We start from the raw sequence: 116,453 nt of genomic DNA, 5'->3' as shown, positions 1-116,453 counted from the left end.
TTGGGGAACAGTGTGTACTTCCAGGACTTTTTTTTCCAAGTCAAGTTGTTGTCCTTTCAATCTTAGTTGTGGAGGGTGCCGTTCAGCTTCAAGTTGTTGACCTTTCAGTCTTAGTTTGTGGAGGGTGCAGCTCAGCTCCAGGTCCAGTTGCCATTGCTAGTTGCAGGGGGCGTAGCCCACCATCCCTTGCGGGAGTCGAACCAGCAACCTTGTGGTTGACAGCCCACTGGCCCATGTGGGAATCAAACTGGCAGCCTTCGGAGTTAGGAGCATGGAGCTCCAACCGCCTGAGCCACAGGGCCGGCCCTGAATTTCCTTCTTTTTAAAGGCTAAATAATATTCCATTGTATACATATACCAATTTTCTGTATGTATCCATCTGACAATGGACATACCTTGGCTATTGTGAATAGTGCTGCAATAAACTCAGAGGTGCCAATATCTCTTCAAGGTCCTGATTTCAATTTCTCTTAGATAAGTAACTGGAAGTGGGATTGCTGGATCATATTGTAGTCCTATTTTTAATTTTTTAAGGAACCCCTGTATTGTTTTCCATAGTGGTGACACCATTTTGCATTCCCACCAACAGTGTTTAAGGGTTCCAATTTCTCCACATCCTCACCAACACTTGTCTTTTGATAATAGCCATCTTGACAGATGTGAAGTGGTATTTCATTGTGGTTTTGATTTGTATTTCCCTGATGATTAGTGATGTTGAATTTTTTCAAAAATTTTTATTGGGGAATATTGGGGAACAGTGTGTCTTTCCAGGACCCATCACCGCCAAATCAAGTCGCCATTTTCAATCTAGTTGTGGATGGCGCAGCTCATTGGCCCATGTTGGAATTGAACCGGCGACCTGGGTGTTATGAGCACTGTGCTCTAACCAACAGAGCCAACCAGTGCCCCCTGAATATTTTTTTATATACCTGTTGGCCATTTGTATGTCTTCTTTGGAGACGTCTATTCAAGTCCTTGACTAATTTTTTAATTGTGTTAATAGTTATTTTTGTTTGTTTGTTTTTTTGCTATTGCAGACTTTAAGAATTATTAACATTTCCTTTTACACACGAGCCTTTACAGCCCCCTCCCTTTTAAAAAGTCAGTCACATCTTACTGATTCTTCCTTCAAAAACATTTCTCGCCCCCATCCTTTCTATTTCATATCCAGTGCCACTTTGCTAATTCAGGCTTCCATTATCTCACTCTTGGATCATCAATAACCTGTTCATTGGTCTCCCTGATTCTAGTTTCTTTTATCTTCAATTCATCCTACAGAACTGGTCAGGATGATTTCCCTAAAACATCAGTGTTTGTTCCTTCATTGTCTACCAACTGTCCCCAAACTGGACAACCTCCCAGAGCTGGTGTCCAAAGCTTTCTATGCATTGGCCCCACCCTGTCTAACCAATTTTATCTCACCTGATCTCAAATGGGAATCCCCCCACCCCTGCAACAAGGTGGGGGTGTATTTCATCCAGAGTAAGTTGCAGTTTCCCAGAGAGACAGTTATAAATAAAAGAGAGGGAAAGCACACTCAGAGTGCCAAACAACTGATTGGCATGTACATGCTTGGAAGAGTTTTTTGGAAGCTAAGGTAAGTGGTCAGCCTTGCTCTATTACTGTCATACTTATAGGTGTCTGCCTCTCTCCTTTTTACTTCTCACTTTTCATTGGTAAAAATTTCAGTGGTAGAAAAAAAAAAATTCAAACCCATAGAAAAGTTAAAAGAGTACAGTGCATACCAGTATGTCCTTCAGCTGGATTTCCAATTACTAACATTTTGCGATGTCAGCTTTGTGTGTGTGTGTGTGTGTGTGTGTGTGTGTGTGTGTGAACCATTTGAGAGTAAGTAGCACACACTTCATCCCTAAATTCTTCAGTACACAGCTCCTAATAATGAAATTCTCCTACAAAACCAAAATACCATTATCACACCTAAGAAAATTAACTTTAGCTCAATAATATCTTAAACAGTTTACATTTACATTTATCTACAGCCCTCAAAATATTCTTTTCTCACATCCCCATCCAGAATACAAAGCTCATGCATTGCGTTTGGTTGTTTTATTTCTTGTCTTTTTAAATCTAGAAGTATGCTGTGTCCAATACAGGAGCCAGCAGCCATGTGTGGTTACTTTAATTAATTAAAGTTGAATACATTTAAAAAAAATAGTTCATCAGTCACACTGGCCATATTTCAAGGGCTCAATTGCCACATGTGGATAGTGGCTACTATATTGGACAGCTCAGACATAGCTATTGCCATCACCACAGACAGTTCTATTGGATAGCATCAGTCTATAATAAACCCTTGCCTTTTTTTTTCTCTTTTCATAACACTGACTTTCTTTTTAAAGAGTCCAGGCTATTGTCTTGAAGAAAGTCCCACATTCTGGATTATCTGATTCTCAAAATTAGATTCTGGAAAAAATGTTTTTGGGAAGAGCCCTACGTAGGGGATGTGGTGTACATCTTACTCCATTACTAATTTCAGGTGGCTGTTGTGATGCCTACAGTATGAATTCAATAAATATTTATTAAAGGAGTGACTCAGCATCAATAATCTTCTAAGGACTTCAAAGCTTGACTTCAAATAGAAGAGAGAGAGTTCGTATCATCTCCAGAGCCTCCACCACTGTGCTGGGAGCAGAGTGGATAAATGCTTTGTAATGTGAAATGGAGACTGAAGTGACATAGCAAGTGGCCTGGCAGCATGGAGGACAGGATGGACCCAGAGAAGGGTGAAGCCATGGGGGGCTACAGCTCTCTCTCAGCCCTAAGCTCCAGGCTCATTTAAATAATATCAACTTTTTGGTGATTGCTTTGGGCACAGGAAGCAGCTTGGTGAAATGCCTGTGACCCAGCTAAGCATTCAGCCAGAAGGCTCAGCAACAAGGTGCCCTAGGAAACCCTCTAGAGAGAAGGAGGCTGGCAGGCTCATAGAGCAACTCCCCATCACTCCTCTGTGGGCTCGTACCCAGGAATCAGTGTTGGCTCCGAGTCTGGGGATATCTAGGGAAAACATCAAACTCTAGTTTCTACTGCTTTTGTTGCCACATTTGCCTCCCTCCATGGTTACAGTCCTTTCCACCCTAAATAAGGACCAGGAAAAGAAGATAGGAAGAGGGCGTAAGCTGGAGAGGAAATTTTGGTTTAAAGAACTGAGCGTGGCTTAAAGAACAGGCCTGGTAGCTAGGTGGTTGGAGCTCCGTGCTCCTAATGCAGAAGGCTGCGGGTTCGATTCCATGGGCCAGTGGGCTCTCAACCACAAGGTTGCCGGCCGGTTCGACTCCCGTAAGGGATGGTGGGCTGCGCCCCCTGCAACTAACAACGGCAACTGGACCTGGAGTTGAACTGCACCCTCCACAACTACGATTGAAAGGACAACACTTTGACTTGGAAAAAGTCCTGGAAGCACACACTGTTCCCCAATAAAATCTTAAAAAAAAACAACAACTGAGCATGTTCTTCGATCTTAGTTGTAGTGGGCGCAGCCCACCATCCCTTGTGGGACTCGAGGAGTTGAACCGGCAACCTTGTAGTTGAGAGCCCACTGGCCCATGTGGGAATCGAACTGGCAGCCTTCGGAGTTAGGAGCATGGAGCTCCAACCACCTGAGCCACCGGGCTGGTCCCCTCTTTCTAGTTTTTAAAAAAATTAAAAAAAAAATTTCCAAGCCAGACATTTTCTTGGGAGCCATATTAAAAGATCTTATATTTAGTTACTATAATAAAATACACTATAGTGCAGTAAACAGCACTATACTGTGCTTTATTCACTTTCTAAATTTCAGCTGAAGGAGACGGCAAACTTGAGGAGCCTGTTAGTTGGCTGACCTCAGGGTTGGTGGTGTTGCCTGTAGTTATGTTGCAAAAGGATCATCAGAGATGGGCTGGCGCCTGGGAGCCATGTTTGAGTGTCCACTGGAAGATGCTGTGTCCTTCAGTAGACAGTTATTTTGCGCTAATGGAAGATGTCTCATGAGCAAAACTGAGATAACAGGCGCCATATTTGTGACAATTTCAGGGATGTTTTTGCGTTCTCTATACACCGGAGCACCTTGGCCCGCTGTTTCATCTGGCTCCAGGCATAATGTGAACGCACTGGGCTGAGAGAAATCTGCGTATGAATATATGACCTTGAGCAAGATATTTAATCCCTCTGAGCCTCAGGTTCCCCTCATAAAATGGAGATATTTACTTTGCAGTTATTAGATATTAAAGTTATAAATAAGACTATTATTTAAAAGTACACTGTACAGTATAATATACTGTATATTAAAACATACAAATAATCAACGTGTAATTATCTTCTTTCCATAACCCTTAATAACCTTAATATATTGCTGCTTTGAAGAGTTAGTACTAGAGCCCAAGTTTGTTATAAAATGCTTATTTCCAAATGTTCTCACCAAAAAAAAAAAAAAAAAGGTAAATACATGAAGTGATGGATGTGTTCATGTTAATTAACTCAATGGGGGGAATCCTTTCACAATGTGTACATATATTATGTAACAAATCATCACCTTATAGTATCTTACAATTTTGTCAGTTATACCTCAATAAAGCTGGGGGAAAAAAGGCTGATTACTGAGATGGCTAATGCCCAGTGTTCAGCACATACTACATAATACTGTCATGCATCCTGTGGGGGACACGTCCTACTTTGCAGTGGTTCCCAGCATGGGCTTTGGAGTCAGACAGATCTGGGTGGGGTTGCATGTTGTCACTCTCTGCCCTCAAACTCGTCATATGGAACCACTTGTAGTTCCCAAAAGCACCGGGCTCGCTTCCCTGCTTAGCCTGTTCCCCCTGCAGGACGGCTCTTTCTCCTCCCACTTTCTGCTAACTCCTGTTCTTCCAGGCTTCCTCCAAGACTTCCCTGACCCTCAAAACCCACAGCCACCCTGACGTACTCCTACGGTCAGTGTGCTGACATTGCCTTCTCCCCCCTCGCTTTAATATTGGCTAGTATTTTTGGGTTTAGCGCGTGCTAGGCACAGTGCTTAGTGCTGTATGTACATGATCTCACTAAAACCTCCTAACAATCCTAGGAAATAGGTTTCAACACAGACGAGGAAAATGAAGCTCCGAGAGGGTAAATAACTTGCCCGAAGCCGCACAAACACAAGCAGAAGAGCTGGGATGTGAACCCAGGCCTGTGTGATGCCAAACCATTTACACTCCATTGTAAATTTCTAAGGGTTTACAGGGTGAGCACAGTGAAGGCATGCAGTAAGTACTCAACAAATAACAGCGATTGTTTTGACCCAACCAGACTGTCCGCCTCTGCCGGGAAGGAACCCCTGGCACAATACCCCAACCAAGCCTGTCAGTGAGTGACGAGCAAGGACACTGTGCTGGCTTCTGGAAGATTTACCACAGCACCACTGATTGTTCCTCAAAAAATGACTGATGTGTGTTTTCTATCACACATCTCTGTATCTGAGATGTTTCATTTCTTGTCATACTTTGGCCCCTTTCCACGTCTGAGTAAGGATGGGGTGGAACTAGAGAGGGGCCCAAAAGCAGCTGAAGCTGCTTTTTTAATGAGACACAGGAACCACCACCTAAATAAACGTCCTTTTTATTTTACCAAATATAATTTATCAGTTATGTTGACATTTGTCAATTCAGTTATAGTAACTATAAATAATTCTCTTAAGACACAGTTTTGTAACTTTTTAAGGATACAAGAGTAAACCAATGTCGCTCCTTGCAGCCAGGCCAAAAGTACATGCAGTTTGTGCAATCAGGGGAAAAGAATCTTCCATGAAAGTCAACTTCATCTTCTTCCCGTCTCGCCCCACAGTCCTCCCTCTGCTTACACACTCAGGGCTGAGGGCACGCCTACCTTCCTGCTTTTTCGGCAAAGGAGGATGCTCCAGAGTCTCCCAGGGCAGCCTGGTCAAACTCCAGAGATTAGGAAGGGGTGAGTGACTGGACAGGGGTAACTGGAGATCACAGGGCACGGCCTCCAGGGCAGAGGAGTTGGTTTTAGTGCCTGTACAAGAAGAGTGTGTGCAAATATGTTTGGAGATGGAGGAAAAGATGAAAGAAAGCCTGAGGGGGGAGCAGAAACAAGCCCAGGCTGGTGTTAATAAACTCTGTTGGACACAACTCCAACTAGATAAACTTCTACAATTCCTTTCAATTCTAAGGTTCTAGACTCCAGAAGGTGGTCTGGGTGGAAATGGAGGGAGAGAAGAGAGTTTGGAGGTTTGGGGCAAGTTCTTGGGACGAGGCATGGTGTTGTCAGAGACAAGATAATTCCCTGGCCTTCCCTAGAGGTGTGCCCTTTAGGTGACAGAGGGGAGGGTTTCTGGGGAGTCTGTGGATAGAGGCTAGGAAAACTTGCATTCAAATGCCCGTATTTGTACATGTGTGAGTGTGGACAGATCTGTTTGGAATAACATGTGGGTAAGATACAGAGACTCCAGTGTTCTCTCGATCTTGCGCTAGGCAGAGAAAACCAGAGGCAGCTGGTTGATGTCCAGTCTACTAGTTCTGAATCCTCCTTTGGGTGGCTGGTGAGGAGGTGGAGGGTTGGGAAGGTGAGGAAGGGTCACTTAGGGAAATGAATACTGGTTGCGCCATGGGGCTGGGGGCTCTAGCTGTGGTTGGCATTATACAGAGGTGGGGTCTAGGAGGGAGATCCAGAGGCAAAAGTTGGCCTGGTGATATAAATGCAAATACTTACAGCGAGGAGACTCTCTGCCAGATTGAAAGGAGCATATAGCCTTTATCTGGGGAACGAGATGAGGTTAGAGCTGTGTTTCCCTTACTACTGGCTAGCCTGGCACAGTACGTAACACACAGTAGGCACTCAATAAATATTGCTCAGTGAATGCTTCAGACCATGCCTGCAGAAACGCTCCCCTTGGGGAGGCTGTGTATTTGTTAAGTGAATGAATGATGAATGTAGGCAGAAGCCAACAGAAAGGACAACTGGCCTCCATGGCATGACAGAGTGATTTTAGGAAGGGACAGTCTAAGGTGACCACGTGATTGTGTCCTCAGGAGAAACAGCAGTAGTGAAAACCCCCTGGTTGTCCTCAACCTCCCAACCACTGTCCACATACCCATTCCCGTTCCTAATCTCGGACCCCGACCTGGCAAGCTCTGGGGAAGGTGGTGCTTAGAGACAATTGGAGATGCAGGTTGAACAGAGATAAAGAATAGGTCCTCTGGGCCCAGGGAAGATGTAGATCTTGGTAAACCTATGGGTGGATGTGGGTCAGCAAGGAAAACAGGCCACTGCTCATTTCTTCCCGACTGTGACAATCAGTTTGAAAACAGATCAATGGGAGGGGTGGGTGGTGCTTACCGGGCAATCGGGTAAGGGGCACGTGCACAATTCAAATAGTCAGTCCACTCTACTGTTTTTGAGAGCAGAAGGGCCTAGGTCCAGAGGGCAGAAAACAGGGCTAGGATTATATGGGGCCAAGAGCAGCTGTCTCCTGCCTAGTGCTTTGAGGTTGGTCCATTTCTAGAAAAAGTGTGTGTGTGTATGTGTGTGTGTGTGTGTGTGTGAGAGAGAGAGAGAGAGAGAGAGAGAGAGAGAGAGAGAGAGAGAGAGAGAGAGAGAGAGAGAGAGAGAGAGAGAGAGAGAGAGAGAGAGAGAGAGAGAGAGAGAGAGAGAGAGAGAGAGGATTTATCCCTGCTCAACCAAAAAGAAAAAAAGAAAATAAAAACACCAGAGCCCACTCACAAAGGGTTTCTCATTAGGGCCAAGACTAAGTTGGCTAAAGATGTCCCCAGATCCCAGATGGAAACTCCTGCCCCAATCCACCTCACCTGGAGGCACCCACCATGAAATTGCACTTGGTGATTGTCTCAAAAATCTACTTGTACTGCTTGTCTCAGTCAGTCCATCTATTCTGCCTGAATTCTTGCTATACAAACTTGGCTCAACGTATAAAAATTCCCATTGAAAATAATGAGAATTCGGTATCAAAGTGAAGTTCTAGAAAGATGTGGGAGTGTGGAATGGATTGGGGGAAGAGGAACAAAAGAAAAACTTTGAAGAGAAAGTGCAGAGGGGTGGGGAGAAGATTGAGTGACCAGGCTAGTCCCCGACATCCGTGTCTCGGTCCCCAATGAGCCAGAGGACATGGAAGCTGAGTGCTAGGAGCCCAGTGCCAAGCAGGTCCCCCAGCGCTGTCAAGTACGGGATGGAGAAGTTGTCAGGGTCCAGGCCCCGGCCCCACATCCAGTGCACCATCCAGTCTGCGATGTACAGGAGAATCAGCACCTGGACAGACAGAAGGGCTCGGTCAGTAGCCATCCCTCTCTCCAGGGGGAGCCAGAGGCCACAAGATCCAACTCATTCATTGCATCACAAGGCTTGGCCGGGACAGCTCATCTTTCCACATGGTGACCTCTCTGTGTTCCTCCACCCCATAATTACCACCTAGAGCAGAGGACAGGCAGAATGTGAGCCCTTTGGAAAGGAAGATGCTGTACTTCCCGGTCACACACATCGTTACACTCTGCTCCCGACTTACTAAATGAGGGGCTTCCTAACCGAACTCCTACATGTTGTAGGAATTCAGCCCTCTTGCCTCTAATTCTAGGTCACCCTATCCTCAGGTCACTCCAATTCCTGCCATGTTTGGCTTCTCCAGGAGCCTGGCAGGGGGCTGAGGTTGGAGTTGGCTTTGCAGAGAGATTTCTCTTCGGAGCAGAGTGGAATAAGGACAGTGTTTCAGGCTGCTGCCGGCAGTTGTCTGAGTAACAGCCGATTATCCCAAGCTGCCTTCCTCCTGACCCTTTCCATTCTGCTGCTGTGGGCTCAAAGAACGCAAGTGTGTTTTCATGTTAGTCCTAGCACAATACAATTACCAACAAGTCTGCTAAATAGAAAGCACACAGTGCACAGCCATTTAAAAGACATTGTGGATTATCTGCTGCTTTATCTGTGCCCTTGTTTCCTTCCATTACCACAGACAATTAAGAATGATCCAGGTTAGAAGCTTGATAGTGGGTCCAGGACCAGTAGCATCAACAGCAGCTGAGAGCTTGTTAGAAATGCAGAGTCTCAGGCCCTACCCTGGCTCTCCTAAATCAGAATCTGCATTTTAACAAAATTAAGGTGCACTTCTAAAATGGAAACGCACTTGACCTAGATACTGTGGGGGCATGGGCAGGCCTGCATCTTCTATACGCTGTGCACCACCCGATATTTGGTCTCCTTAAGTGACTGCATTTGTGTGAGAATGAAATGGTTTCTGACCGTAAAGCTCCAACACAGTCATTTGGGAGGTTTCACTCTTGACTGTACTTTGCAAAATACTGTGGTATGTAAATTCTGCCCTATGGGACTCAGATGCAGGAACCAGGTGCTCTTGGGGGATCCAGAAGCCAGGACTTACACCTATTTTTAGGCAAACTTGGTTGTGCTTCTGTCTTCTCTCCAAGGAGCCAGAGATTCTAGTTCTAGCACCATTCACATTCCCCCATGCCCTCCACACAGCTGCCTTGTAGTCCCGTGGCCTTGGCCTTGGCCCTGACCCTGGGTGAGGGCCAGCCCCTCCTTCCCCATAACTTCACACCCTTTCTAGCATCTTTAGAAGAGTCTCAAATAAAGAGTGTGGCTAGCAGGGCTTCAGGCCATGTACCATGAAGGGAATAACAGCAGCTGTTCCCACATTCCAGCCTCCTGGGCAGGCCCTGGGATACATGGCTGAGAGGAGGGAGCAAAGGATCAGAAAGAACCTTTACAGGGGATAAGTGCCAAGCTCTGGCCCTCCACAGGCCTAGAGAAGGGAGCAGAAGTGAGAGTGCCCTCAGCGTGTTTGTCACGGGTAATGGAGCCAAGGCTTCTCTTTCCCACAGTAGGCCAAGGGCTAATCTCCAGCCACAGACCCTCCCCTTTCCAGCAAGCGCACTTAACCCCCACTTGCAAGGGAATGTGGTGACCTGGGTAACTGCTGCGGGAAACAGCACATGGTTGATTCTCAGCCTGGCCTTTGCCAAGATGTCCCAACACATAACCTTTCTCAAGGTAGGCGTGAGGGGATGGAGAGATAAGTGATTACCAGTAAGGTCTGGTTAAATAAAATCAGGGTACATCTCTGCAATAGCATAGAACGCAGCCATCAAAAAATCAGGGTGCCTTTCTCTTTACATATTAATGTGCAATGCTCTCCGAGACAAATTACTCTGTGAAATAAACAGGGCATGGACAGTGTACACAGTATGTTACCTGTGTGTAAAGAAAGGAGGAAAATAAGAAAAATATATGTTTGCTTGTATGAATATAAAATAGCTTGGAGGATATAGAAGAAATAGATAATACCAACGGCCTATGAGGAAGACAAATGGATGGCTGGAGAGAGCAGAAAAGAAGACTTTTCACTGAAGTTTCACTATGAACCTTTTAAATTTTTGAGCTACGTGAATGTTCAAAAACCAAATCTATAGAAATTAAAAATGTACTAATAAGGGTGAGCGTGGCTACAAAGGGGTAGCAACGAGGGAGCCTTGTGGTGATGGAACAGTTACATGTCTTGACTATGGTGAATCTACACGTGATAAAACTGCACAAAATTACACACACACACACACACACACACACACACACACACGAGTGCATTTAAAACGGATGCAATCTGAATGAGTTCCATGGATTGATTGCATCAGTGCTGATTTCTTGGTTTTGACATTGTACCATAGCTATGCAAGCGATTACCACGGGCGGGGGGAAACTGGGTTGACAGCACATGGGATCTCTCTGTACATTTTTTGGGGCAACTTCCTGTAAATATATAATTATTTCAAAATAAAAAGTTGAAAAACTGTAATTAATACAAGGGAGAGTGTCATAGGATCACAGAATGGCAAGGCTGGACACCATCCTTCAGATTACCTACTTTAGTGGTGTAGACACTTTCCAAGCTGTGGAGCCCTTTTCATATGAAATCTCCTGAGACAGCCCAGCATGCAAAACAGAGCCAAGTAGAGTTCTATGGCCAAAGCCCACCTGCTCAGCACCCTATAACCACCTGCTGAAAACCACCACCTGCTTTCAATTTACAAATGAATCACTGGGCTCAGAGATAACACTACGAGGCCAAAGTCACACAGTATGTTAGTGATTGTGCTGGAACTACAGCCTGTTCTCCTGAGCACCTGTGCAGTCCCAGAGACAGACGTGGAGAGTGCCTGAGGGGCCCAGCCTGGGCCTCCCCTCCCATCCCTGCAGGACAGCCCTGCCCCCGTCCCCCACCCGTGTCCCTGCCTGTGCGTACCTGGAGCAGTGCAGCTGTCATGTAGAAGACAATGAAGATGAGTGTGAGTGTGGTGTGCCCGCCCTGCATACAGCTGATGGTGTAGAGGAACACTAGGTGTCCTGGAACCACGAGGAGGAAGAGGACCCGGGCTGAGCGAGAATTCACATCTGGGACCAGGGAAGAGATGGCGTGAGGGGGAGGAGAGGAGGAAACGTGGCCCCAGAGACCTTTCAAAGTCAGGAGGCTCCATGCTACCCTCCAGGGCAGCCCACAGCTGACTGCCTCTCCCTCTTCTCCGTGGTCCCTAGCCCCCAGGGGCTCTACCATCCACAACAGCTGGTGCAACCCAGCAGAGGAGAATCTGTGTATCTGGGCCCAGCTGTTTTTTAAGCAAAGTTCACTGATGGCCCCCTCCCTCCAAGGCTGGAAGGGACCTAGGAGGCTGGGATTCTGCCATTACCAGGACTGAAGAAGGTGGTACAAGGACTAGGGCAGCGGCGCGGGGCTTGCTCAGAGTTCTCCCCTGGCATTCCATTCATGTGGAGGAAGGTGGAGATGCGGCTGGCCTGCACTGCCACCAGATTGCCCCCAACACCTGCAGAGACACACAAGACCTTAGACATGGGGGGACGGATGAGTGGGGAGGGCATGAGACATCCACCAGTTCCCAGGAGAAGAGTGAGACATTAAGAAGAAAGACAAAAACACCCCCCCCCCCCCCCCAGTCTAGCGAGGGGAGTCTTCCAGGCTCCTCCCATCCTCCCCGCTAAGGAGATGTGGCAGTCCCATGCCTCTGGCGTGGCTCAGAGTGCAGGAAGGGACACAGGCAGCTCTGCGTCCCTGGAGCCTGATTCTCCACCACTGCAGGGTATGCACTTGCTGTTGCACACAGTGGAGAGGACGAGGCCATGCCTTGCCGCAGGCCCTCTCCAAAGGTCTGAGCAGACCCAGGCGCCCAACGCTCATGCACTGGGGCCAGGAATCAATGTCAAGTGTCAGGTTTGAGCCCTGCACTCTGGTGTCTGCGTCCTCACCCAGGAACTATGCTTGTTACTGTTGCCGTCCCACCCCAACCTATTCCCTGCTCTCCTCAGTCTTGCTCTGAGCCCTGCAAGCCTGACTTCTACGGACTGTCGCCCAACCCCCTGTGCTGGCTGCTTCTTACTAGGTTTGTTCAACAGGAGGCACCAGAAGGCAATCAGCGAGGGTGAGAGGTCGGGTACTTCCTTCCAGCTCCCTCTCTGCGTTATGGCAGTAGCTTACCCCAGAGAGGTAGAGGAGGGTTCTCTCTGCACTCCCCTAACACTATGTCCCCCCCTTGACACTTGAGGACTAGGCTTCCTATCTCTGGGTGCCTCAACATCTCTCGTTGGTCCTTCTGTCCTGCTCCCACCTCTGGGAGCAGCCCCTTCATTAGTCTTGAACTAACTGAGCTAGATTCTCTTGCCTGCTGTAACCCTGACTGATACACAGCTCCCCAAATCCTCTTTTCCTGCCCTCTCCTTTCCCCCTGGCAGCTGAGGGCAAGACCTCACCATTAATCACAGGTGTGAAGACAGCCATCCCTGCAAAGTTGGGGTCTGAGACAGTCTTGTCCAAGATGAGGCCTCCCACACTATGCAAACACAAAGACAAAACAGCACAGAGATCACTGAAGGGTCTGTGCCAGTACCTGGGATGAGAGGCACAGGCCTGTCTGGCCCTGGGGAGGACGGGAAGCAAGGTGGCTCCCAGGAGTCCCTCACATTCTACTCTTCACCACCATTTGCGAGAACCAGCTGCTGCTCATAACATTCAAACTGGCACAGCGCCCCGCCCACCTCACCCCCATCAAGCTGCTGGTGCGGGGTCAGGCAGCCACCTCCGGTACCCACCTCCCAAGTTGGATACAGGAGTTGCCCACAGGGCAACCTGTGGTTTTGCCTGCTCAGTATTTATTTATCCTTCTGGTAACAGTGCTGAGCTCTTCCTCAGGGAACCAATCACCTTTCTCAAACTCAGTCACTGTGGTTCATGTGACATTGCTCCAACGATGGGTAGGCCCCAGACCCATCCGAACAAGACCATTATATCCCCAAGGCCACAGTGATTGGCTCAGGGATAATCATGTGACTGAAGGAGAGCCAATAAAATTCTATAATGGGACTTTGTGAAATTGCTGAGAAAGAATCTCTCTCTTCCCAGTGGAATTCGTAAGAATAAGAAAAGTATAAACCTGGAACCGCAGGCCAGTACAGGGAAAAGCAGAACTGAGAGATGGAGAATAGTGGGGTCCTGATGATATCATTTCTACTCCTGAATCCAGCTGCCCTTTTAGTTCCCTAAGCATTCTGCTTTTCAATGAAACCCATTTCAGATTATTTCTGTCACTTGCAACAGGACATGTGACTGACACACTATTGAAGGCATTTCTAGGGTCTGCGCCCTGCTCCGTCTCTCCAGGGCTTAAAAGGCAGTCTGTGGCAGGGTGGAGGAGGGTGGGGTGTGTACCCAGGGCCTAAGCCTACCTGCTGATGGCCATGGCAATGATGACAGGCTCCCAGCCCGAGTACAACACCTCCCTTGTGGCTGGGCTCCGTCGAGCCAGCACCACCCAGACAGGCAGCAGGGCGACGAAGAAGACACACACCAGTGGGTAGATGTACTGCCAGTCATCTGAGAGCAGAGAGATCAGAGGAAGGTGAGTACGTGGCTCCCTGCTGCAAGCCTCCCCCTGCTCAGCCTGTAAACATCCCAGTGGATCAAAAGCAATGCCGCAATCAATGCCTGGAAATATATTACCTCATCTGATCCTCACTGTAAGCCCAGGAGGTAGGCGGGGCCAGTCTTTTCCATTTTGTAGACGAGGAAACCCAGGTTGAAAGCTCCCCTGGCTTTTTGGACTCATTTGTAGCAGAGACCAGGTTCTAGGGTTCTTGCTTTGATTCTAAGAAATCACTATTTCCCCTCCACCTCTTCATTTTGCAAACAGATTCTAGCCTTTAGTTTCTTTCCTTTACCCCTCCCACCCTACCCCTCCAAGGGAAGCAAGAATCCACAGGACCCAGCAGGAATATATTTCCCAGATACTTTCTTCCCTTCCCCTGCTGCCTGCATGAATTTGAGATAAGCAATTAGCCTCGTCTCTCTAAGGTGAGGAGTTATTACAACTTTATTCCAACAAATAAAGAACACAGAAGAAATGCTCACACATTTGCAAACCCACTACCATCTCTCCCCATCCCACCTAGGAGTCCACCCGGGTCACAACCTCGGTGGCTTCAACCTCACCCAGCTCCAGGTAGAGTCCCCAGCTGATGCCTGAGAGCAGTGCCAAGGTGATGAGGTCGCCCAGGCTGGCAGCAATGGGAGTGGCCACATTGTCTGGGTTGATTCCAATCTTGCGAGAGCCAATGATGACCCCAATCATAATCATACCTGGGGAGAAAGAGGAGAGGCCAGGCAGGGTAAGAAGAGACAAAGGCGTAGCAACAAAAGAGACTGAAGTGCCAGGTCCAGTTGACTCCTCTGGGGCAGCCCTCCCTACTCCCTGCCCGTCGCTTCTCTTCCTTACCCAGTACTAGGGAGGCAATGAAGGCTGTGGCCACGCTGCTGGCACAGAGCAGGAAGGCATGTGGGATACTGAAGTGCCCGTCAGGGATCCAGCCAAAGATGACAGCGGCGATGGATGCCAGGAAGCCCACCACTGTGGCCTGCACCTGAGGAGGGAAGTGGTAATTCGGAGAGCCCCGGGATCAGAGAGCTTCTTAGCTGAGGCCACTGAGCACTTGGCCAGACCTCTTCCTGGCCTCCGGCAGCCCCAGGAGGCAGGCTGAGCAGCACTGTCCACTCCTCCCAAGCAGGAATGATGTCTTTATTTATTTAGTTTCTCACCAGACACTAGCACTGGGCAGTGCACGCTGCAGGAGCCCAGGACATGTTACTGGCTGAATGTGTGTCTCTAGGGGTTGGGGTGAAGTTCAACAGTGCCTGAGACTTCAGTCTAGAGACAAGGCCTGGACCTCAAGGGGGAAGACTCCAGTGCGGAACCTGTGCAGCCTCACTGAGACGTGGGACAACGGTGGTCAAGGACGCTTCAGCACTCCTAATCTGATCTGTGGGGACACGAGCCCGCCACAGCACTGGGAGCCGAGAACTGACATTGAGATACTGGGGTCCTCCCCATCCTGGCTGTTTTCCTGGGAAACCTGGGGGAAGCCAGCTCAGCAGGATGCCGGAGCTTCACTCAGGAGCCAGCTGGGGCTGACCTAAGCCTTTCAGATTCCTGACCAAGGAGGATGCTCAACCCAACCTCTCTGGTCCCTGATCTCTCACCTGGATGAGGGCCATGTTCCCCGTGATCATCCGCCAGAGCTCAGTGGGTGTGTCCATGTGCCCGATGTTGGCCTGGGAGAGGGAGGACGGGCGCTGGAGCTCCAGGCTGGAAAAGGCCTGCAGCTCCATGCATTAGAACCCTGCCTTGATCAGGAGGCAGTACATGTGGCCTGAGACACTGGGACCAGGGCATGACCCCCATGGAAACTGAAGAAGGATGGGGGGGCTAGAATGAGAGGGAGGAGCTAAAGAGCCTTGCGCTCCTGCAGCTGGGTGGGGGCAGGAAGGGGACTCCCGAGGAAGCCTCTTCTCTCCTCCTCTCAGAACAGCCGCTGAGCAGAGGCAGATTCCATCCTCTGCCCTGCTCACCAGGGCAGCCCATTCCCGCACGGGCTAGAACGACCCGATGGATCCCTGGCTCTGAAGCCAGCTTGCTGTCCTAGAGAAGGAAAGGTCAGCTGCTAGTGTAAGATTGAGGCTGCAAGAGTGTTTAGGAAGGAGAGAGGTGGCACAGGAGGTGGCCAGGACTGGAGCAAGTTGGGGCAGGCTAGGCTGGCTGCCGCTTAACTTTGATGCCTTCTCCAGACTTGTGGGCGTGGAGGGATATCCGTGCCACCTGGCTCTCCTGGCCGCCTCAGTTTTATGGCCTCCTGCCCCCTGTCCCATGGCCCTGTGTCTGGTTCAGCCTCTGAACCATCATGGCTGATCTAAGGGGTTGTGGGAGGTGGGAGTGATGAGCACCCCTCCCTGTCTATTCATTTAAAGAAGAGCCATGGGAGAAAGGGAATGGGATGGGAGGGGGGGCTGGGAAGGCCTGGCTCTGCTCCGGCCCAGCTGCAGAGTAGGGCTGGAGATCAGACGAGGCCCCCATCTGTGCAGGTGGAAGGACCAGCGTGATGCTTGCCTGTCAAAGCTGCACAAACAGTCACGAGGCGGGTTGCGAAGCAGGAGGTGGGGCAAGAGTCCAGGGACGGCTGGGACATCCAGAAACTGAGCCTGGGAACCACTCAGGGCAGGGAGCCCCTGCCAGGAGTAGGACACCCGGACTGGATCTCCTTATACCTTCCCACCCCAGCCCCACACTCCAGGCCTGGGCAGTTGAGAAAGGCAGTAGTGATCTCCCAGCCTGACTCTGTGCTGCCTGGATTCCTCTGTGCGCCCCACTCCGCCCAGCCAGGATACTCACTGCGGTGGAGAGCCTGGAAGCCAGGGTCATTTCCAGGTTCCCCTTAAGCCCCAGCAGTGCAGGCACCAGGATGAAGACCTCCGTCACCTTCTGGAAGACGTCCCAGTGCTACAAGGTGAAAACAGAACCCAGGAATTTCAGTGTCCCAAGGGGATGGTTTCAAAGTCAAACAGATAGTCTGGGATCGGGGGCTTGAGGAGGAAACAGAATCAGCAGGAGTGACCACATCAGCCACCTTTCCTCCAAGAACCTTGGAATCAAACCAAGCCCATGGTGCTCCAAACAACACTGCCCCCCTTCCTGCCACTCAGAACAGGAGAGACCTAGAGGGTCTCTTCCAGTCAGGAGACCCTAGCCTGGCTCTACTTCCTCTGCCTGCTTTTTGCCAGGGCAAGGAGCATAGTGAGGACCCACACACAGCTGAATCACCCCCAGGTGGCTTACACCCCAAAACTCCTTTGAGATCCCCCATCAAGTTGTAATCTCCAACCCCTTTGCCTTTAGTCCATTTTCTCTGTGGCCTCAGCCTTGGGAGGTGTTGTCTCAGCTGTTGAGAGCTGGGCTCCACGGGGCTGAGGAGATTAGAGTTTGTTTGGTTTCTATCTCTAAGGGCTTTGGGCCTCAGCCATAGCAATTTTCCTTCTGAACAGGCTGTGAATTAAGACTGGGGCCCCCAAACCTCGGAAAGCTGGTCTGCAAGAGGCTTTCTATCCCTCCTTTGCACTCTCTTGCCCAAAACACCTGCCCCCACCTCTCAGCTAGGAGAGGCAAGTATAGCCCCGCAGGAAGAGCGCTGGGCTGGGAGCCAGGAGACACGGGTTCTAGCCCTGAGAATGTCAGGCCTGGCTCTCCTACCAGTTCCCTCAGTGAACAGCTCGTAAGTAGGCTAAGTGCTCTCTGTGCATTTCCCATGTCATCCTATCAACAACCCAGTGGGGGAAGGGCTATTTTTATCCCCATTTTGTAAATGAGGAAACTGAGGTTCAGAGAGTACTACATTCATTAGTGCTGAGAGGGAAAAATGTAGGAGCCAGGATGGGCTATTTAAAAGCTACTTTAGTTACAATTGAAACTGAAGATTTGCAAGAAAGGCTGGGATTGAATCTCCCTCACTGGTGGCGATGTGGGTTCCTATATTTGTTCCTTTATTTGTTTTAAGAATGGAAAGCCTTCAGGTTTGGAGAGGGAGGAGGGGGCAGGTGGCCAGGCTGAAGTACACAGGCTGATTAGGGTATCACAAAGGGCTGTGATGTACTAGGCCGCTGGACTGAGAGCCTGAGGTCTCCACAAGAGACCACAGGGAAGGGCCTCATGCTGTCTCCCCAACATCCTCCCCACATAGACGGGGGAGGGGGGCCCTATTCACGTTACAAGGGCCTCAAGATCCTGACTGTAAAACGTACGATTCAGGGGCCAGATCAGATGGTCTCTTGAGGCAATCCCAGCACTGACACTCTATAGTTAAGGATGAGCAAGGCTGCAAATGGAACCTACAGTGAGGTATCCCTCACATCCATTAGCATGGCTACTATGAGAAAAACCCAGAAAATAACAAGTGTTGGCAAGGAGGTGGAGAAACTGGAACCCTCATGCAGTTGGTGGGAATGTAAAATGGTGCACTCACTATGGAAAACAGTATGTCGGTTCCTCAAAAAATTTAAAATAGAATCTATCATATGATCCAGCAATCTCACTTTTAGGTATGTATCCCAAAAATTGGAAGTAGGATCTCAAAGAGATATTTGTATGCCACGTTCACAGCAGCAGTAGTCACAATAGGCAAGAGGTGGAAGCAACCCAAGTGCTCACTGATGGATGAATAGAGAAGCAAAACGTGCTTATACATACAATGGAATATTCTTCAGCCTTAAAAAGGAAGGATATAATGTCACGTGCTACAACATGGATGAACCTTAAGCACATTACACTAAGCGAAATAAACCTGTCACAAAAAGACAAGTACTGTGTGATTCCACGTATATGAGGTATGTGACGTAGTCCAACTCTTAGCGATGGGAAGTAGAATGGCTGTGCCAGGGCTGGGGTTGGGGAGAAAAGGGGCTTAGTGCTCACCAAGGACGGAGTTTCAGCTTTGCAAGGTGAACATGCTGTGGAGATGGATGGTGACGGCGGCAGAACAACAATGTGCATGTACTTAACATTACTGAAGCACATGTTCAAAAATGGTTAAATGACAAAATTCACATTATGTGCTTTTAACCACAATTTTAAAAAAAAGATGAGCAAGGATGTTAGAGGTGGCTGGGGCCAGGGCTAGAGGCCAGGGGAGGCTGCACCTTGTGGGGGTCCCAGAAGACAAGGAGCTCTCTTTTCTCGTCAGAGTTCCTTCTGTGTGTATGTTTGGGGTGGGACCCTGGGCAAGGGCGCATCTCATCAGGGCTTGGCGTATACCCTCACGTGGGCTCTTGGCCTGGCCCCTCACAGGTGAAGGGCCTAGGACTGTTTAGGGAAGCCCCACTCTTAAGACTAAGGATGGAAAAGAAGCCGCCTGTCCTGCCCCCTTGTCTCCTAACAACAGTTGCTGAGCTTTCAGGCACCATAGGAAGAGCCAGCCCCTTCCAAATAGAAGGATGCGACTCTCTCCTCACCCCCAGGGCCCCCGGAGAGAAGGCAGCCCCAGTGAGCCTCAGCTGCCCTGGAGGGACTCGGGGACTATTACTCTTGGATGCTGGTGTACATGGCTGAGGGTCCAGCTCCCTGCAGGCCCAGCCTTGCTCTGCTTTGCCTCCTCCTTCCTCACCTACAGTGGATAAGCTGCTCCAGAAGGAAGAACTCTCCTCTGCTCCCCTCCCTTCAGGGGGGTGGCTGACTGTGGGCTTTCAAAGCTCCTCTCTGAGCACAGCTTCCTGTCTCCTCCCCACCGCTAACCATCTGCCCCTCCCAGCTTCCCAGTGCCAGCTCTGTGAAAAGCTTAGTTTTTCAGGTAGGCGAATATAGTGTGTATGTACTGGCGGAGTGAAAGAGCCCAGAAAGAATTATTCCAAGTGTGTACCAGTAATAGTTTCTGAACTGCTTCTAAGGAATATTGTTTGTCTTTATGATTGTTTAAGAAAAAAAATGTGTGAAGCTCAGCTAAACCTCTCTGGCTGCCACTATAGCAATCCCTAAGTCCCTCCCCTTTTAACTACACAAGGACCTAGAAGGTGTGGGTTTTAGTAGCGCTAACATGAGAGTCACACAGGCAAGAAGAACAAACAGCCACAATAACAGCCCTTATGCAAGTCTTCCCAGCCCACACAGAACACAGCCTGAATCCAGCCCAGCGAAGCTCTGAGTTGGCACTTGGGTCAGAGCAGCCAAGTCCTACACACATACTTTCTTCACCCACAAACCCTCTCAAAGATGCAGCTCAGGTGGGGGAAGCCTCTGACCCGCGTGCACATCCAGGGCTCTGGGAAGAGATGCTGGCAATGTGGAAGCAGCCTAGAAACACGGTGGCCCTGAGGTCAGGAGTGAGTAGTATATGACGGGCAGACAGTGTGTCCTTCCTCGTTGGGCCTAATTCAGGCCCATCCTGTTCATCCTGGCTGGGAGTGCCTGCCCCTGAAGTAAAACCCGTCAGCCAAGCTGTCAGCCAAATCTTCACCCACGCCTTCCTACTCTGCTGGGGATAGAACAAGGCCGTTCCAGGAAGCACAGCCCCACTTGGCGGGGGCAGGGCATCTACACATTTCATTGCTTCTCAGAAATGCAGCTCCTCTTCCTGCTCTTTCTCTGTCATTGGCAGGGGTAAGGGTTCATTGGTCCCTGCTATTCTGGGGGTGAGGGATGAGACTGCCCACCCCACACTCAGAAATGACCCTGATTCAGAGCAATCACCCTAAGTGTCCCACTTCAGTGCCCTGCCAGTACCTCCTCCCTGTCCTGCCATCCCTCACCTCCTCCAGCTTCGTACACTGACCCCAGCCTGCTTGGAATGTTCTGTGCTGAGCCTTCTTCCCCTCCAGGAGGGTAGCAATAGGGAAGAAAGTCAAAGCTGGGAAGTTAGAGTCAAGACATTTAAGAAGACTGAAATCTCCAGCGATGAGCTCTAATCATAGGCTGTGGGAGAACCTGGGAAGTGGGGCTGCAGTGGACCTTTCAGGTCAGATTAGAGTAAGCCCAGCCTTCAGCTGTCTAAGCCCTGCCCCAAACCCACAGGTATCATCTGGGTGTCCAAGGAGAAGGGCCCCAGGGCAATGCCAGAATATAGAGAGCTGTACAAAGTGTGAGAAAGGGCTGGTCAAGTGAGACAGACCCTAACTGTCCTGCCCAGGAACGTCCGCAGCCACAGGAACAGGCCAGACAGGAGAGAATGCCTCTTTCCTAATCCACTTTTGCCCAAGCCCATGCTTGCCATCCATTTTCATTTTTGTATCTGCTCCTGTATACAAAACAGGTACAGAAGCCAGAGGAGGAGGTGCTTGGGGGAGAGAGGTCTACTTTCCTTGGGATCCTTAGCAAGTGAGCAGTGAGGTCCAGTAAAATAAGGACTTAGGAGTCCCACCTCTCTTAACACAGCTGGGAATTCCGATGAAGGTCGGCACACTACCTCCTGCCACCCCGATTCCTCAAAAGGCTGACAGTAAAAGGGAGTGAGACAGCCTGCAGCAGCCAGGACCAATGAGGGGGTGGGACATAAGGCATCTGCAGCATCGAGGCTCCCAAGTCCCAACCCCCTTCAGTACCGACTCAGGGCTCAATCCTGCTCTCCCTCCCCAATGTTGCGGTAACTTTCAGCCAGTGGGGAAACTGGAGCAGATTGCAGCCCATTTATCCTTTTCCTACTTTTGGTCAGTACCCCAGCCCCTTATCTCACTGTAGAGCTGGCTGTACACAGCGAGTGGGGAGGAAAGCAGGTAAGAGGAGACAGAAATGGGGCTTCCAGGAAGAGACAGTCTTCTGCAGTAGTGGGGAAAGATGGGGGGTCTCGGGCCAAGGAAACACCTGCACCAACATGGACCTCTGCTCAATTGCTCTGAGACACTGGGGATATTCTACAGCCACCTCTTCCAGATGGCCCCAGGCTCTTAGGTACTCCCAGACTGCCCAGTGAAGGCCAACTTAGCTTGTGGAGGGGGAATGCACGTGTGAATCCTTAGAAATCATCTGCTTTTCCTGAATCTGAGATTGTCAGCAGCCCCTTTCCCTCCCCTGGATGTGGATTAAGAAATCTCCCTGTGGTCCCATGTCCTGGTCTTTCTGCATCCACTCCCTCCCATGATATGACTGCAGCCATCTGCAGGGCCTGCTCCAGCCCAGCCATGGCAAGGAGGTGTGGGGGGCAGGGAACAAGGACAACCCAGCCATTGTCATCCATACCAACTGGACCTAGCTTTGTGGCGACCTTAAGTGCCACACCAAGGGCAAATACTGGCCCTCTGTTGGCATGTTGGGCAGGATCCAAAGATTCCGCACCTAGATCTCTTAATGTCTCAAGCTTGTGGGGTGCGGTGGGGGCTGGGCAAGACGTCAGAAGCCTTTTCCAGCTTTAAAATTCTGAGTGTGTGGGATGGGGGTGGGGGAGCTCTAAGAATTTTGTCCTTGCTCACTTTAGAATATAACTCCAATTGTTCCAGATTTCAGTCTACCCTGTTCTTCTGGGGAATTGAAGAGAACAGACCTAGAGTCTTTAACTAACTGGCAGACCACGGCCATAGTGAAGGCCATAGAGGTCAGAGGCACAGGCTCTGAATCAGATGACCGGGGACAAGCTACTTAATCGCTCTAGGCCATAGGTTCCCTGTCCACAAAATGGAGATGACTATGGTTCCTACAGAGGCGCCCAGCATATGCTCCCCATAACTATATTATCCAGAAAATAAAACAACTCTCTCCCAGTTCACCACCAGACCCTGGTTCTATACCCCTTGTAGGCACCAAACCAGAACTCAAAACCTCTAAGAGTCAAGGCCATGGGAAAGGGATGGAAGAGGTGGAGAAACTGCTGTCTGAGTCTCATTTCTTCCCCTCCCATTACCCCTACTCGCTGCCCTAGAAGGGGCAGCCATGGGGGAGAGGAGGAACCCAAGGCCGGCATTCCCAGCTCCAGGCTGGCTTCCTCACCTGCATGAGAAACACTCTTCAAGGTCCCAGGTTAGGGGTGAGAGGAGGCAGTACAAGGCACTTTGGTGTGACACAAGCAACATCCTCATCGGCAACCGAAGGTGCAGGGTTCTCCTGAAGGGCTCAAGTCAAAGGAACCCCCCAGAACCCACCACCCTCAGTTGCCTAGGACTGAGCATGGTGACACCTGCCAGGAGGACTCTGCATCACTGCACGCATTGTTTAGAGCAGGGCTGTCCAAACTTTTCTCAACGGTTTTCACCAAGGGCCATATGCGGTAAAACACACAAACAGCCGGGCCACTCACTTGAGGTGAAGTACGTATTGCCTCACCTGAGTTATTTAAGTAAACTAAATATATTTTTGGAATTTGCTGCGGGCCAATAAATGGATTGTGGGCCGCAGTTGGCCCGCGGGCCGCAGTTTGGACACCCCTGGTTTATAGGGTTGGCTTGGCACAGAGGAAGAGATGCTGAGCTCCAAAAGCCCTGTGAGATTTCATGGTCAGGGACACACGGGGGGCTCCGAAAGGGCAAAGGCCAGATCCCGGGCCTCTGTATTTCTCCAAGTACCAAGGATAGAGCCCAGCACTCAGCAGGAATTTGATACTTGCTAATGTATCTTGCTAAAGATTAACTTAGATAAATCCGGCATCTTCAGAAAGCTCTGCGTGCCTTATTGTGCTTCAAATACTTTTATCTAGAAAGAAGACTTTCATTCTCTCTTGGACCTGGAGGTTCTGGGTAAGTCCTAACCCACAATATGCTAACATAGCATATACATGGCTCTTATCTTCTATGACCTGCCAATTCTTATCCTTAATTCTACCCAGTAGCCTCAAAAAGAGCCCTCTTTGCCAAGGGCAGGCTCATGAAGACAGCTAAGGAGCAAAGAAGACAGTTCTGCTCAGGCCTGGTTACATTTTGTTCCCATTTATGTCACATAATTAGCATTTCTAGGTCTTATCATGCCCCCAACCTCCTCCGCCCCAAACATTCATCAGATAGCATGTGCCCACCTCCATTCCCCAAGGAGATCGTGCCAAGGTTACAGGCAGATAAGCAAAACAAAATGCCTTTAAGAGACTTCCCACTTAATCTGAGACCCTCTTGGCAGCCAGACAAATTCCTGCCCAGCAGGGGGATGGAGGGGGGACTTGAAACTGAGCTTTCTACTATGGGTATCCTAGAAACCCCAAGTAAAGGGAAAAGAAAGCCTAAAGAGGAGACCAATCTAAATGTCTACTACTGAGCCAGGCTCAGTAGGAATGCCCAGGAGGGATGGCAGGCAATCACCCCATTCCATCTCTCCTCTTCCAAGCCTGAACTCTGGAACTAATTCTGCTTCTGTTAAGCAATATTGCCCTGACCGTGTCCCTGGGGCGACTGGGCTTCCTCGAGGCTTCTGTGGAACGTAACTAGACCAAGAAGAAACTGAGGACATGATTCAAAGGGAAACAGTATTCCAGGAAGCGGCAGCTGCTTCTGACAGGGAGGTGGAGAGAAAGCTCCAAGAGTCAGTTTCCTAGGAGGAAAGGTAGCCCCAGGTTCACGGTCAAGAGCTGCTCGACCCAGGTCCTACCTGCACGATGTCCAGCACCATTCCCGCAGCCACAGTCCCGAAGCCTGCCAGGAGGAAGGGAAACAGCACTTGCAGCCCGATGGAAAAGGAGGTCTCCTTGAGCGGGGAGGGTGGTGCGGGGCCACGGTCTGTGCTGATGTCATCACTTTCATTGCTCTGGCTCCCGTTCTCCAGCAGGGCGTCCTCCTCCCGAACCCCCTTGGCGTTGGCCCGAGACTCAATCACCACCACATCTACCCCAGCCCCATCAGGCCCCAGGAACTCAGAGGTCTCGGCCAAGGGCTCTCGTCCGGGGCCATCTGAAGAGCAGAGTGAGGCAGCAGGGCCAGTCCCGTTCAGCTGGTGGACGTCCTTCGGCTCCGACTTAGAGGACATGACGGGAAGGGAGGAGGGAAAAGGGGAAATTTCCTTTCTCCTTTTTTTTTTTTTCGCTTTCTCTCTCCCTTTCTAACTCAGGAAAGAACTTAGTCTTGGGGTGAACCCAGGCTTGGGTGCCGTAGGACCTCTTCCCACGGCTCTCTGCTCCTACCAGGCTCTACAAAAACTGATCTACTGACAGGCAGCCCCATCAAGCACTGAAGCCGCAAGCTGGAGGGAACCAGCAACCCCTCACCAGACCCCACAGTCAGCCACTAGGGGTGCAGATGCCTGACTCCCGCCGGCCAGCGCTGGGCTGGGGGAAAACTTATCTGGCCTCTTATCTTCTTTGGTTCTCAGCAACAGGCTCCTCAGAGCAGGGGGCATCCAGAGTGGAAGAACTCAGCCAAATCTGGGGTGCCCTCTGAGGTGGCCCTTCTTTCATGAAAAGCAGCTTGAGGTCAAGTCTTTTAGAAGGCAGCCTGGCCTTGGAGCTGTGGCTCCTTCCTACACCTCTGGCCCCGCTCCTTAAGCTTCGCACAGCTCCTTGGGCTCTGCTGGTCCCAGGGCAATGTCTGCCGTCTTCCCTTTAGCTTCCAGAGATTTCCTTCCTTCTGGGGAAGACCTGGTACCTCCCAAAATTGCTGGTCCTTCGAGTCACGAGAACCTGTATGGAACACCTTATGTGGAAAGGAAGAAGACAACAAAAAGGGAATGTTATGCTATAGCAAACGACAACTCATACTGGGAGGCATAAAGGCAGGCACAAGGCAGCCATAAAGAGTTTGCTGTTTGCCACCCTTTTCCACTAAAATGATCCATTCCTGTACGGTGACATCTGGAGGCCCAGGAGGTGCTAGCCCCGTCATCCTCCCAACCAGCAACCCACCGCCCCACAGGGATCACCACACTGGTCAGCAGCCTGGGACGGGGAAGATGCTATGCAGGAGACCTTGTATTGTCTTCTCAGCAACGGGGGTGGGCAGGGATGTCCTGGGGGAGATTTATTCTTGAATGCCCATTAAAAACCTGGGATTATTTAGGTGTGGTCTCCCAGTGGGGTCAGTTACAAATTCAGTCACAAACTCCCTGCCACAAAGCCACCCCACTATAGAATATGATTGTTTACAGTCGAAAGACAGTCACAGAGTGTCAATAAACAGGGAGAATCTGATCACTGAGGGAAGGTCCCCAGACCTCCAAGTACCCTAGCCCCTGAGAAAAAAAATAGGAGGACTCCCTGGGCAATAGGGCAAGCCTGCCAGACCAAGGCCAAGAGCCAGAGGCCTACCCACTCCTGCCCTTGAAAGTCAACAGTGTTACAAAAAGCTCAGACGCTGGCTGACTGGGATCCAGGCCTCTGTCTTCTGTCTTTATCCGCCCCCCACACGCTCCCAGCTCTGGGCCCTGTGAGCTTGTCAGATAGGACAAGGGAGTTATCTCAGTTTGAAGAGAAAGAGGGTAAAACTACCGGTTATTATGCACACATTTCAGTTCCCTAGGTTCGCCCTGTTCCCCCGGGTTACCAAGAGTTGGATATATTGGAATTCTTAAAAAACAAAAAACAAAAGCACCAACTAAAAAAATAAAAAATAAAACAAACCAAAACAAAAAACAAAACAGCATTAGCCAAAATGCACTTGCTCCCTGGCTGTAATGACTCCACTTTTCTTGCCTAAAGGAAAACCCAGGCCTGATCCCATTCCCTTCCATTTCACCAGAATAGCTCTTACAAGTAAAAAATAACTTTAAAGAGAATTTCCAAAGGTTAAATGAATAGGTCCTTAGTATTCCAAACACACACACAATTAACCAACACCAATTTGGGAAAGGGTGAGTCGAATTCAAGTAACTGGCCCCTGGGGATTGTTTTCTCTTTCTACCAACTCAAGTCACCAGGACTCCCTTTTCCACTCTCCTTCAACCCAGTCCTGTGGTTCTTCCAAAGACCCTCGCTAGGTATCCTGGAGGAGACCTGTGAGCAGGAAAGAGTCCACTGTTCCTGTGCCAGGAAAGTTTCTGAGTCTGCTAAAAGTTGACCCTCTTTCCTCCTCCTGTCTTCCAGGCAGGCCACCTCACCTGACAGGCGACTGGCAGGAATAGAAGCCAGTCTCTCACACCACTCCCAGTAAAGAGACTTCGGAAGGGCCTAAGGCCCTGGGATGAAAGAAACAAAACGGAACCAGGGTGCCCTGAGGAGGGGACACAAAAGACCTGTTTTACTATCCCCAAACCCAGGGAGGGGGAGAAGTAACTGGGTGGCCTCCCCCGCCTCTCCCCAACTCAGACTCAGCAAATGCGCTGCGCGCCAGGGCTCCCGCCCTCCGCCACCCACCCGCCCCACACCCAACACGACTGACCTGCCTCTCGCTTGGGAGGAAGGGGGGCACCTGGCGAGTGGCAGCAGGGGCCCGTGGTCTCGGGAGGTGCAGGGTTCCCCCTCTTCTCATCACTCCTCTTCCTCGGCAGTCCTCCTGGGCCCCTCGCGTGCCCCCCCACACCCCCAGCAAAGGCGAGCGTTCAGCCGCGACCCCCCGCTCGCTACATTTCGCCTCTGCGTTACAGCGAGGCCGCTGCTCTGGTTCCACGAGGGGGAGGTGGCCGGGGAGGGCAGGATAAACCGCCTCGGGCCTGAGCGGGGACGACCCGGTCGGGGGACTGTGGTGCCGAGCTCACTCGCCCCCAATCGCTAGTGGCCCGCGGAGTCAGGCTCGACTGGTTGGCTGCTAGTGGCAAACGTGATCTGGGGCAGAGTGGGTGGCACCCCCCCAATCAAAAATAGATTCTGGATGGACAAGTGCAGCGGCCAATCGGGGACGGAGGAGGGGGCGGGCTTCGTCTCGTTCGGCCCTTTTCCTTCGCTTTGTGCCCGGAGGCGGGGCGCCGGGGAAACACCGGGCGCCGGGTGACGGGAACTGGGAGCCCGCGGTCCCGCGGCGCGGCGATCGCGCGGGTCCCAGCGCCTCTCGGTCAGCGGCCCGGGCTCCCGCCGCCCGATGATCGTCGCGCGGTGCCATGTCCCTCGGGCCCGCCCGCCGCGCCTGGAGCCTCCCTTGCCCGCGAAAGGCTTGTGCGCCTGTGCGCGGCTGCTCTGGCATCTTGAGTTGTTTCCTTGAGCCTCTGGCCTTCGGGAAGAACGGGACAGCTCCCTGTAGAGCCCGCGGGCTCCAGCTGCCACCCTGTGCTCTTTCCCCTCGCTCCACACTCGAAAAGAACTGTCCCTACCTTGTACTTGGTCACGGCTCCTCTCCGGCTGTTTCGTCACTTGGCGTTTCCGCAAGATCCGGCGTTCCTCTAAGCAGATGGCTCGGTCCGGACGGAACTGGCCTTAATAAAGTCGCGGCCTTGAAAGGGGTGGGGATGGGCGGGTGGGAGGGAAAGGGGACAGACTCACGCCTGGGGCCCCACACGCGCCACCTGAGGTCAGGGCGGAGTGGAGCCTGGCTTCCTGTGACCCACAGATCCTGGTGGTAGCGTGGGGAGAGATGTCTCCATCCCCGGCTAAACGAAATCCAACTTTCCCTGACGCACCTTGCGGGATCAAAGAGGGGTGTTCCCATCTCGCCTTTGGCCACTTCCTCCCTGGGGCATCTCCACCTCTCTAACGCAAATTCAGTACCAGTTCTCTTTGGGATGTTTTTGTGCAGGAGGTGTGACCTCCCCTACAAAGGAACCGCCACCCTTAGGTTTTCCCCTCTTGCCAGTGGAACCTGTGACCAGTGGTTCCTTCCTGCCCTTTTCCTCCCGGAAAGTGGCTCAGGGGGCATCGGAGTGTGACTCCAGACAACAACCTAAGCAGGTAATTCCTTTGGACAAGGATAGCAAACACATACAACTTGGCCCCCACCCTCCCACTCCAGTATTTAAGGTTATTCCAGCTTAGCTGCTGGGACATTTGCGTCAAAGGCTTGCAGTCTCATAGGACCTAGTAGAAGAAATGTCAGTGTCTTAGAACCCCAAATTTGGCTTCTAACACTGGGTCTCTTTGCCTGTAGACAGAAGTAGCTGCTGTAGTAGGAAACACTGGGCTTCACCCCAAAGGATCCATTTTTGAATAGGGGGTGTAGGGTTTGGTAGAGAATTAAGGCTGACATACCCGGAGACTTTTCAGTCAGGGGTTGGAGACAATTCCTGCCTTGCTCCCTTCAGCAGTCCTCGTGCCCCCTTTTAATCTAGTCACAGCTCAGCCACCTGTATGTAAAATCTTGATCTCCCTAACCTTTTCCCACCTTCCTTTTTTCTCCAGCTGAGAACAGTTCCCCTCTCCTGTTTTTCTTTTTAAATGGATCAAAGCATACTAAACATGGGAAAGTGCACAAAGCCTTCAAAGCCTTTGTGTACCAGTCAAGTTATGATCCAGTGAACATACCCATATAACCACTACCCAGATCAAGAATTAGATCATTACCTGCACCCCAGAAACCCTCCTCAGGTGCCCTTCCAGTCACTACTCCACCCTCCTTCCCAAAGTTAACCTCTATCTAACACCACAGATTAGTTTCGTCTGCTTTTGAACTTTATACAAACGAACCTGTTTAGCAGGTATTATTTTGTGCCTGGTTTCTCTCAATATTATGTTTGTGAAATTCACGCATAACATTGTGGTTGCAAGAGTTCATTCACTGTCATTGCTGCGCAGTATACGATTAGATGAATATACCACAATTATTTATCTGTTATTCTGTCACTGAACCTTTGGGTTGTTTCCAGTTTGGGGTTCTTATGAATAATGCTGCTATAACAGTTGTGTGTCCTTTGGTACATTTCTGTTGGACATATACCTAGAAATAGAATTACCGGGTCACAGAGTAGGCATATATTTACGTGTTAGTAAATGCTACTAAATAATTTTCCAAAGTGCTCATGTTAATTTACACTTCTGCCATCAGTATCTTAGCTCTCCCATTGCCCCACATCCTCGTCAACACTTGGTATTGACAATCTAAAAAGATTTAAAACTTTTAGCCATTTGGGTGGGCATGTAGTGGTATTGCATGGTGGTTTAAATGAGATAACCAATGAGCTTAAGCACTTTCTCATGTATTTATTTGCCATTGGGATATCAGTTTAAGTATTTTGTGTTTTTGGGGGTAAATTTTCTCTTAGGCTTTCTGTCTTATTGCCTTGTAGGAATTCTTTATACATATCTCAAATATGAGTCCTTTGTTGGTTATAGGTATTGCAAATATTTCTATGAGTGTACAAGTACAGAAGACCTCAGTTTTAGGGTCTTCTGAAGCCTCAGGGTCAGTGGTACAGGACTATATACTCTGTCTATTTTGATCACTAGTGTGTTTCCAGCTCCTGGTACTAATAAATGTGTTGAATGAATGAGATGGATGAGACTCATCCAAATAGTTTGCCATGTGTTATGCTGATCCCTACGGTCAAACACCAAGAAGGGCTGGAGGAAGCAGATTTCCTCCCAACCCAGACAGCTGTGACCTTGGGAAGGGGAAGACACCCAGCCCTTCCCTACTGAAAAAGCAGAAATAGCTACAGTCTGTGAAGAGAGAAGCATGGATATAGGGAGTGGAGGTCACAGATGAAAAGACAGGAGCTAGCAGCAGGTAGCAAGCCGGCCAGATGCTTCAGAAAGAGACTCAGTTGGGGTGGCGGGGATTGTGGTGTCAAGGAGACAGTGAGGGTGATCATCACAGTGGATCTTTAAATGACAAGACACTCCAAGTTCATGTAGGCCCTCCTCCTACGTCAAGACATGCCCTCTCTTAAAGCTTGTTAGCCAAAGAGCACCTCTATCCTTAGAAATACTTTTCCCTTTCTGAGGGAGGTCCCTTTGGTTGCAGGGTTTTATCCATTTTTTCTTTTTCTTTTTTTTTTTTTTACCAGACATCATGGCTTTAACTTCCTCATGGCCTGTAATGTCCATCGTGAAGATGGAAAACCGTTAAGTCACTGCCAGCCCCTTCTTTTCCGGGAAGTCTTTCCCCAGGTATGTTGCATTCTACAGCATTTTTCTGTCACTGTCTTTCTCTCTAGTGTCCTCTCCACCTCTTTTAGTTATACTTGATACCATGTCAGAAATCTCTGACCAACCCCCCTGCAACACCCTAACAAATTCACAGCATCCCCTCCCCAGGTCCACCAGAAGGCAATGAGGCTAGTTGTAGCTCCAGAATTTTCTATATAGGATGAGCTTGGGGGAGCAGGCTAGTTGGAGAAAGACGAGATGCTGTGTGACGAAATGGCTTTTGTGTAGCAAGCACAGTGTTTTCACTGAGAATATGAGGTTACTGGTGGAGGTGGAAGATTTGGGGGAAGGGAGAGGTACTGATTACTGCCAGGGGCCTGTGGAGAACCGTGAGGGAAGTACCTCTGTGGGGCAGCCTTCTTCAGTCTTGCTTGGAGCTTTTCCTAATATATAGTTCATTTTGCCTCCATCCTGAGGTCCACCAGGCCCCATTGCCTCCTTCAGGGATAGCTGCTGTCTACCAATGGCTTCTCCATGGACCAACTGGATACTCATCCTGAAATGTAATAAATTTCCAGAGCCCTATAAATTCTGGATCCCTAACTAGCATAGCATAGTCACAAGACTAGCCTGATGTGGCTGGAAACTTTTCTGTCTTTTGTTTCTCCTGGGAAAGGGTCCCCCCTCCCATTTTTCCCCTTGCTATAACTCCTCCCCTGCTATCTCCCTCTCAGAGGTCAACTTCTTTCCTGCTACCCAGAGCTGAGGTGATATCCCCTTCCGGCTTCATTCAGTCCTCGGAGGATGTAGTGATGGGGGTCGGATGGGGAAGTATGGCCATCTGTGCTCTGAGCTAGCTGCTCTCACTACTCTCTGTGCTTCTAACAGGTCTCCTCTTTCCCAACGGTCCCTGTATTCCCTCCCTGAGACTCCTCTAGGCAGGATGGTTCCAGGTATTTTGGAGCTGTAGTTCTGAAATTTCTGGGTGTATCTGGGAAGGCTTAGCAGCAAGCAAAATAGTCTGGTGACTATAACTGGAGGTAGAGAAGTCATCTTTGAGAGACAGAGTGGACAGTGCCACCGCTTTGCAATCACATGAATCTGAATCTATGCTCAGCCACATAAGGTGTGTGACTTTGGGCAAACTGCTCTCTGTCTGAGCTCCATCGAGGAAATGGAGATACTACCCCCTTTCTCAGACACGCTGTGATGATTAGTGGTAATACAACATTTGGAACATTTCCTGCACATAGTAGGGATATTATGACTTCACTGAAAAAGAAGAGCCACACACAGGGACTAGGCATCTGGAAGGGGCAGCTCAGGTTCTCTGGGACTCATACTGACGCCGACTTCATAGTGTGAGGGTGTTCCTAACCGCAGAGAGTTAAAGATGGGCAGTCTCCACACGGGGATGCCTGTGGGGCGCTAATCTGAGGAGCAGCACCCCCGCAGTGAGTCATCAGCTAGTGACAGTAAGCTTTATCTTTCCAGAGCCAGGGTGGAAGAAGATTGTATTTAGCAAACCATATTATCTCGTTTCAAACGGCCCTGTGTGTTTACCGCCTTTTGATTATCCACTAGCTCAGGGTTTCCTAAACTGGCCTGGCCATAGGAATCACCTGTAGGTACTTGTTTTAAAATATAGATTTCCAGGCCTCTCTCCTGGAAATTGTTTCCAAAGATCTGGGGCTGGGCCAGGAAATCCACCCTTTTAATTAGTGCCCCACATGACTCCCATGATCTAGCCAATTTGGGGAACAGTGCCTCCACCTGGTGGTTCTCAACCAGGGCTGCACATGAGAACCTCCTGGGGCGCTTTAACAAAAACAGACCTCTGTCATCCGAGGAAGCGTTGATCTTTGTCTGGGAAGGCTCTGACAATCTTCAAAGACATGGAGGTGCTTCTAATGAATCTTCCTATATGAATTTATATACTAACTCACTTAATCCTAATAATTACCCTATTAAGTAGGCTGTTGCAATATAACAGGTCAAAATCAAGTCAGTGGGTTGGAAAAAGGTAGACGGATTAAAAAGTTATTTACGTTAGGGAAGTGCAAATCAAATCACAACGGGGTACCACTTCACATCTACTTGGTTGCCCCTAAAAAAAAAAGAGCAATAAACAGAAAATAAGTGTTGTTGAGGAGGTGGAGAAACGGGAACCCTTGTACAGTTGCTGGTGGGAATGTAAAATGGTGCAGCTGCTACAGAAGGTTTGTTGTTTCCTCAGAGTTAAACGTAGGACTACCATATCACCCAGCAATTCCACTCCTAAGTATATATCTAAAAGAATTGAAAATAGAGGAGAAAGTCATTCTACTTAGAAGAAACAGAGTGAAATGGCAGGTAGGCAAGGGAGAATGTGGCAGTTTCAGGGAACAGCAGATGATTCAATATATGGCTGGATACCCGTAGAGAAGTAAAGGGTGAAAGACGGAATGGTAGTCTTTGATGATATGAAAAGTTACACAGCTTAAGACTCATTTTACATGCACTTACTTTATGTGTTGGTTTTGTTTCCCCAACTAGATTACAAGGTCCTTGAGCACAGAAACTTCATATTTTACAATTTATATTAATTTTTAAAATGTCTTATATTTTAAAATTTCTGTGATGTTTGTTGACATATACTAATTCTTTAAGACTATTTTTTTAAAGCACAGTTTTATGTTTACAATATAACTGAGAGGAAGACAGAGATTTCCCATATACTCCCTACCTTCATTTATGAATAGCCACCCCCATTATCAATATCACTCAGCAGAGTGGTACATTTTCCATCAAGGATGAACCAATATTGACACATCATAATCACCCAAAGTTCATAGTTTACCTTAGGGTTCACTCTTGGATGTACATTCCATGGGTTTGGACAAATGTATAATGATATATATATTTATTATTGTAATATCATAAAGTATTGTCACTGCCCTAAAAATCCTCTGTGCTCTGCCTATCTATAGTCCCCTCCCCACAGCCATTGATATTTTTACTGTCTCCATAGTTTTGTCTTTTCCAGAATGTCATACAGTTGGACACAGTATGTAGCCTTTTCAGATTGCCTTCTTTCACTTAGTAATCTACATTTAAGTTTCCTCCATGTCTTTTCATTGCTTGATAGCTCTTCTTTGTTAGCACTGAATAATATTGCACTGTCTGGATGTACCACAATTTATTTATCCATTCACCTACTGAAGGATATCTTGGTTGCTTCCAAGTTTTGGTAATTATGAATAGAGCTGTTATAAATATACACATGTAGATGTAAGTTTTCACCTCCTTTGGGTAAATATCAAGGAGCACGATTGCTGGACTGCATAGTAAGAGTATGTTTAGTTTTGTTAAAAACCCACCAAATTGTCTTCCAAAGTGGCCCTACCGTTTTGCATTTCCACTAGCAATGTACAAGAGTTCCTGTTGCTCCATATCCTTGCCAGATTTTGGTGTTATCAGTGTTTCAGATTTTGGTCATTGTAATAAGTGTGTAGTGGTATCACATTGTTGTTTTAATTTGCATTTGCCTGATGACATATGATGTGGAGCATCTTTTCATATGCTTATTTGCCATCTGAATATCTTTGGTGAGGTGTCTGTTAAGGTCTTTGGCCCATTTTAAAATTGGATTGTTTTTTTCTTACTGTGGAGTTTGAAGAGTTTTTGAATGTTTTGGATAACAGTTCCTTATCAGATGTGTCTTTTAACATTCGAATTTAAACTTACCAATTTGATTCTTCTTCCTTGATCATTCCCTTAGATATTGAGTCTCGTTCACTCTCCTAGTATCAGCTTACAGTGCGATGTTAATGACTCCCAAATATCTTTGTCTTAGATATTTTTTCTGAGCTCTAGACTTGGATGTCTCAGCACTTTCAGCCTGTTAGATCCAAAATGGAGCTCATCATCTCCTGGATACTGCTCCTTCTGTAGTCTCCCCATCTCAGTAAATGGAGTCAATCTCCTATTTGCTCAAGTTAACCATTTTTGACTCCTTCCTCTACTTCCCCACCAGCCCACCATCCATCAATCACCAAGTGCCATCCATTGACTCCACCTCCAACTGTTTTGATTGATTTTTTTTATTGAAGTAAAATTCACATAACATAAAATTAATCATTTTATAGCATACAATCTATTGGCATTTATTATATTCAGTGTTGTACAACCATCACCTCTATTTAGTTCCAAGACATTTTCATCACCCCAAAAGGAAACCTCTTACCCATTAAGCGGTCACTCGCCACTCCCCCCAGCCCCTAGCTCTGGGCAACCACTGGTATGCTTTCTGTCTCTATGGGCTTCCCTATTCTGACCATTTCATATAAGTGGAACCATACAATAGGTGACCTTTGTGTCTGGCTTCTTTCACTACACATACGTTTTTCAAGGTTCATCCATGTTGTAGCATGTATTAGTACTTCATTCCTGTTTATGGCTGAATAATAGTCCATAGTATGTATAGACCACATTTGTTTATCTGTTCATCTGCTGATGGACAGATGGGTTTTTTCTACCTTCTGACTTTATGAATATTGCTGCTATGAGCATTGGTGTATAAACTTTTGTTTGAATACTTGTTTTCAATTCTTTTGAGAATATACTTCGGAGTGGAATTGCTGGGTGCTACAGCAGTTCTATGTTTAACTTTTTGAAGAACAAACTGTTTCTGCAGCAGCTGCACTATTTTACATTCTCACCAGCAAATGTATAAGGTTTCCAATTTCCCCCTTACCAACACTTGTTATTTTCCTTTTTTTTTCTTTGATTATGGCCAACCTAGGGTATAATTTTGCAGTTTTATTTGCATTTCCTTAATGACTAACCTAAATAACATATTTTAAAAAGATTTTATTGGGCAAGGGGAACAGGACTTTATTGGGAATAGTGAGTACTTCCAGGACTTTTTTCCAAGTGAAGTTTTTGTCCTTTCAATCTTAGTTATGGAGGGCGCAGCTCAGCTCCAGGTCCAGTTGCCGTTGCTAGTTGCAGGGGGCGCAGCCCACCATCCCTTGCAGGTGTCGAACCGGCAACCTTGTGGTTGAGAGCCCACGCTCCAACTAACTGAGCCATCCGGGAAGCAGCTCAGCTCAAGGTGCCTGTCCAATCTTAGTTGCAGGGGGCGCTGCCCACCATCCTTTGCGGGATTCGAGTTGTTGAACCAGCAACCTTGTGATTGAGAGCCCACAGGCCCATGTAGGAATCGAACCGGCAGCCTTCGGAGTTAGGAGCACGGAGCTCCAACTGCCTGAGCCACTGGGCCGGCCCCCTAAATAATTTTTTAATCTACAGAGCCTTCTCCAATTCACTGACTTGATTTTTCAGCTGTTATATCACAATGGCATACCTCATAGGTTAATTATTAGGATTAAATGAGTTTCTTATGTGAGTTACATATATCGTTTTGAACATCACATGGTATATAGGAATCACTATATAAATGTTAGAAAGAAGGAATAAAAGGAAGGACAGGACGGAAAGATGGAAGGAAGGAAAGAAGGAAGATACAACCTTTTACCTCTTCTTCCCTTTCCTATTGTCCTTAAGTCAAAGCCCCGACTTACAAGGCCCAAACAGGTCTCCTTTCAGTTTCCTGAAGGTATCATGCTATCATTTGCCTCACAGTCTCTGCGCACTCTATTCTCTTTCTCTGGCACCTTCCCTGCAACTCTTTGACTTGTTAACTCTTATTCAATCTTAAAAAAATTTTTTTTTTATTTTCAATTACAGCGACGTTCAATATTATTATTAGTTTCACATGTACAGCACAGTGGTTAGACATTTATATAATTTACGAAGTGATCCTCCCGATAGGTCTAGTACCCACCTGGCACTATACATAGTTATTACAATATTTTTGACTCTGTGCTATACTTTACATCCCCTCATGACTATTTTGTAACTGCCAATTCGTACTTCTTAATCCCTTCACCTTTTCCACCCTCCCATCTGGCAACCATCAGTTTGTTCTCTGTATCTATGAATTTGTTTCTGTTTTGTTTGTTCATTTATTTTGTTCTTTAGATTCCACATATACGTGAAATCATATGGTATTTGTCTTTTCCTGTTTGAGTTATTTCACTTAGCATAACATCATCTAGGTCCATCCATGTTGTTGCAAATGGTAAGATTTCATCCCTCTTTATAGCTGAATAATATTCCATTGTTTATATGTTCCACATCTTTTTTACCCAATAGTCTATTGATGGACACTTAGGTTGCTTCTATATCTTGGCTATTGTACATAATGCTGCAGTGAACATAGGGATTCATACATCTTTTCAAATTAGTGTTTTGGATTTCTTTGGATAAATACCCAAAAGTGGGATTTCTGGGTCATATGGTAGTTCTATTTTTAATTTTTTTGAGGAACCTCTATACTGTTTTCCATAGTGGCTGCACCAATTTACAATCTCACCCACAGTGCACAATTGTTCCCTTTTCTCCATATACTCACCAACACTTGTTTGTTGATTTATTGATGATAGCCATTCTGACAGGTGTGAGCTGATAGCTCACTGTGGTTTTAATTTGCATTTCTGTGATGATGAGTGATGCTGGCATCTTTTCATATGTCTGTTGGCCATCTATATGTTCTCTTTGGAGAAATGTCCTATTCAGGTCCTCTGCCCATTTTTAAATTGGATTATTTGTCTTTTTGGTGTTAAATTGTATGAATTTCTTATATTCTTATATGTTTTGGATATTAAACCCTTATTGACTATATCATTGGTGAGTATCATCTCCCATTCAATAGGTTTTTTCATTTTGTTGGTTTCCTTTGCCGTGCAAACACTTTTTAGTTTGATTAGTCTCATTTCTTTATTTTTTCTCTTGCTTCCCTTGCCTGAGGAGACATAGCCAAAAAAATATTACTAAGAGTAGTGTCAGAGAGTTTACTGCCAATGTATTCTTTTAGTTTTATTGTTTCAGGTCTTACATTTAAGTCTTTAATCTATTTTGTGTTTATTCTTATACATGGTTTAAGAAGGTGGTCTCATTTCATTTTTTGGCATGTATCTGTCCAGTTTTCCCGATATCATTTATTGACGCGACTGTCTTTACCCCACTGTATATTCTTCCCTCCTTTGTCATAGATTAAATTGACCATATAGGTGTGGGTTTATTTCTGGGCTTTCTATTCTGTTCCATTGACCTATGTGTCTGTTTTTATGCCAGTACCATGCTGTTTTGATTACCCTAGCCTTGATTAATATAGTTTGATATCAGGTATTGTGATACCTCCAACTTTGTTCTTTCTCAAGATTGCTGTGGCTATTTGGGGTCTTTTATGGTTCCATATAAATTTTAGGACTATCTGTTCTAGTTCTGTGAAAAATGCCATTGGTATTTTGATAGGGATTGTATTGGGTAATACTGAAAAAAAATTTTTTTTTTTAATTTTTATTGGGGAATACTGGAGAACAGTGCGTTTCTCCAGGGCCCATCAGTTCCAAATCATTGTCTTTCAATCTAGTTGTGGAGGGCGCAGTCCAGCTCCAAGTCCAGTTGCCGTTTTCAGTCTTTAGTTTCAAGGGACACAACCCACCATCCTATGGATGGGAATTGAACCAGCAACCTTGTTGTTGAGAGCCCGTGTTCTAACTAACTGAGACATCCGGCCACCCCTCCAGCAGATCAGTGGCAGCTTGTTGTCTTCAATCTAGTTGTGGAGGGCGCAGCCCACCATCCCATGCGGGAATCGAACTGGCAACCCTGTTGTTCAGGGCTTGCTCTCTAACCAACTGAGCCATCGGGCCACCCTGGAAATTTTAACAATGTTAATTCTTCCTATCCATGAGCACGGTATATGCTTTCATTTATTTGTATCTTCTTCAATTTCTTTCTTCAATGTCTTATAATTTTCCAAGTATAGATCTTTTACCTCCTTGGTTAAGTTTATTCCTAGATTTTTTTTTTTTTTTATGCAATTGTAAATGGGATTATTTTATTAATTTCTATTTCTGATAGTTCACTACTGGTGTATAAAAATGCAATTGATTTCTGAATATTAGTATTTGTATCCTGCTACTTTACTGAATTCATTTATCAGTTCTAATAGTTTTTGGTGGACTCTTTAGGGTTCTCTGTATATTGCATCACTCTTATTCAATCTTGAAGTCTTAGCTTATTCATGGCCTCCTCACCACAGAGGCCTCCCTGATTTCCCAGCCCAGGTACAATGGGATATATAAAATAAGACCTTCTCTCTTAGATCTGGGCAAGAGAGCCCCCTGCCCTGGGCTTCTTGCTTTAGAAGGTACCATATTTACAACCATAAAAAAATTAAATCTATTAAAACCCAGGGGTGTTTCTGTCACTTGGGATTCAGTACTCAGCACAGAGCAACTGGTCACCCTAAACACATGCTCTTGAGACTAACACACTTCAGGCTCCAGAGAAACACTTCTTCATATATCTTGCCCTATGTTTTCAGAAAAAAAAATTACATCTGAACACTGATGTTTTGTGGGTTATGTCAGTGTGAACTTGGAGACAGACATGGTTTTGAAGTGCAGGGAGGAACTGAGCTATTAAAGTGCTTAGGTAAGAAAAAAGAAAATTGACTTGTCAAATCCTTCCTCTCAGGTTGCATGACTACAATAGATTCCTGCATGACATGTTATTTCCCAGTAGTGTCGAACATTCATTTTTCTTGCTCCTTTTTTGATTTCCAACTTCTGGTTCTGGAAGTACTCATAAAGTAGTGTAGTTATTTGCAACATTGCACATGGTAGCTGAGGAATATTTTGTAGTGTTAAACAATTTATATTATTCTTACATTTTTATATTTGTAGGTCTAGATGTAACATATATGAAACATGATACGTATCCTCTTAATTGACAACTACATGGACATTGAACACTAAAATTGTAAATACTTTCATTTTTATTAAAACATTTAATTAGATTTAAATTTTCAAAAAATTAATAAAGTGTTTAGCTCTTCAGTAGGAACTCTGTGATCTACAAAGCACAGCTCCCTTGAGTCTCCTTGAGTCTCTTCCTATTATCTCCTCTGGAAAAAAATAATACTGGATCTAGAATGTCAAGTTTTTTTAGCAACCCAGTTTCAAAATCAAGGGACTCCAGCCAAACTTTATTCCTGTTCTTTCTTATTCTCTTTGCTTATGAATATTTTGTTTTCCTTCCAAGCGTATGGAGTGAGTATAAGAATCTTGAGCTAAGTGCTTGATGGCGGTGTAGGGTGTACCTTTGATTAACTGCTGGAGTTCCCCAAGGTAGGTTTGGGGAGTAGTAGATGGATGGGGGTAAGGGTTGAGGAAAGTCCCAGATCCCTTGTCCCATCCTGCCCAGAGTCTTAGGGCTCATGTTGTCCTAGCCTGGCCAGCACTTTCAGCCACTCTCTCCAGAAAAGCCTCCAGGGCCATAGGGCTGCAGTGTCTGTGTTCTCAGAGCCAGGATTTGGAGTAGTTCCCTCTCAAGGGCTTCTTCCCACTCTGGGACTCAGATGACTATCCTTTCTGATGCTAGAAGAGAGTGTGAGAACAGATGGGGACCAGGTCCCCTGCTTATTCTTTTCCCAGTTATCTCGTGGATCTTTAGAGACCTGGCTGTCCCCAAACTCAGAGAAGGCAGAAATGCTGAACCCAGGAGCTGGGGCTGGGGCTGGTGAGAAATGGTGGCAAAGGTAGAGGTCAGCCAGAGGAACATAAACAGCTTGAGCAAAGAACTAAAACTACGGTAGAACAGCCTTTGTCTTTGAGATTGCCCTGGACCAGAATGAATGAGCCACACGCCACAGGTTCTTGGGGCAGACAGTGCAGTGCAATTGAAAAAGCACTGAACTTGGGGATTTTTGACCTGCTTTGGAATTCTGGTGCTGCCTGCTAAGAACTTTGTGATCTTAGGCAAATGACTCCTCTGAGTCTCAGTTTCCTCTTCCATACAATTAGCATAGGCATTGAATTCAGATAGACTCTGCCCCTAACATCTGCATGACCTTGGACAAATACTTAACCTTTGAGTCTCCAGCTGCTTCTTCTGTAATATAGGGCCAATAATACCTTAGAGTTGTTGCCAGGATTAAATAAAATAATCAATGGGAAGTAGGTTCCATCAATAACTTAGGATCATGGAGTAAGAGTGAGTTCGGGGCCAGGTGACATGGGTAGATGTCTAACCCCCAGCTACATAGATGTGTAACCTCTCTGAGAACCCATTCCTCCCCCATAAGAAGGGGTAACAGTACCTTCTTCACGGGGCTCTTGTTGGGATCCGATGAGATAAGGTGTATGAAAACACTCAGTTACAGCTCTGTATAAATGTGAAGGATTATTTTTGTTCTTGAACTCACTCTTTAACAAAGGCTGAGTAAGTACTGAATTGGCCAAAAAAGGGAAGGTGTGGGAAGGAATGTGAATCTTAGGGGCAGTAGCAAAAAAGCTCAAATAATCCCAGCACTGTGTTTCTAACACTTTTCATTAAGCCTGAGCACCAAGGACTAGATCACAGCCACAGGAGGGAGGTAATGAATTGGGGTTAGGAGTGGGTCGAGGGTTGTGAGAAGGGAAAAGGCGCCTATTGCTGTCAAACCCCAGGAGGGCATGGAAGGTCCTTGTCTGGTCAGCAAAGAAAGGGGAAGCCTCTCAAGTCCCCACTCACTCTGTGTCTCTCTCCGTGACCTCAACTCCCTTGTGATCCACAAAGCACAGCTCCCAGCCTTGAACCAAGAAATGCTCCTTTCCAATGCCCCCCACCTGGCGGCTACTGAGCAGATTCAAGTATGCTCAGGGTTGGATTCCAGGAAAAGACAGGAGCTCTGCCATCTGTCTCCTGCGGGAAGGCAACTTGCCCCTCCTCATGCCCCACAAACCACAGCAGAGGCCTTCAAGCCAGTTCCCTCCTCTGCGCCATGCCTTTCACTTCCCTTTGATAAGTCTGAACCAGGACATGATGCCAGGGCCAAGGCCCGGTTGGTCCTGGGCTTCTCTGAGAGACTGTATCATGAGTGCCCTTCCCTGGAGATCTCAGCCCATAAGAGGTGCCACGGAAACGTTTCCACACATTAGTGCCTTCTGGGGTGGGACAGCAACAGCAGGTGGCGGGAAAGGGCAGGGAGGGAGCAAAGCCTGGGGAGCCCTTGGGAGGAGCCTAAGGACAGAGACTGTTCTCCAGGCTCCAGAGCCCAGAGGTTTGGGGTTCCTCCAAAGCCCACTGCCTGTTTCACCCCTCAGTGGCCAGCTGAAGCTGCACACATCACTTTATTTGACCAATTGTTGCGGTAATTAAGGCAGTATCATATTTGACTAAGTCCGGTAGAATAAATTGAAGGGTGGGGGTGAGATGCAGGGGCAGGAGAGGAGAGATGAAGAGCCAGCTATGTAATCCAAGAAGAGAGGGGGAAAAGCGAAAGGAAGTTACAGCAAGAAGAAATGTATAAGCCACAGAGACGGTAGCCAGGCAAGAGTGCCCTGCATAAAACAGTTCCAGCAGGTAACACCTGGTTAAGGTTTTCCAAATTTGCACTGGGTAAGTCAGGCCTGGGGTCTGGAGCAGTTAAATAACCAGCATAAGACAGACAAACCAGATACCTTCTAAGACAGGGACAAGAGGCAGAAAAAGCGGGTCAGTTGAGCATGGATATGTTGGAAGGAAGGGAGAAGCAAGATTCCTGCTGGGCCTCCCTGACTGCTTGGCCTTGTTTTTGGGTGAGTTTAGGAGTGACCAAGATGGGTGGGAGTGTATTACAACTTTGGGTTTTGACTCAAAGTTTTGTCAACATTGGTTTCCCCCTGGGGTTAGTCCTGGCCCAGGGTGAGGCACCCCCGATTTGTCACCCTGGGGTTAGTCCTGGCCCAGGGTAAGGCACCCCCGATTCAGTTGGACCTCATAGTTCATGCTGGTGAGGAGCCCGCTCCAGCTCTGTGTCAGCATTTTGGATAAATTCAAAGATGAATTTCACCTGGTTCTCATAGGCTTGGACTGAGATTTTCTCGTTGAATCCATGAATGCTGAGGAAGAGATTTGGGGAAGAGAGGAGAGAGCCCATGGCTGAAGCACAAGTGTTATTACAGAGCACTGCCCCCCACTCCATGACCCCCTGAAGCCACTGGCCTCTGACCCTCCAGGGGTAGGTAGCAAGGTGGGAGATGCCATTTGTAAGAAGTGAGGTTTTATATGACATATTGGTCATGTTTCTGAGATCCGTGCCCACGGCAAAGAACAGTAAGGGTAAATAATAGAAAATCCCTGAGGAATTCAAAATCATCTCTTGCTCTGGAACCACTCAAATAATTTCTCCTCTGAGGGGAAATGATCTTTCTAATTCTCTTTCTCTTAGGCCAGGGTCCCCAGCGAGACTTATCTCTCAGCCAGCGCTACTCCCACCCCCATCTCCACATTACCAGAGGCACAAGGGAAGAGTCTCTACTTCACCTAGGAACTTCACTATCACAGCTCATGCCCTCAACCTGCCTCCACACAACATAACATAACACAACACACAACCGACTACACATGTAACTTCAAAGATGAAAGGAAATCAAGAGTAGCTACCTGTCCCTCCATTAAAACAAGCCAAAAAACAAACAAACAAACAAACAAACAAACAAACAAACAAACAAACCACATTCTGTTGGCAACTGACTTGTTGTGGGGAAATCAGGTCTGGATATGACAAGGAGCAGAGAGGTAAATAGAAATTATCCCTCCATACCCCAGGTTTAAAATTTGCTGAAGAACCCACAAAATAGTGATTCACACAGCAGTTAAAATGGGTGATCATGTCTTAGATTCCTATAGCGTGTTTTCTTCTGATAATTCAAAGCACATGCCCACCTTTGACTTCACTTGTGTCTGCATTTTACTGAGTGGTAATCAAGAACTCTGGAGTCTCCCCTTTTTGGGGAGAAAATGAGGTCCAGAGGGTAAGCACTCTCCCAAAGGGAGGAAGAGCTGGGATCAGCCCCAGGGTCCTAATTCCACCAGATTCTCTCCAATCATCTTTATCTCCATCCCATGAGAAATAGTGGCCAATTCCCATCCATTCTGGGGAGTGGCAGGACTCTGGCAATGAGGAAAGCTGGCCAGTGGCTTCTACAATGTCTCCATTTTAGTTTGTGCAAGCTCTGGCCTTCCCCTATTCTGAGGACTGTCAGGAGAAAGGGGTAGGAAAGGTACAGGTCAGCTGTATCAGGCCTGTTTTACTCACTCACCTACGGAAATCTTGAGGCTGCAGGTAGATGGGGTTGAACCGGTAGATGCCAGTGGTGAGGTTCACATAGTGTCGGCTGTCTGTGTTGGCAATACAAGTACCTAGAAAGGGAAGATCAAGAGGAATGGGGTTTTATGTGAGCAACCAAGCCAAGGAAGTGCTGGGAGGTGGGCTGGCTGGTCACTGCAGAGCAAGGCCTGTGCCCTCCTGGGAACCGGCAGCTATGGATATTTGTCCTTCAGCTTAGCCATTCTCAGAACCTTACTGAAATACCATTTCAGCCAGAAACATGGAAGCTCCTCCCTAAGGCATTAGTGAGATACCTCCCGAATGGTCCAAAGCTAAGTGTCCTCTCTCCATGGTAATCAGGGAGGCCAAGACCTTCATTTCATACACATAGCCAGGCTATTTTAGAAATCTAGACAGCGAGAAATCTAGATATCACTTCTTTATTGCCTTGACTTTCTTCTGTATCATCCTAGATCAGAAATAAACACCCTCTGGTGAACTTTACTGTTATAAAATTCAATCCCCTTAAAGTGAAATATAACTTCCAGTTATTCTCACCCGCTATCTTCTGAGAATCAAACCTCAGGTCTGGAAAGTCCCAGGGTACTCTTCAGTGTCCTATTTTTCTGAAACAGCTCATCCCACTCCCCACCTGGGGCTGGGACTTATCCCTAGTAGGAGTGTTCTTTGGGAAAAGACCCCTTGGAGCATCAACTGAAGTGTGGTGGGATGATATGAGATATTAACTTGTCTTTTGTTCTATTTTCTACTCCTGGTTTCAAATGGGTAACTAGGCTCTTCTCAATTGCTTGCTTTAGGGATTTCTACCAGTTGATTGCTGCGTATCTTTTTTTTCTGTAAGAGCCTAACTCTGTTGATGGGATTATAGCAGCTGTCCCAAAAGGGAGAGGGTAAAGTAGAAATCCTTTGAGGGCCAAGAGAGAAGAGTATGGGATGGTGAGGGCCAGGGTCCCTGGATTATGGGGACCCTGGTCTTGTTCTGTTGCAGGAATCTAAGGAGGTGGCAGATCACAGAGGGGATGGCTGCCTGGTATCCTCAGGGAAGTGGGATCTTAGGTCTAGAATCAAAGATCCCATTCCCCAGGCAGGTCAGGGAATGAATCGGAGGAAATCTCCAACCTGAAGTGACCTTGTAGCTAAGACAATGGATGTCTGAGAGGTAACCACAAGGACCAATGACCTCTGGATAAGGGACTCCAATGTTATGTTGCTACATAAGACCTTGAGGGTCTGATTCAAGCTAGAGGTGATGGGGGTCCTTGGAGGCCTCAAAAATGTCTGAGGTTGAATTTCGAGGAGTGGGGATTACAGTCAGATTTAAGTTGATTAAAAATACAAGGCTGTGTTTTTCACGCCTGAGTTTGTGGATGTAGAATTTCACTGTGAGCTTTTGAAGCACCCGTGCCAAGCAGAGGGGCAGGTCCTAAGGATGAGCTTATACAATGTTTGAGGGAACCCATAAATAACTAAACCTAGATAAAAGGAAACTGGCCCCAGCTTTTAACATTAGAGCATCTCCTCACATCATAGACTGACATCCTTTAATTGTGGCCAGCCATCATCTGGTGTGAGAATCCCCCGGGGTAGTTGCTTTACAGGCAGATTTCAGGGTCCTCTCCAGAGCTGGTTAACCCAAATCTTTGGGAATAGGTCCAGGTAATCTGCATTTTAATAAATTCCTTAGGGGATCCTCTTCCACTCTTAAATTCAAGAACCACTGTCTATGCAGTATAAATAGGAAAGTATGTTGGAAGACTGGGGAAGGTGCATAGAGGCGTTGCTGTTGGCAGAACAGGTTAATGCAAAAGGTGTAGGCCAGGAGGTGTTGCTGGGCTTCCAATTCTGAACTCGGCTATTGAGCTGTATCTTAGAATGGATCAGAACCAGACTGGCGGGGACTTGGCCCTCTCTGTGGCTCCTCCAGAGGACGGGGAGTCTGGGCTGGTCCTCTCCTCCATACTAGAGCGGCTGGCCTAGGTTAAGCAAGAACCCAGGCTTGACTGACCTAATTTATTGTTTCCACTCCTTTCCTGTTTGCTCTCTCACTTCCACTCTGAGGGGAAAATACAGTTCCAGTCTCATCAGGAGGGGAAGCAGCCAGCTGTTTTCAGGCTGAACAGCTGGGGTGGGGGTGGCGCAGGGGACATTGGTTAGGAAAGAGTTCCAGCCCCCACCTCCCTCCAGCCACAGCTGATGAAGTCATTACCTGGGGCAACAATGTTGATTTCCGGGAAGACTGACTGTAAGGTCTGGCGGAGCAGCTGGTAGCCCAATGCCTGGTCATCAGAGGGGCTGACAGGCAGGGGCTCAAAAGCCCCCAAGACGTGGAACTGCACCCGGTCATCAGCCACAATGTTCTTGACTAGTTCAAGGACCTCCAGGGAGGAAGCAAAGGGAGTTCGATTTCTTATTGAGCTGCTATCCAAGTACCATAAGAATTTAAACCGTCCTGATTTCTCTCAAGCAAAGCAGAGCCCTGGAGTAACAGAGGAGAGTCATTGTAACACTAGGACCTCATTTCAGCTGACCAGCTGTAGGAGATAGAAAGGCTAGGTCTTCCTGGAAAGCACTCTACAGCAAGCTTGATTTAGGCTACATGTTTGGGAGCCTTGCCTCACAGCCATGAGGCAGGTGGGGAGCTAGAAAATCAGGAAATGTGTCTTTCCCCTTGGGTTGTGAGCCATGGGCTGGGTAATATTGTAGAAGAGTCAGCAGAATGTGAATCTCAAGGCAGCAGGACAGATGTGATGACCTCACTTCAACCTGGGATAGTCTCAGACAGGTGATGAACAGGACACACACTTTTCGTTCCCCTCTCTGGGCATCCTTGCTTCCTGTTTGTAACCAACTGCACTGGAACCAGGAAGATGAGCTCAACACAGACAAAACGTTAGGAGTTGGGGGAGTGGTAGTCAAGTTTTCTCTCTTTACCTCCTTTACACAGGAAGGAACCTGAGGAAGCTCCTAGAAAATTCAATCGGCAATGACTAGAGCTGAATCCAGCAAAAGTTCTGGCAGGATGTAGACCAGACCCTAAGGATCAGGTCACATGGAGCCACGTGGGAACGGGTCAGGCGGCTGGCGTAGGGTGGCCCCCAAACCCACCCAGCCACCCAGGGAAAGTCCCAGCACTAGTCTCAACCCATTTAATCAGCAGTTGCTTTAGGACTACCTCTGCCTTAGATAGGGGAGTGTCCCATGGTTGGGGATCACTTAAATGGGGGTCTTATCTCAAGGATACCCCAATTAGGTCAGTATCCCCTAGAAACATGCTAGAAGCTGAGTCTGGAAAGAAAATGAGGGTTTCTGTTTCTGGCTTAGAAACCACCATTTGAGCCAAACCAAATTCCCTGCTTTTGGATTTTTGGGGGAGTGGTCAACTCACTTAGAGCCTATTTTCACTCGAGCACTTATGTCCCAAATACTGTAATACACAGTATTGAGATGGTCTCAACCTCTGAGTTCATTTTCTATCTATGATGTGGGTTGGAACTGTGTCCACTGCCCCCTGACCCAAATTACTTAAGTTCCTGCCCCAGAAACTGAAGAAGGCACACAGATTGGACCCCCTTCGTGAGAGGCCAGAGCTCCACCTTCTCACCAGCTGCTAGGCTAGGGGCGCACCCCACTCTTGACTCAAGGCAAGACCTACGTCTACCTCATTTCTGTGCTTCCAGTGTCAAGAACATGACAGCCATGCAAGAAATGTTGGAGACATTAAATTTAAAGATGTGAACCAATAAAAAAAATACCCAGAGTTGTCTTAATATGTAACTTGCCCAGGGTTATATAGTTAGTATTGCTGGGCTGGGTGTCTGAATCCAGTCTGACTTCACCAGGGCAATGCTTAACTGCTTCCAAAGTACATACAGGTTGAAGTGGTGAGTAGAGCCAGCAAAAGGGTAGTGTGCATTTACGACAGATTCCTCAATGGTACAAATTTTGAGCCAGAATTTGAAGGTAGGATACGAAACTGATGGAGAAAAGGCAAGAGGCAGTCTGTCTGAACACGGAAAGGGGCGTGCACGTAAATTAAGGAGTGACACCAAACTCTGTGTCCGCCAAACTCAGCCAGCCACTTACTGTTGTACGGCTCCAACCATTTTGTGCTTCAGCTTGCTCATTGGTTAACGTGTAGATAACAGCAGCACCTACCTGGTAAGTGGTCATGACCGTTACTGGAGTTAATGTATGTCCTAATGTGCTTAGGCCAGTGTCTGACATATAGTAAAGACTCAATAAGTGTTAGCTGCTATTTGCGTGTTTAGAAGAGAGGGACCGCCCTGGGCAATAATCAGAGGCTCACGATGTGAGTAGGAGGAGGGGGGTCAAGGGCAAAGGGACCCCAAAGATTACTTCAGAGTACAGTAATCTCTCATTTCTCTAAACTCTACAGTCCTTGTAGCACATTCCCGTAACGTTATGTTGTTCTTTGTTTTATGTGTGGATGTATTTTCCTCTCAAATGGCTTGTAAATTTGTTGACGTCAAGGACAATGTATGCTTAAAAACTGGTAAGTCCAGCTTCCATCCTGCTGTGAGGCTGCTCACATGGGTGTCATTAGAACACCCAGGACAACTTGTCATCCAACCTGCGCTCAATCACTTACAGTGGCAGAGAGCTCACCATCACGTGCTAGATTCCATTCCACTTCTGAGCAACTCAGTTATGAATGTCCTCCTTATAATGAACTGAGTGAGATATGGCTTCCTGTAGCATCTAAGCACAATTCTTTTTTTTTTTGATATTGCACATACTCCACCGGATATAACAGTACTAGACACATCATGAACACCCAGCAGAATTTCACCTCTGTCAAAACAGATGCCGACGTTCTTGCTGCCTGAGTGGTATTCCCTAGGTCTGTGCTCCTTCTCAGGTTTCAGCGTAAATGCCTCCTCCGAGGGGACTGGCCACTGTATTTAAAGATGCTCATTGCTCCACCCCCACCCCACAATCCCTTTGTGACACATCATCCTATAATTTTCTCTGTGGTCCTTAACCTCTGAAAGTATAACCTTGTTCATTTATTTGACTACTCGCTTGTTGCTGTCTCTTCCCCACTAGAACATAAGCGCTATTGGACTGGGAGTCTTGGCCGTCTTGCTTACCATTTTCCCAAGTGCTTATAAGAGTGTCTGCACCATAGTAGCCACTCAGCGAACACTTGGGGAACAGAGGAAGGAAGGAATCTTCTGTATTACACTGTAGATAGGTGGACATCCAGCCTCCGAGGAGCTCATTACCATCCAAGGCTCCATATTCCAAAACTCTCCTATAAGTGAGGGCCCCCTGAAGCATCTGCTAGTGGCCTTATTTCTATCCCTTGAGGCGCGTTCAGAGCAAACCTTCCCTTTCATGGGGTGGCCTGTTACACTTCGGAAGACTCTTGTTCCTCCTACATAGATAGACTATGGAGACCTTACATAGATAGACTATGGAGACCGTTCACAATCCACAACACGGGAGAGACCAGTTGAAGGCGGCGGCGGAGGACTCTAGGAGCTATTTATTTTCCTGCAGGATCAGCGCAGGGCTCTGTACCCATGGCCCTCAGACCAGCAGGGAGTGTCCCTGATGGACGGAACTGGCGCACAAGAGAGAGGAGTGACCGGGACAAAGGGTGCTGTGCGCTTTCGGGATGATGGAGGCTTTCCATTCCGCACTGGGCAGGTGGGCAGGATGGGGCTAGGGATTCGAGAGCTTTCATCAGATGGACCGGGAAGGAAGGCCACTGTGGCAGGGGACTAGAAAGGAGGGACGAGTGCCAGAGCCTGCAGAGATGAAAGCCCCAGCTGCTGGAAACAGCCCTTAGAAAGGGCATGAAGTTAGAATGAGGCTGGAAAAAAACTGGTGGAAAGAAGTTCAATGAGGGGAATTCAGTGATTTCCCAGCCCATAAGCCCCCAGGGAGAGGACAAATGTTGGCACTTGATGAAAAGCAGCAGTGCCCAGGGCTCACACCAGTCCCAGCTCCTCCCCGCCAGCCCCCGCCCCCCACCGTAATGCTGGGCGACTCTGGGCAAGCTGTTAACCTGTTCTCTACCCTCTGCAATGAGGGTTGTGCCTCCCACCCTGTGTGACAAAACAAAAACCTTCCATGGGGAAGAACTTAGGGAGAAAGGACCACAGATGTCTATGTGTGGCTGCCCCTTGACGATCTGTGCCAGAGACCCAGGAAACATCATCCACCCCTAACTCTGCTTAATTCTGGAACGTATTATTCACCTGATAGTTGTGCAGTTGCCTCTTGATTTTTTGGAAGGATCAGATTTAGCTTTTGAATTCTTTGTAGCTCAACCTGGTGTTTAAAAAAGCTGGCCTTGCCGGTAGATGTGAAACATTCTGTGTGCCTTCTACTCACTCTTCAGCTTATAGCTCAAATGTCACTTCCTCAGGGAAGCCTGGCCTGACCCCACACAAGGTCTGGTTCCTCATTATATGCTCTAATAGCACCCAGTCCCTTTTTGTCAGAGTGCCCAGCACGGTTTGTCATTATACATCATTGTTACACATTTTAAGTTAATGTTCGTAGCAGACCATTGCAAGGCTCTGTCCTCAACGCTCTTCTCTCCTAACCATACACATCCTTCCCATGGGATTTTATTGATTCCAGAGGTTTCAGTTATGTTAATAGCCCTCCAGCCTGTATCTCCAGTTCATTTTCTCTCCAGACCTGAGGTATTTATAATTGCCTGTTAATATGTTATAACCTTCTGAACCATTGTGTTTCTTCAGGAACTTGCCCTTGTTGAATTCCCAGTCTTGGTTAAAGGCATCAGCACCGGGCCAACTACCCAGGTGAAAAACGTCGGCGCCATCCTGCCTTCTCTCGCCCCACATCCATTACACATCACGTCCTGCTCAACCCATCTCTCTCTCACACCTTTTGTGGGCACCCTCTTCTCCACCCCATGACCACGGCCTCAGTTGAGACCTTTATATCCACTGCCTGAGATGTCACCGCGGCTTCCTCTCTCTTCCTACTCTAGCATTCCTTCTGCATTGCTGCCAGCATTGCCTCCCTAGAAGCAAATCTGAGCCGATCACTGCCCTGTTTGAAGACCTCTGACAGTTCCCTTCTGTCCACAGGTGAGAGCCCAAACCCATCAGCACATCTGTCCACAGATGAGGGCTCAAACTCAGCAGTATGACATAGAAGGCCTTGATCCCCAAACTACACCTCCATTTGCATCTCTCATCACTTCTCCCCAATCCACCCTACTCTTCAGCCTTACTTGACTTTAGTCTTACTCTGAATGCCTTACTTCTAGCAGAGTCCTATTTCTCCTTTAAGTCCCAGCTCAAATTTCCAGTGACCAGAAAAGACTTTCCTGACCCTCGGAAGTAGCATCAGTTCCCTTCTTTAAACTGGTCCTTATGGGCATTTGTTCACCCCAGGTTGTTAAAATCGTAGTATAGTATGGCTTTGTGCCTGGTGAGCCTGTGGGCCTATGAGATAATTCTATGTGCTTTAAGCCTGGAACTAATCTGCTAGATGTGTAATCTTGGACATGGTACTTGACTGCTCTGTTGATCTGTGCCTCTGTTTCCCCATTAAGTGAGGATAAAACAGTTCCTGCCTCTCAGGGTGGTCGTGAAGATGAAGTGAGTGTGTATATACCTCAGGACAGTGCCATACACGTAACAAGCCCAGATTGTCTGCTGCTATTCTTATCATTTATTAGTATTCATTGTCTATCCAGACTCCAAGATCCCCCAAATCAGAGATCGCCTAACATAGCCAAGTACCTGGTACATAGGAAGCCTTTGAACAATGTTGGTTGAACAAATGAGAGCCTGGGCAAACCCCAGGCCATACCTCCCTGATACTGAACCAGTTGTCTGGAACATATGGTACATACCTCTTGAACGGTCTGTGCAGGGTGAATCCGGAAATTGACTGTGGCCTGGGCCACCGAGGGGATGACATTTTCCTAGAGGGAAAACCACAAAGCCTGGCCTGAGCCAATCTCAAATCCGCGCACCTGATCCCTGCCCAGAAAATACCAATGACCTCCAGTAGGGAGAGAGGAAGCTGATTTGATTTAAAGGGCCGAGGCTTAATATTTTCAGTCAGCCCCCTTGTCTTCCCTGGGCCCTTGACATGTGGTTATGTTCAGAGTTAGAAGTGTGTCTGTGCTTTAGGGTAGAACTTTATGCTTCTTGGGGCTCACAGGGAGCTGCTTAGAGCAAAAGTGCTTTCTTTGTGAGCACCCAGACATCTCCGTTTTGGCCCCGGGCAGCGCCCTTGGCAGTGCTGTGTGCACTCCCGTTCCCAGGGTGCCCAGGACCTTTCTGCAGGGCGAGTGTTAGAGCTTACTCAGGACAGGGCATCAGCAGCCTCTGCAGGCCCCATCACTGCGAGTTCGATCCCTGAGGGGGATCACGATGGTCCTGCTGGTGGCTTCTCACAGCCAATTATGAAATTCGACTCTGTTCTTTGCTGACAAGGAAGAACCCAGGACTAATTACAGAAGAGAGTTAAGCTATGGTGGGATTTTTTTCCTTGGTGGCCATGAGAGAACAGACTCTCCAACTGCATATCTTCCTTCGAACGGGTATGGTGCAAAAAAGCACTAGGAAAACTGGGCTATTACAGGTTAGCTGCCTGATTTTGAGTAAGTACAACTTCTTTGTGCCTGTATTTCTTAACCGGCAGCTGGGGCAACAATACTCATAGAACTCCTAGGAGGATCAAACGGAGTAACAAATGTTCAAGCATTCTGGCCAGATACAAACACCATTCAAATGCAAGGACACAGTACTATTATTTTGGTGGACACTCTCGGCCTCTGGTGAAGACAGCTCAGCTCTGGCTGCCACACTGGGCACTCCAGTCAGTTATGCCGGAATGATGCTGAGGCACCGTTCACGCCCACTCAACCCGGGCTCCAGAATAGCAGGGCTCCACAAGGCCACGCTGGATGCTAGGGGAATGTGCTCCGTGAAGTTGTGTTGGGGGTGCTGGTAGTATAGGAATGGTCTAACTCCTCTCAAGAATTCAGAAAGGCCCAGGCCCATGCCAACTAGTGTGGCTTGCCTTCCTTTCAAAAGAGATGCTTCTGAGTGGCCAACCCAACTGGAAGCAGACCAATTTGCTGCAAAGTAGTCTGGGAATAAACATTTATTAAAGTATTGATTCACCTGAAACTTGTTTCTACAGAATTTATGTTTGCTGAGGCCACCCGATATTTAGTGTCGTTTGGGAATGACAATGTGAATATTCTAAGTGCTATATATATCACAAATATTATTGATTTTATAAATGGACGGTGAGTTTCTCTTTTTCAATTCAGAGTAACACCAGGGGAAAACACATTAAAAAAATCATTGGTTATATTTGTTAGGTGGATATAGCTTTCAAAATATGAGAAAGAATAATAAAAAGACCATGGGTAGTAGAAAGATTAGCAAGCTTTAGTCTATATGACCAAAACGTGAGGTAAATATATAATGTGTTAAACGAATATAGGTCATAAGAATTAACTCCCAAATAAACCCACTTCACACTAGTGTAATGGCTATTTCTTTGTACAGACCCAAAGAACCTGAGGGGAACCGTGGACACCCCGTAAAATACTAATATACAAATTTGGCCAGCAATGTCAGAGAGTTTCTAGACCTCTTGCTCTTGAAGGTTACCCAACAGATGACACAGGACAGTTTAGCACTGGGCCTTCCTATTCCGATTCTAACCAAAGAAGGAATGAGGAGCCAGGAGATAAAGCCAAGGGCTGGAGGGGGTGGGGAGGCAGCGAGGAAAGGTCCATGGGAGGAACCAGGTGATGTTACCTTGACCCCTGCATTGAACATGGTGACTGCTGTAGTGGTCCTGGCCAGCGCATTCGTTATGTAATTCCTCTCCATGAATCTAAAGAAAAAGGACTAATGTCAGATGTTGTCCAATGGGGAGAAAATAATGGGTTGGAGGATCACCCACGTTCCTGAACCTTGGGGATCTTTACGACTAGGAGGGACATCCTATACATACATCAGATACAGTGTCTGGTGGCTGAGGGGCAATTGCTAGTCAGGTCCAGTTAAGTCAAGGAGAGGGGACTGGGTGGGAGGTAGGTGTGGGGTGCGGGTTGTGATGGAAGGAAAGATAAAACTTTACCTGCTTACAAGGGGCCAAAATAGCCACAGGTTGTTCAACACTATATTGATAGGGAAGGAAAACTGAAAGGGAAAGAACCAGGTCAGCAGGCTTTCAGAAGGGTCTGCCTAACAGGGTCACTGTACCTAAGGCCTGGGTCTCTCGCTACTTTAGATCTGCCTTGAGGGCCCTCAGCTGCAGTGTTAAGGATGAGTGGGGACCAACTCCCAAAGGGTGCCTGGGTGTGTTAGGTCTGAGGGTCTCAGATAAGCATCAAGAACCCCAAGGAACAAGCCAGACCCTGTGGCTTGGCTCAGCCACTGGCTGGGAATTGGTGAGAACCGGCGGAGCACTAGTAAGCAGTCGAGCCCTTTTATTACTCTAAAGGCTACTTCTCTGCCACACTTTCTCCTTCTTCCACAGCTGACCAGTAAGTAATACGTGAGACTTCTTTCCACACCTCATTAGCCAGTTGCTGCAATAACTTCTTCAATGGCCCATTTCCAGACATGTTCGGCACTGGGGTCTGCTCCAGTCTGGAAGAGAAACGGGAGTTCTCAAGACTTACCCAACCACGGTCGAAAATCAGTGTCTGAAGAGGAGAATGAGGGAGACAAGACGTTTCAACAAGCCTGGCCAGGTCTCCCATTCACCTCCCTTTCACCTCCACCAATCTAACCATTCGAAGATCTGAAAGCACAAGCAGGACCGCTGCTCTACTCCACCGGCAGGAGCTGTCTCTGTCTACCAAGACCACGTCAGGGCACGCCCACGCTCACATCACTTACCATGCACTAGCAGTATCCTCTATTAACTGTGGGTTCCTTGAGGAAAGGGACCATCTATTTTTTCCACGACTATATGCCTATCACCAGGCACAAAGCCTAAACATGGTAGAGTCAGTTAAATATTTAATTCAATAAATACAGATCTTCTTCCCACTTTGCTAAAAGGAAAGAAAGAAAGAAAGAAAGAAGGAAGGAAGGAAGGAAGGAAAGAAGGAAAGAAAGAAAGAAAGAAAGAAAAAAAGAAAGAAAGAAAGAAAGAAAGAAAGAAAGAAAGAAAGAAAGAAAGAAAGAAAGAGAGAGAGACAGAGAGAGAGAGAGAGAGAAAGAAAAAGAAAGAAAGAAACCCAGAGGCGAGCTCTGCTGGCACAGATCCTGCTGTCCTCACCCACGGCCAACAGCCTTCATTGATCTTTGTCCTCTTGCCAGGGCAGGTAGAGAATTTTGATGACATACCAGCCATTGCCAGCTTATATTTCTATGGACTTTGGACTATTGCAGCTATCCAACCTAGCTTTTGTTTGCTAGCCTTTGCTTGCCACATGTGACCTCTAATTCTTGCCTGGGTACTGGTGGCTCTGTCCTCCCTGTGCCCCCACTATGGCTTCTCAGCCCAGTTTCAGGGCAAGAAGCTCAGCCTCCTCAGACTCCGTGGGAAAATGCCAGGTTTTCCACCCTGAGTCTGACAAGGAAGGGTTGCTCACCGACTGACAGCAGCTGCGAGGATGCCGATGCTCGTTTCCTTCGGAGGAGCTGAAGAGTGACCTGGAGTCATGTTTACTTGCAGCATGAGATTAATTGAACCCTTCTCTGAGACTGAAACCCTGTGGGAGAGGATCAGAGAGGGCCCTCCTGATTTCCCCCAGCCTGAATTATCTCATAGGCCCACAGGCCCACCTGCACAGTGGCCTAGTGGGCTAGGAGGTCAGCTTCATGCTACTTAAAGAAATCTACACTAGAGGAGAAAGCGAAAGGGGAGCCCAGAATTGGTAGAAGCTCAGGGAAATTAAAGCAAGAGGAGTAAAATACAGAGTTGTTTCAGCGTGGTTTACAGGTTATCAGGCTGGAGTCAACTTGGATGGGCGAGCATTCCTTCCAAGATGGGGGCAGGGTGCTTTACTCACATGGCAAAGGGCTTCTTAAAGTTGGGAATGAAATTATCCAAGATAAAGCCACCCTCATCCACAATGAAGGCAATCTGGGTGCCCCTTGCCTGTAGCAGGGCTGAGATCTTCTGAGCCCCATTTGCCCCTGACACCTGCAGACATGGAATCCAGAGTCACAGTCCTTCTCAGCCAGACCTCCAGAGATAGCTAATGGAGACCCATTCAGCTTAGCTAAGGGCTCTAGTCCCTCCCTGCCCAGTTTCCTTTCTTTGGGGTGGGGGGTGTCCAGGCCCTAGACAATCCTGCCTCACAGATTCCTGGAATGTCAGAGTTGGAAGAGCCAAATACCCCTCATTTCATGATAAAGAAACTTGGACCCAGAGAATGAAGTGACTAGTCCAGGGTCAAAGTAAGTGGGATCATTGGAAATAAAACACATTCATTGATCTCTTTGTTAGTTCTCTTGCCATCACCCCAATGTTTCTCAAGGTGTAGCTGACGGACCACCTGCCTGCCTCAGATATTACCAGGGAGTTAGTTAAAAATTCAGAACTATGCGTGTCATTAAGTAAAAGAAGCCAATCTGAAAGGCTACATACTGTATGATTTCAACTATCTGACATTCTGGAAAGGGCAAAACTACGGAGACAGTACAAAGATCAGTGGTTGCAGAGCACAGAGGATTTTAAGGACAGTGAAAATACTCTGTATGCACCATAATGATGGATCTATGTCATTATATATTTGTCTAAAGCCACTGAATGTAAAATACCAAGAGTGAAGCCTAATGTCACCTGTGGACTTTGTATGATAATGATGTGTCAATGTAGGTGTATCAATTGTAACAAATGTCCCACGCTGGTGGGGGATGGTGATAATGGGGGAGGCTGTGTATGTGTGGGGGCAGGGGGGATATGTGAAATCTCTATACCTTCTTAATGTTGCTGTGAACCTAAAACTGCTCTAAAAACAAAATCTTTTTAAAATAAATTCAGATCTACCGTGTTTCCCCGAAAATAAGACCTAGCTGGACCATCAGCTCTAATGCCTCATTTGGAGCAAAAATTAATATAAGATCCGGTTTTATTTTACTATAATATAAGACCAGGCCTTATAATATAATATAATATAATATAATATAATATAATATAATATAATATAATATAATATAATATAATATAATATAATAATATAATACTGGGTCTTACATTAATTTTTGCTCCAAAAGACGCATTAGAGCTGATGGTCCGGCTAGGTCTTATTTTCAGGGAAATAGGGTACACAGGGCCCAGGAATGTGCATTTTGGTCAAGGACCTTGGATAGTTGTCGCACACATATGTATAGAGAAGCTGGCAAACCATCACACCATGTCCTGAAGACCCTGCAGCTGGGGAACAAACTGGACTAGGGTGAAGACCCCTACACACCACCGCTCCCAGCCAGTAGGGGTCTCAGAGACAGGTATAGGGTGAAGAGGCTGTACCTCCTCATCGTGGCCCAGAGCAATGAGAAAAGATCTTCGGGGGATGTACTTTCTGACCAGCAGGAGCTCCAAGGCCTGTAGGATTGCCTGGGGGACAGAAGCACAATGGAAGAGGAGAAAGGGTGATTCTCTAAATGGGAGTAACAGGGCATGAGAGACATTCAGAGCTGGTACCACGAGGATTGGATAGACTCTCTTTAAAGACAAGAAATTCAGATGGTCCCAGGGGATGGCACTTAGGGAAGCAGAGCTCTGCATAAAACTGTTATCACCTGGAGAAAAGTATAAATTTATCATCTAATCCCTATTTCATGGCTGAGAAATCAAGGCCCAGAAAAGAAAGTGACAGGCTGATGGTTGGAATCTGTCTCCTGGAACCAAGGTTCTTTCTACCATAACCTCCTGCCTCCCAGGGGTCAGCCGAGCACCCGCCATCCTGAGTTGATCTTTAGGGCCCCCAGGCAAAGGAAACACAGCATTTCAGACCATCACAGAGTTCTTGTTGTCCAGTGTGCCTCGACCATGGATGAAGCCATCACGTTCCAACCCAGAGAATGGGGGCACCTCCCAGCCTTGGTCAGAGGCAGGTACCACATCAATGTGAGCCAGCAACATGTAAGGCTGCAAGCTGGGATCTGAGCCTTGGACAGTGAACAGGTGGCTGTACTCTCCCACGACTTCATGCTGGATAAAGCTGGTTTTGAACAGAGCAGGAAAAGCTAGAAGCAAAGGGATGAAAATCAGGGCGAGAAAGCCAGATTTAAGTTTCCTTTGGTTTTCCCACCATTTGGTGTTCCTGGCCTTTGTTTTTCTGTTTTTCTTTTTTGTTTTTAAAACAGGTAGCCTCCTTTAGGAAGCCTTCTGGGACAAAGCCAGTCTGATTTCTGATTTGCCCAGACAGTCTGAAATTCCTCTTCTCCACATTTTAATGTGCTATTGCTACATAATATGCATACCAAGACTTCACCATTATGACAGTCAATAGCTCAAGATCTGGCTTGGTCTTGCTTACAAGTACACGTTAGAGGGTCATGCAAACTAGGGGTGTGTTAAATTTTGAATATAGTAGGCCCAGTATCCAAATTATTTGGAATCAAACATGATATATATATATGTATGTTAAATATATATGAGATATTTTTCTTTTAAAAAAACAGTACTCCTACTGTTTGTGTTATATGGACATAAAAGATTGTTCTGTCTAAGTGGAAATGTAACGGCTATATGCAATGTTAGAGGGGTAGTAGATTGGGGGAGAGGGGTTATCACTTTGTGAGGGGTATAAATGATAAATGTCTAACTATTACATTGTTTTGTACACCTGAAACTAATTAAAAAAAAAAGATTGCTCTGTGTCGTACAAGGCCACACTTCTGCATCTAGGTGTGGCTGTTCCCAGGGTCAATTGTTCAGTTTACAGATAAGTCTTAACACAGGTGACCTAAGATACATGGGAGAAAGAATTATGAGCTCTCTCTGGGCTTTGCTGGAAGAATCCACAAATACCTCTGCGGATACCTGAAAACAAAAACTCAAAGAGGAACATGCTTTTATTTATTCAGACGTCTCGTCTAGTTTACTATCACTGTACATTTATTTCCATATTTTTGTCTCTGATTTAGTAAAGACTTCCAGCCTGGCCTCAGCCTGGCTGCTGGGGATCGAGCCCAGACCCACCTGTCCCAGAGTATTAGAGGAGGGGTTACTTGCTGCCGCTAGGCCAGCTTCTGCCACCACTGACAATTTGGAGGGGCTGTTTTTTTAGTTGATTTAGTCAGGTGGCCTCACTAGTCTCCATGAGCTTTTCACATGAGGGGAGGGGAGTTCCAAGTCTCCTCTTCCTCCTTGGCCCATCTTTCTCCAGCTCCTGGGTGGTGGGGGAGAGGAGAGGACCAATGTGATAGTTCAAGGTTACCGACTGCCTAGAAGCTCAGAAATGTGTTAGCAATGAACGTGAAGGACCTGGGTAGGTGCAGTGTGTGTGTGTTGCTGTGTCGGTGTCTGTACAGCGGTGGGGGTGGGAGGAGCACGGGGTACAGTTCTGGAAACTTGCACTAGAAGAAGGCACTCCTAGTTCCACCTTCTGATTCACTGACTGACACACATTTAGAGCGAAGATTGGGAGAGCTGAAACTCCAATCCCACAGCTATGTGCTTTAGTTCTTCCAAGGGCAAATCTATAGTCTTCCTCTCCTCTGTCTCCTCTCCTAGATTCTCCTTCTGTCCCTCCCCACTATGTACAAACTCAAAGGAGGCCCAGAGGAATTAGATCGTCCTCCGGTCAGTCACAAAATAAACCTCTTTATCACCTTGTTAAAGAGCAGTGTCCTCAGTCCTATCTCTCCCACCCCTTTTCCACAATTTGTGGCTGACCTTTACGAATGTATTTTCCAAAGTCAGCCAGGGCTGTTGTGTTGAACTTCCCAGGGCCGAAAGACACTGTTGGAATCTGGATGGCACCTGTCAGAGATGGAGATTACAGATGATAACAGCCTTTGGTTGTTCCACAGCCCTCTGTGCATAAAACTTCTTTTGCATTCATTATCTTATTGTGGAGGGCAAAACAATCCTTTGAGGTAGGCACTGCTGTTTTCCCTAATTCAAAGGTGAAGAAACAAGCTTTGAATTTAGGTGAGCTGCTCAAGATTTTCCGGAAACAAGCAGCAGAACTGGGATTTAAAGGCAGGTCTTTTGGGTTTGTTTAGGCTAATATGGTTCTTAAAGGAAAATAAAGTCCAAGATTGGGGATGGGTGGGTGGGAACGGAGTAGATTTGGACCCTGACCCTGAGTGGGAAACTACTATAAATTGCTACCCAAGACCTCACACTGCCTCTGAAACCAACATCCCTTCCATGAATCAGGAGCCCACTGTCCTGGGTCCCTCCACAAATGAGGCTTTGTGTGCTTTTGTGTGCAGAGTGGGCTTTTATTCCTCATCCACTGGCTCATCCAAAGTTTCATTGGTCTCTCGGCCAAGGCCAGCTTTTTGGGCACATGATGCCTGAGAAGGGGTGGATTTAGAGGCTCCCACAGGAGCTTCTCACTCCTAAATAATCTCATCTGCTCTACCCAGATGTCTTGGTCCCTGAATTGCCAATAGACTCATTCCTTTGAGCCATGAAGGCTTTGTACTCTTAGAGTTCTATTATCAAATGCAAATACCACTGGGAGGGGAAACAGTGAATTATGAGAATATTTGAGTGGATAGTGACCCCAAAACACTGTGGGGAAAAAATGTACCTGGAACATGCTTTATGTCAAGGGAGGGCCTCTGAGTACAAACTGACTTTTGTACTCAGTTTTGCTAAGGATCAACGCTACATGGTAGCCCATAACATAGATGCAGAAGCCAGGTTAAAAAAAAAGAAAATAAACTGCCTATGCAAGACGCAGATCCAAGATCTGACCTCAGGTGTTGTATCCCCTGCTCAGTTCCACGTCATATTGCTATAAGCTCCCCACTCTAGGTTCTTACCTAGCTTTTGCTTTCCTCTGTGAAAAGAGACTCTGGTGAGCAGTTGCCCAATGGCTTTCTGAGGACCATTTTATACTACGCTTTGGGAAAGCACTGCTCTGCCTCCCAGGGCTATCACTCCAGCATTTGTACAATTTATATTCAATCACAGGTGTTAGCTTTTGGCCTCTGCATCTGCCTGCACATGTTTAGGTAGGCAGTTTCTTTTAATCCATTACTTAATGAAAGGGAAAAGACTGGCGCTAAGCCCAATGATGAAGAAGAATTTCATTATCCCACAGGATCTAGTAGCACTCAACAGAAATTTTCCTTTTTTTCTCCTGGAAAATGCAGATTCAGAAGGTAAATGAGTTTTAGCCTTGGTTTGAGATCTAGCGGAGAGACAGCCTTTAATTAGGAGAAGAAATAGGAACATGCCACACTCCTTCTTGAAGCCACTCCTGTCCAGCAGGTTCTGCAGGTAAGAGATCTTGTCAACCAGTGCCCACTCCTTGCTGTGGGTTCCTGGGGAAGATCGTTTAATCTGACCTAAACCTCAATTTCCCGCCTCTGTAGATAAGATTAAGATCATTCAGACTTAAGATAATGCAGATATAACAGAAGTTAAAAATTTTCAAAGGTTCAAAGTACAAATAAAAACGGGGGTAGGGGAAGTTGAAGCTTCCAGGCTAGGCAGGAATATCGAATTCCCCAGAAGCCAGGTCTGGGGAAGCATGGAGTCCCAAGCGCGGGCCAAGGTGCTGAGCTGGGGACGAGGCCTGGGCTGGGGTGTCGCGGAGCTCGAGTTACAGCGGATCCTTTGCGGCGTGAGAGGGGAGTCATAGGTTGGCCTAAGGAGAGAGAGAGACCCATGTTTGAGCACAGGTGGGCGTCGGGGACCCAGGCTCACCTTTCAGCGCTTCCTTCATTGCGACGCGCTCCTGCTGGCTGAACTGAGAAGGAATTCGCGACGCCCTCTGACGCTCCTTGTCGCTCGGGTACTTCGATCTGGAGATGGTGGCGAAACCTAGCAGCAGCAAAGCCGCCAGGGTCAGCACGCAAACGTATGGCCGAGCCATGCTTCTCTCGATTCCCCGCTGCTAGTCTCGGCAGGAGCCTGGACCCAAACGCCGAGCTCTGGGTGCTCCCGGAGTCACCGCTCCAGTTCCCGCAAAGGCCTTGGCCTCACCTCATTCTCCAGACTTGGCCAATCATCGCTGGCCTGGGGCTATGGGCCAACCAATCAACCGGACGGCCCCGCCCCAGACCCTCAAGGCCTTTTGTGGGTGTGGCTTCTAGCCCTCTACCGCAGGCTAGTGTAGAGCAGAGGTGAGGCAGGGCTCCAGCGCTATGGCAGGTCGTGTCTGTGCTTGATTTTCTACTTTAAGATATTGATAAATCCCTTGCTCTATGACAATAAGTCAAATTAAAGGGGTGAAAAAGTAACATGAAATGACCGAGGATTGTCAAAGGTTCATAAAGTAAAACCAATCAATCAATGAAGTACTAATGAGTAAACATTTATTGTGCACACACCAAAAAGAGAGTTTGCAAACCAGGAGCATTCAAACCAAAACATGGAATAAAGCTCAGGGGTATGTTGTTATAAAGAAGCTTACATAGTGAGAAATATCAACCTTGGGTAACGTTCAAGTTTTACTAATGATTTTCAGAGGCATCCGCAAGAAATGACCCAGGTCAAGTTAGTCTTGCAGAATAAGCTAAATTAAACTTTGCTTGTATGACTAAACTGGTTTTGTCCTCTCAGGGAACCTGCAAGGCTGATCTCTGTTTATTTTTGATTTTAACAATTTACCCCTTTTAGTCATTCTATAATATCAACAGGCTGAGAGTATGACCAACAGGTACAACATTATTCATCACACATTTGTTTTCATATAGTTGAGTTGCCAGGCCAGAGGGCCATGTAGTCACCATCTTCACCATTTATGTGGTTGTTGTTGATTTTATTCAGTTGTTTGAGCCTGATGGATACTATTTGGTGTGTGAGTGGCTGCTGACAGGCATTTATAACCCTTGAGCATAAATTTCCCAGTTTATTGAGTAGTTTAAGCATTTTTTCATATGCTTATTTGCCATTCTTGTTTTCCCAGTAAAATGAATCGTCATATCTTTTGCCAATTTTTATTTTGAGTTGTCTTCATATTGACTCTTAGGAGTTTCTGTATATTGTGGATACTAATGTTTTGTCAGTTATATTTATGTTGCAAATGCTTCCCTCCTTTTTTGTCTTGCCGTTTCACTTTATGGTCTTTTGATGACCTGAAGTCTTAATTTAAATGTAGTTGAATTTATCAGTGCATTTCACAGAGCTCCTGGGAAGGCCCAGGGGGGTGGAGCCCCAGTTGCCCGCCTCAGTGGCTACCTCGGTGACTCATTCTTGGGTTGGCTTTCCCACTCTCCCTGTTTCATTCCTCCTGACTTTCACTCCTGTTCCCAGGGATCATTTCCTAACTACCTGGACACAAGCTTTTGTCTTAGGTTCTGCTTTTGGAGAGAGTCAGGCTAAGATAGCATTATTCATATATCTGTAAAAATTCAAATGAGAGGGATGCTACTTGCTAATTTCCTCAGATCTTGCAGGGCAGCTGAAAGAGCAGGATAAAGCAAGAATAGATTATTTACATAAATATTATTTTGGAACTCACTTGCCTCTGAAATATGTCCTGCTCCTCCACCTGGTTCTCCCTTTTTGCGCTCTCCCGATCTCTTTGTTCACATTGTCTCTACTGTGCTGACCACCCATCTCCTTTGCCTTTGCTTTGTCTTCTCCGCAGCCCATCTCTTTCCACTTCCTCATATTTCTGTCTTCTTCACCCCTTTGCTCTGTTTTTCCAATTCTTATTTCCTTCCATTTCCTACTATTAGTAAGCAAAGTTGGGAGTCAGATAGCTTGTTGGATACTTGGATCCTTTGGCCTTATGCTCCTTGCATTGTCTCACAAACTGGGGAGGAAAAGATGGTTAGACTGTGTGCTCCCCCAAACAAACTGAGGATTCCGAATGCTTTGCTGAGTATTGATGGGATTGGCCCTTAACAAACACCTCATGAATGTTGAAAAATTAGCACATGAAGGGTACACAGACATGATGGGATTTCCACTTCCCTGATAGCCACAGAAATCATAGAGCTGGGCCTGGGAACCGGTCCTGAGTTTGTGGATCCCTTAGTCCCGTCTTCTCATCCTGTTCCCTGCTCTTCAGCTGGACCATGGCTGTTTATTCATTCCTAGGAGTGGAAAACCAGAATGTGGAGAGGAACTGAGAGACTCATGGTGAAGTCTCAGCTCCTTGTTGTTTCCCCCCAAGACAATGCAAAACAAGGCCAGCTTTTCCTGGAGGTTCCTTGTTCTGCCTCTCTTTAAAACCACTCAAACACATACATTTGTTCACATTTCAAAAGCACTTTATTACCAAAATGAACAAAAGGAGAACAGTGTTTAAATTAAATAAATTACACAAATATCTCAAGAGTTCTGGCCTTCCCCAGGAACCACATCCTCAAAGGTCAGTGTCACTAAGGACATCTAAAAGTATTGAAATTCTGGATTATTTCACTACTTTGCCTTCCTTTCTTGCTTCAATCATGTTCAGAGAGTGGTCTGTGTAAATTTGTGTTCTTTCCAAAGTATTCCAACAGTGAAGTTTTCTTCATGTCTTTCTCTACCCCATGTGTTTCCCATCTTACCTCCACCATGGGCCTTGTGAGTACTGACGAGGTTGGACAATTAAATTCGCGAACTCATCCTAGAGAAAGTGCTACATACCTCATTGCTGAATATCACTACGGTCACCTTCGAAGTGCTCTCCTTGGGAAGCTATGCTCCAACGCCAGCACCGGACACCAGCAATTTTGGAACTCTTTCTGGAATGGCCATCAGAACTGTTGTCGTATTACCCTTGATGTCCTGGATGTCATCCAAATGTCTTCCTTTCAATAGTTCCTTTATCTTCCAGTAAAGAAAGAACTCACTGGGGGCCAGATCAGGTGAGTAGGGAGGGTGTTCCAATAGTTATTTGTTTACTGGCTAAAAACTCCCTCGCAGACAGTGCCCTGTGAGCTGGTGCATTGTCGTGACGCAAGAGTCAGGAATTGTTGGTGAAAAGTTCAGGCTGTCTAATTCTTTCACACAGCCTTTTCAGCACTTCCAAATAGTAAACTTGGTGGTTTGTCCAGTTGGTACAAATTCATAATGAATAATTCCTCCGATATCACAAAAGGTTAGCAATAGCATTGCAACAAGTTTGTGAACTTAATTGTCAGACCTCATATAACCTTGGACATGTTGCAGGCTCCCCACTTGAGTCCCAACTCCAGGCCATTGTAAGTCAGCAATACCGTTTAGGTCTGGGGCTGCCTTGGCAGTTAATGGTGACTTCATTAAGTCCTCAAGAGATCTAGATACTTGGCTCAAAAGGGACCTTTTAACTTGGGATGTCCTGAGGCTTCATGACCTTTCCCTACCTCCTAGGCCTGAGCTAGACTATAAAGGAGGTCGAGTACGGGAGGGAGAGTTGCCATTCGCTAAGGTCTTGTACTCCTGGAATTTGGCACTTTGGGTGCTGGGCATGGTGCATCCCAGATAACATTGTCTTCCACCTTCCAACTTTTGAGTTCCATTGGCAGGCAGATGGTACAATGAATTCACAGAGAAGCCAAGCTCTTAAGGCAAGAATCTGTTGGCTCTTTGCCAGCAACTTCTCCTTTAATTCTAAGACTTGGCAGCTGAATGGCTTACTTAACACACAGACACACAATGCAGGTCAGGCTGAAGTTAGGATTTAAGACATTTTTCCAGGCTGGGTGAGCCCAACCTGTTGAGCAGGGGTCATGAAGTTGAAAGAGCTTGGGAGAAGCGGTGGCAAGAGCCCAAAAGGTTTTCTGTGCATGTCCATGGAAATTTCCCCAAGCATTTGCACATGGAACCTATTTATTTTCAAGTCACAGTGGGGTTCTTCTAGTTACCTCCTTATATACATACAGGACTTAACCCCTCTTTTCACCTTTCTTATAAGGAGGTGGCCTCAGGTCCTGAGTTCGTTAAGGAATCACTATGGAGGAAGACCCAATCTGGGTCAGCCCTTCTCCATGTTTTACAACTAGTTGGGGGATGTAGCTGGTCCTTCGGGGGCTTCCTACCTTTCTAGGCTGAAGGATTCAGGCCCCAAGCTGATAATTGAGAGTTAAATTAATTGCCAAGTAAAGAAAGACAAGGCAGATTTCCCAAGTGGGGGAGACCTTTCCCTGATAGGCTCTGAGGTCAGGGGAACTGTTAGGACCCAGGTCCCACCAGTTTGCTATAAGTTGGCATTAGCACCCTTCCCCCTCCAAGTCTCCAGTACAGAGAGGAATTCCCAAAAGCTTTTATGCAGAATAATTAGTACCTGTTGCTAGGCTGGCAGAGGATTCTGCCAGCTACCCTCCTCTCCCTTTTGGGTTTCTACATTTCAACTGGAAGGGAGCAGCCCCTGAGGGCAGGGGAAGTGATAATGTTTCAGGAGGCTGGGGCAGCTACGTTGGTGGACGGTCCCTGGGGAGGTAGCTTTGGTGGCCTCGAGGACCCTGTCTACTCCCCAGTCTTGAGTCTGATGTGCTCAATAGGATGGAGGTCTCAGCAGCCTGAAGATGAGGACGAAGGGGCACAGTCACCAAAACAGAGATTCTTGGGTTGTGGGAAGCACATGGTCCCAAAGGCGGAGAGCTGCCAGGAACAGAGTTGGCACCTGGAGGGGGCAAGCCACAGAGTCCTAAGCAAGTTCATCCCTGTGTCTTGTGACAGCGTGACATCACCTGACACCAAGCCCTGCAAGCCCACAGACTCTTTCGAAGCTTGCACTCTAGGGCAGCAGTCGTACTTTCTCTTCTGTTCTTGGCACATGCGGCAAGTCCAGCAGTCAGGGACTCCCGTCAGCTGCCACAGGCAGGGCAGGGAGGGGTATAGCGGCGTGAGCAGCAGTCTTGCTCATTGCTGCCCAGGGCCCTGAGGGTCAGCAGAAGGATGAGGAGGTGGCTCTCCCTGCTGCTGAGATGGGCTTGCTCTAGAGACGCCCCGAGGAAGGCAGGGGAACGAGAGAGGAGGAGGAAATGGAGAGAGGAGAACAGACGTCCTGGTGGAGGTGCTGTCCTCTACCCGCCACCCGCCGTGATCCCAGGCTCATCCTTCAAGAAGTCCCAGGTGCCAGGCCCTCTGGGACCTGGGAACCGCTGGGCCCTCACAGGGCGGTCAGAGTCTCTGCGTGAAACATACTCCCGAACATCTCCTGTGGAAGAAGGAAAGGGGAGTGGAAGGAACAGCATTAGACCTGTTGGGTTCAGAGTAGCTATGACCAAGAGGTGACCCTGTGGACCCTGGCTAGAACGAGGCATTGTGAGAGAGTGTGTGTGTGTGTGTGTGTGTGTGTATGTGTGTGTTTGAGAACAGGAGAGGGGCAGGGTAAGCCTAAGAGGTGACTGGTCCAGGGGTGACAGGAGAAAGTGCTTGGAATCTGATTTGGAGTTTCCTATTGTGTTCTGTGACCTTTCACATGTCCGTCCCCCCCCCCCCTTGTAGCTTCACTTTCTTCACTAGGTAAAATGGGAGCAGAGAAGCTCTAAAGTCATTTCTGGCTCTGATAAACTATTTTGGTCCTGACAGCGATTTTGGAATGTGCTGGAGATTCCATGGGGGCCCAGAAATCAGTCTGCCAAATCTTTGTGTCTCCGGCTGTGTTTCCTAATGTCTCCTGCATGCCATTAACACTCCCAGAGGTGTGCTCAGAAGACCACGGAACTCAAGTCCACAAAGAATGGGAAATAACATCACGCAAAGTGAGATGTTATTTCTATCTAGTTTCTTTTCATTCCGGGCTTTGGGGTAGTGGTACTTTTCATGTCTGGACCACAGGGCCCTATGGGGATACTAACCCCTCCCATCTGCATAGCGCTCAGATCTTCAGGCCTGTCCACATGCAATAATATTTGTTCTGCTAGAATTTGCACACCCTAGAGTTCCTCTGACCCTACAAGACTATAAGTTTCCTAAGAGCAGGGGTCTTTGTTTTGTTCATGGCTGTATGCCCCCCCTGCAACTGTGGAGGCAAGCATAGACACTCCTTAGAGACCGATTGAATTAATGAAAGAACAAATGAATCCCCTGCTAATTTTGTGAGCTATGTGGGACAGATATTACCCATATTTCCCTTATTTCACAATGATAAAAACTGGGGCCCGGTGGAGTTGTGTGGCTTGCTCAGGATCACGTGCTTGGTGTGTTGGAGAGTTAAGAATAGATATTCTTTCTGTAGACTTGGTCCAGTGTCTCTCCCTCCCCCCATGATGCCTTTCAGGCAGTGAGAAGAATTAAGATCTGCTATTAAAAGAAAGATGAGAAAGACGCGTTGTTGCTGTCAAGGTGACGGACTGTTCTGGCCTGGAGGTGAGACGGCCGCATGAACATTTTGGATTTAGAGGATCTCTTCCCTTCCCCTTCTCACATCCACCACCCTGCCTCTCAGCTTACCTGCTCTAAGTCCCAGTAGCTGGGGGTCTCCTCCTCCAAATCATACAGGGAGAGTTCAGGGTCCACTGGAGCCTGGAGGGGGGAAACCAGTACAGAATGAGCTCCCTGACTGAACAACAAAGTCTGGAGCAAATGGCAGGGTCCTAGTGAGCACCATGTTTTCTGATGCATAACTGCCTTCCTGCCTCTTCCCTCTCCTCCCTCACCTGCTTCACAAGATACAGCACCACTGTGGTCCCCCCCCCCCCCCTTACACCAGACAGATGTGCATCAGGGTCTGCCCTCTGCAGGCATTTTAGAGGCAGGGAAAGTTTACCTAGCTTACAAGGACAAAGGCTAGCTGCCTGACCTCAAGGAATCCATTTCCCTCTGCCTTCTCATCTGCAGAAGTAGGATAATCAAACTTGCTTTGCTGGCTTTCTACCTTACCATGCTGTTAAAAAAGGGTGTGTGTGTGTGTGTGTGTGTGTGTGTGTGTGTGTGTGTGTGTTTATATATATGCATATATTCTGTAATATGTATATATATCATATATATATATATATATATATATATATATAAACTATAATAACAGGACATTATTTGTGCAATAACAAATGATAAGAATTCTCCCAGAATCTCCCTCTTTTTGCTGTGTGGACAAGGTGCATGAAGCCAGAAAGCCCAATGCCTCCAAAGTTTCCCTCTACTTATTGAGGATGGGAGCCAAGGTCCCATGTGTTCCTGGGCTGTCTTTCAGCACTTAGAACAGATGGCTTCACCTTCATCAGTGTCTTAAAGCAAAGAGCAAATCGTTGCTCTAGGGCCAGAAAAGCCTTTCCATGACTCACCGGGCGCAGCGGAGGGTTTTAGCAAGGGCTGGGACACTAAGTCTTGGGAGGCCAAGGGCAGGGGCTTAGCTCAGAGGAAGCCCTGGAGGTGGCTGGGGAGGCCTGGGCAGGGACCTCAGTGGGGTGGGCTTTTTCTGCCTCCTCAGTTTTCTGGAGTCCTGGATAGTGTTATTTGTAGCTCATTTGCACACCACTACTGAGCTAGTAAATTAAATGTCAAGAAACTGAGACAAAACTCAGGTCCAGCCTCTCATTTATCACCAGCCAGAAATCTCCAAGCTCTGCTAAATTGAAGTGAACAGGTTCACTCCCCTCCTTCCCCCAAAGTCTCTTCTAGAAACAGTGAAGGAGGCAGAGTGAGCAATGTCAGAATACCAGGCATAAGCTAATACGCTTTGGGGTTTGTGTGACCTGCACATTAATATTAATGAAGGATTTTATAATATACAAAGTGCTTTTGAGTGACCTAAAAGATATAACTATTAATTATTTCTATAACGAAAACAAAAGAAAAACCCTGTGAGGCAGGTAATGCTGGTTTAGGGTACCCATTCTACAGGTAAGGAAACAGATTCAGGATTGGTTTGGAACCCAGAACTTCTGTGTTCTTTCTAATGCCCCCGGTTCTGCTATTTCAATGCCCTGGGGTCTAGGATTCCCCAGGTGCCTGGACCTTACCCCTTGGAAGTCATGTCCTGGGGCCACTTCTCTGGCATTTGCCTGGGCAAAGAGGACTGCGTCATGTATGCTGGGAAAGACGTGGTTGCGCTCTAGACACCCATCTTCAAAGACACCTCCGTGGCTAATGTCATTGTATACCTGGGCTAGAAGGAGGAAAAGACCACCTTCAGAAATAGAACAGCCCTTGTGGATTAGTTGGGAATGAGAGAGCGGTCTGAAGGTTGTGCCCTTGCGATGGCATCTGAGGGTTATGGATTGGCCTTGCAATATCAATTCTGGACAGCAGAGGGCAACATGAGCTTGTGGATGCTGAATTGAACCTTCAACCCAAGGCAGAAGGAAGCAGTTTGATTGAGGGAGTAGGTACTTTGTGGCGACTTGAGAAGGAAAGGCTAAAACTTCCAGGAGGAGGCTGCTGCCAGTTCTATCTCCTGAGGGTCCATCCTTCCTTTTGTTTACCCAGAACTTTCCTGATACTTCCAGTGTGTGGCCTAGCCCACTCCTACCAAATCCTAGAGCTGACTTCCTGAGGAGTGTCAGTGAGGGTGGGAGGAAGCCTCTGATTCTAACTCTGGAGTCCACGCACAGCACCTCATTGCTACTGCAGATTCTCTCCCCAAGCGGGGCTTCCACCGAGCCTGGGATGTGCTCAGGCCAGTTCTGAAGTTAGGCAGGTCCCCCCAGAAGGGCTCCGACACCCTGTGGGAAGTGGGGTGTGTATGTATGTGCCCTTTCACATCCTCTTGTGTGTCTGTGTGTCCACTTCCTTGCACACGTGCTAACGGTGTGAAAGTCCACTGCTATGTGGACGTGTCTGCGGGATTGTATGTATGTGCCCTTTGGAGGTCGTGTGCACGTAAAACTGCATATCTGCGTGTTCTTTGGGTGGTTACGGTATGTGTTTTATGCTTAGAAGATCCCCAAATTCACCTAGTCAGCATCCTCATTTTACATCGGTGGCAATTGATCCCTAGACAGATAAAGAGACTTGGCCTCTTGGCCAAGAATACATGGCAAATTAGTGGTGGGGCAAATTAGCATCCTAGCTGCCCTTTTTAACTCCACGATCTCCCATTCTGCTGTTGAGACCCCTGGCATGTTTATACAATCTGGTCACAGTCTCTTCTCACTTGTGTCTGAAGCATTTATGAGGAGACAGTAGTTTGGGGAAGTATATGGGTTCTCTCATTTCCGTCCCCTTCACTGTTCAGCGTCCCTCCAACCTTTTCCACCCCACCTCCTTGCCAGCCTTTCAGTTTCCTAAATGGCTTCCTTCGCTTACCGTGAATGTTCACCAAGAAGACCTTCACACCGACCTTCCCATAGGTGGAGCTCAGCTAGAAGTGTTGGGGTAGGGCAGCAAAAGGAAAGGAATGTTCTGAGTGGGTCTCAAAAGTGATTCACAAAACGCACTTCAGAGGGGAAGCCAAACAAATAAGCAACCCCAAGAGCCCCGGCAGCCAAAGATAAAAATAGCAGCAAAGCACACCACTTCTCACTGGAGTGTTGGCTGACGGCTTCTCTGGGAAGTGGGGAGGAAGTGGGGCTTTGCCAAGGAGGTGGGCACTTAAAGTCACCATGGCCTCTTCTGATCGGGCCAGATTGTTTCTTTCAGTAGCTTAGATTCCCAGACTCCAACTCTTTTGTGACTCTGTGGCAGAGCTGCAGGGGCAGAAGCTGCAGGGGCTGCCTGAAGCCCAGAGAGCATAGGGCTTCAGCCAAGGCCCACCTCAACTCCAGGTGCAGGCCAGAAAACAGGCCGAGCCCTCACTAGGGTTGGAGCTTTCTGCACACCTGGCCGATGGTGACATCAGCCCTTATGCTCACTGTTCCCCTCAGCTCTTCTTGATTTGAGCCAGCTCTGAGGTTGGCTGACTTAGTTATCGGAGGTGGCTGCTGAAAAGTTGTCAGATAATACATTTATTCAAGGTGCCCCGAGGGCTGCCTGCTTGGCCTGAGGATGTGGGGCATGCATATTATTTCTTCTCTCCTTGGCTGGTTGGAACCACCTGGTGCTAGAATATCTGGGTGAGTGTGGAAAGGAGCAGCCGACATTAACCAGGGCCAAACTGAACTTACAAGACTCTGGGGTGGGTTCCTGGTGTTCTGGGAAGGAACTTGGGATGCTGTCTGCTAGAGAGGGTTGCTAAGGCAGGGTGGGCTAGTAGGGCCTGGACCCCTGATCTCCCTCCCCAGACATTTATTGTCTTAGGCTGTCTGGGCCTGCTCTACACAGACCGTCCAGTCCTGGTCATGTGTGGGGGAAAGGGATCCTTAGGGGCCTTTAGTCTCTTTGGCACACGTCCTCTCTCAGTTTGTCAGAATGAACACTCCAAAGAAAGGGAGCATGGGGGAGCAGGGGTGAGGGTGTGTGTGTGTGGTGACCAGCACCCCCTCTGCCCAAGGGCCTCACCTTGGCCAAGGCTTTGACGCCCATCAAGTCCACAAAGCTGACCCCACTCATGTCGAGGATGAGGGTGTGGAAGGTGATGAAGGGCGGGACGCTGGCTAGCGTGTCAGTGGGCTCACGGGGGGCCTCAGCGGAGGCTGGTGGCTCACGGTGGGCAGCTGGGGGGCTGTCAGGGCTGAAGGTGATGTAGGATACACTGGCGCCATGAGCAGATGTCTGGTTGTTGTTGGGGTCGGTTGGGGAGGGGTTCTCAAAGTCCTGCTGGAGCTCCTGCAGGGATACAGTCTGGGGGGGAAGGGGGGTAGAGTCAGGGATCAGCCAACTGAACCCGACTTCGCTGCGGCTGAAGCCAGGGCAAGGACCGTGTCGGCAGAGGGGAATCACTGAGCTTGGTCATGGCGACTGCAAGCCTGAGATCCCCACGGAAGAGGAATCTCTCAAAGCCCCTTCCTTACGCAGGTCCTGCAGTTGGTCTCTCACAACCCAGACAAAATTGGAGGACCCTCCAAGGGAGGCACTGACGCCACAGCCCACTCTGCTCTGGGGCAAAGCGCCTTTGGAAACAGTTGAGTTCCTTGCACTTGTCCATTCCTGCCTGCTTCCCCCCAGAACTCCCAAACCCACCTCTACCTTGATGCTCTGGGTTGTCTGGGTACCCCAGAAAATTTACTGCGCCTCCCCTTCTGGGATTGGTCATAAGTCCATAGGCCATATCCTACCTCAGGCAGAGAATGGGGGGGAGGACATGGGAGTTCAGTGGTTACCCCAGAGCTGGCAGCCCCTCACCAAGGGTAAGAATGCTCAGTAACCACCAGGTAATGGCCACAGAGACTTCTGTCTTTGCCTCGAAGGGTGTTGGGAGGTGGGCCAGCAGGGGCAAGATCAGAGAAGGCAGGAGAGAGGGCAGTGGCTGCTCCTGGCCTGGATCACCTTGGCTTTCATAAATACAGATTTCCTCTGGTGCGTGGGCATCAGTCTCCCCTTCTCCTGCTTCTTGAGGTATTTTTGCTTGGCCAGCAATACTTTCTGGGGGTCCACACCCGTCTGCAAGGAGAGAGGAAACAGCAGGCTGACCTCCACCCTCTTTGGAGGCAGCCTGCCCTTGGTTGCCAGGCCCCTTTTTTCCATCTTCTGGCCACTCTCTGGCAAGCTCCTCTGGTCACCAGAGGACTGAGCCTTACCTTAGCAATGACCTTTTGCCTGAAGATCTCCGAATTTGCAAAGTAAAGAGGGGAGCAGTAAGTGACGATCTTAATCCCCTGGATTTCCTGGACCTGTGACAGGGAGCATGAGCTCAGGTAGCAGAAATGTCTCTATTAGCTTTTTTGTTTGTTTGTTTTTAAACCTTCTTTTATTTGGGGTGGGGACAGGGCAAAAGAGGGAGGTCATAACCTTGGGTTACCTACCCTATTGTAGGTCTTGGGGTTCACGTACATGTCAGTGCCCATGACCTGAGCCAAAGCGTAGCCATTTCGACTAGAAGAGGAAAACGAAAAACATAAGCTAATGCTCGTATCAGATAGGCCTGGAGAGATGCTGGGTGGGGGCTTGGGCAGAGGCGGGGCAGGAGAGTGTCCCCTTTCACCCCCGGACGTGCTGTATTTGCCTTTCTGCACTAGCGATGCATGCCTGGTGGCCTGTGGCTGCGCTGTAACGAGAGGAATGACAGGCCCTCGACAGCTCTCAGATGGGCTCAGTAGGGAGACGGGTGGAGGTACACAAGATGACAAGCTTAAGTGGCCTCGCAGTCATCACTTCCTGGTCCTGAGTTCTCAAGAAGAGGAGGCAGGGTTTCCCTAAGATTCAGTATCCTTCTTGCCCTGGCCTGGACCCCCTGGCCTATTCTACTTAATCTTTTATAGGAAGGACACGGCATCTGTCCTTTGGCCTCATACTCTCCTGGGGTGGGGTCTCATTTGGTCTGGGGTCTGGCAGTGCCTTTGGAAAGACACTGAGTCTTACCCACCTGCTCTTCCCTTACTTTCTCTGGACCCCCAGCCCTCCAAGACCATGACGGCTTCCTCTGGGGTTTTCAGGATATGGGAAGTCAGGTAGCCCAGGCTGTGGCCACAGTCCTGGCTAGGTTGAGCTCTCCTCGGGGCTGGCAGCAGCTCCAGTGCCAGGCCCAGAGGCAGCAGGGTGTGGTGGGCTGGGCCAGGCCTTGGCATGGGAGCCCTTGGAAGGCAGGCCCAGGGGCCCCCCTGTTGTGTCTTGGGGGCGGGGGCTGTTACTTACAATTGGGTCTGGAAGACCACAACCAGGATGGAGAAGGCGACGCCTACTGCCACACCATAAGGCAGGCTCAGAAAGAAGGAGGAGAGGAAGCTCACCACCCAGACACACTGTGAGGAGAGATATCAAAGTAGGCTTGAGGAGAAAACTGCCTCTTTCAGGAAGTCTTCCTGTATTAGCCATAGCCATTCTCTGCTAAAACAACCCAGATCTACACTTTCATTTTCATGGAATTTTTGCACTGTTTTATGTTTTTGTGCTTTTGTTACCTTTGCCCATTTCCCTTAGATTGAGTGTGGCTCCCTGATCTTGTCTGGTTTTTAATAGACAAGCCCAGCACACGCAGGGAGGCAGCCTGCATGGCATAACGGTAAGAGCAAGAGACTTGGGTCAGTCCTTGGTTCTAAATTTCATTCTCACACTTTCGAGCTAGTATGTGAGCCTTAGTTGCCTAATCCACAAAGGGGGGATAATATTAGCAGGAACAACACCTGCTTCATGAAGGGATTAAAGGGTTAAGGAAAGTTAAGATCCTCCCCCGGTGATAGGCACCCCATGGTTTATGAATAAGCGTGGTTCCCTTTCTCTGTCTGCCAGTAAGCTGCCTATGCCTGACGAGTACGGTGACACTCACAGCCTGGGGCCTGGGGGGGGGGGGGCAGGATTGCATTCAGTTTTGATAGTTGCTCCTTATGGTCCTTCAGTGTTCCCCAAATTTGTCTAAAGGAAATAAATCTGCCCAACTCCATAGAGAATTATGAGGATCAGATGGGAACCGAAAGCTCTTTCAATATCAGGAACTAACTGCCATGGCGGGGATCACTGGGGTGGGGTAAACGTTAACCTGTGGGCTGGTGATCGGGACACTGTTTTTCTCCTGTGCTCATCACTCACTCCCTGGGGAGCTCTCACTCACTTCTCTGGCTTTAAGGATTTCCTTCCCGTACCGTGCAGGTGAGCGCCCTCCCATAAGAGAGTACCGCCTCGAGGTTTGGAGCCCAACATTTGAGGTTCCATCCTGATTGTACCACTTACTACCTCTGTGGCCTTTGACAAGTTGTCATTTACCTCCCTGAGCCTTGGTTTCGTCGCCTCCAAAGTAGGTTAGTAAATCCTCTCACAAGTTATGGTGGAGCTTAAGTGGACACAATGCAGTGTCACCAACATGTGGTAACCTCCTTACTATTGTCCAGTGGAAGCTGCAGTGGGAATTTGACTAATCGCAACAATAAGTCATGCTTGCAGAGCGTTCTCTGGTTACATGGTGCTTCCCCATATGATCTCATTTAATCTTCAGAACCAGTGTGTGACGCAGGTATGACTGTCACCTTCACTAGATAAGGAAATGGAACTCCAGAGAATTCCAGTAACTTGCTTAAGACCCTGGCTTTATGTTATAATTTTTTAAAAATGATTTATTTTTGCTTTTTATTATTATTAAAATAATAATAGCTAAGTTTTATTGAACACAAGATACAATTCGGACAATGTGCTCCTTACTTGTATTATCTCGTTTCTTCCTCATAAGCAGCAACCCTAGGGGTGGGTAGAGAGTACAAAATACCCATTTCACAGATGAGGAAGCTGAGACTCCGAGAGGTTAAAGGCTATAGAGCCTGTGAACAGCTGAGTTAGGATTTGAACATAAGGTGTCTCTCTCCAAAACCTGAGCTCTTGGCAGTTGGCTACGTGAATTAGGAAGCAGCCGACCTGAGGGATCCCCCACAGGGAGAACTGACAGGGCTGTGGGGTTGGGGGAGGGCAGGGTACGGACGGGTAGCGAGGCCGCCTGGTACCTACACAGTCCAGCTTGCTCTTCCTCCACAGGTAGTAAGGGTCGGCCAGTTGCTTGAGCGAGTTCTTGAGGTTGACAGCTATCAGGGCTCCTAGCACCGACTGAGAAAGCAGAACGTTGTTCCTTGTCACTGGGTGTTCCCTTCGTCCTGTCCTTCCTACAAACACCTGGCCCTGGAGCCTGGCAGGACAGAGCTGGAGTTCCAGAACACATCCCATGCAGAGCCCCCAAATCTCTGCACTCAGGCTTAGGGTTGGAGAGAGCGGGTGCTAGAGTCGTGGGGCGCAGCCTGGCCCCACCTTGCCCTTCCTCTCTTCCCTTGTCCCCAAACGGCCCATGTCTAGCAGCCCTGAACTGGTGAGCTGTGCTACCACGGGCACATCACTTAGACTCTCGCAGCCTCAGTTTCCCTCCCCTGTAAAATGGGAGTGTAAACCTGTGTTGTCTACTTCACAGGCTGTGATTAGGACAAAGTATGACAATGGCAGCACTTTGTAATAGGTAAAGCACTGCACAACTCTTAGCGGTTGCTCTTACTGACTCTTTCACTGGCCTCTGCTCTCCTGCTGGGTGCTTACCTTGGGGAGAGGGTACAGATAGGACCCCAGGACCAGCATGGTGATCATCACGACCAGAGATACACACAGGCTCGCCACCTATTCAGAGAAAGAGTTGGGAATAGGCAGTGTCGCTTTTGATTTATTTCCAATAGACATATTTTGTGAAGTGGAGACTCAGGAGGAGAGAAGAAGGTTGGAGAAGCAGCTGGCCTGGCTTGTGGGTCCCTGGGATTCTCTGAGGCAATCGATCTGTTCCCCTCCCACCCCACACACATTCCCCTGGCACAACGCTCACCTGGGATTTTCCTCCAGCTCCATCCACAGCCAGAGTGACAGAAAGAGCACAGCAAATGACATGGATTTTAAAGAAGGAGCCAAAGAAGTTGCTGCAGCCCAGGGCAATCATCTCCTGTGGGGACAGGGGCAGGATTGGGTGCTGGGGGTGCAGGGGGGGGGCAGCAGGGTAGGAGCCCAACCTCGTTGGCCATGCAGCTGGATCTCGGGCCTAGGATGTGACTTACGGCTATAAAGCCATACACTCCCAATCAGGGGTCAGCTTTGGGGTTTAGAGACCCCTCTTCACTGGCAGGCAGTCTTACTCCTCTCAATCCAGAGCTCCAAGGTACCCCTTGCCAGGCCTCTGTGCGCCCTGGCCCATCCTGCTCAGCCCTGCCAGGGGTGGCCAGACCTACCTGGTTAGAATCCACATCATAGCCATGCTTGCTGGCCAGGGTCCGGCCCATAGCCAGATTAATGACGTAGCCCACGATGGCCAGGGAGAAGGCTGTGCCAACCATGTCCTTCCACTGTGAAACCACAGGCAGCACGGGAGTAGGGAACCTGCCAAGGAGCCAGAGAGGAGGCAGGGCCCAAGGGTGTGAGGAGAGGGAGGACACTGAGTCCTTCAGCAACCCACAGGGACCAGCAAGGCCCTACTGTGTGCCAGGGTCTCACGTGAATTGCCCTTTCAAGCTGAATCCTGAGTACAACGCTGTAGGGCAGCTGCCATCACTCCCATTGACAAAGCAGGAAACTGAGGCTTAGAGGACCTGGCTTGTCCAAGGTCACAGATCCAGTAAGTGGCAGGGCCTCATCTGTTCATGCGCAGATCCTGGACTCTTTACGCTCACCAGCCTGCAGTCCCCCAACCCCCAGTGCTGTGATCTTCCCCCCACCTATTCCTACTCTGGAGCACAGCATTGCCCGTCCGCTCTCAGGGCCCAGTGTGGTGCCTGGCACACAGAGGATGCTTAAAGAATTGGGTTAATCCTAATACTTCCTGTCCACATGGATAAAAAGAGCCAATGCATTAGAACAGGGCAAAGAGCCAACAAGGACCAATCAGAGAGAGGCTGCTTTAATAGCATACATTGGATGAAACTTTTTGGGGGGATGTGGCAGTTAAAACTCACTGTTCATAAGACAGCCAGCGTTGGCTGGTTGCATGGCTCTTCTCCATAATAAGGAACAGTAGTAATTCACAGCTGGTCAGTGTCAGAGTTTACAATGCACTTTCACAGAGTTCCTCTCAGCTTGGCCTCTGAGCCCAGACTTTGGTGGGGAGTACAGTGGGGGTGGCGCCAAGCCTCCTAGCCCCCAGACTCACCCATGTTGGATCTCTCCCACGATCTGCATGTGATACTTTTTGGGCATCTTACAGCCCCCCGAGATAGCTGTTGCCACCACCACCTGCAAACCCCAAAGTGGAGAATGGGGATTGGCTTGAAGTTGGGGTCAGGGCAGGGGCCTCTCCCAAACCTCGTTTTTCCCTGGAGACCCCAAATCCTACTTCCCTGCCTCCTTGAGGGGAGCACCCTGAGGAGCAGGAAGAGTGGGAGCCATTTTCAGGGGGATGGTAGAGATTCATTCCTGACTTTCTGTGCCCCTGGCTGGTAGTGGAGGTGGTGGTGAGGGTGGGTAGGGGTGAGGGTGGATATGGGCTCCCTGGCCCTGGCCGGAGCGGGATTCCTTTGCTCGAGGCCTCTCTAGCCTGGCCCCCAACGCCCAGCCGCAGGCAGGTCCTTACCACAATCATCTCGGTAGGGATGGGGAAGCGGATCTTGTGCATGTACCGAGCGTTGAGCTCCTTCACCAGCACCAGGAACACACCACTGATGAGGGCGAAGATGAGCGAGGCGATGTTGGTGTGGGGGAGGTTTTTGCAAATGTCAATGAAGGTCTGGGGGAGAGAGCATCATGCTCATGGGCCCCCACCCTCCTTCCCACACCACCCCAACCTTGGGTATCTGACCCAGTGAGGGGAGGTCATCGATGCTCATGGAAGCACACCAAGCAGAATCCGGACCCTGGACATGAACTCCGTACCATCTTCCGCCACCCTCTCCCCAACGGCACGTCTGGAGCTCATGCTGCAATTGGAATGCTGATTCCCTTTCTCTTTCTCTAGAAAGAGTGCAAGTTAAAGTAGGAGGGATGGAGACTAGACTAAAAAAGGCTTTCCCAGACACGGGAACAGGGAACTGGTGGAGAGTGTACATTTGCTTTTCTGTAGGGATTAACCGCAGAGAACCCCAGTGAACCCTGAAGGTTATGTGTCTGACCCTCCCTCCCAACGTGTGAATCTCCTCAGAATCCTCTCCAAATGTCAGCTGGCCCTTGCTTGAGAGCATCTCATGATGAGAAGCTCACAACTTCTTAAAACATTGAACTCTGCCCTTATGTCTGCTCCAGCCCCTTCCCATTTCAGGGGAGCGGTCCCAGACTCACAAAGATGATGGACCCTGGGCCTGTGTAGGAGGGGACGGTCAGGCCGAAGATGTATTTAAGCACCGAGATCAGGATCTGCAGGCCAGCGGCTGTCATGAAGCCCCGGATGAAGGACTCGGAGAGGTAGATGGCCACAAATCCGAACTGCACGAAGCCCAGGCCCATCTGAGGGAGGGGGGATGACCAAGAGGGTCAGCAGCTCCCACACCTGTCTGACCCAAGCCTGGGACAGGAGTTCTATGCAGCCCTGAGCAACAGCAGGACTAGGGAAATGAGTCCTTCATGACCTTGTCTTGCCCTTTAGTGTGCCAGCAGATTTGGGTCCCTTTATGACACCAGCCTCTTTGTCACTCCCACTCTCTGGCTTCAGTTTCCTCATCTCTAAATGAAACTATTCCTCCCCCAGTGTTTCCTCTCTCAGTGGATGACACTGCCGTCCACCCAATTGGCCAACCAAAACCTTGGGCGTCATCCTCCCTCACCTCCCACATCCCATCTGTCACCAATCCTAGCTAACTTTGCCCTGGAGAAATGGTCCTCAAGTCCACCCCATCTCCATGTCCCTCTCCACAGCTACTGCCCTGGTCTAGCTCCTCAGCTCTCTTGCTTGGGCCTTGCATAGTCTCCCAACAGGTTCCCTGCCTTCTAATCCACCTCCCACCTGTCACCTTCTCTGTAGCCCAAATAATCCTTGGTCAAAATGGTCAAAGCTGCTGCTTAGGGGACAGACCTCAGACTTCATTGTCTGGTTCCTGCCTACCTTTCCAGCCTCGCCAAAAGCCCTCTGCCTTCCAGCATGCCCCCACCCCACCAACTCCTTGCCATTCCCTGGTCAATTCACACTCTCTGAGGACTCAGTGATTTGGGTACATTTTCTCTGCCTGGACCATCCTTTCACGCCTTGTTCATTTGGTTACTGGTCAACTTCTAGTCGTCCTTTAAGACTTGGGTCAAATGTCACCTTCGTTCTTTGAGGAGAGGCCTACCCTGACTCTCGTTGGTGTTCCCACAGCTACTTGTACATGGCTCTATTATGCTGCTTATCTCACTGCCTATAAATTTATCTGTTGACATGGCTACTTCCGCTGCTGGGCTGGGATCTCCTGAGACCTGGGCCTCTCTTTTACTTATCTTTTATCCCCAGGGCCTAATGCAGTTCCTGGCAGTGAAACAGCCAAGAAACATTAACTAAATGAATGAATGAATGAAAGGTGCCCTCTCAGGTTGCTTCCTAGTCTTGCATTCTGTCAGGTTGTGTTTTACTTCACAAAACCTAGTAGACTCCTTTGCACGTGGTGGAAGTGCAATTTACGTTGTGCAGGGGATGCTGTGGCTTGGAGCAGAGGAGGCTGGAGGGGGCTAAGGGACGCTAGGGAACAGGAGGACTGCCCTGGCAGAGAGCTGGGCTCTGGAAAGAGAGCCGAGAGAGGCCGTGAGTCTTTGAGATAGTCCTTAACTCAGGACAGTTTTACCAGGTGCAGACACTGGTCTTACGAACCTGCAGCTAAGGAGATATCTGACTTTCTAAGGTCTTTGGTGGCCCTGAGAATGGGGAAGAGGAAGGAGGTAGAACCCTAAATCAGCTTTAACATCAAAGTGGGGGCTTCGAGGCAAGGACATGGTGATCTGATGTCCTCCTGGGGCAGGGCCCTGGCAGGGATGCGGCCATCCCCTTCACCTGGATAATGGCAGTCAAGCAGGCTAGTGTCGCTGACACGTGCAGCCTCTCGGCCTCCATGGCCGCCGTGTCCACGTAGCTCTCATTGGTGGCATTGTTGGTGACCCGGAATTTTGACTCTGGGGCCAGCTGCAGACAGATGTTACCCACCAGGATGCTGACAACGGCAAAGGTACCTGCGGTGCCCCACCCAGTCAGCAAAAATCAGAGGTTTGGACCACACCCATAGAAAACAGCAAGGGGCCCACGGTTGCTCTCTGACCCCCAAGAGGATGGAGCCCCTCGCCTCCAAGGCTACTCTCCAGCGTAACCACCACTGCTCATATCTAGCCATGACCTATACTTGTCGTGGTGTTTTCACCTCTATTGTTAATGTTATTTCATTGGACACATGAGGAAATGAGCTTGGAAATACAAGCAAGGCCAGACCCAGAAACAGGCTTTGTGACCAGGCCCTTTTACTCCATTTCACTTAGCACCAAAGAACCTCAAATGTCCCTGCGGTGGCCTCTGGGACCAGCCTGGGGGTTAGATGGTAATTTCTCACAACCGTTTAACACTTTATGTCATACGGTTAATCTTGTTTCGCCAAGTCTTCCCACATTCCAGAAAGGGAGGTAGAACAAGTCATGCTAACTGAGCTCCCACAAGCTAACTGGTTTCTCCAAGGTCACAGAGGACCTGGGACTGACACAGTGACCGTCCCTCCAGGACCAACTGGCACCAACTAGAGGAGAATGTAGATGGAAAATCACCTAACCCCCTTTTCTCCACCCCCCGTCCTCATGGTTCGGGTCACCCTGCTGGCTGGGAGGGGCAAGGCCTTACCTGGTACCATCTGGTGTATGCCCCCCAGGAAGAAGTAGGTCAGGAGGGGGAAGAAAGAGGAGTAGAGGCCATTGACTGCAGGAAGGTTGGCCAGCAGAGCAAATGCCATGCCTGCAGAGGATGAGAGAGTGAAGGCTCAAGGGCATGGCAGGTTACGGAGGCCACAGAGGGTGGGGGTGGGAGAGGCATAGGCCTGGCTGAAGGCCCCGCTTACCTTGTGGGACCTGGATAGACCCACCGCTGAGGCCGCCTAGCAGGTCGGGGATGATGTAGTCTTTGACCTTGTATTTGGGGAGCCAGGAGAGCACAGGGAGCACCCCAAACACCATGGTTTTGATCTTGGCCGAGGGAAATCTGAAGGGAAAAAGGGCAGATTTCCAGTCAGCGCTGCCAGACTTGGACGCTATGAGTTGGGGAGGGATTACAATATCCTATTTCTGGTCATCCATTCATTCAAAATTCGGGGAACACCCATACTGTAGGGTGTGCAGGGATACTGAGAAGAAAAGGCAGGGACTTTCTCCTGAGAGCCAGCGACAGGCCCTGTGCATTAGCTGGAGGTCTTCTTCCCTGTAAAGTCTACACGACTTAGCTTAAAGGCATGGATTTCATGGTGGCTTAACCCTCCCAAGTGTCACGTCCAGCCCCCAGCTCAGTTGGCCTTTCTCCAGGAAAGGCTTCTCTGAGTTCCTGTCTGACTGAACACAGGCCTGGGCGCCCTTGTCTGGGCTCCTGCAGTTTCGTGTGTGTCCTGTGTTGTGATGACTTCCTTTTCGTCTCTCTCCTCCACTGTGGTTCTTTCATTCATCTTTGTCTACCTGGTGCATTACACTGGGATGCTTAGCAAATATTTGTTGAACGAATGAATGAATGAATGAATGAATGAATAAGTAAAAGGTTGGGCTGGTATTGGAAATCTCTCTGTTTAAAATGCATTTACAATAAACCATCCAGGCAGACTAAGTATGTATTGCTAAATGTATTGTACAGATATAGACTCACTATTATATTTTTACTAGTAAATATCATGTGTTTGCTTACCAGAAGCTCTGTGTACTAGAGTGTTTGCAAGGGGCTTTGCATGGGGATCCTTTCACCCCGCCCCAAGGATCCTTGGTAAAAAGAAGGAATAGGTTACAGGGCTGCTGCTAAACCTTTCCTTCTATGAAAAGTATGTTCTCACAGTAAATGTTCAAACAGTACCAAAAAAACAACAAAAAAAAACACACACAAAAATCAAAAGGAAAAGACAAAAAGAAACTCACTCTAAGAGGGAGCTGCTGCCATCTTTCTTAGAACTTCCCCTAAAAGGAAGGCTCCATTGTCCCTGCAGGGTGCGCCTCTGTGGACCCACCAGCTATTATGTGTGGTGACTCCAACACTGAGTTCTTTCCTCTGTTAGTTCATGGGGGAGGGAAGAACAGGGAGCTGGTCGTTGGTCAATGCAGGGTGGGGAGAGTTGATCCCTGCCCTGTTTGTTGAACACCTCCAGGTCCTTTCATAGAAACTCAAGTGCGGCAGGAACAAGCACCTACAAACCTGAGGGTGACAGCCAGGGGATTGATGACTAGAAAAGGGTGGGAGGACTTGCTTTTTCTTCCCCCAGCTGAGGGAACTCAAATAGTCAGGGCCCTTCTGGTGACTCACTGGCCTTCTTTGATTAGGCCTCCTTTCCTGCCCGGCACCAATTCCTGTTCATTGCTGTTGCTCAACAATAGTTTCCCTGACTCTGGGTCCCCTGGATGTCACCCAAGACTGAAATTCACACAGATAATGCTGTGTACCCTGTAAAGTCTGGACAGATTTTCTGTCCCAACCAACACTCCCTGGAAAAACATCACCATCCACATCTGACTGCCCAGTCTCCCCTGGGGCAGGTGGGCACCCTCCTATCCCTAGGATGGTGAACGGGGAGTTGGACTGGTGGTAAATAGCTTAAAGCATCTCTAAAGCCTTGTCCTAGTAGAGAACCAGCCCTGCAGGAACTTTCTTAGGGTTGTTTGTGGCAGGGAAAACTGGACTTGTGAACAGAGAGCTGGCTAGGGAAAAAAAAACAACCCCCTTGACAGCTGGTACCTGCCCAGCCTCACTTGTAAGTCTGCTGTATGATGAGCAAAGCACTCTGAAGTCCAAGGGAAGAGCTGGACATGGATACCAAACACTATGCAGAGACTCCAGAAGCCAAGAGGGAAGTCGGCAGAGGGATTAGCTTTCGAGAATTCATTCATTCATTAAACAAATATCTGTTGGAACATCGTCTGTGTGCCAGGTACTGTTCAAGGCTCTCCTGCAGCCTCATGGAAATTGTTAGTTTCCTACATCCCCTTATAGTTTTCATTATCCTAATCTTTTAGGACAACAGCAGATACCCTCATCTCTCCAGCAGAGAAACAATCCAAATTTAAATTCTTTGGGCACCACGGCTGGCAGAGCCCACCTATCCAAGGAGTAGTGTCTGGACACTGGGCACCCAATACCTTGGCTGCAACTGGGCAGAAACGGAGCCTCCCAGGCAAGGTAGGGTTGGGCCTGGGCTTTTGGTGAAAACTGAAGTAGGTGATTCCTCCGGTCTGAACCAGTTCCACCTGCATCTCCACTTCAGCCATTGCCAGTGACCTCAATCCAGGTAACTGAATCAGCTGTTTCCCCGGGGAGTGAGTGAGCCAGCACACAGTGAGGCCTGAGCGAGGTCTGCCAGAAGTCTGGGAAGGGGGAAGGTGAAGCTCGTAGCCTCAGGATCCTGTACCTCATGGAACCCCTCCTTAGAGGTGAGGTTTCACTACCCACCATCACAGTTCCAGGGATCTAAGAGCGGAAATAGCCCAGGGGCTGGCGGGACCACATCCTGGTAGGTACCCTTTAGGAGAGCCCAGGAATTTAAGGGCTGCCTTTGGGCATCCTCTGGACCAGGGGAAGGAGCATCTAGGATGGAAAGAGGAGGAAGGGCATGGGGTGCTGGTAGCTTCAGATTTTTCTTAATAAGGAGGGAACGGAGCATTGAAGCTCTGATGCTCCCCACGACTCATGTTGTAGTATGACCATCTTAAGAGGCCAGAAGGGATTTGAGTGGACTGAGAATACGGCAAGACCTCATGCAGGGGTTAGGGATGGTCCTTCTGAATCTGTGGATGGTCCTTGCTCCTCCTTCTCCCCATCCTCCCTGGGAGTTTCAGAACAGGTGAGATTGTAGGAGCTTCAATTCAGGGCTCTGAACAGCTCCCCGGAGCTTCCCCAAGCTCTGTCTTAGGGATACTGGTGCAGGAGCCATGCCTGGTGAATGTGGTGCGGAGCTGAGGAGAGGGGTCTGGGCTGTGTCACGTTACCTGAAGGCATTGCGAAGTTTCTCTCCCAGGGAGTGCGTCCGAGCCTTCTTCTCAAACTCATCATCAAAGAGGGTGAGAGAGTATGCAGCTCTGTCTACCACGTAGCGAGGCCTGGGCTGGCTCATGTCTGGGGCATTTACAGGCTTTGGGAGAAGCAGAGAAGGGGAGGATGAGGGGCATCCCTCCCCAGTGCCAGCTTGGGCCTTCTGTCTCTAGTCCTGGCTGCAGCCGTTTTATGCTGGTCTTCTCCGCCCCCATTCAGAAGGTGCCTCCCTTCCTTCTTTCAAGTCTTTCTACCAGACTCACTTCTTTTGATGACCTTCCTTCCCAGGCACTGATGATGCACACACTTGCTCTGGCTGTTTTGCTTGGCACTCAGCATGTAGCTGGCACTTGGCACCTGTGACATCACCATCACCCCCACTGAACACCAGGCAAAAAGAAGGTGGGAGTGCAAGGGCTGGAGTCACAGCCGGGATGCAGCATGTTGACTCTACTTCTTGTCTCCCCCCACAATGCCCCTGGCGCCCCCACAAGCCGCTCCTCTTTTTCCCCAGACCTCAGTTTCCCTGGCAGAAAGGCTCATACCATTCAGTTAGTCAGCTTGGAAGAAATAGAGAAAGCAGCCTGCCTGGAGGCAGGGGAACGGCTGAGGTGACCTCAAGAAGCCTTCTTTACCAACAGATTTCCCTGGGGAATGGGGCACAATGGTGTGTTTGGGGAAATCAGGGTAGTCTCTGCTCCCGGCAGGCTCTCCTGTGCTTCCTGTGCCTAACCTCTTCCCCACCCTTGGTGCTGGTGTTTCTCTCCTCCTCCATTTTTGCGCAACCTTGTGGACATTCCAGGAGCCCAGATGGCAGAGCTAAGTGCCAGGGACCCAGAGGAGCTCCCTGCAGGAACATTCCCCCCTCCCTCCTTCAGCCATTGGTCCCCCCCCCTCCTGCTCCCTACCTTACAGAGATGGGAGAAGCCACCTGGTGAAGCTTGGAGGAGGAAGGAGGGAGAGGAAAGCCATGGGGCAAGCTCAGAGGGAAGGTTGACTTCTGAGAGTTGGGAGTGTGGAGTAGCTGTGGCCAGTTTGGCAAAAGATTTGAGATGAGGTTGAAAGTGAGAAACCACTCAGGGTGCTAGGGATGTCCGCTGACTCCCTGGAGGGGAACCTGAGCGCGTGGGAGGTTATCAGAGAGGAGTGGTTGATGCATTTTGTGGAGGAGTACACGGGAGAGACGAAGAGTTAAACGAGGTTCTAGAAACCTGGCTTTATTGATGAGGTGGAAGGGGCAGCATTATGTCTCTGAACCTCAGATTCCTTGTCAGTGAAATGGGCATAACAGCCATCTCACAGGGTTGTCGTGCGGATCAAATGAGGTAACCGACAAGAAAAGGTGACGTAAAATGTGAATGATGCAAATGTGAGTTGTTATAACACTGGGCCCAAATTGATGAAGGTTGAGCTGGTGCATTCCACTCGTTTGGTTGTGGGACCCTGAGGTTCATCAGGAGCTATCAGCACGGGCTCAGTCAGCACAGGCTGGAAACCTGCCCCAGTGCCTGTGCCCTGCTTCCCAGGCACTTAGTGTCTACTCAACCAATGCTTTTTTTTTCCATCCCCCCTTTTTTCCTCCTCCCCCTTGCTCTCCAGTTCAAGCGGTTTCTCAGTCTAGTTGTGTAGGACACAGCTCCCTGGCCCATGCTGGTATTGTGAGCCTTGCGCTCCCCCCAGGGCTAAGGCCGTCGGTCACCAGTCATCGGTCAGCCATTCACACTAACTCATAGCAGCTCTCGTTGGCTGCCGGCCACTCACGATGGCTACTGACCACTCCTGGCGACACACGGTAGCCCACCGCAGCTCTCAGCAACTTCCAGCTGCTCAAGGTAGCCCAGCTCCAGGGAGAGCTGTTGTTCACAATCTAAGCTGTAGAGGGCGCAGCTCACTGGCCCATGCGGGAATAGAACCGGCGGCGTTCGGCGTTAGGGCCCGGCGCTCCAACCATCTGAGCCACCGGCCGGCCCAACGAATACTTTTTAAGTGAATCAATAAATGTTCCTTTGGAGAAGACATGGCAGAATTGAGTAAGAGTCATGGCCTGTGAGACATTACAGTGGGAGAAGTGAGAGACAGAGTGGCATAAAGAAAACAGCATGAGTTTTAGAGCCAAAATGACCTGGGTTCAAAGATTCAGTTTCTGCATCTGTAAGTGGGGATAATAATAGTGCCAGGAGGTTTCTGTGAGGATTAAATGAGATCGTGTGTGTAGTGACTGGCCTTCCAAAGGCACTCAGTAAATGGTAACGGTGGTGATTACTATGATTAAGTTGGGCGGGTGCTTCCTTCCTCTCAGGAGACACTATTCAGAGGCTTCCTGCCCTTCACCCTCCAGTGAAGCAAGGTGGCCTCGCTCCTCCTGCTCCCTACCCTCTCCAGGTGGTTTGTCTCGCAGGACCTTTGGGAGCAATGAGTGGGGAACATGACCCTCTGGAGGAACCCGGAGCGTCAGCCTGGCTTCAGAGACTCGTGGTTCACAGTGGTCTATCCCAGGCCCCTGAAGACCACTTGCAAAAAACAGCCAAAGTTTTCAGGGGGAACTGACCCAGAAGAGGGGAGCCCCTTGGAAGAGGGGTGATGGGAGATTTTGATTCCATGCCAACTGGCAGGCAATGATCCCTAAAGCCCCTTCCCAGGCAGTTCTCAAATGATCTAAGTTTTAATAGTCCATTTGCGGGGAGGGGATTGTTACCATGTTCCTAGTGAACCCTACTAACGCAGCTCGCCTTGCCATGTGTCCCCATTTCCTCAGTGCTACCTTTCTCCTTGTCACCCAGGCTCACCCCCAGCACTTGTTCCTTCCCCTTCCCTCTCCTCAGCCTCCAGATTCAGGTGTTCATCAGTCTCCCTGCTGTTTCCTCCCAGTCTCTGCTGTCCCCCACCCCCGCAAGTCTTAGCTCACACTTGGACAATCGCAATCGTCTGCTCACAGGTTCCTGGTCTCCAGCCTACACTCCCTGCGCAGAAACCCTCAGTTTCTTCATTTCCTCGAGGATCAGCCCAAGCTGCTTATTTGGGCATGTTTGTCCTTTTGCCATCTGGTTCTGCTTTGGTGGACGTGGTAAATTTGCTGGCTGGATCCAAGGCACCATCCAGCACCCCCAAACAAGCGTGGCCCAGTTGTACCTGTAGGGCTCTGACCACACTTTCCTCCTTAGCAGAGGGGACCTGACTCATTCTGCCTTTCTCAATCTGCCCATCCTTAAGACCTGCTTAGGTTCTTTCTCCTTCCCTCTCCTCCTTTTCCACCTTCCCTCTGCCCTCCTCCCCTTCTTTGGTGAAGCCTTTCTTGACCACCCTGGATGGGATGTCCTTCTTTTCAGATCTCCTTCTTTGGACTTCTCCAGCCTGTACACCGGAGTTGACTTTGACCATTTCTGGCTGTCACTTCCAAGGAACGGAGGGAGAAAAGGGGACAGTAGTCCTGGAAATCCTTCTGAGAGCACAGATGAATGACTCAGGACTGCTTCTGTCCCCATAGGCACTCTTCCTACAGATGGGGACTAGATGCTAGGGGAGTTCCCTTTTACACAGGCTAACAGAGGGTAAAAACTTCCTTGCTTTACTGGAATGCCAAACCTGTTCCTAGCTCCATACACTCTGCCTATTTCATTCCAGAAATAGGGTGTTGAAGGGGAGAAGGCTCTGGGCACTTTCCCAATCCTGAGTTTGTACCACACACACAAAAGAGGAGAACCTAGCAGCCAGCCAGCCAGCCAAGGAAAGTTTTGTCTACAACAGAAACTGAGGGCTAGACTGATCCAACCCTCTCATTTTGTGGCTGAAGGAATTGAGCCTTAGAAGAGGCTGCCTGGAACTTGAACCACGTCTTCAACTCCAAATCAAGTGTTCCAGAGATGACCCTGCTCCTGATCCCTGGGGGCTGCCCCGGAGTGGCACCCACAGTGCCCTTTGTGGACCATCCTGGTGACCTTCCACCACAGCTGACAGGACAGGACTGCTGGGTGTCTTTCCTCCTGAGGGCTCTGCCATGGGTTCTGACTCCTCTCCTGGCCTCTGCGTTCCCAGGGCAATGACAGGCAGAGTGGCAAATCTGCAACTACAGGAGCTGCTCCAGCTCCCGGTGAGGAGGTGCCCTGGTCATACTTCCTAATCCCAAGAATAGGGGTTGAGGTGGGGTGGAGTTTAGGGTAGGAGGTTACTTCATCCCCAGCCAGTCCTTCAGGCTGGGGAGGAAAGGGGGATGGGCGAGGCGGAAAAGGGTGAGCCAGAGGGCTGGAGGTATCACCTCTCCTAGACAGGTTCTCGGAGAATTAAGGGGTTGCCAGGGACCCCCAGAGAGGGCTTCTTCAATGCTAGATTAAGGGTGGGAAGGTGAACCAGGGAGCAAGAAAAGGAGAGAGGTGTAGGGGACAAGATGACTTGATCCCTAGTTAAACAAACACAGAGCCCTGCCGAGTGATGTCAACATCACTGAAAAAAGTCAAGTGCTCTATTGCCAGGTGTGTATCACCAAGCCCTGCCTCCCATCAAACAGCACCCCACCCCCACTGGATCAGGGATAAATAGCAAGTGCCATGTGACAATCTGAGAAACAAAAGGGTGCCCCTGTGGCCTCCCCACTGTGGAGGAAGGAGGGAAGGGTCCTGAACTGCTAGAGGGGCTTGTGGGGCTTAAGGGAAGTAGAGGGTGGGAAGGGAAGAGCAGAAGGTAGGAGAGGTGGACGTACAGACAATTCCTAAGGCTTGGCAGGGGAGTGGGGCCACATCTGAAGGCTAGGGGGAGCCACAGGTCTTGCAGAGCCAAGGAGCTGGGGTCGGGGGACGAAAGGGAAATGGACTGGGGAGGGCGCAGGCCAAAGCAGACCCCTCCTGGGCTTCTCCAGAACCTCTCATCAGAACCCTAATTCCCCCCACAGTGAGTTTATACAAAAGACAGCCCACAGCATCTCCATCCATCTCATGATGGCTACATCATCAGAATACCGTAGGCAGACATGGGTTTGGGTACAACGTCCAAGTTAATACATAGAAAGGCTTGGAACGGTGCCTGACCATGGTGAGCGTGCAACAGATTCTGATTGTGTCGTCATTACGACTACAATTACTCTGGAGGATTCTCTTCCTTGCTCTGCTACCTCAGGCAGGTCACTCTGCCTTTCTTGCTCTTCCTTTTTCCATCTGCCCTCACATGCCAACCCTTCCTCCCCCATGTCCTTGTCCCTCCAAAGTTTCCCAGGACTGGTGAGAAGAAAAGCAGAAAATCTTTTTAGAAGAGGGCAGGACATCTGGGGAGCAAGGAGGTGAGGAGCCTGTGTCTGAGGTTTTGGGCAGGTCTGGAGGTGATCCTGTCATTGTGGCCCAGGCTGACTTCTCAGCTCTACCCGGGCTGCGCATGTGCGTGTATGTGTGTAGGGGGGGTTCTTTGACGTGCATCTGTGTATCTGTGCCAGGCACGGGAGCAGCCCTGGCTTGGTCAACCCACCCTGGCGTTCTTATCACTGGTCCCTACCTGGGCTATCGCTGTGTTCTGGGAAGAGGAAAGGTCACTTTGAGGTTTCCCCTCTGCTCTAGCTGCTGGCTCCTCCCTGCCTCATTCAGGGTGGGAGCCACAGGGAGAAAGGAGCCTCTGAGTGGGTGGGTGGGGTGGGAGCTGGGGATGGGATAGGACGGTTGGGCTTTTAGCTGGAAACCATGTCCCTGGCAGGAGTGAGGATGGAGGCCTGTGGGTCTTGAAGGTATTTATCAATACTCCTTTATTTCTATTGTCCTCATGTTTCTTGGGAAAATTTCCTACCCACTCCTCATCCCAGCCTAATTTCCTCACCAGCAACGTAAGGGGGAGCATGAGATGCCCCTGTGTTGGCTCCCCACTCCGGCTGTTCTAGGGACCGGCATCCTCTGTAGGAGAATCAGTCACTGCTACCACCCCCAAAACCCCACTCCTTGTCTCTAAGCCTTCTGTCCCCTCATTCTCTGCTTTCCTTGCTGGGCACAGGGAGAGGTGCAGGGCTGAAGAAATAAGGTCCAGCAAAAATATTGAGGCTGGACTTCGAAAAGCACTTTCCAGCAGTGAGACCTGACCAAGGCTATGGGATCCCTGAAATGGACACTTAAGGTTAGACTCCTAGAGGGCTGTAAGCTTAGGGCTAGACTCACTTGGGAGCAAGTGAGTGGTTAAGGAGACCAGTGAAGGGCCAGCTGCTCTAATCCAACGCGACCAGAGCTTGGTCAGTGCTGAGCCGCCCTCCCCCCTCCCCAGTGCTTCAGGGAGCTCCCTGGGGTCAGACTCTGGTTGTTGGGTCAGTTCAGCACACACACTAAATTGTGCAGATCCCTGAGAAGATCTTGGACATTAAGAGATAAAAAGAGTCCATGTTTGTCCCCAGGGTTTCATACAAATGAGCATTCAGGACATTTGACCAGACCCTGGGAAGTCCCCAGAAAGGCCATCCGGCAGTGGAGGAGGCGTGTATACTGGTTTCCATGCTGTCCCCTGAGAGTCTTGCCAGGTTCTGGATGCCAGAGCTGAAGGGAGGGGGTGGTGAGGACTCTAGGGCTCTGGCAGAGGGGCATCAATGTGAGTGCCATCCAGGAGGAAACCCCTCTTGATCTGCCCAGGTAGGGAGCTAGGCCTCTCTGCGGGGCACACCCGTAAAGCCCGTCTTCCTCCTGCTGCTCAGATGCAGTGGGGCCAAGTGTTAAGTGGGGCGTTCATGCTAGAATGATGAAAGACGTGCTTGACTTAGGCTGAGGACCCTGTAAGCCGATTTGCAGGAATAGAGGCAATGCCTGCGAGTGACTTGGGACCCTCAGAGCTGCAGGATGAGGGCTTAGGTGGCTGGGAGCCAGTGAGGCTGACCTATGAAGCATTCACCCGGGAGTCAGGTCCCCGGGGTCCTGATCCTGCTGGGGAAAAGCTGGATCCTTGTTAGCCCTTTCCCACTCCTCGTATCTCCTCCTCCCACCTCTACCAGCCTCTCAGGATTATGGCCACAGACAGAGTCCCTGCAGCCCATGCAGGTTCCCTGAGCTAGTGGAGAAGTGAATGAGTGAAAGAGGACATCTGGGGGGCAGAAGGAGGGGGAGACCGCCCATAGAGCAGGCCTGTGCGCCAAGCATTAAGAGCTTTTTGCTTCCAAGATTGAAAAGAAAGGGAGGTAACAACCAGCAGCTTCAAAGGCTGGCGCCCTAAGGAAGTTCCAATATTTTAGTTCTTACCTTTGCAAAGGAGAGGAGCCCTTGCAAAGGCGCTGTCTGTCTCACCTCACTCTGTTTGAGGGTCTGGCAGACCTCCTCTAGCCAAGCCTCTGTCCTGCGGGCTCCTTTTAGCCTCTTGCCTTGCTGCCCAGGTCCATACACGGAAGTGAAGACCCACTGGGCTCCTCAGAGGTTCAGGGATGGGGCTGCTCTGAGACCCAGGGGCCAGAGCGTCTTTCCCACTTGTGCTCAGATTGGCACACTGCCCACCCCTTGACCAGTAGGTTCCTGTCATTCCTCTTCAAGTACCCCCATGCCCAGTGGGGCGGGCTGGGTGGGGCTTACCGGTGGGTGAGCAGAGCTGGCTGGGCAGGGCTGCAGGTGTGTCTGGGGAGCAGGCAGCAGAAAGGTGTTCCAGAGGTGTGCGAAAGGGCTCTGCTCAAATAATCCAGGGAGGCGTTTATAAATAACTTTACCTCAGGGCCATGGGGTGAGCCCCGGCTTCTGATTGGCTCAGAGGGGAAGTGGTTTTGAACACTACACCATAGCTAAGCCTGAGGAGATAAGGAAAAAAGGTCCTAAATGAACAGCCCTTTTTTTGTTTTACCTGAGGAGCAGGGCTGTTTGATGGGAGCTTGGCACTTCCTAAATCCACCCCGAAGACAATAGGTCACATTCAGTGGGGCCCCTGCCCCACAGGCTCCCCCAAGGCGGCCAGCTGAGGCTAAGGACCCCTCTCTGAGCTTGCTGTCCTGCTGCTATGGGGTTGGGGTCAAGCCAAATAGCCTCTTGGACAATGGGACCCATTGAGGCCACCAGAGGGGTGGGGTCTTGGGGTTGCTTGCTTTGAAGGTTGGACAACTGCAGTGTGTGTGTGTGTGTGTGTGTGTGTGTGTGTGTCTGTGTGTGTGTGTGAGAGGGGAGACAGTAGATCTCTGAACACCCTTGAGGAAGGGAATGAGCCATGTCTGGTGATAAGACAAGGGGGATTGTAACGGCACTAAATCTCCTATTTTGAGATTTGGACCTCTAGTATAATTTGATTTAACAAGTGTTATTTAGCTTGGGACTTTTTGAAAGCTTTTTTTCTTTTCTTTTTCTTCTTCTCACCAAACTTTAATGGCTGTTTACTATACATTTACTATGCATACCAATTGCAATGGTTCTATTTACTTCAGCCTTGCATGCCTGGCCTGGTGACTTGGGAGAGGTTTTTACATCAGCAAGGGATTCACTCCTGGCTCCAACTTAAATTTACATAACATATGCAAAGGTTGCAATAAGCAATTTAACCGCGCCTTCCCCCACCCCAATAGACAAAGCCAAAGCCAAACACAATAGAAGATTCCACTATAGGCTGAAGCAATTTACATTCTGGTTAGAAAATACGAAACTTCAGATGAAATACACTTGGGGCAGTAGTCTCCAGCAGACTCTGCCCAGCTGACCCTGTTCTTACTTTAATAAATCTTCCCTCTGTATTTCTACCTGCTTCGTGAATTCTTTCACAACCTGCTAGCAAGCAGCCATAACATTTTGGTGGCCTGTACAGGGAGCAGGCTCTCTCCTGACCCCACCAGGTTTCTTCCCTGGTGGCTCTATCACTTCCGAAACTTACTCTCCAACATGTGGCACAGTTGGCAGCGGCAGCTCATCCAGGGCAAACCCACACATGCCAGTAGGTCTCCTTTCTCTCCCTTCCATGTGTCTCTCGCAGATCCCCCACAAGATAAGCAGGACCTGACTGGGGCTACTGTCCAGCGGAATCGAAAGCCTGACCTATTCTCCAAAGGGGACTCCCAAGGCCGAAGGGTGTGAGGCTCCCTCTGCTCCTTCTTCCTTCCTCTTCTACTTTAGCCTTTTATCTAATCTTCTGGGGAAGCACCTCCAGTGACTCGCTGGGGCATCAGTCAGTAAGGGGATACGCCTGGGGACATTGGTGGGGCTCTGGGAATTCCACAGCCTGGGTCTGTTACTCTGCAAAAGGTCTGGCTACTCACTGTACAAAAGTCAACTCAAGAGGCAAGGTTGGTGGAAAGAAAAGCAGTTTTATTCCAAAATGCAGGACTAAGGGAAGAGAGTGGACTCCCTGTCACAAAGACTGCCTTCTTGCTCTTAATACCAAAAGGTTTTATAGGCCTGCGAGGAGAGGCAGAACAAAGGAAAAAGAAGTTGGCCAGGCAGCTCCAGGTTTAAAAAGGGGTTTCCAGCTGCTGGTCTTCCTCAGGGTCAGAAGCGGATCCCATACAGATGCAAAAACCTCTCCCAAGTCACCAGGCCAGGCATGGGCTGAAGTGAACAGAACCATTGGAACTGGTATGCATAGTAAATGTACAGCAAACAGCATCCTCAAGGTCTGGCGGGAGCGAAGGAAAGCAAAGGAAAGGGAAAAAAAACAACTTTCAAAAAGTCCCAAGCCAAACCACTGTCAAATTGAATTACATCAGAGGTTTAAAATCTCAAAATACTTCCATATAGGGTCACCGTTACAGTCCCCCCGCCCCCCTGTCTTTTGTTCATTGTATTTCTATAAAATCAGTAAATTTAGATTAGAGAGGAAACACAACAACTACATTACTCCTTTTAGATACAGATTAAGACAATTTTTAAGTTCAGGGATATGAACAGCCAGCACTCTTGCTATTTCCTGCTGAGAGTGGCCGTAGCCCTGCCTATGGACACTAGCGTTCTTTACTATCCTGTACAGCAGGAGGGGGCTATGGAGGAACTGCAAGAGAAAGATAAACCCAGGCTGCTTGGTCAAGCGGCTGCTGGCATGGCTTGTCACCCTCAGGAGGGACAGATTGGAACCCTCCGGAGATGAAACTGCTCTGACCCAGATGACACAATGAGACCAGAAGACAAGGGCTAAAGAATCAGCAGTACCAGAAAATTGACAATAAAGTTACTTTCTCATTGTCCCCGGAGGAGCTGGGGAAGCAGAGAGCCAAAGGGACTAAAATCATGGTGATATGTTAAATGGGGATCCCAGGTGGGGCACAGGTAAAGAGGAAAGCTAGACTCAAAATAAGGGCCAAGAGGAAGGCAGTAATGAGCAGCTCTAACAGTTATCAGTACTTATCAGCCTTGGGAAATTCATTTTTTGGTCTGTTTGAAGTGGAGCTTAAGGTCTTCAATTGACTCAGAGGAACAGGAGTGACAGTCTTCCTTCTGGGGGAGTCCTGTGGAGACTTAATGAAACAGGTTAGATTCGAGGGAAGTGGACCTAGTTGCTGACTCTGCAGCTTGACAGCAGTTGGCATGCTCGGAAGAACTGTAAAGGGTCCCTTCCATTTAGGAACCAACTGGTCTTTTAGGTACCTCTCCCTCTCTAGGCTTCCAATAGTACTTGGTCGCCTAGCTTTCTGGGGCGACAATATATGGAGGGTTTGGCCTGGGGGAGGTGCAGTCCCCCATGTTTCCTAAGTGCCTGCTGAGCCTCTCCCAAGTTAACAACAAGAAATAAGAGAATTGAGGTCAGAATTGAAAGCAATGGGCAGCCATTAGAGCCAGGGCTTGAGGTCTCCTGACAAAATGTTTCCAGTCCTTTTAAAGTCTGATTTGCTTGTTTTACATTTCCTCTAAAGTCGAGGTCAATGGTAAAGAACAGGCTGAGTAAAATGAGCCCAAATCTGGGGGCTCTATCTTCACAACCGAGCAGGTTTTTTCAGAGGAAATAGGTCCAATGTGAGCAGTTAAGACAGAATAAGTGGCTCCCATATTAATCAGGCAATGAACAGGCTTACATGCCAGGTCAAGGGTCACCTGCAGTTCCACCCCTGTGATAAGAATGGCCCCTTTCTCCTGGGGGCTGCTGGGACCCTCAGACTTGTCTCAGTCACAGCCATTTGCAGGGAAGGAGTTGGTCCCTGCTCCCTTCAGAACAGCAGACAATCCCTCCTCCAGTGCCCTTTTAGTTTGCATACGGGGCATGGATGTTTTGGAGGATCAGGACACTCCTTACTCTAGTGGTCTGGGCTTCTACATCCAAAGCAGTTTCCTTTACCTGGTGTGTCTCTTCTAGGGCTGCCGGGGAGGCCCTGAGGTGGGGGTCCTGGCCTTGGTCTGTCTATTAACTGCAGCCAAAAATCTGGCCTGTCTCTGGCCTCGTCTCCAGTCTCACTGTTCCTTTCTTCCCTCATTTTCCCTGTCTTGATTGTTAAAGACATTTAAACAAGTTCTGTGGCCTTCTTTTAGAATCTGAGCCTCTTTATCAGGAATGTAACAGTGGGCCAGAACCATTATAATACCCTTTAAGATTAGGGAAAACAAGCTTTTTTACCCTGGCCTATATTCTGACACGGAGGAGGGCACATGAACTCTAGCAGTCCTAGAATACAGGGCTGCTAGATATATAATTGTTAGCAAAACTTAGTTCTTAGATTTAGTTTTCTGATTTAGTAACCAAAGATCTAATCAAAACAATGTGAAACATAGAAAATTATGGATGACACACAATCTTTACTTTTTAGGCAGAAAACTTTTTCATAATATCAGTAGCTGACCAGCAATCTAAAAAACTTTGTCTTGTTTATTAACAGAGAGAAAAAACTTTAACTCTAATTTTGCACCAGCTTATCTTTGATATTCAAATTTAATTGATGATATTTAGCTTAACCATATATAAAATTTTCTCAAGATTTTTCCCCCCACAAATCTTTTATAACTTTCCCAGTACCTCTTGTTTTTCAAAATAGTTTTAAGTTTTCAGTGGGTGCGCAAGTCCATGCAGACTTGATGGACTTGGGTGTTTCCTCTGTAGGAGCTTGCTTCACTCAAGTGTGGTGAATCCAAGTGCCATTCTAGCGAGCTTCAGAGCTGTGTGTGTGATCAGCAACACATCATAGGGACCAGTCCATTTTTCAGTAAGCTGGTTTTTAGGTCCCTGTTTTTCCCACGTCTTAAGCAGCACTTTGCCCCCTGGGTGGAACTGGTGGAGCGGTTCCTCCGGTGGGTGTTGAAACCTGGTGGAAGCATAGTTATGAAAGGTTATTAATATTTGTCCTAGGTGTTGTATATGTTGTTTAATCATTGTTTCCTGATCTAGGTCTAATGGTGGGGTTCCTAATGTGGAGGTCTGGAAAGGTCTCCTATACACTATCTCTAGGGGCCACCTTGATCTCGAGGAGGGCGATGGGAAGAACCTAGCCCCACCTAAGATGGGTTTCTTGACATATTTTGGTAATTGTCTTTTTTAAGGTGTGGTTCATCTTGGTTTTTCCTGTTTATTGAGGTCTCCAGGCAGTGTGCAGTTTCCACTTTATTTGTAATGCCTTGCTTACCTTTTGGGTGACCTCAGACATAAACGATGGTCTGTTGTCACTTTTGGATGGAGTGTGGAAGGCCAAACCTTGGTATAATTTCCTTGAGCAAGCATCTTGCCACATCAGCAGCCTTTTCTGTCTGGGAGGGATATGTTTCCATCCACCCTGAAAAAGTTATCTATAAAAATTAGAAGGAACTTAAAATTTCCTGGGGTTTGAGTAAAATCAACCTGCCAATCTTCATTAAAGACATACCCCAACATACTGTACCCCCCTTTCAGGAGGATTCAGTTTTTGGATTGTTTTTAGCAAACAATTGGCATCCTTGAGTGATCCACTGAACAGTCTTAAATAAATGTGGTCTCTTTAAATGAGGCTGAATCAAATCCAATAATGCATCTCTGCCATACTGAGTTCCTTCACGTAGATGTCTTAAAATGGGATACACTAAAGCCTCAGGAAGTAATATTACGCCATTGGCATTAATTTTCCATACTGAGTTGTGGTCAGTGTTTGTAAGCCCCCATTTTTGAGTATGTCCCTCATTTTTTTCTGAATATTGAGGCTTAAATTCTGATAAATTTACGTGAGGTATCAGTTCCTCTAATATTGTGGTATCTTGAGCAGCTTGTTTTGCTGCTTTATCAGCTGCCTTATTCCCCTGGGTGACTTGAGTGACACCCTTCTGAGGTCCTGGACAATGCAGGATGGCAATTTGGTCAGGCAGGTTTGTAGCTTCCAGCAAGGCTAATGTTTCTGTCAGGTATTTAACCTCTTAATTCCCTGAGGGCAAGAGTTCTCCTTTCCGTAGAGCACTGTGGGCATGGGAAATCATGAAGGCATACTTAGAGTCAGTGCATATATTTACCCACTCGCCCTGGGAGAATTCCAGGGCCCTGGTGAGAGCAATTAGCTTGGCCTTTTGTGCAGAGGTGCCAGCACGGAGGGCATGAAATTCTACTACCTTGTCTAGCGTCACCACAGCATACCTGACTTTTCGCTGTCCATTGTCCATGAAACCGCTCCCATCGGTGTAAAGTTCCCATTCAGGGTCTGTCAGTGACAGGTCAGACAGGTCCGGTCAGCTGGAATAGACTGAGTCAAGAATTTGCAGACAGTCATGTGTTAGGCTAGGGTTCGAGTCAGAGGCCAATAGGAGGGTGGCTGGGTTCAATGTCATGGTGGTTTGCAGGGCCACATTAGGATTGTGTAGTAAAATAGCTTGGTATTGGCCCAGTTGCCCAGCCATTAGCCAATACCCTCCCTTTTATTCTAATAAGGCCAGGATTTGGTATAAACACCATCCCTGACTGTCCTAGAGTTCATTTTTCTGCTTCTTGTAGGATGTCATGGGTACCTGCAACTTCCCACAGACAAGGTGGCCACCCTCGTGTTGGTCAAAGCTTTTGGAGAAGCAGGCTGTTGGTTGTGCTGAGCCTCCCATCATCTGGACAAGGACTCAACCCAATCCCGTTTTTCATGCACATGACTTGAATGGCTTCTGGGGATTGGGTACATCTAGAGTGGGGCAAATATTAATTTCTCTTTGATCATGTGAAAAGCCAGTTGGCATTCGATCATCCAGTCTAAGGGTTCTGTATCCAGTCCCTTTAAGGATTCATAAAGAGGCTTAGCTATGAGGCCAATGTTGGGGATCCATGTGTGACAAAATCCTACCATTCCTAAGAATCCCTGCAGCTGTCTCCTATTTTTAGGGACTTACAGAGCTGCTATTGCTTGTTTTCTGCCATACATTAGCTGTGAGGCTTATTAATTGGCAAAATGGGGGGATTATATGGGGACTGGCGTGGCCGAATCAATCTGTGTTTCAGCAGCTTTGGCAGGTTGGCTGTATTCCTTCTAAAGCCTCTTTTAGGTGGTGTTTTTCTTGATGTGGCCATTAGCCCCTCTCCTTTAGCTTTATTTTTACTGGTTGTGCATTAATAGCTTTTCCAGGTGTCCCGTCTGCCTAAACAGCTGTACTCACAGCTTTGTAGATCTCTAGAGGCACAGTTTCTCTTGCTGTCCTTTCTGGGCAGACAAGTGGCATGTGAAGCTACAGGCCATGTTCTGGCAGAACCTGTAGGTGAAGCTCTTGCTTTTGGCGTCAGAAGGTTATTTGGGCATTGGGCTTACACGTAAGATCCCGACCTAAGAGGGGAATCGGGCACTCTGGTACATAGAGAAAACCATGAGAAAAATTTAAATCTCCCGTTTTACATCCTAAAGGTTGGAGAAAAGCTTTTTCCTGTAGTTGACCAGTTATTACTGCTATTATACCAAAACATTTGCTGAGCTTTTGTTAGCCCACTTAGGGTTTAATACTGAATAAGTGGTTCCAGTGTTTACTAAAGTCAATTTTGTTTAGAATCCTATTTTCATTATAGCACAAAACATATTGATTAACAGATCTTAATTTATCCTTTAGCTTTCCTGTAACAAGAAACCAAAAGTTGAACTCATCCAATAATTAATATTTCAGTATTTTGTTATTTTGGAATGTCTAGATATTTAATAATTTTTATCATTTAACCCAACCTAGAAAAACTCCAAGGTTTCAAGTTAACAAAAGAATATGAAAAACCATGTTTAAGCATATATATCATATACACATCATACATACATCTATATCTATATAATAACATTATTATTACTGAAAAGCTTTATTTTAATAACATTATTATTACTGAAAAGCTTTATTTTAATTACATTTATTAGTTCCTAATTTTGATATTTCAAATTTAAACACTACCCAATCTATTTTCTTGACAAATTTAGTAACAGAGATAATATAAATTTATTTTTACAAACTCAGGTTAAAAAAAAAGGTACAATATCTAGTGTTAATAACCTTAAAAGACATTTTTATTTAACCAAAAGTTAAACCAGCCTTAGTATCAAATATTTTCTTAGATCATGTGATACTGAAAAGTACTTGGGCCAGTTTTCATTATTTACATTTATATAAGTGCTTAACCTTTTACTTTGTCAATCAAATATCATAAACTGGTAATACCATCCTGAGGCAAAAACACTACATTATATATAAAACACAGACAATCACAGATATCAGAGATCATATACATATACAGAGATCATATACATATAAACATAACTATTAACAATAGCAGAGAGGACCTAAAATCTTACAATTGCCCCTACAGTTTCAAAGAGGCTGGAACAAGGGGTTGGGGACCTGGCTTGAAAATCAGCTGCATGGTTTTAAACGTGTCTCTTCTTTTTTTCTCTCCTTTAGTTACCTCAGCCTCAAGCAGTTGTAGCTAGCTGTGTTTACTCTTCAGGTTATCTGCAAGATCTTGAAAGACTGACAGTTAGAAAAAGAAACTTATAAGACCTCTACTTTTGCCAAGTTTCTGAATATAGAGTTGGTGTCTAATCCACACCCATTCCCAGCTTTTTGGTGTTTGCAGTCATCCTGCTGCTTCTAATCCTAGACAGGCCCACGGGTTGTTATGCTTTCTGTTTCATGGTGGAAGGTACAATCATTTATCTTTCCATTTTCATGGACTATCCCAACACACCCTTGACAATTGGGCTTGTAAAATTTTACTGAGATGGCAGGCCCTTGGGTCTGAATGGTTTGTCTTGTACCCCATGAAGCATCATCCAGTCTCATTGGCATGCTGTCAATAAACAGGACCAATATGATACCCTTCAGTACATTCAGATGGTCCTGATCTCAAGCTGGAAGAATTCACATGGCTCTGGGGGAAGACTGAGTTTATAACATCATAAAAGCTTGCACATAAGGGACCTCATCCCATTTTCTTAACCGTTGATAAAACAATTCTAACTGCAAGACAGTATTAGGTCGGTGCAAAAATAAATGGTTTAAAAGGTTAAAAATAATTGCAAAAACCGCAATTGCTTTTCCACCAACCTAATGTAATAATTCAAAGACCCACTAAGAGGCCATTTCTCTTTAGAATCTAATACATACATAGGCCAAACTGTATTACAGTAAAACAACATTTTCTTTCTTTTTGTTGATTTATAAGTTGACCAATTAACCAATATACCCTGTTTCCCCCAAAATAAGACCTAGTCGGACAATCAGCTAGGTCTTTTGTGTCTTTTGGAGCAAAAATTAATATAAGACCCAGTATATATTATCATATCATATCATATTATATTATATACATTATATATATTATCATATATATTATATTATAAGACCTGGTCTTATATTATAGTAAAATAAGACCAATCTTATATTAATTTTTGCTCCAGAAGATGCATTAGAGCTGATTGTCCGGCGAGGTCTTATTTTCGGGAAACACGGTACGATGCAGAGGACTGTCAGATGGCATAGACACAGAGCCTCCCATTTTTAGCTTAAGACACAAAGGAAAAGGAGGGTAAAACAAACCACAGACAAACAGAAAACAAATTACATATGCATAAAACAAAGCCAAACGTGAGTACTCACAAACCAAATCCTCAACAGTGAGGAGCTGGGTGTCAGAACCTGGTCTCCCACAAAAACTGGTACCTCAAATGGGCCTCAAATGAGTACCCCAGATGGTATCAATGCCCCAATGGGAGACAGGGGAACCTGTTCTCCCACCAAAACTGGTACTGCAAATGGGTCTCAAGAGACCCCAAATGGCATAAAAGCCCCAAATGGCATAAAGGCCCCCCAAATGGCATAAAAGCCCCCCAAATGGTATGAGAAATAGGCCTCAAATGAGGTCCCCAAATAGCATAGATGCCCCAATGGGAGACAGACGATTTCTGGTGTGCTCTCGGGTCTGACAAGTCTAACTTCAAATGGGTCTCGAGAGACCACCAAATGACATAAAAGCCCCAAATGGCACGAAATCCCCAAACCAGTATCGCAAATGGGTCTCAAATGAGGCCGATACTTACTAACCCGCGGTTTCCAGAAGCAGACAACCGTTTTCTTTCCAGCAGCTTAAGTGTTTATAGGCAGTTGATGTTGGGAAAGGGAGGGCTGAGAAAAATTCCTGAGAAAAAATAGTTCTTGACAGCTTCTGCGATGTCCCTGCAATCACCTCCCAGCACCAGCCTGCCACAAACAGCTGTGGATCAGATCGGCTGTGCTTCTCCATCCCCGCTTCTTCCCTGGGGAGAGAGAGTGAACCCACCAGCCCCGGAGCTCCACGTGGCCCGATCCCTATCCCTTTGTAGTTGCCAATTTGTTACCGTGCAAAAGGTCCGGCTGCATGCTGCATGAAAGCCAAAACATGAGAGGTGAGGTTGGTGGAAAGAAAAGCAGAGTTATTCCCAAATGCCAGCACTAAGAGAAGACAGTAGACTCCGTGTCACAGAGGCTGCCTTCCCTCCCTTAATACTGCCATGAGGTTTTATAGGCATGCAAGGAGAGGCAGAACAAAGCAAAGAGAAGTTGGCCAGGCAGCTCCAGGTTTAAAAAGGGCTTCCCAGGGACTAGTCGGCTTCAGGATCAGAAGCGGATTCCATACAGATGCAAAAATCTCTCCCGTCACCAGGCCAGGCATGGGCCTGAAGTTAACAGAACCATTGGAACCGGTATGCATAGTAAATGTACAGTAAACAGTGTCATCAGGTTTGGTGGGAGGGAAAGAAAGTAAAGAAAGGGCAAAAAAACTTTCAAAAAAACTCAAGCCGAACGACTGAGACAGGTTAGTTAGCACGTTGTTAGGCAGACAGGAAGGTCCCTGGGGGAATAAACAAAAGACAGCTGTTTCCTGAAACTCCAGGTTCTGAAGTAGCCTGAGGTTAATAAGTTATCTCATAAATTCCTTTTGGCTGGACAAACGGTGCAGATCTGATAGATAGGAAAGGGTTATTTTGTTAATCTCTTCGGGATAGGCAAACAGGACAAACCTGGTAGATGAATTCCATTAGAATGTGCCAGCCCCCTTCCCCAAGCAGGCAAGGGAAGGTATAAAAGTAAGAACTTTTGCCTCAGTCACTGGGCATCCCATTTGGAAACTCCAGCTCGGGAACTATAACCCTTTACTTTTTTTTTACATTGTTTTGAAAGCCATTTTTTTTCTTTTTTTTAAGATTTTATTGGGGAAGGGGAACAGGACTTTATTGGGGAACAGTGTGTACAGTTCCAGGACTTTTTTCAAGTCAAGTTGTCCTTTCAATCTTAGTTGTGGAGGGTGCCCTTCAGCTTCAAGTTGTTGTCCTTTCAGTTTTAGTTGTGGAGGGCGCAGCTCAGCTCCAGGTCCAGTTGCCATTGCTAGTGGCAGGGGGTACAGCCCACCATCCCTTGTGGGAGTCAAACCGCCAACCTTGTGGTTGAGAGGACGTGCTCCAACCAACTGAGCCATCCGGGAGCTCAGCGGCAATCTTAGTTGCAGGGGGCAGAGCCCACCATCCCTTGCGGGATTCGAAGAGTTGAACCGGCAACCTTGTGGTTGAGAGCCCACTGGCCCATGTGGGAATCGAACCGGCAGCCTTCAGAGTTAGGAGCATGGAGCTCTAACCGCCTGAGCCACCAGGCCGGCCCTATAACCCTTTACTTTAAATAAACTATCCTCTTTTACAACTCTTTGTCTCTCCTTGGTCCGTGCTTCCATTTTTCGGTTTCACGAGACACGATCCCGGCACTCACTCACGCACAGATATATTCCTATATCACCACTGTCAAATCAAATTATATCAGAGGTTTAAATCTCAAAATGGAAGGTATAGGGGTTACTGTTACAGGTCCACGACCCACGACGTTAGTAGCAGGGGATGCCCTTGTATCTAAGGGTCAGTCAGTTTCTCTGGTTTGCTTCCTGTCAGTTAAGTCTGTAACCCAGAGTTGGAGAAACCCTTTGTTTGAAGATTCATGGGGATGCCCCTTGATCTCCCGCTCAGCGATCAGGAGCCACTAGCCCGGAGTCATGGGAGGTAGCCTTTCTATTCCCCAAGACTCTCCTCTCAGCTGTCTTCTTAAAAATTGGAAAAAATTTGACCTCTCTTCTCTCAAAAAGAAAAAAATAGTTTTCTTTTGTAATGATGCCTGGCCTCAATATAAGTTAGACAATCAGTAGGTCTGGTCAGCCAACAGAACTCTTAACTTTAACATCACGCAACTAGACCTCTTCTGTTGGCAACTGGAAAAATGGTCCGAGGGCCCCTATATCCAAGCCTTAATGGCCCTGGTCCTCTGTAAACATTGCTGCATGTGCTTGGCTAAATTTCCCCAGGCTACCTCCCCAGGCCTCCATGAGCCTCTCTTATGCCGCATTCCCTCATGGGAACAGCCTCTGGACTTTCCTCTTCCCCAGGCTTCAGCAACCCCCCTTTCTCTCCCTCTGCCCCATCCCTTTTCCCATCTCCTGCAACCTCCTCCCCCTTACTCTGCTGGTCCTGTTCTAAGTCCTGCAGGGACCACCCACAGTGGGGTTCATTATAAGGGAAATGGTCTTTGGACAGGAGTCTGCCATCCTCCCAGAGTGCCGGCATTCTGAATAAGTCCACTTTTCCACCAACTCATCTCTCTCCATTTTTAACTTTTTTAAGTGGCAGGCTCACCACAGGGAGGTGATTGCAGGGACATCCCAGCAACTGCTGAGAACTTTGTCTTGGGGTGGTGGTGGGGGGCTTTCCTGGCTCTCCCCCTCCTGGCATTAGTGCCCATAAACCCCTGAATTGGTGAAAAGAAAGGCGACTGATGGAATTAAAACACCTCAGATTAGTAAGACTGTGAGTGCTCACCTGATTTTGGTTCTGTTGTTTGTGACTCATTTATTTACTTATTTTTTTGTTTACCTGGTCTGTCCTTTCCTTTTTTTTTCTCTTCCTTTTCCTTTTCTAAACCCCCACCTTTTTTGTCAGTCTCCTTGGAACGGTACTCTTTGCAATTGTCAGTAGTTCTGTTTATAAGCATGATTTCTGATCTCTGTGTTTGTTTATGTTTTATATGTGTATAATATCTCTGCCTCTGGATGGTATTACCAGATTATAATATTTGATTGACTTAAAGAAAATATTGCTTATATAAATTAGAAATAAATTAAAAAAACTGACCCAAGTACTTTTCAGGATCATGTGATCTAGGAAAATAGTTGATACTAAGGCTGGGTTAATTTTTGGTTAAATAGAAATGTCTTTTAAGGTTAACATTAAATATAGTATGTTGTTTTACCTGAGTTTGCAAAAGTAAATTCATGTTATCTCTGTTACAAAATTTATCAAGTAAATAGGTTGGATAATTTACTTTAAAATCTCATAGAGTTAAGAATTAATCAGAAGTAACTAAAATAAGGGTTTTTTTTAAATTAAAGTTTATTGGGGTGACATTTGTTAGTAAAGTTACATAGATTTCAGGTGTACAATTCTGGATTACATCATCTATAAATCACATTGTGTGTTCACCACCCAGAGTCAGTTCTCCTTCTATCACCATATATTTGATCCCCTTTACCCTCATCTACCGCCCCCTCCCCCCTTTCCCTCTGGTAACCACTAAACTACTGTCTGTGAGTTTTTTTTCTCATTTTTTTGTCTTGTTCTTTTGTTCTTTTGGTTTATATACCACGTATCAGTTAAATCATATGGTTCTCTGCTTTTTATGTCTGACTTATTTCGCTTAGCATTATACTCTCAAGATCCATCCATGTTGTCACAAATGTTCCTATATCATCTTTTCTTACCGCCAAATAGTATTCCATTGTGTATATATACCACAACTTCTTTATCCATTCATCTATTGAAGGACATTTTGGTTGTTTCCATGACTTGGCCACCGTAAATAAAGCTGCAATGAACATTGGAGCACATGTGTCTTTATGTATAAATGTTTTCAGATTTTTTGGGTAGACACCCAGGAGATGAATTGATGGGTCATATGGCAATTCTATTTGTAATTTTTTGAGGAACCTCCACGCTGCCTTCCATAGCGGCTGCACCAGTCTGCATTCCCACCAACAGTGTATGAGGGTTCCTTTTTCTCCATAGTCTCTCCAACACTTATTACTATTTGTCTTGTTGATGATAGCCATTCTGACTGGGGTGAGGTGATATCTCATTGTGGTTTTTATTTGCATTTCTCTGATGATTAGTGAAGTTGAGCATTTTTTCATGTCTATTTGCCATTTGTATGTCCTCTTTGGAGAAATGTCTCTTATAGGTCCTCTGCCCATTTTTCAATTGGGTTGTTTGTTTTTTGTTGTTGAGCTGCATGAGTTCCTTGTATATTTTGGATATTAGCCCTTTATTGGAGGTACTGTTTGCAAAAATCTTCTCCCATTCAGTTGGTTGCCTCTTTATTTTGTTGGTGGCTTCTTTTGCTGTGCAGAAGCTTTTACATTTGATATAGTCCCATTCATTTATTTTAGCTTTTACTTTCCTTGCCTTTGGAGTCAAATTCATGAAATGGTCTTTGAACCCAAGGTCCGTAAATTTAGTACCTATGTTTTCTTCTATGCAGTTTATTGTTTCAGGTCTTATGCTTAAGTCTTTGATCCATTTTGAATTAATTTTGGTACATGGTGACAGATAGCAGTCCAGTTTCATTCTTTTGCACATGGCTTTCCAATTCTGCCAGCACCATTTATTGAAGAAGCTGTCTTTTCTCCATTGTATGTTTTTTGCTTCTTTGTCAAAAATTATCTGTCCATATTTATGTGGTTTTTAAAATAAGGTTTTAAATGAAACTTTTCAGTAATAATTATGTGATGTGGATGCTTGGATGTAGTTTCCCAGCATCTGTTGGTAACTTAAGATTTTAGTTTTGCTAAGTTGTGTTAAACGATAAAAATTATTGAATATCTAGGTATTTCTAAACAATGAAATGCTGAAATATTAATTATTAGATAGGTCTGAGTTCATCTATCTCTGACTTCTTGTCACCAGAATGTTAAAAGATAAATTAAGATCTATTAATAAATATTTCTTAAATTTTATTACAAAAGTCTATGCTTTTGAAGGTTGCAAAACATGTCCCTGGATTTGCCAATGGAAGTGCTGATTGCTTGCTTTTGGTCGTCAGTAAAAATTAAATTCTGAAGGTTATAGATTCTAATTAATATGAAAGAAAATGATGTGTGTTTTCAAGGAAGGTATAAGGTATAGAAATACATTTTTGAAGGAACTGAAAGAAAGTAGTTTGTCCTAAAGATGGTTATTTCTGAATGAGTGCGGAAAGACAAACTAAGAAGGACTCGGAAAATTGTAGAAGGTTTGTGAGAAATCTTAAGAGAATTTCACGTATAGTTAACCTAAATACGATTAATTAAATAAATTTGAATATCAAAAGTAAGCAAGCAGAGTTGAGTTTTCGCTCTCTGTTAAGTAGGACAAATTTCTCAGACTATTGGCCTAATACTGTTATTATAAAAGTTTTCTGCTTAAAAAGCAAAGATTATATGTGTCATCAGAATAATTTCTATGTTTTATACTGTCCTAATCAGGTCCTTGGTTACTGAAGAAAACTTAATCTTCACATTAGTAAGAACTAAGTTTTACTAATAAAGTTTTACTAATCTGTATTTTGAGACTACTGGAGTTCCCGTGCCCTACTCATGTTAGATACAAGCCAGTATAAAGAACGATTTAACTGTTTTGTTTTGTTTTTACCAAAATCCTAGGTAAGTTTAGGGTAAATTCATTAAGCTTTGCCTAATATTTTTCCTAATATGGCAGGATATTATGGTAATTCTGACCCACTGTTACATCTTAATGAAAAGGCACAGATCCTAGAGAAGGCCAGGAAATGTTTAAATGTCTTTAACAACTGAGACAGGGAAAGTGAAGAAAGAAAGGAACAGCGAGACTGGAGGAAGCCAGAGACAAGCCAGACTGCAGTTAATAGACAGACCAAGGCCAAAGCCACCTCAGGGCCACCCAAAAACCCCAGAAGAGACACACCAGGTAAAGGAGCTTGCTTTGGATATAGAAGCCCAGACCACTGGAGTAAGGAGTGTCTTATTCCTGCAAAACAGCTGTGCCCCCCTGTGCAAACTAAAATCCCACTGGAGCAGGATTGTCCCCTGCTCTGAAGGGAGCAGGGACCAACTCCTTCCCCACAAATTGCTGTAATCTACTGACAGGCCTGAAGTTCCCAGTGGCTCCCAAGCTGTTCTTGTCACAGGGGAAAAACTGTGGGTGACACTTGACATGGCAGGTAAGCCTCTGGACCTATTTCCTCTGAAACCTGCTGGGTTGTAAAGATAAATAGAGCCCCTTGAAAAGGACTCTGGGAAAGTTTTGTCAGGAGACCTCTAAGCCCTGGTTCTAATTACTGCCCATTGCTTTAGATTCTGACCTCAATTCTGTTCTTTCCTACATTATTAGCTTGGAAGAGTTTCAGCAGGGCACTCAGGAAATATAGGGACTGGCACCTCTCCCAGTCGGACCCCTCTATACATTGCAGTCCCCTAAGGTTGGGACCGAGTATTGTTTGAAGCCTAGAGGGGGAGGGGGCCCCTGACAGCCCAGTTAACTCCTAAATAGAAGTGACCTTATACAGCACTTCTGAGCACCCCAATTTTCATTGGGCTTCAGAGAGTCACTGGCTTGGTCCACTTCCCTCGAATCAAGTCTGTTTCATGTAAGTCTCCACAGAACTCCCCCAGAAAGGAAATACTATTGCACCTGTTCCTGTGAACCACTTAAAGATCTTAAGCTTCTCTTCAAACAAAACAAGCAAGTCACTCTCCCAGGACTGATAAGTGCTAGTAACTAACCCCAGACTCCTGGAGCTGCTCTTTTACATTTCTCTTAAGAGCTCTTGTTTTCCTGTGTACTTGCACCCCACCTGGGATCCCCTTTTCACTCTTGGGGATCTTAATTATGGTCCCTTCTCTCACCTTTACTAGTTGACCTCCTTATTATTCTTAGGTTACTTCTATTTGGACCATGTCTTTTTAACCTTCTGGTTAAATTTGTCTCTTCCAGAATTGAGTCCATTAAATTACAGATGGTACTTATGCAAGGTTTCCAGGCCATCCCCACAAATAAACCTGAAATGGCCCTTTGCCCCATATATCAGGACGCCAACTCCCAGTCTGGAGCCCCAACTTGATCCAGTTTCTAGCTAGAGCTGCCCGGATTTTCCAAGGCCCAGTCATTCCACCATCTTTAGTCGGCAATCTCGTAGGTAGGGACAGCTCTATGGCCTTGGAAGCAGTTACAGAAGATGGACCCTCCTCCCAATTTCCAAAGATTTTTCATTGCCAATCAGAGATGGGGGAATGCTAAGACAGGGGGGATTGTAACAGTGGCACTAAATCTTCTATTTTGAAATTTCAACCTCTGGTATAATTTGATTTAACAGTGTAATTTTGCTTGGAACTTTTTGAAAGTGTTTTTTCTTTTCTTTGTCTCCTTCCTGCCAAACCTTAATGACTCTGTTTACTATACATTTACTATTATACCAGTTTCAATGGTTCTATTTACTTCAGCCTTGCATACCTGGCCTGATGACTTGGGAGAGGTTTTTACATCAGCAAGGGATCCACTCCTGGCTTCAACTTGAATTTACATAACGTATGAAAAGATTGCAATAACCAGTTCAACCGCACCTCCCCTCACCCCAATGGACAAAGCCAAAGCCGAACACAATAGAAGATTCCACTACAGGCCAAAGCAATTTACATCCTGGGTAGAAAGTATAAAACATCAGATGAAACAAAGACTTGGGGCAGTTGTTTCCAGCAGACTCTACCCAGCTGACCCTCCTCTTACTTTAGTAAATCTTCCTCTGTATTTCTACCTGCTTCGTGAATTCTTTTACAACCCGCTTGCAGGGAGCCACAACATCTGAGAGGCCCTCTGGGCCCTTGGGAAGTTTGAGGCTGCAGTGGAGATCTGGTTTCCAGTTCTGTCCCCAACCTTAAGTCACTTGTAAGCTCTGTGACTTGATCTATCCACCAGTGCAATGGGGAAAGTATTTTTTGCCCTCCTAACTTCCTAGGTAGGATACAGGGGGAACATGTGGGTTTGGGATATGGTAAAAGAGCTCAAGAAACTGGACTTAAAACAATGATATATATCTGTAAGTTGACCTCAATGTTAGCAAATCTCTAATTCATAGAGAAATCTCTAATTCACTTCCAGAAATTAATGTCTGCCTGGGTCATAACTCTGCTCAGGCTGGTTCCTGCCATCTGGGTTAGAGCTGCCTGGCCATCCCATGCCCATTGAGCTCTGTGGGAGAACTTCAGAAAGGATGGAAAGGAAAATTTATACTTCTTGACATATTTCCTGGAAAGGAGAGTCCCCACCTAATGCCAGGAGCCCCTTTCTTTGCAACATCTGGGGCAGTATTACCCTAGTCCTGAATTGTCATCTCATCTTTCCAGAAGAAAACAGAGGTTCTGAAGTGGGCTGGAATCAGAACAGCGTGCTTCAGTAAGGCACCCCTGGAAGTTAGGGTGAAAGTCCCCCTGGGAAGGTGAAATGACCTAGCTTTAGCACATAATAAGGATTCAATAAATATTTGTTGAATAAATTAAAGAATGAATTATCTGCAAGCCCAGCCCAAGGGAGAGTTTATAGATGTATTGCTTGTGGGGACTAGGGAAACACCCAAGGTCACTCAGAGTTGTCAGAGTGTAGCCAGAGGCCTGAACAGACTGAAGAAAGCTAGAATGCAAGCCACCATGCCCTGCCCCCTGCTAAGGGAAAGATATGTGCATGGACACTTTCTCCAGAAGCCCTTACTCAGGTCCCTGTACTGGCTTGTTCCCACGGCTCCCTCTGCTTCACCATGGTAACAATACACTGATCACAATGGATGGACATTATTCGTTCAATAGTCAGTCTTTCCCCAAAGACTGTGAACTTCACAAAGAGGGTGAGGCAGTGCCTGTTTCCCTCACTTTTGTATCTCTACCACTTATCCCAGTGCCTGGCACTTAGTAAGAACTCATTATAGATTTGTTGAATGGGTGAATGACTGTATGATGGAGTCTTTAAACAAAGCAGAGTGAGAGTGTAAGAATTTGTCTCTCCGATGCTTACAATGTAAGCATGCAGTGGTAAGTTCGTGAACTTAATTGTCAGACCTGCGTATGACCAGTGTCCAGCGGCGTGGGTGGCCTGACCTGTTCTTGGGCAGCATTTCTTAGAAAGCAGATGAGTCATCAGGTTCTCCCTATAACCAGGTGACAGTGACCATCAAGATCAATCAACGGGTGGCTCAGCTGGTTACAGTGAGAGCTCTGGGCAATGGGGCTGCCGGTTCGATTCCCACATGGGCCAGCGAGCTGTGCCCTCCGCAACTAGAATGAAATCAATGAGCTGCCGGGTGGCCAGCTGGCTCAGTTCATTGGAGTGTGGGCTCTCAACCACAAGGTTGCCAGTTGGACTCCTCTACTCCCACAAAGGATGCTGGGCTGCGCCCCCTGAAACTAAGCTTGAACACGGCACCTTGAGCTGAGCTGCCGCTGAGCTCCCGGATGGCTCAGTTGGTTGGAGGCGTCCACTCAACAACAAGGTTGCTGGTTCGACTCCTGCAAGGGATGGTGGGCTGCACCCCAGCAACTAACAACAGCAACTGGAGTTGAGCTGCACCCTCCACAACTAAGATGGAAAGGACAACAACTTGACTTGAAAAAGTCCCGAAAGTACACACTGTTCCCCAATAAAAAAAAAGTCCTCTTCCCCTTATCCAATAATAAAAAAAAAAAAAATCAATCAACTAAATCCTAAACCCCCTTGCTGGTATACCATGCCTGTTAGGAAAACTTGGTTGTAATTTCATTCCTTCAGAGCAGAGAAGGCTAACTGACTGGGGCATCCGGGGCTGTCTGCAGCTACATTTCTCTTTTATAAACGACTCATGACATTTTGGTCTAGCAATTGGTCTAGTGTGGGTTTTGCTCATGTAAATCAGTCTCTCCTGAGTCTCACTGACTTTCCCTAGTAATAGTTGGCTTTCACACAGGTTATCTGGCTTCATTCTCATAACAACCATGTGAGTTAGGCACATTGCTCTCATTTTTCAGATGAGGAAACTGAGATTGACTGAAGTAAAATAACTTGCCCAAGGTCAAAAGAACTAGATGGGAGAGGCAGGAATCTATCTTATGGCTTCCAATCCTATGCTTTATCCATTTTATCACTTTAATCTTTGAACCTGCGAAGCTCAAGGTGATACAAGACCCCCTCTTTTAGACACTTTCAGCTTCCCTTTCAGGTATATCCCCCTGAATGAGGATGCTTGGGGCCTCCACAACACGTTATGGGTTGGGAACTTGTTGGCTCTCTTCTCCAACCCTTGTACTACAACTGTCTTGGCAAAATTCCAGCCACGTAGCTCTTGCACAGTAGGGACAAGAAGGATAGATGAGCCCAGAAGTTTCCCTGAAGTCACCAAGGGAGGTGGAAAGGGGCCTCAGAATCTGGGGACTGGTCATGGGTGGGAAGCATGAAGCCAGACCAGAGGCCAGAGGAGCAGAGGACAGGAGGAAGAGAGACCCTGATGGCTCACAGGGCATCTTAGGGGTGTCTTGGATAGAATTAAACTGTGAGACAGTGGAGGGGAAACAGATGTGGAAAGAAAGACAGATGGCAGACATAGAAACACAGAAAAAAAGACCAACTCAGAAACAAAGAGTGAGGAGCAAAAAACATATTAACGTCCAAAGAAGCTCATAGTCTTGAGTTTTGTTAAATCATTGTATTTTACAGTGAAAGCAGGTAAGCATCAACCCTATACCTCTCTCTGGAACATATAGATTCTCCTTTGGTAGCAACTTACTCCACCTCCAGCCCTGAGGTTGAGAGCTATTACTCATTCATTCACCCATTAATCTACTTAACAACCCTTAGTCAGTGCCAGGCTCCTGTCCTGGGGATACTGAGATCAGTAAGACACAAGCCCTGCCATGAATACATCTCATTCTGGTGGGGAGACAAAGGGATGAAGAGACCATTGTCACGTGGGAACATAGAGTGCTGTGGGCATGCGGAGGAGAGGCACCACCCCTCAGCCCTTGAGGGGAGGCAAAGGGAGGTCAGGGAAGACTTCCCCCACAGAGGGGACACACAAGGGCCTGGGGACCTGAGCTCTAAATCCCAGGTGGCCACTCCCAAGAAGTAGGATGGGAGCTGCCCCTGGAAGCACTATTTTAAGAAGGGGTTTCCAGTTGTCCTCAAGCGTCCTGACTTCTGAATCCATCCAAGGTTCTCTGCTTTAGAGCCCATCCCTGTGTACTGTGTCCCCCTCTACCCAGAGCTTGTCATCCCCCTCCAACCCTGTTCTTTAACACGTCACAACTCACTCGCTCACTCCTTCGCTCACACCAAACAGGTTTTGGGGATTTACTGAGCTTTGCAGATAAAGGCACAGTATTCACAAAGTTCCCTCCTGATACACCTTACCTCTGAGCTGATCCAGCTAGGGAACAGCTAATTTTTGATGAGCAAACTGAGGCTAGAACCCCAAGTAGACTAATTCTGCCACCGCTGTCCATCCTTGGGCCTCTGGCCGTATCTGTGTACCTGCTGGCTTCTTGCATGTGTGCCCTGTGTGGGGTCTGTGCCAAAGGTGTGGGCAGGATCACGTTTTGGGCAGAACAGCCCAGCAACTTAAGCAATCACCTCAAGGCTGGAGACAGAAAAGTCTTTACCACCCAGCTCTGCAGCAGCAAGTCTCACCTCGTCCTACAGCTGCCAGTTTCGTAGTGCATGGGGACCAGCGGGACTGTAGAGAGATCCCAGGGGAGGCTGGTTCTAACCTATCTCCCCAGGAAAGCCGGAAGCTCAGTGCCCCAGCTGGGAGCACCATAGGCCTTTCAGGAGACAGGGGCGGCAACGTGAGTAAGGTGATGCCAACGTGTGTCCAGTCTTTCACCTCAGGGAACCTGAGCTGCTGCCATGTGCCTGGCACTGTGCAAGGTGCTGGGGACATAAGACCCAGGAGAGCCAGTCTTCGGGAGGTCAAGACACTGAAAGGAGCAGGCAGAGGGAGGCTTCCCAGTACACACGATGACAGAGCTAGGGGACAGTCTGTGGAAGGAACCTAAGGGTGGGCTCTGAAGTGTAGATGGTAAGGATAGGACCTAAACTCCACAGAGAGAACTGAGTTCTAGAGAAACATGGAATTGATAATGAGTTCCAGTGCCTCACCTTATCGCTAGTGTCTAGCTTGGGCAGCATGAAATTAGGTCAGAATTAGGTTACTTTTTTTTTTTTTTTTTTTTTTTTAATATTTTTATTGGGGAAGGGGAACAGGACTTTATTGGGGAACAGTGTGTACTTCCAGGACGTTTTTCCAAGTCAAGTTGTTGTCCTTTCAATCTTAGTTGTGGAGGGTGCCGTTCAGCTTCAAGTTGTTGTCCTTTCAGTCTTAGTTGTGGAGGGCACAGCTCAGCTCCAGGTCCCCTTGCCGTTGTTAGTTGCAGGGGGCACAGCCCACCATCCCTTGTGGGAGTCGAACCAGCAACCTTGTGGTTGAGAGGATGCGCTCCAACCAACTGAGCCGTCTGGGAGCTCAGTGGCAGCTCAGCTCAAGGTGCTCAGCTCAAGGTGCCGTGTTCAATCTTAGTTGCAGGGGGCGCTGCCCACCATCCCTTGTGGGAGTCGAACCGGCAACCTTGTGGTTGAGAGCCCACTGGTCCATGTGGGAATTGAACCGGCAGCCTTCAGAGTTAGGAGCATGGAGCTCTAACAGCCTGAGCCACCGGGCCGGCCCCATAGAATTAGGTTACTTTTGACCTTAGGAAAGTCAGGGTGTTAGCCTGGGACACATTCAGGGTTCTTCAGGCCACTCCGCCCTGACGAGCCAGAATGCCATTCTTCCTCTGGGAGCCAGGAGGATGTGAGACATGCATGGAGTTCCCTGGGAACATGGTCCCTGTGTGAGGGTGCAGGAGGGAACCAGGGACCTCAGCTGGGGCCACTTCTCTGGGTCTTCCCACATAGCAGGCAGAGGCAGCGGGTGTGACGGAGGCAGGCTGAGTGGCTCTGGGGTCCAAGGCTCAAGACGTACGTGTTCTAACCCCCAGAGTGGCCCCAGCCTGAGCTGAGCCACCCTCAGGATACCTCAGTCGGCTGGGGCTGGTTCCTGTCAGCACTCTCAGCTGTGCTCCGGCCTGGGCGGCTCAAAGAGCTGCATTGTTCCCTGCGAGCCTCTCGAACATTTAGCTTGTCTCGTCCTGCTAGTATGTTTGTTGGCTGTGATTCCCATTGAAGACATCTTCTGGGGGCAGGCAGGGCACCAGGCTTGTGGGCAGGACCCGGGCTGCTTCACCGGGCAGGGAGCACGGAAGCAGCAGGGGCTCGTCAGCCTGCCATGTGACCAATGTGACTGGTAGGGCTGTTTGCCAAGGGCATCAGCAAGTGTGCTGGGGAGGTTCTGATACCACTGTTGGCCCTGGCAAGGAGGCTGGGAGCAGGCTCTGCCACCAGAGTGTCTGGGATTGGCTCTGGCTCCCCAGGAGCAAGCTGTGTGATTATGGGCAAGTTACTGAATTTCTCTGAGCTCTTAGTTTCCTCATCTGCAAAATGTAGGTAATAACATCACTTGTCTCAGAGTGAAGTTGGAAAGAGTAAACAAGGTAATTAATTAATGAAAAGCACTTAGCACAGGGTCTGGCACTTTCTAGAGGGCTTACCTCACCAGTCCTGTCCTTATCATGTCCTCTCCCTATGCCTATGAAATGTTCTCCCTCCCCTTC

The 116,453-nt window shown here is 47.9% G+C and overlaps 3 protein-coding genes and 1 long non-coding RNA gene across 13 annotated transcripts; all 4 read right to left on the bottom strand.

Annotated features, from left to right (window-relative positions):
- Positions 1-5,573: 5,573 nt before the first annotated feature.
- SLC41A1 (solute carrier family 41 member 1) lies at positions 5,574-28,071 on the bottom strand. Of its 3 annotated transcripts, none has more exons than XM_088801721.1 (11): positions 27,966-28,071; positions 24,384-25,420; positions 16,737-16,844; positions 15,551-15,622; positions 14,790-14,934; positions 14,507-14,653; positions 13,744-13,891; positions 12,772-12,851; positions 11,697-11,831; positions 11,255-11,403; positions 5,574-8,256 (listed from the first exon to the last, which is right to left on the bottom strand). In XM_088801721.1, exons 2-11 carry the CDS (start codon positions 24,756-24,758, stop codon positions 8,071-8,073), a joined length of 1,545 nt encoding a protein of 514 aa, XP_088657847.1. In that variant the 5' UTR covers positions 24,759-25,420; positions 27,966-28,071; the 3' UTR covers positions 5,574-8,070. The 3 variants fall into 3 exon arrangements, with proteins under 3 accessions (XP_088657847.1, XP_019608062.1, XP_088657848.1); XM_019752503.3 differs by lacking the exon at positions 27,966-28,071 and adding an exon at positions 27,101-27,492; XM_088801722.1 differs by lacking the exon at positions 27,966-28,071 and adding an exon at positions 26,820-26,956.
- Positions 28,072-41,097: 13,026 nt separating this feature from the next.
- On the bottom strand, positions 41,098-61,996 carry PM20D1 (peptidase M20 domain containing 1). 3 transcript variants are annotated; one of them, XM_019752534.3, is made up of 13 exons: positions 61,718-61,992; positions 59,726-59,812; positions 57,839-58,071; positions 57,353-57,439; positions 55,887-56,020; positions 55,467-55,586; positions 54,438-54,513; positions 53,999-54,060; positions 53,674-53,752; positions 51,744-51,815; positions 46,086-46,254; positions 43,851-43,950; positions 41,098-42,647 (listed from the first exon to the last, which is right to left on the bottom strand). In XM_019752534.3, the coding sequence occupies exons 1-13, from the start codon at positions 61,884-61,886 to the stop codon at positions 42,524-42,526; spliced, it is 1,512 nt and encodes a 503-aa protein (XP_019608093.3). In that variant the 5' UTR covers positions 61,887-61,992; the 3' UTR covers positions 41,098-42,523. The 3 variants fall into 3 exon arrangements, with proteins under 3 accessions (XP_019608093.3, XP_019608094.3, XP_074178212.2); XM_019752535.3 differs by lacking the exon at positions 41,098-42,647 and adding an exon at positions 43,295-43,701 and having other exon boundaries at positions 61,718-61,993; XM_074322111.2 differs by lacking the exons at positions 41,098-42,647; positions 43,851-43,950; positions 46,086-46,254; positions 53,999-54,060 and adding an exon at positions 49,374-49,729 and having other exon boundaries at positions 61,718-61,996.
- A 2,215-nt stretch (positions 61,997-64,211) lies between these two features.
- On the bottom strand, positions 64,212-93,027 carry SLC26A9 (solute carrier family 26 member 9). 5 transcript variants are annotated; one of them, XM_019752525.3, is made up of 21 exons: positions 92,942-93,027; positions 85,391-85,533; positions 82,282-82,421; positions 82,068-82,178; positions 81,240-81,415; positions 79,562-79,726; positions 78,861-79,013; positions 78,441-78,523; positions 77,527-77,674; positions 77,130-77,243; positions 76,853-76,930; positions 76,280-76,375; positions 74,483-74,589; positions 73,654-73,723; positions 73,429-73,521; positions 73,178-73,291; positions 72,251-72,532; positions 71,120-71,174; positions 69,835-69,980; positions 68,327-68,398; positions 64,212-67,088 (listed from the first exon to the last, which is right to left on the bottom strand). In XM_019752525.3, exons 2-21 carry the CDS (start codon positions 85,513-85,515, stop codon positions 67,041-67,043), a joined length of 2,376 nt encoding a protein of 791 aa, XP_019608084.3. In that variant the 5' UTR covers positions 85,516-85,533; positions 92,942-93,027; the 3' UTR covers positions 64,212-67,040. The 5 variants fall into 5 exon arrangements, 3 of the variants coding, with proteins under 3 accessions (XP_019608084.3, XP_074178186.2, XP_074178185.2); XM_074322085.2 differs by lacking the exon at positions 92,942-93,027 and adding an exon at positions 92,663-92,833; XM_074322084.2 differs by lacking the exon at positions 92,942-93,027 and adding an exon at positions 92,618-92,832.
- A 1,597-nt stretch (positions 93,028-94,624) lies between these two features.
- Positions 94,625-100,482, bottom strand: LOC141569320 (uncharacterized). 2 transcript variants are annotated; one of them, XR_012492834.2, is made up of 4 exons: positions 99,848-100,482; positions 98,850-98,955; positions 97,879-98,025; positions 94,625-97,560 (listed from the first exon to the last, which is right to left on the bottom strand). It is a non-coding gene; the product is annotated as an uncharacterized LOC141569320 (long non-coding RNA). The 2 variants fall into 2 exon arrangements; XR_012492833.2 differs by having other exon boundaries at positions 98,850-100,482.
- Between the last annotated feature and the right edge of the window lie 15,971 nt (positions 100,483-116,453).

This window comes from Rhinolophus sinicus, chromosome 11, assembly GCF_057876585.1.
Source record: "Rhinolophus sinicus isolate RSI-liver-muscle chromosome 11, RSI-T2T, whole genome shotgun sequence".
In the NCBI taxonomy this organism is placed as follows: Eukaryota; Metazoa; Chordata; class Mammalia; order Chiroptera; family Rhinolophidae; genus Rhinolophus; species Rhinolophus sinicus.
Note: the sequence above shows the minus strand (reverse complement) of the source record. Positions and strands in the feature narration are given on the sequence as shown.

What these genes read in the sequence shown, in the direction of transcription:
- SLC41A1 (XM_088801721.1), bottom strand. Translation starts at nt 24,758, where the DNA reads ATGTCCTCTAAGTCGGAGCCGAAGGACGTCCACCAGCTGAACGGGACT. An exon ending in CTTCACACCTGTGATTAATG is followed by an intron (nt 11,832 to 12,771) that starts GTGAGGTCTTGC and finishes GTGTCTCTGCAG; the next exon opens with GTGTTGGGGGCAATCTGGTG. An exon ending in TACCACCTTCTTCAGTCCTG is followed by an intron (nt 11,404 to 11,696) that starts GTAATGGCAGAA and finishes CCCTGGTCCCAG; the next exon opens with ATGTGAATTCTCGCTCAGCC.
- PM20D1 (XM_019752534.3), bottom strand. Translation starts at nt 61,886, where the DNA reads ATGGCTCGGCCATACGTTTGCGTGCTGACCCTGGCGGCTTTGCTGCTG. An exon ending in TGGAAAATACATTCGTAAAG is followed by an intron (nt 58,072 to 59,725) that starts GTCAGCCACAAA and finishes CTTTGCTTCTAG; the next exon opens with CTTTTCCTGCTCTGTTCAAA. An exon ending in CTGCACAGACCGTTCAAGAG is followed by an intron (nt 46,255 to 51,743) that starts GTATGTACCATA and finishes TCCTCCCTGGAG; the next exon opens with GTCCTTGAACTAGTCAAGAA.
- SLC26A9 (XM_019752525.3), bottom strand. Translation starts at nt 85,515, where the DNA reads ATGAGCCAGCCCAGGCCTCGCTACGTGGTAGACAGAGCTGCATACTCT. An exon ending in GCCCAGGGTCCATCATCTTT is followed by an intron (nt 79,014 to 79,561) that starts GTGAGTCTGGGA and finishes TCTCTCCCCCAG; the next exon opens with ACCTTCATTGACATTTGCAA. An exon ending in GGAAGAGCAAGCTGGACTGT is followed by an intron (nt 74,590 to 76,279) that starts GTAGGTACCAGG and finishes CTCTCCTCACAG; the next exon opens with TGTGTCTGGGTGGTGAGCTT.